This window comes from Stomoxys calcitrans, chromosome 4 (assembly GCF_963082655.1).
Source record: "Stomoxys calcitrans chromosome 4, idStoCalc2.1, whole genome shotgun sequence".
Taxonomy (NCBI): Eukaryota; Metazoa; Arthropoda; class Insecta; order Diptera; family Muscidae; genus Stomoxys; species Stomoxys calcitrans.
Genome location: NC_081555.1, coordinates 100,204,286 through 100,341,126, shown reverse-complemented (window position 1 = coordinate 100,341,126; position 136,841 = coordinate 100,204,286). Strand labels below are relative to the sequence as shown.

Here is a 136,841-nt window from a genome sequence, read left to right as displayed (position 1 = left end):
ATAAAAACCTAAACAAAATATAAAAACAATTTTAAAAGTCATGATCAGATTTACAAAAAAATCTTAAAAATATATTTTTTTTAAATCTATTTTTATGCAAAATTGTTTTTGTATTTTTTTTTTTAATTCGAAATTTTTTATAACATTTTATTAAAAATTTTAATATTTTTTCTGAATTAATTTTATTATTTTTAATATTTATAAATATTTTTTTTTTATGAAAAATAAATATTGCATACAAAATGATATGAATAAAGTTTTATACAAACTTTGTACAAAAATAATTTTGGTTACAAAAAGATATCAATTTTTGAAAATATTTTAAAAATTTTCTATTAAAAATTAAAAAATAAATTTTCTAAAAAAACACATACAAAAATAAGTTAATAAACATAAAAATAATTTTTTATGGAAAATAAATGTATAAAAAATTATATAATTCTTAAAATTTATAAAAATTACTTTTTTCTATATAAAAAAATATCAAAAATATTTTTATTAAATTTGTTATATAAAAAAATTTTAAAATAACTTACAATTTCTTTACTTCAATTATACTAATAAACATATAATTTTTTTTTTAATATATTTTTATATATTAAAACAAATTTCTATATTTAAGTTCAAAAAAAAAATTAAAAAAAAAATAGAGTTTTTGAATGATTTTTTTTTGTATAAGAATGATTTTTTAATAACTTTTTGATATGTTCCATTTTGTTTTGGAAATGACTTTTGACACAATATATATATATTACTAATTTGTTTTGTTTTATATAAAAAACAAAAACTTTCAGCTTCTTCAGTATTGGGCTGTTGATGTATCTTTGTCTCTGTCATGCTCTCATTTCGAAGACTCGGCAAATAGGTATGCCAATTTATTATAGCTCCCTCTAGCTCTCTGGACAAAACACTTTTTTTAATATGAGAAAATAGAGTAAACAAATGGGTTCATATCGGCATGCCGCTCATTTGGCTGAGATACTTTTTTTAAGAACTGTTTTAATTCAACATATGGTGTATATTCCTGCTGGAGAAAATCCAATAAAAACTTGCAGCTTCTTCAATATCGAATTACGGAATTTGGTCTCTCTCTGTCTCTCTCGCCCTCTTGTGCTTGTAAATTAAATGACCACATATGTTTCTGTCAATAGTTATAAAAATTTATGAGAGAGTGCTTAAGTTAGGTAAGGTTAGAGGGCACGCTACTAGCCCACCTCGGTTACTAGCCGCTTCACTCGGAGATCTTATGTCCAATGTGTTCGCTGTAGAAGAAGGTAGAATAAAAAAAGAAGATCTAGAAAAATAGATAAACATAAACCACGGAAAGGTACAAAACAGCAAAGTGACAGAAAAAAGAAACTAGCCCACAAGACAGGAAGAAGAAACTCTTACCGGCTAGAGTATGATGTAGTCAGCCAATATAGGCCTCTACAGAAGGGTGCCTCTCCTTGCGCCCAGCGCGACGTCAAGAACCTGATACAGGGCTTTTGTCACCCTATAGCCTACAGTACCAGGCCACGCTTTATTCGCGCGATCATCGGAAATGGCGTCCACCCAACCAAGAAGCTCGCACAGTGAAAGGCTCAGTGATTCTGTAGCATGATCTGTGACAATCATCGATCCATTCCTGTCCTGCCGTTCGGTTCTCCGTCACACCTTGGTGGCTTGGGAACCAAAAGACCCTGCAAGACTTCCCATGATTCGGAAAAGCTCTTTGCATTTTCTAACCAGTTTCGACCTCTCATGGTCAAATAATAGAGTCAGCCAATACAGGCCTCTACAGAATTCTGCCTTTCCTTGCGCCCTGCGCGACGTCAAAAACCTGACGTTGCAATGACAGTCAAGACTCCTGTCACCAGTCCAAAATCTTGCATTCTCAGCCACAGAATAAGCGATGTCCTGTTTCGTGAAAAGTTCGGCCACAGGGCTTTTTTCACCCTACAGCCTATAGTACCAGGCCACGCTTTATTCGCGCGATCATCGTAAATGGCATCCTCCCAACCAAGAAGCTCGTACACTGAAAGGCTCAGTGATTCTGCAGCTCCAGTGCACCCATCCAATTTAGAGCCATTGGTAAATACAGAGGTCCCCGGGAATACAGTTAGAGGTTCAACCTTTCAACGAGGAAGGACTCCCCTGGTATATAATTAGTCACGTCTCGTGTAGTATGCCGCCAAGCCGTATCACCATGCCCCAAAGTTTGAGGAGCGCCATACAGGTGCAATGGCATAAGATTGACAACAGTATTCAGCGTCTCTCAAGGGGCACTTCTCCTTGCCCCAGAGGTCAGCACTGCCGCGGACCCTGTCCTCTCTTGATCTTGATCTTAAAAAGGCCAGAGTTGTCCAGAACCTTATGTTACATTCGACATCTATGGGTGAGAATTGGCGGAACCATCGTCGTAAACATTGTGTTCCCCGTTCCCGGCCTGTTTCTTCCACAAATTTGTTTCTGGTCGAGAATCACGCTCCGAAGAGAACGGCAGATCCCTGAAAACACCCAACTTTCTTCTCCTGGCGAAAAGTACCTGCTTAGTTTTTCTGGGCTTTATTCCATGCTCGTTGGCCCTCGCCCTGCATCGGCTTCCTCAATAGTAGGGAGAAAACAGCCATCCACCATAATGAGGACCTCAGAATCCCATTGATAACTAGAAGCCACAAAAGAGAAGTTCCTCTGGTCACAGTCTTCATTATCGAGCCCTTTGCCAGCGAGAGAGCGATATATTGGCTCATATTGGCATGCCGCCTTCATTTGAGATAAAGTCCCGTTTATTTATTAGAAAATAAACTTATCAGAGAGCGAGAGAGACAGAGAGAGAGAGAGAGAGAGCCCATTAGCTGCGAGAGAAAACCAGGCTTTGTTTTTTTTATACCCTCCACCATAGGATGGGGGTATACTAATTTCATCATTCTGTTTGTAATACCTCGTAATATGCTTCTAAGACCCCTTAAAGTATATATATTCTTGATCGTCATGTCATTTAAGTCGATCTAGCTCCGTCGGTCTGTCCGTTCGTCTGTCTGTCGAACGCACGCTCACTTTCGAAGGAGTAAAGCTAGGCACTTGAAATTTTGCACAAATACTTTTTAGTAGTGTAGGTAGGTTGGGATAGTAAATGGGCCAAATCAGTCCATTTTTTGATATGGCTGATTTCTTGAACCTCTAGAGGGCGCAATTCTAGTCCTATTTCACTGAAATTTTGCACGTTGTGTTTTGGTATCACTTCCAAAACTGTGTTAAGTATTGTCAAAATCGGTTTATAGCCCGATAAAGCTGTCATATAAACCGATCTGGGGCCTTGACTCCTTGAGCCAGTGGAGGGTGCAATTATTATCCGATGTGGCTGTAATTTTGTACGTGGCATCACTTCCAACTGTTAAGTATGATTCAAATCGGTTCATGGCCTGGTATAGCTGCCTTATAAACCGATCTTGGATATTGACTTCTTGAGCCGCTTAAATTTGGCATTAGGTGTTTTGTTATGACTTCCAATAACTGTGCTTAGTATGGCCCAAATCTGTATTAACCTGATATAGCCGCTATATAAACCGATCTGGGATCTTGACTTCTTTAACCTCTAGAGGGCGCAATTTTCATCTGATTTTGGCAGAAATTTTGTACAACGGCTTCTCCCGTGACCTTCAACATACGTGTCCAATATGGTCTGAATCGATCTATAGCTTGATACAGCTCCTTTATAAACCGATTTTGCTTCTCGAGCCCCTACAAGTCGCAATTCTTATCCGAATGAACTGAAATATTACTCAATGACTTCTACAATGTTCAGCATTCAATTCATTTATGGTCCGAATCGGACTATAACTTGTTGTTTCTTTGTTTGTCATAAAATATTTGTTGCCAGTTTCTGCTGTAGAAAATTTAATATACAACTAAAAAATTTTGCTAGCTTCCTGCATTGGGCTAGCCTAACAACTTTCAGCATATTTATACATTAAGTGCAATTTTTTGAGTATGCAACAAAGAGAGGGAGAGAGAGAGAGAGAAAGAGGTAGAAAACAATGAGTTCATGCTAACACATCGTGTTCATCGTAACAAATATGAGCATGCCGCCTTCATTTGAGATAAAGGTGTAGTTGTTGTATGAGATTAACGCCCAGGCAGGTTTACTAACTTATTTTAATCTTTGAGTTCATTTCTATTCAGTTTAATGTTTAATTATTTTGTGAGCCAACAATGCTTTGCCTTACAATGCTACCCTTAAATTTGTTGCAAATATCTTTATAAATATATTCAGGTTTGAGGATTAAAATTCCCATCTGCAACTATGTAGTTGTATTTGATTGGAAAACGACTATTGAGTATGTGGAGAATTCTACCCATGATTCATCGCCTAATTCTTTTTATCGATAAATCGTTAATAATATCATTAACATCTCGTAATTGATATCGAAGTTGTATTTTGATAATTCTCTCTTCGCTTTGGAGTACATACAAATTAAAACATAGAGAGCATATCCAGCTTCAACCGTCAAATAAAGGCAATCAACAAAGTGGTGAAATTCCTGTTCTTTCTCTTAAACTTTTCCACCATGAATGCAACCCGTTAGGATTTTATACCGCATATGAGTTTTGCATTTTAATCGTTGAGGTGAATTCATGAGGGTACTTCTCTTGCACAATTTCATTGTTGTTGCTTAACATCTTTTTTGGTGGTGAAATATGAAGAGCAAATATATAACGGTTTCTCTTACAAAAAAAGAGATTTCTTATTATTGTGAATGAATATGAATTGGGGAACCAACGCTAATTAGTTTTCAAATGTTTCTTAATGGTATGCAAGAGTAATTGCAACAACAACAACAATGTTTTGATATGCAATCAATCGGATATGTCATAATGTAATAACCCAAAGCATTGCAAATAAAGGGTGGGAGAGCGACCCTCCGATGACAGATGATTGTGAATGAATATGACTGGGCGAATTGACGGAAATTAGTTTTCAAATGTTTCTTAATGGTATGCAAGAGACCCTCTGATGGCAGATGAAGAATAATTAATTTTAAACATTCGCCGGTGAATTGAATTCAATTTTGCTATATTTCCGCTTATAAGGTTGTGATTCATATTTCATAAAGGTCTTGAGCATGGTTTTTAGTTTGTTTTTATTTTTTTAGAAAACTAATTTTAAATATATGCTATATACGTAAAAAATGGTTTTAAATTTTATTTAGTTTTTTTTTTACAAAAACAGTTCAAATTAAATTATCTAATATATAGAGTCTATTAAAAGCGAAAATAAATAATTATGAAATTGTTTTATGATGGAAAAACACATGCCTAAAACGAATAACACTACCCCTCTCGAAAAAACAAATTAATTAGATATATATATACATATTATGTGAAATGGAATCAAATCAAATGAATGATATTAAAATATATTACATACCTACCTAAAGATACATAAATATGTACATACATAGTGAAATATTTATGTATGTTGTATACTTTATATTATTAAAAACACAAAAACAGTCCAAGAAATAGTCAGCCAATAATAGCAAATATCTGGAATGAAAAAAAATGAAGTGTTTTTATATATGTACACATTTACACACACACACATACAAACTTTCATACCTGCAACTACTAATTATTCATAAGCAAAGTCGTCCCCACACCTAGTTAAATAATATGTGAGGATCTATAACAGTTTGGGTAATTCTTAATTTTATTTTCAATGAATTACCTTATCCTGTGTCCTCATTCTCCTTCATATTCACCTTTTTCCTCCTTTCCCTTATTTTTTCTTATTTAACAAGTTGCAAGTTGCTTCACCCCAAAATCCAGAGATTAAGTAATGTAAAATCAATTTTAAAAAATAATAGTCTTGTTTTAGTTTTATTTGAATATAAAATAGGTTTTTTTTTACTAAGTAAAACTTAATAGAATTGTTTTTAAATAATATATTTTTTATTTAAAAAAAAAATAATTAAGTGTTATCAGAATTATGCTAATTATAGAAAAAGCTTAAAAGCAAACCGGAACATCTTCATCTATCAGTGTGCACAACCACAACTTTACATTAGTGTGTGGAGAACAATTTCCCCACGTTCTTAGTTCTCATTTATAAACTAGACAATTTTAATTAAGGTATTTGCCAGTGTGTAGGAGAGTGAGAGAGAGAGAGCGAGAGAGCGAGAGAGATCTCTTTACTAATATGAAACGGTACTTGGTTCCCTTTTACCTTAGGCAATTATATTTGTTTGGCTCTCTCTTGCTCTCTTTCGCTCTCTCTTGCTGCCAAACAAACTGAGAATAGCCTAGTATGACCTTTGGACTCATACTAATTGTTGTTGAATCCGCAACGAATGAACATGTGTGGGTGTCTGTATTTGATCTTTGCAATATCCTTGGCATGCAAAAACAAAATTTCTTCATGCATATTTTTGTTTACTCACACACTTACATTCACTTCACATTGAGCACCACGTCTCATACATAATATCCTAAACCTAGGCCAACCAAAATTTGAAATGTTTTTTAAACTTCATGGTTGACACAAAGATGTTTTATTTAGCATTAAGATTTTTTTTTTTGATTTAATTTAAAAAAAGATGAATTAGAGAAAAAAGTCCAAAAACAAACAAATGCTAGCTGCTCTATATTAAATTTATTATGAACTCATTTGTTTTTTAAGCCGATTTATATAAAATGTATAGCAAGTAAGGTCAAAAAAGAAAAAAACAAACAAACGAAAAAGAAAACTTTAATGAAAAAGACTTGTGTAAAAAAAAAGTAAAACTTTTATGCTTTTAAGTCAACTTCCTTATAACCAAACCGCTCCCTCCCCCCCCCCCCATCCCCAAACACACACACACACATTTTGTTGTATTTTTAAGTAAAACTTATGTTGTTTCTAATATTTAAAATTAATTTTATTATTATAATTTTTATATACACACGTAAGAGTTTTTAAGTTTTAAGCTTGATTATCTTGAATCTTAAGTCAACAATTTTAAGCAAATCAAAAAAAAAACAAAAAATCTTAATAATTCCGTCATGTGTTAGGCACACATCTAAATTCAAACTACTTATGATTTATGTAGTATATATAAATGAAAAGCTTTGTTTTTCTACAAAAGACGTTTTTTCTATTATAAGATTTTTTTTCATAGATTTCTTCATGGAAACGTAGTTTGGTTTTCTTCCAAAAACTATTTCTCCTATTTTTGAAGAAAAAAACTGCCATATATAAATTATTTTTCTGTTACTTTATATAAAGCAAAAAAACAATGTAAAGTTTAAGCTTAAAAAGCGTCATAGATTTTACAAAAAAAAATATTTTCTTAAAGACAGCCTCTTTAACTTCAGATAACAAACAATGTATTTGTGCTATTATAAAATTTAACTTGGGTTAATGATTTAAAGGCCTGCAGAAAGAGATTTCAGAATGCTAGAAAGAAAAGAAACAAAGATCGAGGACTCAAGAAATAAAATCTAAATAAAAATTAATTAAAAATATGGTAAAAACATAAATATTTAATAAAAATTTATAAAAAATTCTAAAATAAAAAAAAAACTACTTTAGAAACATTAATAAAACAAAAAGTTGAATAAAATATGAAAAAAATCCAAAAATATATAAAAAAATTAAAAAATAAAAAAATTAAAACAAAATTAAAAAATAAAAAAAATTAAAACAAAATTTAACTAAAATTAAAAAAAAGCATGTCCGCCTATGACGCTGAACGCCTGGGTTCGAATCCTGGCGAGACCATCAGAGAAAATATTCAGCGGTGGTTTTCCCTCCTAATGCTGGCAACATTTGTGAGGTACTATGCCATGTAAAACCTCTCTCCAAAAAGGTGTCGCACTGCGGCACGCCGTTCAGACTTGGCTATAAAAAAGGCGGCCCCTTATCATTGAGGTTAAAAACTTGATATGTGAGAAGTTTTCCCCTGTTCCTTAGTGAAATTTTCATGGAAAAAATCTGTATTTGCATAAACAATACACAATTATTAAAAAAATCATAATCTTGTGGATAGATATACACCGCCCAGAAGCCTTGAGATTGATCTACATGATCTAGAGCGTGAGGTTCAGCGCTAAAAGAGAGAACCTCTAGATAAAGCGGCATATCAAGCAGGTCTAGTCTAGTTCTTGTATCTTATTGGATATAATATGCACTAATTATAACTAATGGCAGATATAAATGAATCTGACCATGTACACCTTATTTACTGGGCACTTAAAAAATTAAAGTAGAAAAATTAAGAATAAAACAAACATAAAAATAAAATAAACTTAATATCACATTAAAAACATTTTCCTGATAAATAATCTCGATGGCCATTTATAGAAATGGCCTCTCAATTTTTAAGAAAATTAAATATTTCTAGAAAGAAGCAAAGTCGCTGGATTCGACAATTAAAAATTATGTATGTATTAGAATTTGCCCAAAACTTCTCAAAATTTAAAAATTTTAGGGAATTTATGCTTTCTTGAGACACTCTTTTTCTCAAACATAGAAAATTACTGTGCTCATAATAATTTTTTCAACAGAATAATGTTGGTGATTTTCTGCGTTTTCATTTATTCAGATTTTTGATATTTAGAAAAATTTCTGTGAATTTTTTTTTGTTGACACTTTAAAATTGTCCATGATTATCACAAAATGATTTTCTTTAAAATAATTGAAAAAAAAGCGGGGATTTTCGTATTATTTTTTATTTAGAAAAATTTCTGTTATTATCACTGAATTTTTATTAGAGAAAAGAACTTTTATTTCACAGAATTTTTTCAGTCGACACTTTTTAACCCTTTAAAATTGTCCACGATTATCACAAAATGGTTTTCTTTAAAATATTCTAAAAAAACGGAGATTTTCGCATTATTTTTTGTTTAGAAAAATTTCTGTGATTATCACTGTTTTTCTCAAACATTTTCTATGTTTGTATACTGTTTTCAACAGAATAATGTTGGTGATTTTCTGCATTTTCGTTCAAAATATTCAAAAAAAAAACAGATTTTTGATATTTAGAAAAATTTCTGTGATTATCACTGAATTTTTACTATAGAAACGTACTTTTATTTCACAGAATTTTTTCAGTCGACACTTTTTAACTCTTTAAAATTGTCCATGATTATCACAAAATGATTTTCTTTAAAATATTCTAAAAAAACGGAGATTTTCGCATTATTTCAGTGATTATCAATGAATTTTTACTATAGAAAAGTTCTTTTTTTTCGCAGAATTTTTTCAGTCGACACTTGTCAATACTTTAAAATCGTCCATAATTATCACAAAATGATTTTCTTTAAAGGCATTTTTATAAAATAGCAATGATATTTATCTTGGGAGAAATTCTTTCTATGATTATCACAGAATTCTTTTGAAGCAACAACTTTACTACTTAATATTTACTTTAATTGGCCATTAGAGAACATTTTTTCTTGAGCGAAGAAGTTATTTAAGTGATTTTTAATCAATTTTTCTATAAAAGTACTTTTATGATTTAAAAATATTTTTTTGGAACATTTTTGTAATTATCACTGTAACTGAATATTTTTCTTTGGAGAGCTTATGTGATTATCACTGATTTTTTACGGTAAAAAATGTCTGCTATTAATTTTTTTCTATAAAAGTACTTTTATGATTAATTTTTTTTTTTTGGAACATTTTTGTAATTATCACTGTTACTGAATATTTTTCTTTGGAGAACTTATGTGATTATCACTGATTTTGTTGTACTTTATTAAAATGTCTGTAATTGTTCTTCGGAAAAAATGTCTTAGGTTATCACAATTTTTTTTGGTAGAAACTTTATGTGATAATCACAGGATCTTTTCTAAAGACATATTTCTGTGATTATCAATATTTTTTTAACTATCACTGCATTAATTTTAGAAAAATTCAATGATTATCACAACATTTTTCCAATATGATATTTTTATAAAAAATGTGATTATAATCGAATTTTGCCGATTTTTTTGATTATTTTCTATAGGAACATTAAAGAACAAAAAAAGAAATTTTTTTCTGTGTTTATCAATTAATATATTTTCAGAAAAAAATAACAAGTTGTTACAAAAATTTTAGTAAATTTTAACATATTTTTCCCCCTGTGGACCTTGTACTTCGGCAACGGATGACTCAACCGTTAAAGGGTTAACACTTAATTGCTTTAAATAAAAATTGCCGTAACTATCACTGATTGTTTTTCTGAGAGAAATTTCTGCTATTATTTTTTTGTCTTAAACAATTCATGATCTTCACTTGCCTTTTTCTGTGATAGTCACTGAGAAGAGTTTTTCTTTAAATAATATTGTAATTGAATAATTTTCTGTAGACAATTTTTGCGATTATCACAGATTTGTAGAAAAAAAATATCAGTGATTATCACTGATATTTTTTTCAAATATTGCACAGGTCGATTTGATATCATCCCAAGAGTTAAGTTTTTTGTTTAGCACATCCTTTTTCATAAAGATAAAAAACCACAACTTAAAGTACACTATTCCCTACTCCTTTCCACCAAACATTGCCAGAAGATCCGCCTTCCTAAACATTCAATAAATATACATATTAAAGTTAAAAAAAAAATAATAATGACATTAGGGGAAGGAAAATAACAGAAATCATTAGCTTGTAAAAAACTGTCAAAACGATTTTCTAAGAAAGAAAAAATCATAAAAACTTTGGATTTATTTTTTAAAAAGTAACAGATAAAACCACAAAAATTAGGAGAAAATTAAGAAAAAAAAAAATTTTAACAGCATAAGGAAAAAACCGAATGGAAAAATTTCAAACCAAACATATACACCTACACAAAACAAAAAAAAAATGAAAGAAACGTCAGTCATATGTTGTAGAAATGCAAAAAGTGTGAAAGCAAAAAACAACAATCTTTGTAATTATTATATTATATATTAATTATTATTAATTAGTTGTAAAACTAAACAAAAGAGGAAAGAATGAAAGAAACAAAAACAAGAGAAGAATATTTAAAACAAAAACAAAACAATTAAAACCCAGAAAAACAACCAATCGCGTAATGTAACAAATTTATCACAATTTTATTACTATTATTATTAAATTATGATTAAAACAACAACAAATAATTTTTTGTCATTTTAAAGAAAACGAAAAACTCAAATTTAAGAAAAAAACCAAAAACAAAGCGTTATATTTTCAGTTTTTAAAATCCAAAATCAGTTTTCTTAAAAACCAAAATCTTTCATCCTCACCTCTTTTTCTTTTGAATAAAAACCTGTAAATTTTGTGAATTTTTTAATTTAATTATGCAATTATTTCATTATAAAAATAATGTAATATTTTTTTCTCTGAAGAATATATGGAAATGAAAATAATATATACAAATATATATAGACATATATTTAATGAAAAGAAAGAAATCGCAACTATAAAAAACAAAGAAAGAAAAAAAAAATGATATTTAAAATATATAAAATATGTTAAAAAAAGATAAACAACAAAAACAACAAGAGAAAACAAAAACCATACAAAAAAATCAATAAAATCTTCAAAAAATTACCTATATTAATTTCAAAAAACGATATAGGTTATTTAAAAAAATTTAAAAACCTAAATAAAACAAAAAACAAACGGTGTTTCATTCGTCGTTAGAAAAGGGGAGCAATAAAGAAGAAACAGAAAGAAAAAATCAGTGATAATTACTGAAATGTTTCCATAAAAAAAATCAGTGATAATCATTGAAATTTTTCTATAAGAAAAAATTCAGTGATAATCACTGAGTTTTTTCTTATAGAAAAATTTGAGTGATTATCACTGAATTTTTTCTTATAGAAAAATTTCAGTGATTATCACCGAATTTTTTCTTATAGAAAAATTTCAGTGATTATCACTGAATTTTTTCTTATAGAAAAATTTCAGTGATTATCACTGAATTTTTTCTTATAGAAAAATTTCAGTGATTATCACTGAATTTTTTCTTATAGAAAAATTTCAGTGATTATCACTGAATTTTTTCTTATAGAAAAATTTCAGTGATTATCACTGAATTTTTCTTATAGAAAATATTCAGTGATTATCACTGAATTTTTTCTTACAGAAAAATTTCAGTGATTATCACTGAATTTTTTCTTATAGAAAAATTTTAGTGATTATCACTGAATTTTTTCTTATAGAAAAATTTCAGTGATCATCACTGAATTTTTTCTTATAGAAAAATTTCAGTGATTATCACTGAATTTTTTCTTATAGAAAAATTTCAGTGATTATCACTGAATTTTTTCTTATAGAAAAATTTCACTGAATTTTTTCTTATAGAAAAATTTTTCTTATAGAAAAATTTCAGTGATTATCACTGAATTTTTTCTTATAGAAAAATTTCAGTGATTATCACTGAATTTTTTCTTATAGTGATTATCACTGAATTTTTTCTTATAGAAAAATTTCAGTGATTATCACTGAATTTTTTCTTATAGAAAAATTTCAGTGATTATCACTGAATTTTTTCTTATAGAAAAATTTCAGTGATTATCACTGAATTTTTTCTTATAGAAAAATTTCAGTGATTATCACTGAATTTTTTCTTATAGAAAAATTTCAGTGATTATCACTGAATTTTTTCTTATAGAAAATTTCAGTGATTATCACTGAATTTTTTCTTATAGAAAAATTTCAGTGATTATCACTGAATTTTTTCTTGTAGAAAAATTTCAGTGATTATCACTGAATTTTTTCTTATAGAAAAATTTCAGTGATTATCGCTGAATTTTTTCTTATAGAAAAATTTCAGTGATTATCACTGAATTTTTTCTTATAGAAAAATTTCAGTGATTTCAGTGATCACTGTATTTATAAAAAATTTTCATTTTTTTTCTTATGGAAAAATATTTCTATAAGAAAAATATCAGTGATCATCATTAAAATATTTCTTTAAGAAAAAAATTTGCTAATAATCACAAAATTTTTTTCTATAAGAAAAAATTCTGTGATAATCACTGCTGGTTTTCTATAAGAAAAAATTCATTGATAATCACTGATCAGCGATAATCACTGAAATTTAAGAAAAAAATTCAGTTTCCATGGGTGCATGTCGTACCGTTCAAGCCATTTGTTTTTTGGCAAACTCGGGGTGTCGGATTTTACGTGCTTGATTTAAAGGGGGCTTTTTGATCAATATCGACAACTTCAAATGCCCAGCATTCAAATTACTCGCCGCACAGTGGATTTGCTAGCTCGAATGCAGATCTCGTGTTTATGTTTTGTAACTAAAAGCACATCGGATAATATGCCTATTTTCTGCTGCTGATACCTTCCTCTATATAATTATACCCACCACCATTGGATGGGGTATACTAATCTAGACATTCTGTTTGTAACACTTCGAAATATTCGTCTAAGTTCCCATAAAATATATATATTCTTGATCGGTCTATAACCTGATATAGTTCCCATATAAGTTTGATCTCTCGATTTAACTTCTTCAGCCTCTGAAAGCCGTAATTTTTGTCCGATTTGGCAGAAATTTTGCATGTGGTGTTCTGTTATGACTTCCAACTGTACCACTTACAGTCTGAATCGGTCTATAACCTGATATATAAATCGATCTCCCGATTTGACTTCTTGAGTCCTTACAAGCAGCAATTTTTGTCCGATTTGGGTGGAATTGAGCGCGTAGTGTTTTGTTATGACTTTCAACAACTATGCCAAGTACGGTCCAAATCTGGGAGCTATATCAGGTTATAGACCAATCCAATGCCCGATTTTCACATTGTGTTCTGTTATGACTTCCAACAACTGTGACAAGCACGGTCCAAATCGATCTATTACCTGGTACAGCTCCCATATAAACCGATCTCCCGATTTGGCTTCTTGAACCTATACAAACCTCAATTTTTGTCCGATTTGGCTGAAATTTTGTATGCGGTGTTTTGTTATGACTTCCAACAACTGTACCAAGTACGGTTCCAAACGGTCTATAACCTGATATAAGTCCCATAAAAACCGATCTCCCGAATTGACTTCTTGATCCATTACAAGCCGCAATTTTTCTCCGATTTGGCTGAAATTTTGCATGTGGTGTTCCACTATGATTTCCAACAACTGTGCCAAGTACGGTCCAAATCGGTCTATAATCGGATATTTGGAAATAGCAAATTTAGCCCATGAACCTTCCACTAAGGAACAGGGGCAAACTTCTCACATATAAATGAGTGCAGTTCGATTCAAGTTTAAGCTCAATGATAAGGGGCCTCCTTTTTATAGCCGAGTCCGAACGGCGTGCTGCAATGCGACACCTCTTTGGAAAGAAGTTTTACATGGCATAGTACCTCACAAATGTTGCCAGCATTAGGAGGGGAAAACCACATCTGAAAATTGTTTTCTGATGGTCTCAGGATTCGAACTCAGGCGTTCAGAGTCATAAGCGGACAAGCGCTACGGTGGTCTCCCTGTAACCCGATTTGACTTCTTGAGCCCTTACAAGCCGCAATTGTTGTCCGATTTGGCTGAAACTGAGCGCATAGTGTTTTGTTTTGACTTTCAACAACTATGCCAAGTACGATCCAAATCGGTCTACAACTTGATATGGGAGCTATATCAGGTTATAGACCAATCCAATAAACCAATCCCACGATGCGACTTCTTGAGCTTCTGGAAGCCTCAATTTTTGTCCGATTCGGCTGAAGTTTGTTGTTATTACTTCCAACAACTGTGTCAAATACGACAAAAATCGGTCTATAATCTGATATAGCTCCCTTGTAAACCGGTGTCTCGTTCATCCTGGTTCGGTTCCTAGAAGCTCTAATTTTTTGTTGGTTTGACAGAAGTTTGGTATGTAGAATAAAATTATGCCTTTCAACTAAATTTATTTGTACGAATTTTTATCAGAATCCATGGTGGTGGGTTCTCAAGATTCGGCCCGGCCGAACTTAGCACGCTTTTACATGTTTTTTCCATAGTCTCTCGGATTTTTTAAGTAATTGTCAAAGCAAGATTGACTGCGACCAATTCCTTTGGCTTTCTTCACCGCTGTCAGCGATTTTCCTTTGTCTATTTTTTACGAAGACTTTTATACTGTCCTCTTTAACTTTTAAAACAGTTTAACTTTTAAAACAGTTAAACTTTTTCATAGAACCAAGTTCATTATGAACTTATTCACAGAAGAAAAAGAAAATTATAAAATTTTTGCATTTGAAAAAGTTTATTATGAACTTTTTCACAGAAAAAATTTAGTACTTTTAGTCAGTTAGAGTTCGTTCATTATAAACTTTTTCATAGAAACAAGTTCATTAGGAACTTATTCATAGAAAAAAGGTAATTATGAAATTGTTCAATACAAAAAAGTTCATTATGAACTTTTTCACAGAAAAAAGTTAGTTGTGAGCTTTTAGTCGGTAAGAGTTCGTTCATTATAAACTTTTTCATAGAAACAAGTTCATTATGAACTTATTCATCGAAAAAAGGTAATAATGACATTTTTCTTTACGAAATTTTGCATAAGAAAAACAAACTGAAAAAAAACTTTAAATTAGCTGAATTCACCACCGCCTTTATCCAACTGAATCGTTCATTTAGCTTTGGGCTTTGACATTTTCTCTTTTTGTCTATCTAAGTACCGTTATATTAAAGGAGAATCGTTGATGGTTGCCATATCGTTTGAGTTTACAAAAGCTTTAAATTTAGCTGAATTCCCCACTGCCTTTATTCAACTAAACCGTTTATTTAGCTTTGCCTTTTGGCAATTTCTCTTTTTGTCTCTCAATGTACCGCTATATTAAAAGAGAACAGTTGATGGTTGCCATATCGTTTGAGTTGGCAAAAATATATGTGGAAATTTTTAGTGAAATAACAGATATGTACAAAAAAAAAAAAATACCCCGCCTGAGCTCATATGAACCACACTGTATTTACTATAGGCTTAATATTATTTTATTTTTTCTTACTTTTAAGGTTTTTAGTATAACTAACTCTCTAACCTAGTTTCGCTTTTCACAAACATAAGCCAACTTGGCCAAACAGTTGCCATCATTCCAACGATAATTGTGATTTTCCCAAAGCATAACACAATGCTCGACTCCATGCTTGTTATCCGGTTGGCCAGGGGCCCAATTGGTATAACCGAATGCCTTGTTTGCAGTCATCCAAATAAATTCGCGATTTTTCTTATTGTCATTGCCACCAATCCAGATATTGGGATGGTCATTGCCTGTTGGGTGAGAAAAATTTGTAAATATTTTTTAAACCAATTGGCAGCAAGGGAAGGTCGTGGGTGCTCATTTACCAAATACTTTTTTCAATTCTGTTGTCAGGGCCTCAGTCTTCTCTTTGGTATCCAATGAGACTAGATTCATACGTTTGGCGGTACACCCATTGAAGGCTTTAAACCAATTTCCCTGGAAATGGGGGGAAAAATAGGAAAATGGGTTAGAGTAGTTTCTAAGGTGCTAAATTATTGTTCAACAAAATATTTTCCAAAGCATTTGATGAGGGACAGGGGCTACTTTTCTGTCATTATTGTGAGCCCCATTTATGAGAGTGAAGAAACCCAAGAGCGATATGGTTTTTGCTTTATAGGTCACTCCCCTTGTGATGCTAAGGGGTATAGGATATCTGGTAAAGGCTCAAAAAGTGGAGAAGGTTTGTTAAAATTTTGCGACAATAGGTCACTGACATCAAAGTGGCACCAATTTTTTTGGAATAAATTTTGAAGACATATCAACAAAATCTAACAAATTTTACGAGAGTTTTAACATTCTCCTTCGTTATCTTTTAAACAAATATGAACATTTTCACATTCACTTTCTCATTCCTTGTTTTTTTTTTCACTTTTCCTAGTTATTTTCTTATCTCTACAGTTTTGTGTAGATCTTCGATTATTTTTTTTCCGCAGCTGTAGTACCTTACTCTCAGTTTCTATATGGTAGTCCGCGGAAATATTTGTTGCCTGTCCATTGGCATTGACACCATGCCCTAGGCACAATAGAACAATTAATTCAATTATCAAAATAATTTGTAAATTTAATTTTAATTTGGTCATTTTAACTCAAAATACTGAAATGTACTGAAATCGATATCTGCTTTCTCAAACGAGAAGTAGGTTTTACAAAGCAAAAAAAAAAAATGCTTAAGCCGAGCTTAAGCGATAAGGAAAACATTTTTGCACAACTTATTGTGTTGATAAGAATGTTTATTTTTTTTTTATTTATTTATAAACAATATGTACATAAACATACATAAAGGGGAAATAATATGTTAAAAAAATACACTAATTGTTTATTAAATGCATTAAAACACTGAGAAAAATATTTTATAGAACTAGCTGAACCCGACCCGCTCCGATGTTGCCTTTTTTCACAGGAAATATGATTTTCTTATCATTATTGTAATCACGGTTCTCTGCATGCACTAAGGTACCATTGAGTTTGCGGATATCGAATTCGTGCCACTGTAGCCCATGTCCACCTATGACGCTGAACGCCTGTGTTCGAATCCTGGTGAGAACATGGAGAAAATTTAGAGCGGTAGTTATCTTCTCTCCCCAACGAAGTGTCACACTGCGGCACGACGTTCGGACTTGGCTATAAAAAAGGTCCCTTATCATTAAGTTTAAACTTGAATTGGAAAGCACTCATTGATGCGTAAGAAGTTTGCCCCTGCTCGGTTCATGGGCAAAACTTCACTCTACTCCCAAATGCCATTCTTTTGAGTCCTATATTACCACTTTTGCAATATTTCTTGTTTACGGATTATTTCAGGGATGGGGTGGCCACCCAGTTACTTGGCCCTTAAAGTAAATAAAAGCTTCGTATTACACTCTCAAATACATTTTATATGATCGCTAAATAAGTACTGTTTGAGGGTGGAGGGGACCCAGGGTCTTTGTCCCTAAAAATGAGTATCAGTTTCGTACTCTACTCCCGAATAGCTTTTATAGAAGTCCACATATTGCAATGGTCGGTAAATACGTCCGATTAGGAAGGTATTTTTTTCACGTAACCAATACGCAGGGGATGTCCCCTATATATGCAGTTAAGGGTTGGAGGTGGGAAAAAGGGGGTAGTAGTTAATTGATAGTCGTCTTAAATTTCTGAACGTCCATGTCGGTGGGAAAGACATTAGCCGGAAGTCGATTCCACATACGAATGGTTCGGGCGAAAAATAAAATTTCTCCGTAATGCATGGTGTGAGTTCCTGGCAACGGGTGTGAGTTCCTGGCAAGTCTTAAATTTCTGGTGAACATCCAAATGTCAGGGATAAGAAGACGAATATCCCTGGAACATACGCCATGAAAATAACGATAGAGCAATACAAAGCTACCCACATTCCGACGATGTTCAAGAGAAGCAATAGAGTTGAATACTCTACTGTCCCCAATCAACACCATCGCTCTCCGTTGAACACGGTCAAGTAGCTCCCAGGATGATTTTGGAGCTGCTGCCCATATATGAGAGTTATACTCCATCCTCGGCTTGATGTAGGTATTTAGCATAGATATTGAGAAGATCAGAAGAGGAGAAATATTTTTTGCACCGCTTGAGAAAGCCCAAATACTTGAATGCTTCTTTCGACACTTCGAATGCGTATTTTAACCAACGGACATCACATGGTATCTTCATGCCCAGAACATCAAGAGCATCTGATTGTTCAATATCTATACCGTCGATAGATATCGACGATTGAAGTGGGTCAGTGAATCGCTTGTGAGACAAGAAACAGTACTGCGTCTTCTAAAGTCTACTCTGTTCATTCTAACCCACTCGGAAATGGCCAACAAATCTTGGGAAAGCGTCTCCTCTGCTCCACAATTTCCGAAGACTGGGCCTATGGTCGAATGAATATGAATGACACAGACACAGTCTGGCCCTATAGATCGTCAATGAAAATAATAAAAAGGGAAGGAGAAAGGACAGAGCCTTGTGGCACACCTGCGGTCAATGTATACTCATCGGACGAGAACCCATCTACAACAACTCCTATAGTGCGATCTCTGAGAAAGCTCGATATAAATCGAACAAAGTTATTAACGACTCCAAAAGCGACAAGCTTTGATAAAAGTGCACCGTGCCAGACCCTATCAAATGCCTTGGAGATATCCAGAGCCACGATCTTACTCTCACCAAACTGGTGGATTGAGCGACTCCATCGTTCCGACAAAAATGCCATTAGGTCTCCACTAGAGCGATTTCTGCGGAACTCTAAGAAGGCCATTGGATTCTAAGTATCTGACAAGATAATGGTTAACCATACTCTCCATAACCTTGGAGAGCGCAGAGCATATTGCAATTGGCCGGTAATTCGCAGGGTTGTTGAAGCAAATTCAGGAGATCGGTTTATATGGAAGCTGTATCAAGCTATTGATCGATTCAGACCATATTGGACACGTATGCTAACGGTCATGGTAGAAGCCATTGTACAAAATTTCAGCCAAGTCGAATGAGAATTGCGCCCTCTAGCGGCTCAAGAAGTAATGATTCAAGGTTTATATCGCAGCTATATCAGGTTATGATCCGATTTGAACCATACTTAGCACAGTTGTTGGAAGTGATACCAAAACACAACGTTCATAATTACAGCCAAATCGGATAAGAGTTGTGCCCTGTAAAAGCTGACGAAGTTAAGACCCAAGATCGGTTTATATCGCTGCTATATCAGGTTATGAACCGATTTGGACTATATTTAGCACCGTTGTTTGGAAGTGATACCAAAACAGCAAGTGCAAAATTTCATTCAAATCGGATAAGAATTGTGCCCTCTAGAGGCTCAAGAAGTCAAGACCCAAAATTTATATGGCAGCTTTATCAAAACATGAACCGATTTGACCCATTTACAATCCCGACCGATCTACGCTAACAAAAAGGAATTGTGCAAAATTTCAAGCGCCTAGTTTTACTCCTTCAGATGGCTAGATCGACTTAAAATGACATGACGATCAAGATTATATGTACTTTGTGGGGTCTTAGACGCATATGTCGAGGTGTTACAAACAGAATGACGAAATTAGTATACCCCTATCCTATGGTGGAGGGTATAAAAATTATGTCCAAGTAATTGGGGGGTCGGTATGGCCCCAAAACCCCTCAAAATAGGTTTATTGGACGATAATGACAATATGGGGCTCGAATGAAAGGTATTCGGGAGTAAATTACGAATATGGTCAGGAAGGAGGTAGAGGCTATATTACTGAATATATTACCAAAATCAAAAGCGGACCGATAGGGACAATATGGGTATCAAATGAAAGATATTGGAGAGTAGAATACGACTATGGAATAAAAACTTGGGAAAAAGTCCAAGGGGTCGCTCAACCCTAAAAATTGCTCCAAACTGACATATTGAAAGAACATATCAATATAGGACTCAAATGAAAGGTATTCGGGAGTAAACTACGAAAATGACATACAAAGTGAGGTCCAAGTAATTGATGGTCGCCTTATCCCCGATAAGCTCCCAAATGGGGATATTACTCGATGTGTAGGCCACCATACTGCCAAAATGGCGACGTTCAGCGTAATAGCAGGAGTTGCAAACCTTAACGTTAAGGTTGCAACCATTTTTAGCTCATCGATAGACAAGACCAAACGACGTGCTGCTGGGCAAAACTTTTTTGTTCAAAAGTTTTACATGGATTATTGGTAAGAACTATCGCCACCGCACCAAATATATAGACTGGCAAATAAGGTTTTTTCCTCGTTTAATATGGCAATTTAATATGATTAAAAAAAGACTAAATTGACTATTTAATAGGTAGTCATATAGTCATTTATAGTCAACAACCACCACATGATAATCCACTCCAAGCGAGTAGCACTAAAATTTAAATTAGCGCCATCTACTGGTGGTTTTCAGTTGGATGTAGTTTATCCAATTGAAAACAACCAGTAGATGGCGCTAATTTGAAGAAGCCAACATGAACAGAGAGAGGGCAGAGTGGTCAAAATTAATCATACAGCATTTATCTTTGTTATGATAACCTATCGGTCTTCGAATAAAGAAAAATACCCTAATTTTCAAAAACGTCCGATCTCTTTGATGGGCATGGCGATTTAAGCGAAATTTTGTTTTCACACTTACAATTTCCCCAAAAACAAAAATTTCATATCAAAAGCTGGGATGGGGTGCCTAGGAGGGCCGCCCACCCTCCAAAACCCCTCAAATGGATTTATAGACCAATCACTACAATATGGGAATCAAATTAAAGGTATTTGTATAGTCTATTGTTCCTTCCAGACCACTTCACACGATCTGTGAAAATTGGTCAACAAATTTACATACCCACATATAGATTAAGATATTTGGGGTAGAATACAAATGTAACACCCGGCTTATTTTTATTCAAGTAATAAATACTTTATTATATATATTTTTTTTTTAATTTCTACTCTAAGAAGACCTCGTATCCAATTTTGGCCATACGATGGGTTCAATCCAATCCAAATACGATGAAACTCTGGTATATATTCCAGGTGCTCCACCAGCACAGCCCAGACCAAATGATGTTATGCCCACAACATAGCCACGCTTGCTGATACCCCTTTGCAATATCAAGGGTCCCCCCGAATCACCTTGGCATGTGTCACGCAATTTTTCAGGATCATGGGCACATAATTGTGTGCTGGTTATACCATTGGGAGCTCCATCGTTTCCGGCGGGATAAAATTCCGAGCAAGCTTTGTTTGTCACCGCCTTCAGGTCGACTTTTAACAGTTGATTGGAGCCCAAACCACCAAAGGTGGTATGACCATAACCAGTGGCTATGAAATTTTCAGAATCCAAATTATCCTCAAGCCATAGACAGGCAGCATAGACACTGTAAGTGAAGAGAAATTAAATTTGAATTTCAAATATTTTTTTTTGAATTTTTTAAATATATTATACTAGCTGACCCGGGCCCGCTCCGCTGCGCCTTCTTTTACTTTATGTGGAACAAAATTTTCCTTGGAATATTTATTTTCGACAATTAAAGAGCTTTAAGTGAAAAACCATGTTACGAAAATAGTATATCGCTTGACTAACAGTTTAACAATATAAGTGCCTTTGTCCGAATCCCACATGATCTTTATTGGTCTACGAATTTAAGTTTGGATGTAAAGTGTACTCCATTTTAAAATACTTTATTTCCGCCCGCTACTCTCATGATATCTAATTTAGGGATGTTTTCGGGGGTGAGGTGGTCCCCCAGGCACTTGGCCCTGAAAAAATATCAGCATCGTGCTCTTCTCTTAAATACCATTTATTTAAACCCCATATTGCCATTAGCTTAAGAGGAGTTTACAGGATGAGACATCGCCCGAAACACATGGCCCAAAATAGGTTATCAAATTCGTTTTCTAATCTTAAATACCACATATTGGCATGGTCGAAAAATTTTTACCCTTTGCGTCCTACATTTGGATATCAAATTCGTATTCTACTCCCAAATATCTTTATTTGAGCCCCATTTTGCGATCACTAAAAAATTGCTGTTCGTGGGGTATTTTGGGAAAGGGGTTGACCCCAAGAAAATAGGTCCCGAAAGTGGTTATCAATTCTTGCTATACCCCCCAATACCTTTCATTTAATCTCCCAATTGACATGGTCGGTAAATATGGGCGATTTAGGGGTGTTTTGGGGATTGGGGTGGTCCCCCAAACCCTAAGCCCGGAAAATATATCAGCAACGTGCTCTATTCTCATATATCTATATATTATTTATTTGAACCCCTTATTGCCGTTGGTCTCAAAATTGGATATCAAATTAGTTTTCTAATCTCATTTAAACTCAATATTGCAAATGTCAGCAAATATGTCCGGTTTGGGGAAATGGCCCTAACAACTATAAATATTTAGTTCCACTCTCTTTACGACCCAAATTGTCTTGGTGAGCCAATATGTCCTATTTGGGGTTGTTGTGGTGGTGGGACGTCCCCTAGACAGTTGGTCCCAAAAGTAGATATCAGATATGTGGTCTACTCCCAAATACCTTTAATTTGAGCCCCATGTTTCCACAGTCGGTAAACATGACCGGCTTGGGGGGTGTTTTGGGGGATGGGCGGCCACTCAGTGAGTTGGCCTTGAAATATATATCGGATTCGTGTTCCACTCTAAATACCCTCTTATTTGAGCCTCATATTGCAAAAGTTAGCAAATACTTACTGTTGTTGTTGTTGTAGCAGTGTGTTGTACACTGAGGCGGCAGCCCTTGCCGATGAAGGACTTCATCGGGTCAATCCGGTACGTACAACCGTCTGCCATGGGATTGAAATAAAAATACTTACTATTTGGGTGGTGTTGTGGGTGTGGGGTGGCCCCATAGACACTTTTCCCAAAGATTGATATCAGATTCGTGCTTTACTCCCAAAGACCATTCATTTGAGCCCCATATGGCTATGGTTGAAAATTTGTCCCCTTTGGGGGATGTTTTTGGGGAGAGACCCAAGCACTTGGTCCCATAATTGGATATCAGATTCTAATTCTACACTGAAATACCTTTTATTAAAGCCCCATATTCCCATGGTCAGTAAATAAGTCCTGTTTGGGGGGTGTTTTGGGGAAGGGGTGGGCCCCCTCAGAAACGTGGCCCCACATTTGGATATCAGATTCGTATTCTACTCGCAAATACCTTTCATTTGAGTCCCATATTGCCATGATCGGTAAATATGTCCGATTTAGGGGTGTTTTGGGGGTTGGGTGGTGTTGTGGGGGTGGGGTGGCTCCATACACACTTTTCCCGAATATTGATATTAGATTTGTGCTTTACTCACAAAGACCTTTCATTTGAGCTCCATGTGGCTATGGTCGTAAATGTGCCCCCTTTGGGGGAGGTTTTTAGGGAGAGGCGGCCCCCCAAACACTTGGTGTCATATTTGGTTATCAGATTCGAATTCTATACTAAAATACTAAAATACTAAAATTTGGATATCAGATTCGTATTCTACTCGCAAATACCTTTCATTTGAGTCCCATATTGCCATGGTCGGTAAATATGTCCGTTTTAGGGGTGTTTTGGGGGTTGGGGTGGTCCCCCAAGCACTAGGTTCGACAAATGCATATCAGATACGTTTTCTTATCCTAAATACCTTTCATTTGAGTCCCATATTGTCGTGATTGGTCTAAATATATGTTTGGTAGGTTTTAGGGTGGGGCGGCCCCCCTAGGTACCCCATTCGAAATTTGGATACCAAATTTTTATTTTTAGGGTACTATATGAGAGCACACAAAATTTCGCTTACCACCCATCTCCGAGATCTGGGGTTTCTGAAAATTAGGGTAAGGGGGAGGGTCCGCCCCTCCTTCAGATATCAAAAAATGTAGTAACCTATTTTCACCACGGGATCATTGTGCACCATCTGTGAGAATTTCAAGAAAAAATTGGTTCAGCCGTTTCTGAGTCTATAAGGAACACACAAACAAACAAACCTACAAACAAACACAAATTGATTTTTTTATATAAGATTCTTTGTTTGCCCAAAAGAGATACCGCGCAAAGAAATCGACAAATCCGATCCATGGTGGAGGGTATATAAAAATCGGCCCCGCCGAACTTGGCACGCTCTTACTTGTTTCAAATTTTTTTTATAAATTTTTTATCACTTACTCTTTCACTTCCTCATCCAATTCCACCAGTGCTATATCATTGTACACCTCTGATGCTTTGTATCCAGGGTGTTGAATAAATCGCTTTATTTTAACATCTCTCACAGAGACATCTGTCAAATTTGAGCCACCTATACGTACAACACTGGCCTTATCACTGAAAAAGCCAATAGGGATGGTTGTGAGAGTGAAAATTGCATGTCAAAGAGAGGGTTTTATAACCTACCCTCCTATGTCGGCACAATGAGCTGCTGTTAGGACAAATCTGGGAGAAATTACCACACCACCACAACGATACCATATACCAGCATCAAAACTGGAGTTCCAGCCAAGGGCAGCCTAGAATGAAAAAAATATTTTTTAATTTTAATATAAATAAAAATATAGACTAACAAACAAAAATTAAGAAAAAAATACTTTTAGGTGAATATTTTTTTTGTTAATTTTTAAGGACTTGCCCTTGATTATAAATTTTCAGGCAAAATACTACCAATTTTTTGTTTAATATAGTTCACGAGAATTCTTTTTAAAAAATCTTTAGGAAAGTTTTGGCATATTCTTACTAATGATTTTAGTAGCAGATTAGGTTAGGTAATAGAGACAGTCTCAAATAAGACTCATTCAGACAATCTTTGTCCATTGTGATACCACAGCAGCGCAAACCAATGCCTCAAGGAGGAATTGAAATCCGACTTCCGCACTGGTAATCCGATCGTACTACCAACTCAGCTAACGGGGCGTTCTATGTTAGTAGTAACTAGCCAAACCCGCTCCGCTGCGCCTTTTTTAACTCTCGAATATTTATTTAGGGTGGGGACACTTTGCACTTAATGTGTATATCGAATTCGTGCCATTGTAGCCTATGACGCTGAACGCGTTCGAATCCTGGCGAGAACATCGGACAAAGCAGTGTTTATTCCCTCTTAATGTTGGTGACATTTGCGAGGTACAATGCCATCGATGGTCATTTAAAATATTTTCCCCAAAAAGCTGTCGCACTGAGGGACACCGTTCGGACTCGGCTATAAAAAAGGTCCCTTATTATTGGGTTTAACCTAAAATTGGAAGACACTCATTGATGTGTAAGAATTTGCCCCTTTTCGGTTCCTGGTGGTAATGTTTCCATTAGGGGAGGGATGGCACCTCATACATTTCGACTCAAATGTGGATATCAAATTCGTGCTGCACTTCTAAATCCCTTTAATTTGCACCCCATATTGCCATGGCCGGTAAATATGAACCGTTTGGAGGGTGTTTTGAGGCTGGGGCGGCCTCCGGCACTTGGCACTGAAAATAGATATCAAATTCGTACTTTATTCCCAACGGAAATGAAGTTCAGTTTAGGGGGTGCTTAAGGGCGTACCCCAAAACACTTGCCTCCAAAATTGTATATCAAATTCGTTTTCTACTCTCAAATACTACTCTCATTTGAATCCCATATTGTCATAATGGGTCAAATAATCCATTTGACGTATCTTTAGAAGGAAAAGCGACACCTAGAGTTGAATGCAAATTTTAATGTTATATTGGTAATCTACTCCCTAATACCTTTCATTTGAGTCCCATATAGCCATGGTCGGCTAATATGCTCATTTGGGGGTATTTGGGGGTGGGCGACCTCCCATTACTTGGACCTAATGTTTTATGCCATTCTCGTAATCTACTGCCTAATACTTTACATTTGAGTCCCATATTGACTCGAACATCTAATATATCTGTTTAGAGGAGTTTTGGGGTTGGGGAGGGGGGGGGGGGGGGTGGCGCTGTGTATTTGGACCCACCATACCATATTCGTTTTCTGGTCTCCAATACCTTTCATTTGATATTGTGTCCATCGGGCCACTTTCGGATATGGGTGGCGTTTCTGGGATAAGGGGGAGGGTCTGCCTCCACCCGATATCTAAGAAATATATAGCCTATGTTTCCTTCCAGACAAACGTACACAATCTATGAAAATTTTAAGAAAATCGGTTCAGCCAAGTATCATATAGTCATAATCCGTCTAATGGCGTTTTTAATTGGTGGTGTGACCCCCTATACTTCGATCTGATTTTGTATGCCAGATTCGAAATCTACTCCCGAATACCTTTCATTTGAGCCCCATATTGAAATGAACGTCCAATATGCCGGTTTGGGGAAGTTTTGGGGTTGTGACGGCCCGATGGGTACTTACACTCAAATTTCAATACCATATTCGTATTCAACGCGTATGGCGTTTTTAATGGGTGGTGTGACCCCCTATACTTCGATCTGATTTTGTATGCCAGATTCGAAATCTACTCCCGAATACCTATCATTTGAGCCCCATATTGAAATGAGCGTCCAATATGCCGGTTTGGGGAAGTTTTGGGGTTGTGGCGGCCCGATGGGTACTTACACTCAAATTTTAATACCTTATTCGTATTCTACTCTTCAACACCTTTCATTTGATACCTCTATTATCCCGATTGGTTCACTTTTGATTTCGGTTTGTGTTTTTGGCATAAGGGGGAGGGTCCGTTCTCCTTTCGACACCGAAAACTTATATAGCCCATGTTTCCTTCCAGACCAACCTACACAATATGCGAAAATTTCGAGAAAATCGGTTCCGCCGTTTTTCAGTCTATACGGAACAAACAAACCGAGTCCCATATATCCGTGATTGGCTAATGTGTCCATTTTGGGCGTTTCTGTGGGGTGACCACCTATACTTCGACACGAATTTGTATGGCAGATTCGTTATCTACTCCCGCATACTTTTCATTTGATACCCATATTGTCCTCATCGGTCCTCTTTTGATTTTGGGTGGTGTTTTTGTGGTAACGGTGGAAGGCCCGCCACCTTCCGATATCAATAAATTATAAAGCCTATTCCTACTTCCTGACCATATTCGTAATCTACTCGCGAATACCTTTTATTTGAGTCCCATATTGTCATGATCGTCAAATATACCTATTTTAGGGGGTCTTGGGGCTGGGGCGGCCCCCCAAGTACTTGGACCCAACTTTTATGATGAAATTCGTACTCTACTCTTGAATACCTTTCATTTAAATCCCATATTGTGTTGATCGGTTCACTTTTATTTTCCTCTGTACTTTTAGGGTAAGGGGGAGGGTCCGCCCCCCTCTCGATATCAAAAAATTATGTAGCCTATGTTTCCTTCCAGGTCAACCTACACAGTCTGTAATTAATTTCAAGGTAATCGGTTCAGCCGTTTTTGAGTCTATGCAGAACAAACAAACATACCGACAAACAAACAAACACACAAAATGAAATTTTCATGAAAATTTTCCAAAATATCGAATTCTTGGTAGACTTTGTCAAAATTGTCTAATTTTCTTTTTTTCTTACCATAAATGGGAATTCATCTTTTTTGGCCGGGGTTCCGTGCACAATGGTCGAGTGTACTCTTGTATTAAGTTCACATTCTATAAAAATTATAAAAATTTTCAGCTCATTCACTTTTAGCTTCGTTATGAAGACTACCAACCCAATTCACTTTTACGTTGCTCCAATTGCAATAACTCCAAAAAACTAAGTTCAGATGAGGTGGCTACCATAGAACTTTCTGTTGTCTTAACGGTTACAGTTTCAACACTAGTTAATGCCGCCGATTTGGGGCAACAAACAAACTGCTCTTGTTTGAGGAAATAACAAGTTTTGGGATAAATATTTTGTTTTTGCCATTTATTGAGAACTTCGAGGCAATTATCCACATTGACACACTGGCCTTGCTGTTGCGAGCCATTATGGTCAAGTACACAATCATCCCAATTATCCTCGGGATAGACTATGCCATGATGTGTTTTGGGCCTTAGAGAGGGTATGCCAACTGTTATTTTTTTTAAGAAAATAGAAAAATTCCTAGGATAAGACTTTTTCTACCAAAAGGTGTCAAAAAACTTACAATTTTCCTTAGGCAATAGTAACAACAAGTAAACCATTAAATGCCCATATCCATACTTCATGTTGAAGCACTTAAATCTCTCTACAAGTGGTACGAGCGTCAAACTTGTAGTTTTCGTTGTTGCTCTGAAGATGTCTTGAAGAGTACTGACCAGGCTGAGCAAAATTACAACTTTGGCTGGCTAAAAACAAACTTTTTTCTGCTTAACTTGCCTTTAAAAACTGGATTTTTAATATACAAAAATAAATACTCAATTATAGGTTAAGATGAGTAGTGTTTTCGAGGGCCGGAGATGAGCACCAGGGTCTGTAAATGTATTAAGGAAACATTTTTATAATGAGTACATCTTATGTGACTCACCGAAGGGGGAGTGAGAGTGGGAGAAAGATCAACAACATGTCAAATTTTTTAACATCCAATCAAGTCTATAGAAGAATTAGTCATATTAGCTTAAAAACCCCCTATAAGCTGTGGCACATGTAGTGAAATTAGGCATATAATTGCTTTAAATCAAATCATTTTTAATATTTAATTTCGAAATCTTCGAAAAAAAAAACAACCCAGGCTGAATTAAAGACTTACTAAAGAAAATCTCTTTTCTGAATAAGGTTTTCTATAGAAAATCTTTAATTCAGCCTGGCTGAATAAGGTTTTCTATAGAAAATCTTTAATTCAGCCTGGCTGAATAAGGTTTTCTATAGAAAATCTTTAATTCAGCCTGGCTGAATAAGGTTTTCTATAGAAAATCTTTAATTCAGCCTGGCTGAATAAGGTTTTCTATAGACAAATCTTTAATTCAGCCTGGCTGAATAAGGTTTTCTATAGACAAATCTTTAATTCAGCCTGGCTGAATAAGGTTTTCTATAGACAAATCTTTAATTCAGCCTGGCTGAATAAGGTTTTCTATAGACAAATCTTTAATTCAGCCTGGCTGAATAAGGTTTTCTATAGAAAATCTTTAATTCAGCCTGGCTGAATAAGGTTTTCTATAGAAAATCTTTAATTCAGCCTGGCTGAATAAGGTTTTCTATAGAAAATCTTTAATTCAGCCTGACTGAATAAGGTTTTCTATAGAAAATCTTTAATTCAGCATGGCTGAATAAGGTTTTCTATAGAAAATCTTTAATTCAGCCTGGCTGAATAAGGTTTTCTATAGAAAATCTTTAATTCAGCCTGGCTGAATAAGGTTTTCTATAGAAAATCTTTAATTCAGCCTGGCTGAATAAGGTTTTCTATAGAAAATCTTTAATTCAGCCTGGCTGAATAAGGTTTTCTATAGACAAATCTTTAATTCAGCCTGGCTGAATAAGGTTTTCTATAGACAAATCTTTAATTCAGCCTGGCTGAATAAGGTTTTCTATAGACAAATCTTTAATTCAGCCTGGCTGAATAAGGTTTTCTATAGAAAATCTTTAATTCAGCCTGGCTGAATAAGGTTTTCTATAGAAAATCTTTAATTCAGCCTGGCTGAATAAGGTTTTCTATAGAAAATCTTTAATTCAGCCTGGCTGAATAAGATTTTCTTTGAAAAATCTTTAATTCAGCCTGGCTAAATAAGATTTTCTTTAGAAAATCTTTAATTCAGCCTGGCTGAATAAGATTTTCTTTAGAAAATCTTTAATTCAGCCTTTCTATAGAAAATCTTTAATTCAGCCTGGCTGAATAAGGTTTTCTATAGAAAATCTTTAATTCAGCCTGGCTGAATAAGGTTTTCTATAGAAAATCTTTAATTCAGCCTGGCTGAATAAGGTTTTCTATAGAAAATCTTTAATTCAGCCTGGCTGAATAAGGTTTTCTATAGAAAATCTTTAATTCAGCCTGGCTGAATAAGGTTTTCTATAGACAAATCTTTAATTCAGCCTGGCTGAATAAGGTTTTCTATAGAAAATCTTTAATTCTGCCTGGCTGAATAAGGTTTTCTATAGAAAATCTTTAATTCAGCCTGGCTGAATAAGGTTTTCTATAGACAAATCTTTAATTCAGCCTGGCTGAATAAGGTTTTCTATAAACAAATCTTTAATTCAGCCTGGCTGAATAAGGTTTTCTATAGACAAATCTTTAATTCAGCCTGGCTGAATAAGGTTTTCTATAGACAAATCTTTAATTCAGCCTGGTTGAATAAGGTTTTCTATAGAAAATCTTTAATTCAGCCTGGCTGAATAAGGTTTTCTATAGACAAATCTTTAATTCAGCCTGGCTGAATAAGGTTTTCTATAGAAAATCTTTAATTCAGCCAGGCTGAATAAGGTTTTCTATAGAACATCCGACCCTCACACTGGTTATCCGAACTCACTTTCAGATAACGAGGACTTCTATTTTAGTAGTAAATAGTTACAAAATAAAATTTTCAAGAAAATTTTTCAAAATATCGAATACTTGGTAGACTTTGTCAAAATTGTGTAATATTTTTTTTTTTGCTTACCATAAATGGGAATTCATCTGTTTTGGTCGCGGTCCCATGCACAACAAACAGTTTTGCTCTTGTGTTGAGGTCACACTCTATAAAAATGCAAAATTATAAAAGTTTTTAGCTCATTCACTTTGCTTCGTAATGAAGACTACCAACCCAATTCGCTTTTACGATGCTTCATTTTCAGTAGCTCCAAAAAACTAAGTTTAGTTGAGTTGGCCACCATGGTATTCTCTGTTGTCTTTACGGTTACAGTTTCAGCTCCACTTAGTGGCGTCGATTTGGGGCAACAAACAAACAGTTCTTGTTTAAGGAAATAACACGTTTTTGGATAAATATTTTGTTTTTGCCATATAATGAGAACTTCGAGACAATTATCCACATTGACACATTGGCCTTGCTGTTGTGAGCCATTATGGTCAAGTACACAATGATCCCAATTATCTTCAGGATAGACTATGCCATGATCTGCTTTGGGCATTAGAGGGGGTATGCCAACTGTTTTTTGAAAAAGAAGAAAACAGAAAAAATTCCTTAGATTTGACTTTTTTTTCAAAATGGTATTAAAAACTTACAATTTCCATTAGGCAAAATTAAGAACAAGAAAACAATCAAATTTCCATATCCATACTCCATGTTGAAGCACTTAAATCTCTCTACAAGTGGTTCGTCAAACTTTTAGTCTTCGTTGCTGCTCTGAAGATGCCTTGAAGAGTACTGGCCATGCTGAGCAAAATTTCAACTTTGGCTGCCTAAAAACAAACTTTTTTACCATCAATCATAGGAAGGGGGAGGGGGGAGGTATACAAATTTCGTCATTCCGTTTGTAATACCTCGAAATATTGGTCGATCTAGCCATGTTCGTCTGTCCGTCCGTCTGCCTATCGAAGGCACGCTAACTTTCGAAGGAGTAAAGTTAGGCACTTAAAATAATGCACAAATGCTTCTTATTAGTGTAGGTTGGTTGGGATTTTAAATGGGCCATATTGGTCCATGTTTAGATATAGCTGCCATATTAAACCGATCTCCCGATTAGACTTCTTGAGCTTCTAGAGAGCGCAGTTCTTAGCCGATTTGGCTGAAATATTGCATATGTCGTTTTTGTATGACTTCCAACAACTGTTTGTTAATGTATGTTTTAAATCGGTTGATAACCAGATGGTAGGTGTCATATAAACCAATTTCCTAATTCGACAATCTGAGCCTTCAGAGGGCGCAATAATTAATCGATTTGCCTGAAATTTTGGAGGTAGTGTTTTTCTATTACTTCTAACAGCCATGACAAGTCAATAGCTCATACATATTTGCAAAATTCATTAAAAAACTTGACAAATGTGATCCATGATGGAGGGTATTTAAGATTCGGCTCGGCCCAACTTAGGACGATTTATTGTTTTGCTTAACTTCCCAGTAAAAACTAGATTTTTAATATACAAAAATCAATACTCAATTACGGGTTCAGGTGAGTAGTGTATTCGAGGCCGGAGTTGTGCAGGAGGGTCTGTAAATTTAGTAAGGAACCCATTTTATATGATTCACCAAAGGGGGAGTGAGTGAAAACCAAGAATATGTCAAATTTTTGATCATCTAATCAATTCCAATGAAGAATTAGTCATAATAGCTAAAAACCCCCTATAAGCCGTGGCAATTGTAGTGAAATTGGGCATATAGATGCTTTAAATTAAGTCAGTTTAAATATTTAATTTCGATTTTAAATGCTTGAGAGCACAACTCGAAGAGTTCAAAAAAGGCTGAATTAAAGATTTTCTATAGAAAACCTTATTCAGCCAGGCAGAATTAATTTTCTATAGAAAACCTTATTCAGCCAGGCAGAATTAAAGATTTTCTATAGAAAACCTTATTCAGCCAGGCAGAATTAAAGATTTTCTATAGAAAACCTTATTCAGCCAGGCAGAATTAAAGATTTTCTATAGAAAACCTTATTCAGCCAGGCAGAATTAAAGATTTTCTATAGAAAACCTTATTCAGCCAGGCAGAATTAAAGATTTTCTATAGAAAACCTTATTCAGCCAGGCAGAATTAAAGATTTTCTATAGAAAACCTTATTCAGCCAGGCTGAATTAAAGATTTTCTATAGAAAACCTTATTCAGCCAGGCTGAATTAAAGATTTTCTATAGAAAACCTTATTCAGCCAGGCTGAATTAAAGATTTTCTAAAGAAAACCTTATTCAGCCAGGCTGAATTAAAGATTTTCTATAGAAAACCTTATTCAGCCAGGCAGAATTAAAGATTTTCTATAGAAAACCTTATTCAGCCAGGCTGAATTAAAGATTTGTCTATAGAAAACCTTATTCAGCCAGGCTGAATTAAAGATTTGTCTATAGAAAACCTTATTCAGCCAGGCTGAATTAAAGATTTTCTATAGAAAACCTTATTCAGCCAGGCTGAATTAAAGATTTTCTATAGAAAACCTTATTCAGCCAGGCTGAATTAAAGATTTTCTATAGAAAACCTTATTCAGCCAGGCTGAATTAAAGATTTTCTATAGAAAACCTTATTCAGCCAGGCTGAATTAAAGATTTTCTATAGAAAACCTTATTCAGCCAGGCTGAATTAAAGATTTTCTATAGAAAACCTTATTCAGCCAGGCTGAATTAAAGATTTTCTATAGAAAACCTTATTCAGCCAGGCTGAATTAAAGATTTTCTATAGAAAACCTTATTCAGCCAGGCTGAATTAAAGATTTTCTATAGAAAACCTTATTCAGCCAGGCTGAATTAAAGATTTTCTATAGAAAACCTTATTCAGCCAGGCTGAATTAAAGATTTTCTATAGAAAACCTTATTCAGCCAGGCTGAATTAAAGATTTTCTATAGAAAACCTTATTCAGCCAGGCTGAATTAAAGATTTTCTATAGAAAACCTTATTCAGCCAGGCTGAATTAAAGATTTTCTATAGAAAACCTTATTCAGCCAGGCTGAATTAAAGATTTTCTATAGAAAACCTTATTCAGCCAGGCTGAATTAAAGATTTTCTATAGAAAACCTTATTCAGCCAGGCTGAATTAAAGATTTGTCTATAGAAAACCTTATTCAGCCAGGCTGAATTAAAGATTTGTCTATAGAAAACCTTATTCAGCCAGGCTGAATTAAAGATTTTCTATAGAAAACCTTATTCAGCCAGGCTGAATTAAAGATTTTCTATAGAAAACCTTATTCAGCCAGGCTGAATTAAAGATTTTCTATAAAAAACCTTATTCAGCCAGGCTGAATTAAAGATTTTCTATAGAAAACCTTATTCAGCCAGGCTGAATTAAAGATTTTCTATAGAAAACCTTATTCAGCCAGGCTGAATTAAAGATTTTCTATAGAAAACCTTATTCAGCCAGGCTGAATTAAAGATTTTCTATAGAAAACCTTATTCAGCCAGGCTGAATTAAAGATTTTCTATAGAAAACCTTATTCAGCCAGGCTGAATTAAAGATTTTCTATAGAAAACCTTATTCAGCCAGGCTGAATTAAAGATTTTCTATAGAAAACCTTATTCAGCCAGGCTGAATCAAAGATTTTCTATAGAAAACCTTATTCAGCCAGGCTGAATTAAAGATTTTCTATAGAAAACCTTATTCAGCCAGGCTGAATTAAAGATTTTCTATAGAAAACCTTATTCAGCCAGGCTGAATTAAAGATTTGTCTATAGAAAACCTTATTCAGCCAGGCTGAATTAAAGATTTGTCTATAGAAAACCTTATTCAGCCAGGCTGAATTAAAGATTTGTCTATAGAAAACCTTATTCAGCCAGGCTGAATTAAAGATTTTCTATAGAAAACCTTATTCAGCCAGGCTGAATTAAAGATTTTCTATAGAAAACCTTATTCAGCCAGGCTGAATTAAAGATTTTCTATAGAAAACCTTATTCAGCCAGGCTGAATTAAAGATTTTCTATAGAAAACCTTATTCAGCCAGGCTGAATTAAAGATTTTCTATAGAAAACCTTATTCAGCCAGGCTGAATTAAAGATTTTCTATAGAAAACCTTATTCAGCCAGGCTGAATTAAAGATTTTCTATAGAAAACCTTATTCAGCCAGGCTGAATTAAAGATTTTCTATAGAAAACCTTATTCAGCCAGGCTGAATTAAAGATTTTCTATAGAAAACCTTATTCAGCCAGGCTGAATTAAAGATTTTCTATAGAAAACCTTATTCAGCCAGGCTGAATTAAAGACTTTCTTTAGAAAACCTTATTCAGCCAGGCTGAATTAAAGATTTTCTATAGAAAACCTTATTCAGCCAGGCTGAATTAAAGATTTTCTATAGAAAACCTTATTCAGCCAGGCTGAATTAAAGATTTTCTATAGAAAACCTTATTCAGCCAGGCTGAATTAAAGATTTTCTATAGAAAACCTTATTCAGCCAGGCTGAATTAAAGATTTTCTATAGAAAACCTTATTCAGCCAGGCTGAATTAAAGATTTTCTATAGAAAACCTTATTCAGCCAGGCTGAATTAAAGATTTTCTATAGAAAACCTTATTCAGCCAGGCTGAATTAAAGATTTTCTATAGAAAACCTTATTCAGCCAGGCTGAATTAAAGATTTTCTATAGAAAACCTTATTCAGCCAGGCTGAATTAAAGATTTTCTATAGAAAACCTTATTCAGCCAGGCTGAATTAAAGATTTTCTATAGAAAACCTTATTCAGCCAGGCTGAATTAAAGATTTTCTATAGAAAACCTTATTCAGCCAGGCTGAATTAAAGATTTTCTATAGAAAACCTTATTCAGCCAGGCTGAATTAAAGATTTTCTATAGAAAACCTTATTCAGCCAGGCTGAATTAAAGATTTTCTATAGAAAACCTTATTCAGCCAGGCTGAATTAAAGATTTTTAATAGAAAACCTTATTCAGCCAGGCTGAATTAAAGATTTTCTATAGAAAACCTTATTCAGCCAGGCTGAATTAAAGATTTTCTATAGAAAACCTTATTCAGCCAGGCTGAATTAAAGATTTTCTATAGAAAACCTTATTCAGCCAGGCTGAATTAAAGATTTTCTATAGAAAACCTTATTCAGCCAGGCTGAATTAAAGATTTTCTATAGAAAACCTTATTCAGCCAGGCTGAATTAAAGATTTTCTATAGAAAACCTTATTCAGCCAGGCTGAATTAAAGATTTTCTATAGAAAACCTTATTCAGCCAGGCTGAATTAAAGATTTTCTATAGAAAACCTTATTCAGCCAGGCTGAATTAAAGATTTTCTATAGAAAACCTTATTCAGCCAGGCTGAATTAAAGATTTTCTATAGAAAACCTTATTCAGCCAGGCTGAATTAAAGATTTTCTATAGAAAACCTTATTCAGCCAGGCTGAATTAAAGATTTTCTATAGAAAACCTTATTCAGCCAGGCTGAATTAAAGATTTTCTATAGAAAACCTTATTCAGCCAGGCTGAATTAAAGATTTTCTATAGAAAACCTTATTCAGCCAGGCTGAATTAAAGATTTTCTATAGAAAACCTTATTCAGCCAGGCTGAATTAAAGATTTTCTATAGAAAACCTTATTCAGCCAGGCTGAATTAAAGATTTTCTATAGAAAACCTTATTCAGCCAGGCTGAATTAAAGATTTTCTATAGAAAACCTTATTCAGCCAGGCTGAATTAAAGATTTTCTATAGAAAACCTTATTCAGCCAGGCTGAATTAAAGATTTTCTATAGAAAACCTTATTCAGCCAGGCTGAATTAAAGATTTTCTATAGAAAACCTTATTCAGCCAGGCTGAATTAAAGATTTTCTATAGAAAACCTTATTCAGCCAGGCTGAATTAAAGATTTTCTATAGAAAACCTTATTCAGCCAGGCTGAATTAAAGATTTTCTATAGAAAACCTTATTCAGCCAGGCTGAATTAAAGATTTTCTATAGAAAACCTTATTCAGCCAGGCTGAATTAAAGATTTTCTATAGAAAACCTTATTCAGCCAGGCTGAATTAAAGATTTTCTATAGAAAACCTTATTCAGCCAGGCTGAATTAAAGATTTTCTATAGAAAACCTTATTCAGCCAGGCTGAATTAAAGATTTTCTATAGAAAACCTTATTCAGCCAGGCTGAATTAAAGATTTTCTATAGAAAACCTTATTCAGCCAGGCTGAATTAAAGATTTTCTATAGAAAACCTTATTCAGCCAGGCTGAATTAAAGATTTTCTATAGAAAACCTTATTCAGCCAGGCTGAATTAAAGATTTTCTATAGAAAACCTTATTCAGCCAGGCTGAATTAAAGCTTTTCTATAGAAAACCTTATTCAGCCAGGCTGAATTAAAGATTTTCTATAGAAAACCTTATTCAGCCAGGCTGAATTAAAGATTTTCTATAGAAAACCTTATTCAGCCAGGCTGAATTAAAGATTTTTTATAGAAAACCTTATTCAGCCAGGCTGAATTAAAGATTTTCTATAGAAAACCTTATTCAGCCATGCTGAATTAAAGATTTTCTATAGAAAACCTTATTCAGCCAGGCTGAATTAAAGATTTTCTATAGAAAACCTTATTCAGCCAGGCTGAATTAAAGTTTTTCTATAGAAAACCTTATTCAGCCAGGCTGAATTAAAGATTTTCTATAGAAAACCTTATTCAGCCAGGCTGAATTAAAGATTTTCTATAGAAAACCTTATTCAGCCAGGCTGAATTAAAGATTTTCTATAGAAAACCTTATTCAGCCAGGCTGAATTAAAGCTTTTCTATAGAAAACCTTATTCAGCCAGGCTGAATTAAAGATTTTCTATAGAAAACCTTATTCAGCCAGGCTGAATTAAAGATTTTCTATAGAAAACCTTATTCAGCCAGGCTGAATTAAAGATTTTCTATAGAAAACCTTATTCAGCCAGGCTGAATTAAAGATTTTCTATAGAAAACCTTATTCAGCCAGGCTGAATTAAAGATTTTCTATAGAAAACCTTATTCAGCCAGGCTGAATTAAAGATTTTCTATAGAAAACCTTATTCAGCCAGGCTGAATTAAAGATTTTCTATAGAAAACCTTATTCAGCCAGGCTGAATTAAAGATTTTCTATAGAAAACCTTATTCAGCCAGGCTGAATTAAAGATTTTCTATAGAAAACCTTATTCAGCCAGGCTGAATTAAAGATTTTCTATAGAAAACCTTATTCAGCCAGGCTGAATTAAAGATTTTCTATAGAAAACCTTATTCAGCCAGGCTGAATTAAAGATTTTCTATAGAAAACCTTATTCAGCCAGGCTGAATTAAAGATTTTCTATAGAAAACCTTATTCAGCCAGGCTGAATTAAAGATTTTCTATAGAAAACCTAATTCAGGCAGTGATTCTCAGTGAGAAAAATATAATGGGGAAAATTTTACTTATGCCTAGTTTGTTAAAAACATAGTTTATTTCCTTTGCCTCCTATTCCTTTTAATTCTGACCATGTCTCTGAATGTTGTGACGCTCACAAAGCCATTAATAATTAAAACACAAAAAAAAAAATAAAAATACAAAAATTCATAATAAACCATTTTGTCTTGCTACTCCTATTAAGACGCTTTTTTCCGCTGCGTAGGTTCTCCATTAAAGCACGATGTTTGTCACTCGCTTCATCATGCAACCGGTTATGGGATTCACATGTGTTTGACGAGTTATCATACATTTGTATAAGACAAATTAATCACATGCCTTAGGGTGGACCGATCTTTCGATTTATGGTTTTGGAACCATAAACGGCGTATTTATTGTGTAATTTCGCCGAAACTTGGGACAGTTAGTTGTGTTAGGCCCTTCGACATCCTTCTTCAGTTTACCTCAGACTGATCCACCGATTTTAAGTCTTAGGATCATAAAAGCTACATTTATTAACCGATTTTGCTGAAATTTGGGACAGTTAGTTGTGTTAGGCCCTTAGACATCCTTCTTCAATTTGGCCCAGATCGGTCCAGATTTACATACATATAGCTGCCATATAGACCGATCTCTCGATTAAAGGTCTTGGGCCCATAAAAGGCGCATTTATTGTCCAATGTCGCCGAAATTTGGGACAGTGAGTTGTGTTAGAACCTTCGACATATTTCTGCAATTTGGCTTAAATCGGTCCAGATTTTTATATAGCTGCCATATAGACCGATCTCTCGATTTAAGGTTTTGGAACCATAAAAGGCCTTTTTATTGTCCGATGTCGCCAAAATTTGGGACAGTGAGTTGCGTTGGACCCTTCGACATCCTTCTTCAATTTGACCCAGATAGGTCTAGATTTGTATATAGCTGCCATATAGACCGATCTCTCGATTAAAGGTCTTGGACCCATAAAAGGCGCATTTATTGTGCGATTTCGCCGAAATTTGGGGGAGTGAGTTGTGTTAGGCCCTTTGACATCCCTCTTCAATTTGGCCTAGATCGGTCCAGATTTGAATATAGCTGCCATATAGACCGATCTCTCGATTGAAAGCCTTGGCCCCCTAAAAGGCGTATTTATAATTCGATTTCGCTGAAATTTGACACAGTGACTTATGCTAGGCTTGTGAACATCCGTGTCGTATATGGTTCAGATCGGTCTATATTTGAATATAGCTACCAAAAAAACCAATATTTTGTTCTACAAAATTGAACAATGACTTGTACTTATTAGACCGCTCAATGTCCGTGCCGAATCTGGTCCAAATCGGACCATATTTCGATATAGCTGCAACGGGGGCATCAATTTTGCATTTTTCACCGGATTATGATGAAAGGTGGTTTACATATATACCCGAGGTTGTGGGCATCCAAAGTTCGGTCCGTCCGAACTTAACGCTTTTTTACTTGCTTATCTTCGCATGCCTATAATTTGCCTAGGCCATCGGTCTCCTCTGGCAAACCAATACGCTCTTTAAGAGGTTAGAATAATAAAAGGTCCATCACTCTCAGGTTTATTGAGATGCTAAGCGGGAATGATCCTAAAACACTAACCGATAAGGAGAGAGGCTTCATTAATTGAACTCGGAGATTCGCTGAACGGGGTACGACAAAGGCTACACGCCTAGACTTTTGAGTCCAAAGACCTTTGCTAATGTCGCTAAGGACAGTTTGATAATGGTAGTTGTCGACAAGGGAGAAGAATAGGGCTGCATATGGACTGTCATCTGTATACTCCGATGTCCTTGCAGAATTGCCGGGGCCTCCTCCAGTCTGCGACGATGGAGGATCAATTGAGATGTATCGTTTCGCCTTAAAGAAGATTGGCGAGGTTTGGCCAGGCACGGCACTGGTTTAGTCAAGAAGGAAGATATTCCTTATCGACCAATGGCATACGCTTGGATACCAAGGATTCCCTCAGAGCCTGAATCCATACTTGGAAGACTAAGGGAATGTAATCCCAATCTTTCAACCACCGACTGGAAGATTAATAGCTAGGATGTGGCTGATGTCGACCGGAGACGTGGAGTATTTGTACTAAACTCCGGCTGCCTCACAGACCTCTACAAGTCTGAAGGAGTTGTATCATACGGATTCAGTTAAAGTTGAAACTGAAGGTCTATATAAGCGTTGGGGTCGGGGAATCAGGAGACGACTCAGCAGTAGTTGCTGAACACTTGTCTGAGGGTCTATTCACCACATGGGTACAGTCAGGCGGATTGCAGGAGACTGGAAATCCTTCTTACACGATCGAAACAGAAGGGGAAGACGTTGAGATGCGACCCGACAAGTGCTGTGTGGGTGGGTCATTCGATGGGATTGGGCTTAAGGTGTGCACCAGCGGGAAAGCCGAAACTCAAAAAGTACTTCCACAGCAGCAGCTAGTGAAGTATCTTTGGAAGAAACGTCCACACCTCAAGTGTCCATTGTCCTGAGGAAGAGTGTTTCCAAATCTTTCTCAACTGCCCTTGGATGCATAAGGAAACTCATCATGACAAGGTCGAATGAATCTTGTGAGGCTCAACTCCTGGCAGACTCAGAAGGAAATACTGAAGGCTGACTATGGTCCGGCAGATAAATCTCCACCGTTGTAAGGCCGATTTGGCACTGAAGCTCCTTCTGATGGCAGTAAGATTTGAGGTGATTCTTGTCCAGGAGCCATGGGTAGGGGGAGGATTGGTGTGTGAACTAAGAATTCCTGATTTTAAACAACTCAAAGGTACGGGGAATGGGAGAGAGCCTGTATTCTTGCAAAGAGTAGCCTTTATGTTTTTCTTCTTTCGTCGCTAAGCACTGAATATTCAGTTGTAGCCACCCTTGAAATAAATTAGTCTCATTACTGGCTGGCTTACCTATATATGGCACATGATTCAAAAATGCCGCCTTCAAACCTTAAGTCGCTGGTTGAAGCAGCTTCTGTAGGGAAAAAGGACACTGTGTTATCCTTGATACAATGTCGGATATCCTAAGCAGTGTGGATTACACACTGCCTGTGCTGCTTTTTGATAAAAAAGTACTGTACCACTATTCATGATGGAACCGATTGGAAGTACGATATCTCTGGTAATAGAAGTTACATGGACTTTTATACGGATAGTTCCAAACTAGGCGACTAGGTGGGCTTTGGGGTGTACTCTAAAGATCCAAAACAGGTCATATCGAAAAGGTTACCCGACCACTGCAGTGTGTATCAAGCGGAGATCCTTGCAATTAAGGAAGTGGTGGAATGGCTAAGACATAATGTCATTGAGACGATTGGCATAAAGATCTTCTCAGACAGCCATAAAATCCCTGAAGAATGTATTTCTGAATTCAAAAACCGCCCTCGACTGTCGCAGATCTCTCAACGAGATGGTTGAACAGTTCAAAGTTCACCTGTTCTGGGTGTCGGGCTACAGAGATATCCCAGGGAATTGGGGGGTGGACGAGCTAGCGAGACTAGAAACTACCTTACACATTCCAAGGGATCTGAAATCTGTGGGTATACCTCTAGCGGCATGTAAGCTAAGTCTTCAGGATCAGGCCCGAAGGACAACAAATGATAGATGATCACAAAGGGGAGTTATGGGCATTCCAAAATAATGTGACCTGCTCTAGACTTGAAGAGGTCTACCGATTTGCTGTTGCTGGCTAGAACGGAGTTCTCAGTCATTGTGTCCGTCAAGACAGGTCACTGTGTGACGGACTGAAGTTTGCCAATAACGACTTTTGCCGAATCTGTGAGGATGGCGAGGAAGCAGAACCTATATAACATCTGATGTGTGTGTCCCGCACTGGCAGTCAGACGGAGTTTCACTTTAGGTTCTCATTTCTGTGAGACCTTGTCCGATTTAGCGGATGTTAACGTTCGCGAGTTGTTGGGCTTTTTAAAGAGATCTGGATGTTTCAACGGTATGAACTAGAAGGTATCTTCCTTCTTATGTTCCTGTGGTATCACAATGGACGAAAACGTCTAAGTGAGTGTGATGGCAGACTGCCACTTAAACCTTACCTAATCTTCATCAAGAAAGCATTTCAAAAAAGTTGGAACTTTAAAAAAATTAAATAATAAATCACACCATTAAGGTTCCAAAATAAAGTATGTATCATGACCAAGCACCCAGTGACTTTCCCACTTTACGTCTAATTTCCGTACCTGATTTTCATACCCACCACCATAGGATGGGGGTGTACTAATCTAGTCACTCCGTTTGTAACACCTCGAAATATTCGTCTAAGACCCCATAAAGTATATATATTCTTCATCGTCTCGACGTTCTGAGTAGATCTAGCTATGTCCGTCCGTCCGTCTGTCGAAATCACGATAGCGGTCGGACGCGCTAGCCGCTTGAAATTTTGCACAGGTACCTTATATCGATGTCGGTTATTGGAGGTTGCAAATGGGCTATATCGGTTCAGATTGGAATATAGCCTCCATTTAAACCGTTCGCCCTATTTGACTTTTTGAGCGCTTGGAAGCCGCAACTTTTATCCAATTTGGCTGAAATTTTGCATGCGGTGTTCCGCTATGATTTTCAAAAAGTGTTTTTTGTACAGTCCAAATCTGCCTATAACCTGATATAGCTTTCATATAAACCGATCTCCCGATTTGATTTCTTGAGTCCTTGGAAGCCGAATTGGCTGAAATTTTGCACTTGGTGTTCTGTTATGACTTCCCACAAGTGCGTCTAGTAGGGTCTCTCGATTTGAATTCTTGAGCCCCTGGAAGCCGCAATTGTTGTCCAATTTGGCTGATATTTGGGAAAGCATGCAATTTCCCATATAAACCGATCTCCCTATTTGACTTCTTGAGTCCTTACAAGCCGCAGTTTCTGTTCGATTTGGCTGAAATTTTGCATGCGGTGTTCTGTTGTACAGCTTCCAACAATTATGATAAGTACGGTTCAAATCGGTCAATAACCTGATGTAGCTCTCATATAAACCGATCTCCCAAATTGACTTCTTGAGCCCTTACAAGCCTCAATTTTCATCAGATTTAGCTGAAATTGGAAGAGAGACTTGTGTTATGATATCCAATATCTATGGCAAGTACGGTCCTAGTCTGATATAACCCCCATACAAACTGATCCCCGTTTTTGACTTCTTGATCTCCTAGAAGGCTACATTTTCACCTGATTTGGTTGAAAGTTGACCCTAAAACCTATCTTCTAGCATCCATGCCAAGCTTTATGCGAATCGGTCAATATGGTGATATTCCGATATGACTACTTGAGACCATTAAAGCCTCAATCAATTCTCGATTTGATTGCTACAATATAATTCAAATACAAACTCAGTTAATAAGGGTACATTTTTATCCGAATCCATGTTGGTGTGTGCCCAAGATTCGGCCCGGCTGAACTTACCACGTTTTTACTTGTTATTATATTTTCATTTACTTATTGTAAATTCATATATGGAAGCACATGAACCCTTTGTAATGCGCAGCCATGAGTTACTATGTACAATCACATAAACTCCCAGAAATAAGTATCTCAAGACATTTTTCAAAAGAAACTGGCCATATATAATACGGGCCTGTGGTTTGGTGTGCAATGATTTTGATTTAATAAAAAAAAATAATCGTAATAATTAAACAATTGTAAAGTTAATTGACAGTTGTAAAGTTCCTTTACAGTTGTAGAGTTCCTTTACAATTGTAAAGTTACTTTACAGCTGTAAAGTTATTCTACAGATGTACATTTACTTTACAATTGAAAAGTTAAAGGGACAAATGTCCCGTCAAAGCCGATTAAGGAATACAAAATATCATTTTCAGTTGTAAAGTTACTTAACAGTTTTAGAGTGACTTTACAAATGTAAAGTAACTTTACAACGACTTTATAGTTGTAAAGTTACTTTGCAGTTGTAAAGTTACTTAACAGTTGTAAAGTTACTTTACAGTTGTAAAGTTATTTTACAGTTGAAAAGTTACTTTACAATTGTAAAGTTACTTTACAGTTGTAAAGTTACTTTACAGTTGTAAAGTTATTTTACAGTTTTAAAGTTATTTTACAGTTATAAAGTTACTTTACAGTTGTAAAGTTACTTTACAGTTATAAAGTTACTTTACAGTTGTAAAGTTACTTTACAGTTGTAAAGTTACTTTACAGTTGCAAAGTTACTTTACAGTTGTAAAGTTAGCTTACAGTTGTAAAATTACCTTTCAGTAGTAAAGTTACCTTTTAGTTGTAAAGATACTTTACATTTGTAAAGTTACTTTACAGTTGTAAATTTACTTTACAGTTGTAAATTTACTTTACAGTTGTAAAGTTACATTACAGTTGTAAAGTTACCTTGGAGTTGTAAAGTTACCTTTCAGTAGTAAAATTACCTTGGAGTTGTAAAGTTAAGTTACAGTTATAAAGTTACCTTACAGTTGTAAAGTTACCTTACAGTTGTAAAATTACATAACAGTGGTAAAGTAACTTAACAGTTGTAAAGCAACTTAACAGTTGTAAAATTACTTTACAGTTGCAAAGTTACTTTACAGTTGTAGAGTTGTAAAAATTTAACAATGGTAATTTAGTATTAAGGGTAGAACCTTTATTACATTTTAAATAGAAAAGGCCCTTTGAAATAACTTTATCTTCATATTATTACCTCCATACCAATATTTTCATTAAATTAAGTATTTCGTTTGGCTTTAAATGATTTTAGAAGCGAGTAACAAGCTTTACGTAGTACATTCCTTTTCGTCTGCGAAAGTTTTCACTTTAAGGATATGCTAAAAATCAGTGGCCTCTCAATCATATCACTTTTTGCCCATGTGGGTGCTTTTTATTATGATGAGAAAAAAATCAATTGTTATTTTGGCTCTTGGGCTGTAGTGCGAACGGAACAACCATTGGAACTTGAATTGATTGATCCCCAATTGTGTACTCATTTGAGTTGTGTTCACTTTGATGTGGCCAGCGATGGCACATTGGAAGCCTATAAAAATCCAAATGATGACAATCTAGGTAAGATATTGTTAACATAAATATGCCTAATGATAATAATATGAACTCAGATTTATGTCTTACTATCCACCTATAGTGGCTAGTAAACGAGCCATGACTTTAAAATCGAAAAATCCACAGTTAAAAGTTATTGCTGTTGTTGGTGGCCCAAATACAAATTTCATTGCAATAGCAACCAATCGAACAAAGCAGGCAATTTTCAAATATACAACTTTGAGGGTGCTCACAAAATATGGCTTTGATGGGCTTGATTTGTTTTGGCCGAGTTTAGGAGTTGCTACCGGAAAGGAGATGAAATCAATTGCAAAGTTTCTGATTAGTATGAAATATGGGTAAGTAGTATTGGAATTTACCTCTGTACTTTTAAGGAATGATTGTGAGCAAATTTTATTTTAATGTTTTGTTATTATTATACCCTCCACCAAGGACGGGGGTATACTATTTTCGTCATTCTGTTTGTAACTCCTCGAAATATTCGGCAAAGATCCCATAAAGTATATATATTCTTGATCGTCATGACATTTTAAGTCAATCTACACAATTTTTCCTACACAATTTTATTTTTTAGTATGAAGGCCTTTAATCTTACTTTGGGCGCCTCGCTAAACGGTGAGGTCAACGACATTCAATCATGGTCTAAAATACCCAACATTTATCTTAACTACGAGCTTGATTACATCAATGTCATGGCCTACAACTTTAGCACTACCATCTATCATGCACCCTTGTATGGCAACACTAATAATACTGTGGAAAATTCCATGCAAGTTCTGTCTCAGAATCTAGGTATGTATGTGTGTTTTAAAAAAGGACCTCTTGAAAATAGTTTTTTTGTTTGAAATTTTCCAGTATCCGCCTCTGCCAGATTGCTCTTGGGCGTGGCTTTTATTGGTCAAGCCTACCAGGTGAGTAAAGGAGGCTATGGGCGTTCCAATGTTGTTACTTTGAATGCACGCTCTTTTAAACGTTACGTCCGTTATTTGGATATGTGTACAGAGGAGCAGACAAACGATATTTACTATGCCGATGAATTCGGAGCAACTTTCATTAAATCTCGTCTTTCTTGGACCAGCTATGAGAGTGTCAAGACCGTTGTAATGAAGGCGGAATATGCACAGGAATTAGGTCTTGGTGGCATAGCCATTTGGTTACTAGATGACGATGACTTTCTTGGCAGGTGCGGCAAGAGATATCCACTATTGCGAGCGATTCATAAAACAATGAATGGCCCTAAGGACTACGATAAGCTTTGAGAGGAGGCAATCATTATTATAGGCCCCCTTATAAAACAAAGGAGAAAAAATAACACAAAAAAACATGGAACTTTTAAAAACCAATTTTTGATATCATATACAATTTTTGTGATTTTAATAAAAAAAAAATTCACATTTATTTAATTTTCTTCAAATCGGAAAATATGTCTAAAAATGTGAAATTTTTTTACATACAAAAAAATCAGTTTGGCATCGTCTTTACTTTAAATTCTAGAAAGAGTGGTAAACCTGAAGTTGAGTGAGGGACTGACATCAGAGAACAGCAGCAAGCCACCTTAAAAATAAGTGCACATGGTAGCCATGCAGCGAATGGCAAGCTAACACCTTATACCAGCAATCGGTGTTGATGCTTACGACTCTCAACGACCAAAACATAAAATACTCATTAAATTGTAAGTGTTTTTGCTGAAGAGCATAAAATGATTGCTGGCCGTATTTTACATTTTCAGCAATACTCTGAGCCCTCGTGAGTTGACAGTAACTGAATAGAAGACACTCACACACACAGTTATCGTTCAAAGTTATGAGAGCGGAAATTTATTTGCGTGCTTTGTAATGGCTTGGGTAAGTCTGTCACTTTTGCACAGACGGAGACTGACAGCACGTACCTCACTGGCAAAAACAATTCTCACCCACAAATAAAAAAGCAAGTGCAAAAAAACAACAGAGTATATTTATGCCTCTCAACAACACTTGATGTTTCATTGCTCTGCTTGCTTTGGCTTCATATGACACTCATTTCATTAGCAAACAACACACGATGTCCGACGACCAAGTTGAAAAACACATTCCCATGCACACTTTCGGCCTTATTTCACTCTGTTGTATATGTGCGTGTGTTTCTAGCTTACTTTATTTTAAGGTGGCATGCGTAACAGGCAATTGCTTTGACCAAAGTGGCTATTGACTGCCAAATTTTGGGCGCATGCAGTTCTCTGACTGACACCGGATAATTACAGTGGCGCACAACATGCATACCTCAAGGGGAAGTCGGTGGAGACGGTCCTACATGAAGTTGTACGAGAGGTCGAGATGTTTTTCCAACAGAAGGAGTACACGATGAAGGCCTTCCTTGATATTGAATGGGCATTTAACAACGTGGAGAAAGGGTCGATCGTTGCCGCCGCAAGGCGGGGTGCTCTCGCCGATTGGTATCCAGGGATAAACGAAGTCCTATTGGACCTCAACGGAGATGGCGTGAGACTGATTGCATATGCGTACCACGTCGCACAGTGGGCCAAACGCCAAGATAATGGAAATAAATTCACAAATTTTTACTCGTTTTTATATGAGAGGTAAACAATTTTCTAGATATTTATAATGGAGGACATAGGCTTTCAGCATGGCAGCTATACCAATCTACGAATTAAAAAACTTATGCTTATAAAATACATATTTTCATCCGATTTTGGCTAACATTTGGAACGGGGAGTTTTATTATAACTATCTATAACTGTGCCAAACATGTTCCAGATGGGTCCATTAGGTGCAGGTCCCATACGAACGTACCCCCGATTTTTTGGTATTTTGGATCTGGAACCCATATTTTTACTCCAATTTTTCTCAAATTCGGAGTAAACTGCCAGCCCAATCCATGGACGAATCGATCCATATTTTAATGATGCTTCCTTTCGGCGATGTGCCGCATAGAAAGCGCTTAGGGTAAAGGCACTTAGCGGTCTGAGAGAAGGCGTAAAAGGCCACTGCTCCATTCAGGATGCAAAGGTAGGCTGATAAGGGTTTCAGACTACCTGTTGCCGAGACCAAAGGGAGGTCTGAGAGAAGGCGTAAAAAGCCACTCCTCCATTCAGGATACAAGGGTAGTCTGAGGAGGGTTTCAGACTACCTGATGCTGAGGCCGAAGGGAGGTCTCGGCAACAGGGACTCATGGCGTTGCGTTGGCCTGGGTTCCCCGACACATCGGTATTCTGGTGAATGAAAGAACATACGAGTATACCAGAGGATCCTCCACGGCAGGTAGGCCTGTGAAAGCGAAGCCGTGCGTTCAGCATCGTAGAAGGAAATGCCAATCTATGCCCCACCGATTTATTTATCTTTAATTGGAACTCAATATGGAACAAAACGTTACAAAAAACCCAAATATTATTCATAGACACTTATTTCTCGACCGAAAAATTTTATAAAATATTCCATGTCACACCTTCAGACACATTCGAGACGGTTATTTGGGAGGGGGGCCTTTAATTTGCATAGAGTCATTTTCTTTTATTAAATTTCTAAAATTTAAAATTACAAAATTTATCCTTAACGTAGTGTTTAGTTGTCTCATTAGCATCGTTGCATAGTGTTTTCGTTCGTTTCGGCTATGCAAAACTTCAACTATCTGCTAACACTGGCTATCTTTGCCTTTGTGGGAGCTGCAGATGAGGCCAACAAAATAATTAATTGCTATTTTGGCTCTTGGGCTGTAGTGCAAGAAAGCTCACAATTTAAACTCGAATCGTTGAATGCCAATTTTTGTACTCACTTGAGTTGTGTCTACTTTGATGTGGCCAGCAATGGGTCATTGGATGCCTTAAATAACCCAAATGATGCCAATATCGGTAAGATATGGTGAAATATTCCATTGTACTATTGTTGCCTTACACATGCCCTCACTCATTGTCCTGCAGTTGCAAGTAAACGAGCCATGACTTTGAAACGGAAAAGTTCCTACTTGAAGTCAATCATTGCTGTTGTTGGTGGGCCAAAAACAAATTTTATTAACATAGCAGTAGATGAAATCAAACGGGAAATTTTTATATTTTCTGTTTTGACATTGCTTATCGAATATGGCTTTGATGGAGTTGATCTATTTTGGCCCAATGTAGGTCGATATGATGGTGAAGCCTATTTATTGAATACACTTCTTTCTAATTTGGGAAATGCGTAAGTAAGAGGCTATAGTTTAAGTTAAGCAAAATGAGATTACAGAAATAGATGATGTTCCACAATTTTGAGAAAAAAATCTCCAAAAATTCCCTCAAATGGAGAAATATCTTTGAAAAGTTGAGATTTTTTAAAATACAAAAACTCGAATTGGCAAAAATTTGACAAAAAGTCCTTTAAATTCCCTTATATGGGAGAAGTTAGCGATGGTTGAACTCCCAAAAATTTGACAAAAGTTTCCTCAAGTGGGGAAAGACGGGATTTCTTTGGCATAAAAAAATGCAGAAAATGCCGAATTCCAGAAAATCCAAAATACGAGATTCTTGACCGATTTAAACAATACTTGGCACAGTAGTTGGAAGTCATAACAGAACACTATGTGCAAAATTTCAGTCAAATCGGACGAAAAGTGCGGCTTACAGGGGCTCAGGAAGTCAAATCGGGAGATCGGTTTTTATGGCAGCTATATCCAAATCTGAACCGATATGACCCGTTTTTTATCCTGACCTTCCTCATTATAAAGTACCTGTGCAAAATTTCAAGAGGCTAGCTTTACACGTTCGACCACTATCGTGATTTCGACAGACGGACGGACCTGGCTAGTTCGACTCAGAATGGCGAGACGATCCAGAATGTATATATTGGGTTGCCCAAAAAGTAATTGCGGATTTTTTAAAAAAAAAGTAAATGCATTTTTAATAAAACTTAGAATGAACTTTAATCAAATATACCTTTTTTTATACTTTTTTTCTAAATCAAGCCAAAAGTAACAGCTAATAACTGACAGAAGAAAGAATGGAATTACAGAGTCACAAGCTGTGAAAAAATTTGTCAACGCCGACTATATGAGAAATTCGTAATTACTTTTTGGGCAACCCAATACTTTATGGGGTCTCAGACGAATATTTCGAGGTGTTACAAACGTAATGACTAGATTAGTATGTTCCATCCTATGGAGGTGGGTTGTGTGATACTATGGAGGGGGTGTGTGATACTATGGAGGTGGTATCGAGTTGTGTGAAATTTTACAAAAAAATCACTTAAATGGAGAAATACGTCTGAAAAGGCAGGAATGGAAAAGGCAGGGATGGAAAAGGCCTCTGGTTAGAATCGAACCCACGACCCCCGCACTGGTATTCCGAGGACGCTACCAACTCGGCTACTGAGGTTACCTATATGACTAAAATGATCAGATATTTTGGAATATATCCCCGCAAAATCGTATTCCCAAAAATGTAAAAATATCCCTAATAAATTCGGTACAGGTAAAACATACCAACGTATGGCCCCCTGAAGCCTTCACACCTAATATGGCTGATGAGTAATTCAAAACCAAACGCGTCCCACAGTTTTTGGTATGTGTAGCGATCACTGGCTTTCCTTTACCAATTGCAAAGAAAAATCTCCGATCATTGAGCTCGTCTCGAAAGAGTATCAAACAAGGAATGTAAAACTTAAAGATCTTCGCCCAAATAGGCAAAAAAAATTGAAAAATTAAAAAAAATCGGCAGAGCTCGGTGGGGATTTGAACCTGGGCACACGGAGCAACAGCAAGAGCCGTTACCGTTATTCCTAGCATTCGAAGCCATCGATACAACTTCCAACAGATGCACAGAATCATGTGTATACCTTGGGAGTAGTGAAATTCTGTAGCCAAAAAATCTGCCGTTACACAAAAACACATGCATTGGGAAAAAGTACAGCTAATAGACAGGGTTGTCGAGCGTGGTTAATGTGGTATTTATATGATAGAGGCGTTTTACCAATAAATTCGGTAAAAGTATAACATACCCATGGAAGCCCTTTGAAACATTCACACCCAATATGACTGACGAGTTATTCTAAACCAAATTACGCAACGCGTCCCATAGGGGTTGGTGTGTATAGCGATCTATGGCTTCCCTTTTCCATTTGCAAAGAAAACTCTCCGATCATTGAGCTAGTCTCCAAAGAGATACAAAAAAATCCTGAAATTAGTTAAAATGGGGAAATATAACTGCAACATTTCCTCAAATGGGAAATATGTCTGAAATGGTGAAATTATTTTAGGAGAAACAAGTAAAAGCGTGCTATGTTCGGCCGAACCGAATCTTATATACCCTCCACCATGGATCGCATTTGTCAAGTTCTTTGCCCGGTATCTCTTAATAGGCAAACAAAAGATAATCGATAAGAATTGCTACTGGAGCTACGTCAGGTAATAAACCTATTCGGGCCATACTTGGCTTGGATGTTAAAGACAAAAGTAGATCCCATTGAGCAACTTTTCAACCAAATCGGATAAGAATTTCGTTCTAGAGGGACTTTATAAGTCAAATGGGGAGATTGCTTTATATGGAAGCTAGACCAGGTTATAGACCGATTCAGGCTGTTTTTGACTGTGCCAAATTTCAGCAAAATCGGTTAAGAATTACGTCCTCCAGAGGCTCAAGACGTAAAATCGGGATATCGGTTTATATGGGAACTATATCAGGTTTAAGACCGATTCAAACCATATTTGGTACATACATTAAATCTCTTAGAAGAAGTCGTAGTACCAAATTTCAGCCAAGTCCGATCTAGAAATAGGTTTATATGGGAGCTATATCAGGCTTTTGGGCCTTTTTGAACCATACGTAGCACATAAGTTGGACGTCGATGGAGAAGTCATTGTGCAAAATTTCAGCGAAATTGAGGAAGAATTGGGCCCTCTAGAGGCTCAAGAACAAAAATCTGGAGATCGGCTTATATGGGAGCTATATCGAAATAAAGACCGATACGGCCCATTTACAAACCCAACCAAGCTACAGTAATCGGAGGTATTTGTGCAATATTTTAAGCGCCTAGCTCTATTCCTTCGAAAGGTAGTGTGCTTTCCACAGACAAACAGACGGACGGGCATGGCTAGATCGACATAGAATGTCAAGACGATCAAGGATATATATACCTTCTGGGGTCTAAGATCGATAAATCTAGGTGTTACAAACGGAATAGGGAAGGCAGTATACCCCCATCCTATGCTGGAGAATATAACTAAACTAAATTTAGTTGAAGGGCATAATTTGATGCTACATACCAAAATTCTGTCAAACCAGTAAAAATTCAAGATTCTAGGAACCAAACAAGGATGATGGAGAGACCGGTTTACATGGGAGCAATATCAGGTTATATACTGATTTGGCACAATTGTTGGAAGTCTTAACAGAACACCACAAGCAAAATTTAAGCCAAGTCGGACAAGTCAAATCAATAAGTTAAATCGGGAAATCGGTTTGTAACACCTCGAAATATTCGTCTAAGACCCCATAAAGTATATACATCAGAGGCGATATCTCCATGTCGGTCCGTCAGTCTGTCGAAATCACGATATCGGTCAAACGTGTAAAGCTAGCTGCTTGAAATTTTGCACAGATACTTAATATTCATGTAGGTCGTTGGGTATTGCAAATGGGACATATCGGTTCAGATTTGAATATAGCTCTCATATAAACCGATCTCCCGATTTGACTTCTCAAGCCCTTACAAGCCGCAATTTTCATCCGATTTGGCTTTGTATTTAGTGTTCTGTTGTGACTTCCAACCACTGTGTTAATTACGGTCTAAATCGGTCAAGAACCTGATATAGCTCCCATATAAACCGATCTCCCCACCTGTCCTCTTGAGCCCCTGGAAGCTTTAATTTTTGGTTTGATTTGGCTGAAATTTTGCACATTGTGCTCTGTTATGACTCTCAACAACTGTGCCAAGTACGGTCCAAATCGGTAAATAACCAGATATATCTCCCCTATTTTAGCAGAAACCATGGTGGTGGGTTCCCAAGATTCGGCCCGGCCGAATTTCGCACGCTTTGACTTGTTATACCCTCCACCATGGGATGGGGGGTATACTAATTTCGTCATTCTGTTTGTAACTACTCGAAATATTCGTCTGAGACCCCATAAAGTATATATATTCTTGATCGTCGTGACATTTTATGTCGATCCGTCTGTCTGACCGTCCGACAGTCCGTCCGTCCGTCTGTCTGTCGAAAGCACGCTAACTTCCGAAGGAGTAAAGCTAGCCGCTTGAAATTTTGCACAAATACTTCTTATAAGTGTAAGTCGGTTGGTATTGTAAATGAGCCATATCGGTCCATGTTTTGATATAGCTGCCATATAAACCGATCTTGGGTCTTGACTTCTTGAGCCTCTAGAGGGCGCAATTCTTATCCGATTGGAATGAAATTACGCACGACGTGTTTTCTTATGATATCCAACAACTGTGTCAAGTATGGTTCAAATCGGTCAATGTTTTGATATAGCTGTCATATAAACCGATCTTGGGTCTTGACTTCATGAGCCTCTAGAGGGCGCAATTCTTATCCGATTGGAATAAAATTTCGCACGACGTGTTTTGTTATGATATCCAACAATTGCGCCAAGTATGGTTTAAATCGGTCCATAACCTGATATAGCTGCCGTATAAACCGATCTTGGGTCTTGACTTCTTGATCCTCTAGAGGGCGCAATTCTTATCCGATTGGAATGAAATTTTACACGACGTGTTTTTTGTTATGATATCCAACAACTGTGCCAAGTATGGTTCAAATCGGTCAATGTTTTGATATAGCTGCCATATAAACCGATCTTGGGTCTTGACTTCTTGAGCCTCTAGAGGGCGCAATTCTTATCCGATTGGAATGAAATTTCGCACGACGTGTTTTGTTATGATATCCAACAATTGCGCCAAGTATGGTTTAAATCGGTCCATAACCTTATATAGCTGTCGTATAAACCGATCTGGAATCTTGACTTCTTGAGCCTCTAGAGGGCGCAATTATTATCCGATTTGCCTGAAATTTTGTACGACGGATTCTCTCAGGACCATAAACATAGGTGTTTATTATGGTCTGAATCGGTCTATAGCCCGATACAGCTCCCATATAAATCGATCTCTCTATTTTACTTCTTGAGCCCCCAAAGGGCGCAATTCTTATTCGAATTGGCTGACATTTTACACAGGTCTCTAACATATAATTTAATTGTGGTCCAAACCGGACCATATCTTGATATCGCTCTAATAGCAGAGCAAATCTTTTCTTATATCCTGTTTTGCCTAAGAAGAGATGCCGGGAAAAGAACTCGACAAATGCGATCCATGGTGGAGGGTATATGAGATTCGGCCCGGCCGAACTTAGCACGCTTTTGCTTGTTTTAAGATACAATTTTTATTATTTTTTACTCTTTTATAAAAATTTTTGTAAGTTTTATCTTTTGTTTCATATTCCTCTTAGAGTGAAGGCCTTTAACTTTTCCTTGAGCATCTCGCTGAAGGGTGAACTCAAGGACATGCAGCAATGGTCCAAAATTACAGACCTGTGGAAAGAGGTGGATTACGTGAATGTTATGGCCTTTAACTATACCGATACCTTTTATCATGCTCCCTTCCACAAGGACAAAGAGAACAGTGTACAAGAAACTATGAAATATTTGCTTCAAAATAAGAGTATGTTTGTTGAGTTCAATTAGAGTTAAGGTCCTCTCTAAAGACAAAATTATATACGCAAATTTTTTCCCTAGGTGCCCCCGCCTCAAAATTACTCTTGGGAGTGGCTTTTTTTAGCAACGGCTATATTGTAAAGAAAAAGGAACGCTCTTCGGGTAAAAACGTTGTTAAACTTTACCAAAGCGCCCCATATCGGCAGATAAGTTATAACGGTCTATGCTCGTTGCTGGAGGAAACGGAGTTTTGGTATCAGAAGCATTTGGAAGCAACTTATATCAAATATGGTGGTATTTTTGAGAGCTTTGAAAGTCCCATGACACTTGCAGTCAAGACAGATTACGTATACGAATTGGGTCTTGGAGGTATAGCCGTTTGGCTATTGGAACACGATGACTTTGTGGGTGGGTGCGGTCAGAGTTATCCCCTTATGCGTTTGATTCATGAGAGAATGAGTTGCGAGCTGGATTATGATGGTTGAGAGAAACATTGAAATGTAAGCAGGGCCTGATAACAAGCTGTGAGCCATAAAGGAATTGTGATCTATGGAGAGAATTCAAAAATATTAAAAATAAATAAAAAATAGCTTTAAATTGGGGAAGGGATGACTTATTAGTTGTGTGTGTTTCAGTATGAGAAACTTGTTCATTGTTACTCACTTGGGAATGTCACTATGAGCTAACAAACCCGACAAGAGTTCCCCTCAAACCTCTTGGTTTGAGAGGAAACAATGGCAAGACTGGCAACAAAAAATTTGGATTCACGAAAAAATAACGATACACCAAAAAATCCAAAAAAAGAAGAACAAGTAAAAGCGTGCTAAGTTCGGCCGGGCCGAATCTAGGGTACCCACCACCATGGATTCGGCTAAAATATGGGAGCTATATCTGGTTAAAGACCGATTTGAACCGTACTTGACACAGTTGTTGGAAGTCATAACAGAACACTACATGCAAATCGGACAAAAATGACGGCTTCCAGGGGCTCAAGAGGTCAAATCGGGAGGTCGGTTTATATGGGACCTATATCAGGTTATAGACCGATTTGGACGGTGCTTGGCACAGTTGTTGGAAGTCATAACAGAACACCACATGCAATATTTTAGGCAAATCGGACGAAAGATGCGGCTTCCAGGGGCTCAAGAAGTAACATCGGGAGATCGGTTTGTATGGGAGCTATATCAGGTTATAGACTCATTTAGACCGTATTTGGTACAGTTGTTGGAAGTCATGAAAAAACACCACATTCTCAATTTCAACCAAATCGGTTACAAATTGCAGCTTCCAGGGGCTCAAGAAGTCAAATCGGGAGATCGGTTTATATGGGAGCTATATCGGGTTAAAGACTGATTTGAACCGTACTTGGCACAGTTGTTGGAAGTCATAACAGGACACCACGTGCAAAATTTCAGCCAAATCCGACAAAAATTGCTGCTTGTAAGGGCTTAAGAAGTCAAATTGGGAGATCGGTTTATATGGGAGCTATATCAGGTTATTGCCCGATTTGGACCGTACTTGGCACAAATATTGAAAATCATAGAATTACAGTATGTGCAAAATTTCAGCCAAATCGGATGAAAATTGAGGCTTCCAGGAGCTCAAGAAGTCAAATCGGGAGATCGGTTTATATGGGAGCTATATCAGGTTCTATACCGATTTGGACGGTGCTTGGCACAGTTGTTGGAAGTCATAACAGAACACCACATGCAATATTTTAGGCAAATCGGACGAAAGATGCGGCTTCCAGGGGCTCAAGAAGTAACATCGGGAGATCGGTTTGTATGGGAGCTATATCAGGTTATAGACTCATTTAGACCGTATTTGGTACAGTTGTTGGAAGTCATGAAAAAACACCACATTCTCAATTTCAACCAAATCGGTTACAAATTGCAGCTTCCAGGGGCTCAAGAAGTCAAATCGGGAGTCATATGGGAGCTATATCGGGTTAAAGACTGATTTGAACCGTACTTGGCACAGTTGTTGGAAGTCATAACAGGACACCACATGCAAAATTTCAGCCAAATCGGACAAAAATTGTGGCTTGTAAGGGCTTAAGAAGTAAAATCGGTAGATCGGTTTATATGGAAGCTATATCAGGTTATATACCGATTTGGACCGTACTTGGTACAAATATTGAAAGTCATAGAATTACAGTATGTGCAAAATTTCAGCCAAATCGGATGAAAATTGAGGCTTCCAGAAGCTCAAGAAGTCAAATCGGAAAATCGGCTTATATGGGAGCTTTATCAGGTTATAGACCGATTTGAATCGTACTGGGCACAATTGTTAAAAGTCATAACAAAACATTATGTGCAAAATTTCATTCCAAAATCAAACAAAAATTGCGACTTCGAGAGGCTCAAGAAGTCAAATCTGGAGATCGGTTTAAATGGGAGCTATATCAGGCTATAAGCTGATTTGGACCATTCCTAGCACATTTATTTGAAATCAACAGAACGCCACATGCAAAATTATAGCCAAATCGGACAAAAATTGCGGCTTCTAGGGGTTCAAGAAGTAAAATCGGATAATCGCTTTTAATGGAAGCTACATCCAAACCTGAACCGATATGTCCCATTTGCTATTCCCAACGACCTACATCAATATTAAGCATGTGAGCAAAATTTTAAGCGGCTAGCTTTACGGAGTGTGAACTGAGGAGGATCTAGTCGGAGATCCTCCTCAGTCCTGGCACTTCGCGATTCGATTTCCTGAGAGGGTCGAATGGAGGGCGAATGGTGTACTTGAGGAGGATGAGACCTCGATCTACACAGATGGCTCCAAGATGGAGTCAGGGACTGGATTGGGGGTCTACTCTGATGCACTCAATATCAGTATGTCTTTGAGACTGCCGGACGAGTGTACGCTCTTTCAGGCAGAGGTCTGTGCCATTGCAGTGGCCGCAAGAGAAATTCTGGTAAGGGGCTTACCGCCCTCGAAACTCAGCATTTATGTGGACAGAATGGCGGCGCTCAAGACCTTGGGGTCGAGGATGGTGAGTTCGAGATGCGTGGCGGACTGTTTGGAATCCCTGGATAGGCTCCGGACCCACGATGTGACGCTGACATGGGTTACTGGGCATGAGGGAATTCCAGGGAATTAGAGGGCGGACAAGTGCACCAGGAGGGGTTCGTCTGCGCTGGGCGGACCTGTCATCGGTCTGGCCTACGTGCCTTTCGTTGAGCTACTGAACACAGTAGAGGGGATGACCAGGACGGCGTCGGTAGCGAAGTGGGACTCGGTGGATGGTTGCTGGACTGCGAAGGCGCTATGGCCAGTCATCGACCAGGGGAGGACGAAGGAGTTGCTGGCGTTCGATAAGAGTTCGATGAGTACCTAGACAAGAGTCATAACCGGACACTGTGCCATAGGCCGCATGGCGGCGCGCATGGGGATACCGCACAATGACTTCTGTAGGAGTCGCCTCGATGAGGATGCGAAGGAGACTATTGAGCACTTTCTGTAGTTCTGTCCGGGTTTGCAGAGACGTAGGCTCTCCTTTCTGGGGAGTCGTGTCTTCTGTCATTATGGGTGAACTTGCCAACCGTATCTCTGGTATGTCTCCTGAGGTTGGTTGAGGAAAAGATGGTTCCGATGGGGGGTGCCACAAGCTCCGGCGTAGGTAGATCCATGTTTGCTTAGGGACTGGCGGTTCTTCACCCACCCGCTCGGGTTCTCCGCTCCTCCTGTCTTTTCTTTTATTCGTGTATAACCTCTAGTCCGTGGTCTCACACTTTCTTTGTCTTCCCTTTTTCTCTCTAGGGTAGCACAATGGGCCAAACCGGCCTCCGAGTGAACTCACCTTTGGTGGGCAACCCATTCAACATAACCTAACCTAAGCTTAACGCGTTCGACCGCTATCGCGATTTCAACAGACGGACGAATGGACGGACATGGCTAGATCGACTCAGAATTTCGAGACGATCCAGAAAATATATACTTTATGGGGTCCCACATCAATATTTCAAGGTATTACAATCGGAATGACTAGAATAGTGTACCCCCATCCTATGGTGGTGGGTATAAAAATGAGAGATCATTCACTACTCACAAAAAAAATTGTGAATCACTAGGAAAATCACAACTTAAAACACGTTAAAAGACATTAAGTTTGGTCGGCCCGAACTTTGGATACCCAACCACCTTTCGTCCGGAGAAAAATGCATCATTTATGAACCCATCGCAGCTATCTTTAAATATGGTCCGATTTGGATCAAACTCGGCACGTTCGTCGAGTGGTCTAATAAATACAATTCACTGTTCAAGTTGTTAAAACAGGCTATTGGTCAATATGGCAGCTATATCCAAATATGGGCCGATCTGAACCATATAAGGCACAGATGTCGAAAAGCCTAACATAGGTCACTATGCCAAATTACAGCGATATCGGATAATAAGTACGCCTTTTATGGATCCCAGACCTTAAAACGGGAGATCGTTCTATATGGCAGGTATATCTATATATAGACCGATGGGGCTATATTGAATGCGGATGTCGTAGGGCCTAACACAGCTCACTTGGTCACATTTGAGCGAAATCGGGTAATAAACAATGCTTTTATGGGTCCAAGGACTAAAATCGGAAGATCGGTATATTTGAAACCTATATCCAACTATAGACCGATCTGAACCATATAGATAACGGAAGTCAGAAAGCCCAACATAGATTCTTATGCCGAATTTCAGCGAAATCGGGTAAAAATGCGCCTTTTATGGGCTCAAGACCTTAAAACGGGAGATCGTTCCAAATGGCAGCTATATCCAAATATAGACCGATGGAGACTATATTGAACACAAATGTTGAAGGGTCTAACAGAGCCTACTGTGCAAAATTTCAGCGAATGCGGGTGATAAATGCTCCTTTTATGGGCCCAAGACCCTAAATCGGGAGACCAGTTTATATGGCAGCTATATCCAAATAAAGCCCGATCTCGACCATACTCAGTACGAACGTTGAGAAGCTGAACAAAGAAGCAAAACATTGTGGCAAATTTCGGAGAAATCGGATAATAAATGTAGCTTTAATGGGCCTTAAACCTTAAATCGACAAATCGGTCTATATGGGGGCTATATCAAGATATAGTCCGATATAACTCATCTTTGAACTGCCTATGGGCAAGAAAACAATTTGTGTGAGATGAATCAGGAGGCCACCGTAGCGCAAAGGTTAGCATGTCCTCCGGTCCTGACCCTGAACGCCTGGGTTCGAATCCTGGCAATACCATCAGCAAAAACTCCTTAAACCTCCTAATGTTGGCAATATTTATGAGGTACTATGCCATGTAAAAATGTCTCTCCAAAGAGGTATCGACTGCGGCACACCGTTCGGACTCAGCTATAAAAAGGAGGCACCTTATCATTGAGCTTAAACTCGAATCGGACTACACTCATTGACATGTGAGAAATTTATCGCTGTTCCCTAGTGGAATGTTCATGAGCAAAATTTGCAACTTATCCATTATACATTGTTTGGCTACAAAGAGATATCGGACAAAGAACTTCATAAATGCTATCCATGATGGAGAGTATATAAGATTCGGCCAGGCAGAACTTAGCGCGCTTTTACAGGTTTTCTAATTTTCAGAGATTAATTCCGAATGAAATATTCTGCGAATATTGAAATTTATTGTTCCAATGGTTTTTATATGCACCACCATAGGGTGGGTGGTGGGTCTCCCTATTCATTGTGTTTCTAACACCTCTCAGTAATGATCTGAGACCCTTTAAAGAATCTATATGCTGAGTTGATTAGGCCACGTCTGTCTATCTGTCTGTCGAAATCGCGATAGCGTTTGAACGAATAAAGATATCCGCCTGAAATTTTGCACAGATACTTCTTTTCGATGTAGGTGGTGGTGGTGGTGGAGATGGATTTCAAATGGGCCATATCGGTTCACATTTGGATATAGCCCCCATGTAAACCGATCCCCAGTTTAGACTTCTTAAGTCCCTAGAGGCTTACATTGTCTTCCGATTTGACTGAAATTTGACGCAAAGCCTTCGGTTCTGACTTTCAAAATCTAAGTCAAATATGTTCCTAATCGGTCTATTTTCGGATTTGACTTTTTGAGCCCCTAGAAGGCCCAATTTTTGGCACAAAGCCTTCTGTTTTGACTTTCGGCATGTGTGCCAAGTAGGATCCGAATTGCCCTCCCTTTAATACCAATGCCCCAATATGACTTCTTGAGAGTATAGAAGCTGCAATCAATTCCCAATATGATTGGTAATAACAAGGGGAAATTTTTAGCGAAATCCATGGTGGTGGGTACCCGAGATTTGGCTCGTCCTAATTTAGTAGGCTTTTACTTGTTTATTTACAGATTTCTTTTTATTAACCAGTCATTTGAGGGAACTCATATGGAATCACACGTAAGAAAAAAAAATAATGCAAAATATTATTCATAGGCACATCCATCTTATCATAACAAAAAATCTTAGCAAAGATTCCATTACACACAATCAAATTGGAAAAGTTAATATACGGGGCCTTTTATTTTAGGTGGATTGGGGTTTCTGTTAACCACCATCATAGTAAGGGAGTATGCCAATCTAGACATTCTGTTTGTAACACCTCAAAATGCCATTAGTTTAACGTGTCCATTTATGCCTCTGACAGAGTGGGTTAGAATCCTGGTGGGAACAGAGGAAAACAAAAATTTCGTTTTGATTAAAAGAGAACTACGCCAAAATTTGAATATTTTGCAAAATTATGGCGAAGCTAGCCGCCCCGGTAGCCTACTCGAATTGCCAGTGCGTGGGTAGTGGGTTCGATTTCCACCTGAGGCCTTGGTATGTCGCTACTGTGGTATCACAATGGACTTCAAATTGTCTAAGTGAGTCTACAAAAGGACTGCCATAAACATTTTTAGTGCAGTTCGATTTAAGTTTAATCTCAATTATAAGGGGCCTCTTTTTATACCCACCACCGAAGGATGGGGGTATATTCATTTTGTCATTCCGTTTGCAACACATCGAAATATCGATTTCCGACCCTATAAAGTATATATATTCTTGATCAGCGTAAAAATCTAAGACGATCTAGACATGTCCGTCCGTCTGTCCGTCTGTCTGTTGAAATCACGCTACAGTCTTCAAAAATAGAGATACTGAGCTGAAATTTTGCACAGAGTATTTTTTTGTCCATAGGCAGGTTAAGTTCGAAGATGAGCTATATCGGACTATATCTTGATATAGCCTCCATATAGACCGATTCGACGATTTAGGGTCTTTGGCCCATAAAAGCCTCATTTATTATCCGATTTTGCTGAAATTTGGGATAGAGAGTTGTGTTAAGCCCTTCAACATCTCTCTTCAATTTGGCTCAGACCGATCCAGATTTGGATATAGCTGCCATAGAGACCGATCCTCAGATTTAGGATCTTAGGCCCCTTAAAGCCACATTTATTATCCGATTTTGCTGAAATTTGGGACGGTGAGTTGTGTTAGGCCCTTCGACATCCTCCGTCAATTTCGCCAAGATCGGTCCAGATTTGGATATAGCTGCCATATAGACCGATCCTCCGATTTAGGGTCTTAGGCCCATAAAAGCCACATTTATCATCCGATTTTACTGAAATTTAAGACAGTGAGTTGTGTTAGGCCCCTCGACATCCTTCGTCAATTTGGTGCAGATCGGTCCAGATTTGGATATAGCTGTCATATAGACCGATCCTCCGATTTAGTGTCGTAGGCCCCTTAAAGCCACATTTATTATCCGATTTTGCTGAAATTTGGGACAGTGAGTTGTGTTAGGCCCTTCGACATCCTCCGTCAATTTCGCCAAGATCGGTCCAGATTTGGATATAGCTGCCATATAGACCGATCCTCCGATTTAGGGTCTTAGGCCCATAAAAGCCACATTTATCATCCGATTTTACTGAAATTTAAGACAGTGAGTTGTGTTAGGCCCCTCGACATCCTTCGTCAATTTGGTGCAGATCGGTCCAGATTTGGATATAGCTGTCATATAGACCGATCCTCTGATTTAGTGTCGTAGGCCCCTTAAAGCCACACTTATTATCTGATTTTGCTGAAATTTGGGACAGTGAGTTGTGTTAGGCCCTTCGACATCCTTTTTCAATTTCACTCAGATCGATCAATATTTGGATATAGCTGCCATATAGACCGATATCTCGATTTAAAGTCTTGGTCCCCAAAAAGACGCATTTATAATCCGATTTAACTGAAATTTGACTCATTAACTTATGTTAGGCTTTTCGACATCCATGTTGTATATGGTTCAGATCAGTTTATTTTTAGATATAGCTACTAAAAAGACCAATATTTTGTTATACATAATTGAGCATTGACTTGTACTTATTAGTATTTGGTCCAAATCGGATCATATTTCGATATAACTGCTATGGGACAAAAGGTATGCAAATTTCACTGGATTTTGATGAAAAGTGCTTTATATAGATACCCGAGGTGATGGGTATCCAAAGTTCGGCCCGGCCGAACTTAACGCCTTTTTACTTGTTTTATGGTGAGCTTGACCGGCGTGTTCACAAATTGGTAGAAAAATTTTAACTTCGAAGGATGCCACACAAATGTAGCCTGCATTAGTAAGGAAATAACCACCGCTAAAAATTTTAAAGAAGTTCACGCCAGGATTTAAATCCAGGCGTTCGGCATCATAGAGCGGACATGCCAATCACTGGGCACAATGTCCTCCATAGAAAGAACTTTCATTTGATCCTGTAGTGCAATAGTCTGTTTGATAGTTTCTTACGGATGAGGTGGATATTAATATCAAATTTGTACCACACTATTGAAAATCTTTCATTTGAGCCCCATATTGGCCTATTTGGTGATTTTTTTTATGTGAAGGCGGCGACAAAACTTTTAGTTCCAAATTTGTATATAAGATTCATATTCTACACCCAAATACTTTTGATTTGAGACCCATTGTGTCCGAATCGGTTTTTTTTCTCCGTTTTAGGACCTTTTTTTCTAGACTGGGTTGCCTTGCATATATGTACATTGTCTTCTTTCCATTTAAATTTCCAATTATACCCACCCCCATAGGAAGGGTGGTATACTAACTTCGATATTCTGTGGGCACAGTGGGAGAAATTTTCAATAAATACAAATTAAAACTCGTGTATCCCCGCAACCATTGGAGATATTGTATATCTCAAGCGGACTTTTTTTGAGCACTATTCAGCAAAAAACGAATTTTGAAAATCGAGCTATTGACAGCTCGAACAAATTGTCGAAATGCCGAGGTGATCAATATTAGGCGCCTGCCAAGAGGCGCCCGAACCACATAGCGCATTGAAACTTTGCACACGATTTCAATAACACATCAAATCTAACTTTCCAAGGAGAAAAGAAATTTTGCACAATTACATTTTATTAATGTTAGTCCTGGCAGGGGATAGCTATGAGCACCACATAGGTCGGAACATTGAGGTCCAATCTGTGTGGTGTTCATTGCTACCACAGAAGCTTAGCTGCGAGCTACCGGGTGCGCCCACAGGTTGCGAATGGTGGAATGCTCCATACGGAGTAGCTGCAACGGCAGTCGCGGACAATCAGCGGTATCGAGCGGAAAGTCTCAGTGAGAGGTCGAACGGTACCGGCTCTTGCAGAAATACTGAATGCCTATGATGCCTATGATGCACCATATGACAACGCGAGTTATTGGCGCTTGTAAAAAACCAATGGCTACCCTGTTTCCGCGACTATCGGTCCTTTGGACCGGTACGAGCTTGCTCACCTGCAGGAGCTTGACGAGGATCGCCACCTCCACATGAATATGTGGCTACAACAAGAACAACATTAATGTTGGTCGGTTGGGATTATATAAACGGGCCAAATCGGTCCACGCTTAGATAAAGCTCCCATATAAACGGCGCAATTCTTGTCCAATTTTATTGAACCATTGCACAATGACTTTTCCTATCGTCTTCAATAGATGAATCAAGCATGGTCCCAATCGGTCTAAAACCTGATATAGCTCCCATATAAACCGATCTTTCTATAATACTTCTTGAGCCCCTAGTACTAGTATGGCGCAATTCTTTTCCGATTTGGCTGAAATTGTGCACGATGATTTCTGCTATTGCCTCCAACTTCCAAGCCAAGTATGATTTGAATCGGTTCATAACCAAATATATTGGGTTGCCCAAAAATATAGTCGGCGTTGACAAATTTTTTCACAGCTTGTGACTTTGTAATTGCATTTTTTCTTCTGTCAGTTATCAGCTGTGACTTTTTGCTTGCTTTAGAAAAAAAGTATATTTGATTAAAGTTCATTCTAAGTTTTATTAAAAATGCATTTACTTTCTTTTAAAAAATACGCAATTACTTTTTGGGCAACCCAATAGCTTCCATATAAAACTATCTCTCGATTTGACTTCTTGGATATATCCAAATATGCTTCAATCTGCAGGATATACAACAAAAGGATGTAGACGGGTACCAAAGCTCACTGTTTCAAATTGTATCGAAATCGAATGAAAAATGCTCCTTTTATAGGCTCAACACTCTATCCAAACATGATATGTTCTGGGCGATATTCAACAAAAAGGTGTAGAAGGGTACTAAAGCTGACTATTTCAACAAAATGCGATGAAAAAGTGATCCTTTTTATGGGCCTAAAACTCTATATCGGGAGATCGGTCTACATAGAAGATATCTCGAAATGTGATCCGATCTGGACGATATTCAACGAGAAGGTGTAGAGGGGTAACAAAACGTGCTGTTTCAAATTTCATTAAAATCGGATGAAAAATAAAACTTTTATGGACCCAATACCCCATGATTGGAAATCGGTCTATATGGCAGCTATATCCAAATATGATCGGATTTGAACCACATTTCACAAGAATGGGTTGGGGTCTACCAAAACTCACTGTGGCAAATTTTATCGAAATCGGATGTGAAATGGTCCTCTTATGAGCTCAATACCCTGTATCAGAAGATCGGTCTATATGACAGCTATATCCAAATATGATCGGATTTGAACCACATTTCACAGGAATGGGTAGGGGTCTTCCAGAACTCACTGTGCCAATTTTCATCGAAATCAGGTAATAAATTGATCTTTTATGGGCTTCAAACCCTATAACTGGAAATCGGGCGGTCAGTCTAAATGGCTGTTATATACAAATATGGTCCGATCTGGACCACACTTCACAGAAATGCGTAGGCCCCCACCAGAACGCACAGAGCCAAATTGTATCGAAATCGAATGCAAACTGACCAAATTTTTTGTTTCATGACTTTAAGTCTGGTGATTGGTCTATATAGCGGCTATGCAAAGGGGGATTTTTTAAGAGCTATAGGAAAGTTTTGTATAAAAAATCGAAATCGAATCGAAAGTTCGGTCCATATAATTTAATGTTTGAAGATTATTTCATTCAAATATTGACCGCGACTGCGCCTCAAATGTTCCATCCGCTTAAACCAATTTTGGCATACTCTTTTCAATATTTCGGCCGGTATCTCAAGAATAAGTGCTGCAATGTTGTCTTCTCGTCAATTGAAGCGGGCTTGCCTGTATAGACATGAGCTTTAACATAGCCCCACCAAAAATAGTTTAAAGGCTTTAAATCGCACGATCTAGGCTGCCAATTGACCGGTCGCGAACGTGAAATAAAATGTTCACCAAACTCGTCTCTCACTAAGACCATTGTTGCGCGTGCTGTGTGGCATGTGGCACTGTCTTGTTGAAATCACATGTCATGCAAGTCACCCTCTTGCATTTTGAGCAAAATAAAGTTGGATATCATCTCACGATAGCGCTCACCATTTACAGTTATGTTACGATTCGCATTATCTTTGAAGAAGTACGGACCAATGATGCCACCAGCCCATAAACCGCACCACACTGTGACTTTTTCTGGATGCATTGGTTGCTCTTGCAATGCTTCTGGCTGATCTTCTCTCCAAAATCGACAATTCTGCTTATTTACGCACCCATTGAGCTTCGTCGCTGAACACAATTTTAACCAGGGGTGCAGAGTCTCAACTCCCACCCTGGGTCGGGGTCTAAGTCGGAATCGAAGTATTAAGCCGGAGTCGGAGAGCGGTTCGGAGTCGGTACTCCGAACCAAACTCCGACTAAGGCTCAATAGCCCGACTCCGACTTCGACTCCGACTTCGACTCCGACTCCGACTTCGACTCCGACTTCGACTCCGACTTCGACTCCGATTTCGACTCAGACTCCGACTTCGACTTCGACTCCGACTTCGACTCCGACTTCGACTTCGACTCCGACTTCGATTCCGACTTCGATTCCGACTTCGATTCCGACTTCGATTCCGACTTCGACTCCGACTTCGACTTCGACTCCGACCTCAAAAACTCGACTCTGGTCGACTCGGCTGCCCTGATTTGAATACGATGAACTTTCTTAACAGAACACGCATTTTGATAATAAAATTCAAAAATTTGCAAGCGTTGTTCGTTTGTAAGACGATTCATATCCGGGTATTTACCCAATTTACCGGGTAAATACTTTTTGAGTATTTACCTATCGCCCATCTCGCGACGATAAAAAATATAAAATCTTTATGGGGCCGCAGAGCAATATTTCGAGGTATTTCAAACGGTATGGCTAGATTAGTATACCCCCTATGGTATGGTGGTGTGTATAAAAAGTCTCGTAGGTGCCCTCCCAAATACAAGGCCTGCCAGGCAGGTATACAGCCAAAATTTGGTTTCTCGCTCACACTACCCCCCATTGCAGAGCTGTGTATGAAAATTACAACTGCATCGATGCGAACATTTCACCTCAATCGTTGGAGCAGGCATTATTAGTGGCTCCCCGAATGTCTAAGCATGGTGTATCTAAGCCTATTGATGTTATTCGCTTGCTCATGCGATGCATCCATCATTAAGTTATCGACAACGAGCTCTTATAAGCCAATCATAAATTGTTATCATGGCTTATGGCATTACAACTATAGATCAAGCAAAAGCTTCTTTAAGCATTTAAAGCTCGACACTTTTAATAACTCTTACTGTACACATTTAAGTTTTGCCTACATTGAGGTGGCAGAAATTAAATCGATCTTAAAGCGAAAGCCAAAAACAGGTAAGAAGCCTATCGCCAAGGATTTGTTTTTAATATGATTCCACTCTTTCCTCTTTATATTCCCTAGACAACATAGACCGATACAAATTGCAACATCCCCAACTGAAATTAATTGCTGTTATTGGTGGGCCTCGTGATAATTCAGCTCGTCTTTCTGAGATAGCAGCTAATCCGAAGGGCAGGGGAGTCTTTATAAAGCTTGTCATCCAACTTACCAAATATTTGGGCTTTCATGGTGTGGAGTTGCATTGGCGTCGTTTGGGTCCACTTCCCAGAGACAGAATGAACTTTGTCACATTGACCAGGGAAATGTATGAGAGGTAGGTAAAAGGACATCGCTTAACAGCTTCGGTTAGAGATTGCGCAAATTTTCAACAATTGTTGAATTTTGAAAAAAACAACAAGTTAAAGTGTGCTAAGTTCGGCCGGGCCGCATATTATATACCCGATTCAGAACATAATACACATATGTGGATGGTCATGAGAGAATTCGTCGTACAAAATTTCAGGCAAATCGGATAATAATTGTGACCTCTAGAGGCTTAAGAAGTCAAAATTCCAGATCGGTTTATATGCCAGCTATATCAGGTTATGGACCGATTTGAAACATACTTGGTAAAGTTGTTGGATATCATAACAAAACACGTCGTGCAAAATTTCATTCCAATCGGATAAGAATTGCGCCCTCTAGAGGCTCAAGAAGTCAAGACGCAAGATCGGTTTATATGGCAGCTATATCAGGTTATGGACGGATTTGAACCATACTTGGCAAAGTTGTTGGATATCATAACAAATCACGTCGTGCAAAATTTCATTCCAATCGGATAAGAATTGCGCCCTCTAGAGGCTCAAGAAGTCAAGACCCAAGATCGGTTTATATGGCAGCTATATCAGGTTATGGACCGATTTGAACCATACTTGGCACAATTGTTGGATATCATAACAAAACACGTCGTGCAAAATTTCATTCAAATCGGATAAGAATTGCGCACTCTAGAGGCTCAAGAAGTCAAGACCCAAGATCGGGTTATATGGCAGCTATATCAAAACATGAACCGATATGGCCCATTTACAATACCAACCGACCTACACTAATTAGAAGTATTTGTGCAAAATTTCAAGCGGCTAGCTATACTCCTTCGGAAGTTAGCGTGCTTTCGACCGACAGACGGACGGACGGGCAGACGGACGGACAGACGGACGGAGAGACGGACGGAGAGGCGGACGGACATGGCTAGATCGACATAAAATGTCGCGACGATCAATAATATATATGCTTTATGGGGTCTCAGACGAATATTTCGAGTAGTTACAAACAGAATGACGAAATTAGTATACCCCCCACCCTATGGTGGAGGGTATAAAAATTAGTAAATATGGCTGAAATTTCGTTTTGATTGAACGTTGACGGTGAACGCCTGGGTTCGAATCCTGGCGAGACCATGAGAAAAAAATTTTCGTCGGTGGTTTTCCCCTCCTAATGCTGGCAATATTTATGAGTTACTATGCCATGTAAAACTACTCTCCAAAGAGGTGTAGTACTGCAATACGCCGTTCGGAATCGGCTATAAAAAGGAGATCCCTTATGATTGATCTTAAAAAACTTAAATCGGACTGCACTCATTGATATGTGAGAAGTTTGCCCCTGTTCCTTAGTGGAATGTTCATTGGCAAAATTTGCATTGGCCTTACTTGCTTAGGTTTATGTCCATAGTGGCATGGGGCGGATTAATATCTGCACCCTCTTTTTGGTACGTAAAATACATTTGTGAAAGTTTTTTACAGGTACCATGGTGGTGGGTTCCCAAAATTCAGCCCGTCCGAGCTTAGCACATTTTTACTTGTTTTTAATCTTTGTTTCTTTTTCTATCCTTAGTATGATGGATTTCAATTTCACATTTGGCATATCGGTAAGAGGTGATGTCAAATATGCCCGCTTATGGTATGATGCACCCAATCTTAAGGCCAATGCCGATTACATCAATGTTTTGGCCTATAACTACTCCAATACCAATGTTGATTTGTATCATGCACCTCTCTATGAAAGTGGGGGACATAATATTGCTGCTTCCATGGCCTATTGGCTGGGAAATGGTAAGAGTAGAGTTCCTCTATACTAAATTTTAATCTATGGTTTTAATTTAGGCACCCCTCCTCAAACGTTACTCTTGGGCATAGCCTTCATTGGCCGCTCTTTGATAATGAAATCAGATGATAATGTTCCATATCGACGCGGCCATTGGTCCAAGCGAAGGGTTAAGGCATATCATGAGATATGTTTGGATGAAAAACTCATTGGCAGCCGTTATGCCGAAGAAGTGGGGGCCACATTTCTAATTAATAACAATACCTGGACCGGTTATGAGTCTCGTCAATCTATTGACATAAAAATGCAATTTGTTTACAAGGCTAGTCTGCGTGGTGTTGGCATATGGACCATAGAAAATGATGATGTATTTGGTATATGCGATGAGTCATATCCGTTATTGCGAATGGTCCATAAAAAGTTCAATGACGATGAAAGATGGATTGTGGAGGAGTGAAAGTGAAAAAAAAAACAAAATTGTATTTTTAAAATTTTAACAATAAATGCTACAAAATCTTTAAACTCCACCAACGCAAACTGGTCCAAATATTTTACGAAGTGTTTTTCCTTCAAACACTCCAAGTACTGTCTCATCTGCTTTCGTAAGTAGCCATGCTTCGGAGCCATACAACAGCAGGGGTAGTATCAGAGTCTTGTATGGTGCAATTTTCGTCTGTCGAAATGTGACTTTGCTCCTCAAAGTAGCATCTGTTAGCCAGTTTTAATTCAAATTTCAAAACTGGTGTCATTTGTTTCGGTTATGGCGGTGCCGGGGTAGATAAAGTTGCTGACTATCTTAAAATTGTGGTTACCAACTTCTCCAGTCTCTTTATCTGATGGGGTTTACAGGGCTTTGTGGGAGTTGATATCATTCACTTTATCTTATCTCCATTTACTGGCAAACCCATTCACACCTGCATCTCGTATAATCGTCTCCAGCAGGATATTAAAGAGATCACACGATAGGCTGTCTCTGTGTCTGAAACCTCCTGTGATATTGAACGGTTCGGATAGGTTCTTTCCTATTTTAACTGAGGAACGTGTATAAGCAAGCGTATCAGTTCTGCAGGAATGGTTAGGTTTGGTTGAAAAGAGGGTGCAGATATTTATCTGCCCGATGCCACTATGGACATACACCCAAGCCAGTAATCGGCTTGTTGTGCGCTATAAAAACTAGAAAGTAACGTCTAAAAAGAAAACTTTAAGTTAGGAATTCCGTGCTACTTACAAAATCCTTAATTGTTTTCAATACCACTCCCCAAGTTGGTTCATGTCTGGTATTATGTCCCCAACTAAGTGCGGGTATCTGTTAGACGCGAAAGCCGGGTAATGACAAAGCAAATGCTCCAATGTCTCATTATCTTCCCCGCATGCCCTAAACATGCTATCACTTGCCGCACCAAATTTACATAAGTGAGCTCGTAGTCCTTTGTGTCCCGTTATGATACCAATAGCTATACTGACCTCCTACTCACTTCCTTTCAGTCCTCGTCTCTTCTTCTCACGATGTGGACCCCCCCCCATAGGATTTTCGCCGTCCTACCGACCGTTTCGCAGTTCCACAGGGTTGCATGAGCATTTGTCAGCTACGCCCTTAACTCGGATTGCGTCGATCGGAAAGACTTTGGGTTAACCAAGTTTATTGACGGTAGTCCTCTGGCCTTCATCGCCAAATCGTCTGTCCTTTCATTTCCCAAACGATTCGGATTTTGCCATCCTCAGAGAAGGTGTTAATCTCCTTCTCACACTGTCTAAGACTGTTCGTGACCTTACCGTCCTGGTTGTTATTGCCCGTACTTTGATCAGGTAGTCTAAAACAGATCTTAGTCCCCGGGGATCTCAATGTAGACCCCCATGTCCACTCTGTCCTCTAGCTTTGATCCATTCGTGTGACATGATCGTCCAAATGGCAATACTAGGGTTCCGTCAATCCAAGATTGTGCCGATGGCAGCAGTGCCTCGCACTCGACTTCAAGGCTCATTTCAAGTATCCGATGGAAAACCTCTTCCCTTCCTTACAGATTTCCTATCGTCGCCTCGATTATACCGCGATGGTATGAGCTGCTCCCATCCTCAACTCATTCTCCCATCGCCTTAAGTCTCATAGCCGCAGTAGCTGCCTCACACTTAATCTGTATGTCAATGAGTCGGATATCTAGAATAGTCTCCAGTGCCCTAGTGGACGTGGTCCTCATCGCTCCGCCTTTGCCAAGACAAAATATTTTCTGAACCTGTTGGTCCTTATGTTGCACTTTTCTCCATAGCAGTCCACCAAACTATAGAGGCGTCAGTAAGTATTGGTCTAATCACGCTCCTGTAGAGCCAGTGGACTATCCTTAGATTCAGAACCCATTTCGAGCCTGCAGCCCGTCTACATAGTGCCTAACATCTGTGAGCCCTCTCAGTACGCTCCTGAATGCGACACTTCCAAATCAGCTTCCTGTCCAAGATCAGGCCAAAGTATTTGACCTTGTCAGATATCGAAATCGTCTTATTGAGTAAACGTGGTGCGTTAAATTGGCCCACCTTCGTCTTCCTCGTGAACAGGCATATTTCAGTTTTCTCTGGGTTAACATTGAGACCTCTGGGTCTAGCCCAGTCATATGCCATATGAAAGACTATTTCGGCCTTTTTGCACAGCTTGTTCGGATCCTTACCCCTTATCCAATGCAAATCCCCCCTCAGTCAGGTCATTTATGGTGGTCACCCATAAAAGTGGCGATAAAACGCCCCCGTTGGCGTGCCTTGTGCCACTTTCTCTCTTATATTTATGCCATGGAACACACAATTTATCCACCTGCATATGGTTTATCCAGTCTCTAAGGACCGGGTTCACCCGGTAGTGGTCTAAGGATTGGATCAGTGTGTCGGTCCGCACATTGTAAAAAGCCTTCTCAATGTCAATGCATACCGCCTGGGAGTACGTTTTGGCATCGAAGGATTCTTGAATTGTATGCACAACCTCGTGCAGGGCAATCTCCACCGATCTTCCCTTGACATAGACATGCTGTTTGTATTTAAGCAGTTCGTTGGATGTCCTACACTCTATCATGGTGTCCACAATACGTTCCATGGTTTTGAGTAGAAAGGGCGTAAGGCTTATGTTACTACCATATTCTATGCCGCGGCAAAGTCTGTTTACCTCAATCCTTTATCGGAGGTTTTCTTCGTATAGTCTAAATTTTCCGACTGTTGGGCCAAATATATTTTCCTTCCCTAATTTCGCATTTAATAGCATGAGCAGGACAGCGGATCTTTCTTAGCGATCGCAGAAAATATGTTGTCTTCCGTCAGGGCAAATAGGGCTGATGTTGAAGCATTTGGCTTTTATGCGGATTGTGGCTAGCCTTTCATCCACCGGAGTAAACCTGGAGACCAGGTGTTTCAGTCTCCGAATAACCACAAATCCGAAGCCAAATTCATGCCTTGTTTTATGGCAGCTATAAATAGGGCGTTACCTCTCGGTGTTGTTTTGAAACCTTTCCCGAGCCGTTGTACTTCATGTATGGTCCGCCAGAGCGTATACGGATCTCTCTCTATAAAGAGTGCGGACATTACAGGTGCACATACGCGAATCATGGTGCTTTAAATGTTAGAAGCGGTCGTCACCATAGGGGAATAAAGAACACTAGCGTTGAGCGTGATAGAATTACATGCTAGGTGCCAATCTGACCTCCGGAAAGCGGAAAAAAATAATTCATCTCCAAGGAGGGTTCCGTTTCAACCAAAATAAGATTCACCAATATCGCTATCGGCCGCGGCACAAAGCGGGGACTATGGCATTCAGGCATTCAATAGGGAAAAAAAGTGTGAGAGATATCATGTTGTGCCTTAAGCATATCGTATAGCCCTTAAATAGATTTTTCGCCAACCAAATTTTAATTTCAAACCTTTTAACGTAGAGCAATGAACGCACAACACACCACACCTGATGAATAAGATGAGTAGAATTATTGAAAAACATGTTCACTTTGGGCAAACATGTCCGGGTATAATTAGGTTTTTTGTGATACCAATTGCCATAACTATAATTTAGAAAATCATTGGACAAATGGCGGGGGGGCCTTTCATGCATGATTAAAAACAATACATAATTAATGTTGTTATTGATAGTTGTCACTGACAGTTATTGTTGACAGTTGTCATTGGCAGTTGTCGTTGACAGTTGTCGTTGACAGTTGCCATTGTCTTTGATAGGTGCCATTGACAGCTGTCACTGACATTGGTCATAGACGGTTGCCATTAGCAATTGTCATTGACAGTTGCTATTGAAAATTGTCATTGACAGTTGTCGTTGACAGTTGTCGTTGACAGTTGTCATTGACAGTTGTCATTGACAGTTGTCGTTGACAGTTGTCATTGGCAGTTCTCGTTGACAGATATCGTTGACAGTTGTCATTGACAGTTGTTGTGACAGTTGTCATTGACAGTTGTCGTTGATTGCTGTCGATGAAATTTGTCGTTGGCAGTTGTCGTTTTGACAATTGGCATTAACAGTTGCTATTGAAAATTGTCATTGACATTGGTCGTTGACAGTTGGCATTGACAGTTGCTATTGAAAATTGTCATTGACAGTTGTCGTTGACAGTTGTCGTTGACAGTTGTCATTGACAGTTGTCATTGAGAGTTGTCGTTGACAGTTGTCATTGACAGTTGTCGTTGACTGTTGTCATTGACAGTTGTCGTTGATAGTTGTCATTGACATTTGGCATTAACATTTGTCATTTACATTTCTCATTGACAGTTGCCATTAACAGATCCTATTTACAATTCCCATTGATATATGTCATTCACAGTTGTCATTGACATTTCTGAGGACACTTGTTACTTACAATTGCCATTGACTGATATTATTATATCTGTCATTAACAATTGTCGTTGACAGTGGTCACTGGCAGTTATTATGACAACCATTGACAGTTCTCACTGACAGTTGTCATTGACGTTTTCCATTGACATTTGTCATTCATATTTGTCATTGACAGCTGCCATTGGCAGTTCCAATTGAAAGTTCCTATTAACAGATGTTATTGACATTTCTCAGGACACTTGTTACTTACAATTGCCATTGACAGATATGATGATATCTGTCATTGACAATTGTTATTGACAGTGGTCACTGGCAGTTATTATGACAACTGTCATTGACAATAGTTATGGACTGATACTTGTTATTGACATCTTTCATAGGCATTGACAGCTTCATAGACATTGACATTGACAGCTGTCAACAAGAGTTGCCAATGAAAATTGCGAAAAATTGTTGTAGCAATTAGTTTTCAACTGTGATTGTCAACGATGGTTGACAACGATCGTTGAATTTCAATTAAAGTCTCCTTATAGGGCCCTTTTGACCAAATAATTACTTCCTTTAGTGTAGTCTGTGACTACTACTCCAAGTTGTCTATATATTATGCCTTGAAGACTATCTCTTCTCTTAGTCATAAAACTCCACAAAATCATTTGAAGTGGCATTTGTCGTTGTATAGAATGCAGAAAATAAAGGTTCTTCTTATATTCCCTCTATTTTTTGCATTTTTAAAGGCCAAAAATGCTTATAGAACCAATTGTTATTACGGCTCTTGGGCCGAGGAAGGCTTAGGACGAAAGCTGACACCCGAAAAATTTGATCCCAAGTTGTGCACTCATTTCAGTTATGCCTTCTTTGATGTGGACGATAAGGGAAAAGTAAAACATTACAAGAATGAGAAAGATCGGAGTATGAATTAAAGATTTAAGAAAAATTCGAAAATGTTTATGTATGTATAAATATTTTTATATTTTTCAGAATTGCTGTCAAGAGTTTTAAAATTGAGATCAAGAAATAAAAATTTAAAATTGATTGCCGTTATTGGAGGTCCCGATGTAGACTCATCCGTATTCTCGAACATAGCCGAAACGCCCAAATATCGCAAAAATTTTCGGGTCTCAGCTAAAACCGTTCTGAAGGATTTACGAATGCATGGCCTGGATTTGCATTGGCTGGAACCTGGCAGTGCGGATAATTTTAATGACAAGGCCAATCTGGTAACACTGTTGAGTGATTTAAGAGAAGAGTGAGTATGGATAACTGAAACAAACTTTCCCCACTAGAAAATTTTTACATAAATTTCTAAAAATACCAAATTATCACGCTTTCGGTCTTGAAATATGCAGAATGTAGGGTTCTCTGTTTCTGTTACAAATAAGAAAACAACAAGTGAGAGCGTGCTAAGTTCGGCCGGGCGGAATCTTATATACCCTCCACCATGGATCGCATTTGCCGAGTTCTTTGCGCGGTATCTCTTTTTAGGCAAACAAAGAGTAATGGATACGAATTGTTATGCTATTCGAGCTATATCAAGTTATAGCCCGATTCGGGCCATAAATGAATCGATTGTTGAAGACCATAGGAAGTCATTGGGTAATATTAAGTCCATTCGGATAAGTATTGAGCCTTGTAGGGGCTCAAAAAGCATAATCGGGAGATCGGTTTATGTTGGGTCTGTATCAGGCTATAGATCGATTCAGACCATATTGGACATGTAGTTTGAAGGCAATTGGAGAAGTCGTGGTACAAAATTTCAGCCAAATCGGTTAAGAATTGCGCCCTCTGGAGGCTAAAGAAGTCAAGATCCAATTTCGTATTATGGCATAAGCTGATTTGGACCATACACAGTTGTTGAAAGTCATATTAAAACACTTCATGCTAAATTTCAGCGAAATCGGATAAGAACTGCACCCTCCAGTGGCTCAAGAAGTCAAGATTCCAAGATCAGTTTATATGGCAGCTATATTTAAACAAAGACCCAATTGACCTACACTAATAAGAAGTATTTGTTAAAAATTTCAAGCACCTAGCTTTACTCCTTCGAAAGTTTTCCATCAAAACTTTAAAAATTTCCCATAAAGGACATAAGAGTATATTACACATAACGGGCGAAGTTAGACTAAATTTAACTATAAAAGCTAATTTTGAAACAATTTCACATTAAAACAAATTGAGGCAAAAATATCCTAAAAATATTAAATTTTGATATTTTTTTTTTAATATTTAATTTCTCTTAAATAGAATATTTTGATAAAAATAGAAAATTTACACAAAAATTGCCTAATAAATAAAATCGTTGCCAAAATGTCCCATAAAAGAAAATTTTGAAAAACGCCCATTAAAATAGTTAATTTTGACATAATTTCCCACTAAAAGCCTATTTTAAAAAAATCCCATAAGTAGGAATTTTAAACAATATTTCCCATGAATAGGAATTTTTATAAAATTTCCCATAGATAGTGAATTTGTCAAAATTTCCGATGAAAAGCCATACTAAATACTAAACTTCCCATGAACATTCCATTAAGGACCTTGGGATAGATCTCTCATATCAATGATTGCAGTCCCATTAAAGCTTAAGCTCAATAATAAGCGGCCTCCTTTTTTATGCCGAGTCCGAACGGCGTGTCGCATAGCGACACCACTTAGTAGAGAAGTTTTAACATGACAGGATACCTTACAAATGTAGCCAGCATTAGTAAGAGGATAACCGCGGCCGAAAATTTTGTTAATGTTCACGCCAGGATTTGAACCCAGACATTCGGCGTCTTAGGCGGACATACTAACCTCTGCGCCACAAGGCAATATTTGCCAAAATTTCCCATAAAAAAAGCAATTTTGACAAAATTTCCGATAAAGCAAATTTTGCCAAAAATTCCCTACAAAATTTTCCTAAAAGAGATTATTTGGACAAAATATCCCATATATAGCAATTGTTGCCAAAACGTCCCATAAATAGCAAATTTTGAAAAATGACCCATCAATTTGACAACTTTTCCCAAAAAAAGTACATTTTTCCCACATAAAGCCAATTTTGACAAAAATTTCCGTTAATAAGGAGTTTTGACAAAATTTCCCATGAATAGCAAATTTTGAGAAATTGTCCCATTAAAAGCAAAATTTTACACAAAAAATCTAATTAGACAAAATTTCCCTAAAACAGACAATTTTGATAAAATTTCCCACAAAAAGCGAATTTTGCCAAAAATTCCCATAAAATTATAAAATTTTCCTAAAAGAGATTATTTGGACAAAATATCCCATAAATAGCAATTGTTGCCAAAACGTCCCATAAATAGCTAATTTTGAAAAATGACCCATCAATTTGACAACTTTTCCCAAAAAAAGTTAATTTTTCCCACAAAATTTCCCACATAAAGCCAATTTTGACAAAATTTTCCGTTAATAAGGAGTTTTGACAAAATTTCCCACGAATAGCAAATTTTGAGAAATGTCCCATTAATTTTGACAAAATTTTCCATTAATAGCAAAATTTCGCACAAAAAGCGAATTTTAAAAAATTTCTCTTACATTTTGAAAAAAATTTAGGAAATAGGAAATTTTTACATAATTTCCCATAAAAAGCCAATTTTGCAAAAAATTTTCCATCAATAGGAAATTTGACAAAAATTTCCCACAAAAAGCCAATTTTGAAAAAATTTCGCTTTAATAGGAAATTTACAAACTTTCTATAAATTGCAAATTTTGAAAAATTTTCCATGAATAGTAAATTTTGAAAGATGTCCCAATAATTTTTACAAAATCTACCATTAATAGGAAATTTTGACAAAATTTCCACAAAAAGCTAATTTTAAAAAATTTCTCTTACATTTTGAAAAAAATTTAGGAAAAAGGAAATTTTTACATAATTTCCCATAAAAAGCCAATTTTGCAAAAATTTACCATCAATAGGAAATTTGACAAAAATTTCCCACAAAAAGCCAATTCTGAAAAAATTTCCCATTAATAGGAAATTTACAAACTTTCTATAAATTGCAAATTTTGAAAAATTTTCCATGAATAGTAAATTTTGAAAGTTGTCCCATTAATTTTCACAAAATCTACCATTAATAGTAAATTTTGACAAAATTTCCACAAAAAGCTAATTTTGAAAAAATTTCCCATTAAAAGCCAAATTTGAAAAAATTTCCCACAAAAATCCAATTTTAAAAAATTTCCCATTAATTGTATTTTTCGAAAAAAATTTCCATGAATAGTAAATTTTGACAAAATTTCCCATGAATTGGAAATTCTTTACAAAATTTCCCAAAAAGCTAATTTTGGCATAATTTCCCTAAAATAGAAAATTATACAAAATTTCCGACAAGTAGTAAATTTGTGAGCAAATTTTCCATTAAAAGCTATATTTGGAAAAATTTCCCATTGGAAATAAATTTAGAAAAATAGAAATGAATAGAAAATTTTGACAAAATTTCCCGATAGTTATTTTGACTAAATTTGTCTAAAATAAATGATTCCAAAAACAATTCCTATGAAATATAAATTTTGGCAAGATTTCCCATGAAATGTAAATGTTTACTAAAATTCCAATGAAAAGTAAATTTTGACAAAATTTCTTACAAAAAGCCAATTTTGAAAAAATTTCCCATTTATAGGAAATTTTGAAAAAATTTCCCATTTATAGGAAATTTTGAAAAATTCTTACAAAATTTCCCAAAAAAGCTAATTTTGGCAAAATTTTCTTTTTTAGGGAAATTTCCCAAAAAAAAAAAAATATTTAATGAGAAAATTTCCAAAATTTGAAAATTTTCCCATGAATAGCAAATTTTGACTAAACTCCCCATCGAAATTTCCATAAATACAAAATGTTAACTAAAATTGCCCTAAATAAAAAAATTTCAATAAAAAACAAACTTGAAAAATCTTTTTTAATATTTTTTTGTTTACTTAAACATTTTCCTTTAACTCACTTTTCCCAAAATTTTAGATTTAATCAAACACTCTCTCTGGGCGTAAGTGTGAGAGGTCAAGTTGATTACGCTCAGCGTTGGTATGATATTCCGAAAATTGCAAGTCTAGTTGATTATATCAATGTAATGGCCTATAATTACACCCATTCTGGTGTCCTGCATGCCCCTCTTTTCACAGCGGGTGAAGACAGTGTGGATGAATCCATACAATTTTGGCTATCCAGGGGTTGGTAGCAAACCGTAATTAAAAATTTTCTAGTTGAGAAAAGTATATTCCTATATTTTAGGTGCTCCCTCCGAAAAACTAAATTTGGGTGTAGCTTTAATTGGTCGCTCTTACAAAGTAAGGGTAATGCAATCGAATTCTATGACGACCGAAGGACCTTATGTGGCTGCAAATGGTATCCGGGAATTTACCAGAATCAAGAAATACCACGAAATGTGTACCACAATATACAACAACACAGCAGAGTATCATTATGATCCAGTCACAGTGGCTAGCTTCTCAATTGAAGATGGAACTGTGTTGACCGGTTTTGAGTCCGATCAGAGTTTTGCAGTCAAAATTGGATTTATGATAGAATACGATTTGGGAGGCTTAATGATTTGGACAATCGACAACGATGACTTTACAGGCAAATGTGGAGAAAAGTTTCGTCTATTGAAATTAATTAAATATTGTCTAGAGAGTAATTATGGTTATATAAAGTGTACCACATACCTTCCTGTTGATTAAAAAAGTTTGGAGAAAATCTCATCTGACCAAATATAGATTCATTTGATTTTCGACTATTAATCGTAGTAGTCGCAATGTCTTGCGTGTAATTTGTTTATTGAACAGATGGAGAGTCTTTAACCGTAAGTGTGTATAATTGAGGGATTTGGGTATTGATTTGCAAATTTAATGAAAACAGTTTGCAGGGCCGCCCACCGAATATGACAGGAAGCGCTTGTCCATGGTGCCGTTAATCGACCTACTAAACATATTTGAGGAGAAGCCAGAGCCGGTGTGTGAATCTGTATATGGATGCCAACGAAAAGCCAGAAGTGGCAGGTACGGTACCGTTGACCGAAGGCGATTGAAGGAGCTGCTGGCTTTTGATAATATATCACTGAGCGCTATGAAGGCAGTTTATTCGAACACTGTGTGAAACAGACGCGGTGATATCCTCCACACGAAGGACCACTTAGGGCTGCTTGACCGTGTCCAGAGGCGGGCGTTGATGTTGATTGGAAATGATAGGGTATCCAACTCTATTGTTTCCCTTGAGCATCGTCGAAATTTGGGTTGTGTGGCGCTGTCCTATCGATTCTTCCAAGGTGTGTGTCAGTCTTCTGATTCCTGACTTGAGGTTGTTTGTCAGAAATACAAGATTTTCTAGAAGCGCCCACCGGTTTATAATAGACTGGCCTGCTGGTCGGACCATGCACTACCGAGATAATTCTTTTATTGCAAGGACGGTTCGTATGTAGAATCGACTTCCGGTGGATGTTTTTCCCGCTACTTACGACATCCAGAAATTCAAAGCAAGTGTCAATAAACACTACTCCCTCTTTCCCCCTCCTATCCGCAACTATCCTCTTGAACGCAATGCATTGCATATATAGGGGACTTCCCCTGCATGTTGGTTGATTTAAAAAAAAAAAAAAAAAGTTTGTACAAATTTTCCATTTATAGGATGTTTGGTCAAGATTTCCAATTTTAGAAATGTTATATTTATGGAGAATTTTATTAACAATTTTCTTTTTTTTTTTGGAAAATTGTCAAAAATTTGATAATTATAAGTGACTAGCTGGCCCAGTGTGCTTCGCTATATCCTAAATGTTTGTGGCCCCATATTGACATGGTCCAAATCTCAAAGTAATTTCAATTCGTATCTTTACTATCAAATACCACTCATTAGAATCCCATATTGTCCCATTTGGCGTACATGCCAATTTGGGGCATAATTTTTGAGGTGGTGCGATCTCCCTGGGACTTGACCCCAAATTTTTCTATTAGCTTCGTATTCTACTCTCAAATATCTTTCGTTTGATTCTTATATTATCCCGATCGGCCTACATGCCCGTTTGGGGGTGGTTTTTGAGATGGGGCGCCCCCCCTGGGATTTGACCCACAATTTTTTTAAGTTTCGTATTTTACTCTCGAAAACCTTCGTTTGAGTTCCTTTCGGTTTACATATCAGATTGGGGGTGCTTTTCTTTGGGGTACCCTAAAAAAAAGTTTGTAACCTACTCTCAAATACCTTTTACTTGATACCCATATTGCGTCTATCGGTCCACTTTTGGTTTTGGATGGCATTGTTGAAGTATGGGGAGGGACCGCCCTATGTTTAGGGCTATGTTTTCTTTCAGACAAACTCACACAATCTGTGAAAATTTTAAGAAAATCGGTTCTGCCGTTTTTGATTCTACCAAACAAACAAAAAACCGAGTCCCATATAGTCATGATGGGTCATATGCCCATTTAAGGCGTTTTTGGGAGGAAGGGGGACCCCCTATACTTCGATCTGATTTTGTATGCCAGATTCGTAATTTACTCCGGAATACCTTTAATTTGAGGCCCATATTGACATGAACGTCCAATATGTTTGTTTGGGAGAATTTTTGGGGTTGGAACGGCCCGATGGTTTCTTAGATCCACATTTTAATACCATATTCGTATTCTATTTTCCAATACCTTTCATTTCATACCCATATTGTCCCGATCGGTCCACTTTTGATTTTGGGTTGGGTTTTTGGGTAACGGGGGAGGGTCCGCCCCCTTCCAAAATCAAGAAATTATAAAGCCTATTTCTTCTTCCTGACCATATTTCCAATCTACTCGCGATTACCTTTCATTTGAGTCAAGAGGCGCGAAAACAGACAAATTTATTTGGGGGAAATTTATTTTATCAAAATTTACTATGCATAGGAAATTTTATTAAAATTTTTATTTTTGGGAAATTTTATCATAATTTTTTTTTGGGAAATTTTGCCATAATTTGCTATGAATGGGAAATTTTGGCATTATTTACTAATAATGCCAAATTTGATTAAAATTTTCTGTTGGTGGGAAATTTCAAGGATAAGATTTGTCAATATTTATTATTTATGAAAAAATTTTGTTAAATTTTGAAAATTTTTGAGAATTATTTTATTTTTGGTGGGAAATTGTTTTTCAAAATTTTTTTATGTTTGGGGAATTTTGTCAATATGGCAAAAATGTTTGGCAAAATGTTATTCATGGGAAATTTTGCATAAATTTGCAATTCTTGGGAAGTACTTAAAATTTTTTTGTTTATGGACAATTTTTGTCAAAATTTGACTTTCAAAGGAAAGATTTGTCAATATTTGCAATTTATTAGAAAATATTGTTAAAATTAGTTTTTTTTTCATAGGAAATTTTGGAAGAAATTTGTTATACTTGGGATGTACCATTAAAATTTTTGGTTTATGGTAAAATTTGTTAAAAATTTCTAGTTATTGGAAATTTTGGCAAAATTCATTATTTATGGAAAATTTTGTGCAAAATTAATTTTTCTTTTTTTTATACCCTCCACCATAAGATGGGGACTAATTTTGTCTTTATGTTTGTAACACCTCAAAATATACGTCTGAGGCCCCATAAAGTATATATATTCTTGATCGCCATGGCATTTTAAGTCGATCTAGCCATGTCCGTCCGTCTGTCTGTCGAAAGCACGCTAACTTTCGGGAGAGTAAAGCTAGGAGCTTGAAATTTTGCAAATATACTTTTTATTAGTGTAGGTCGGTTGGTATTGTAAATGGGCCATATCGGTCCATGTTTTGATATAGCTGCCATATAAACCGATCTTGGGTCTTAACTTCTTGAGCCCCTAGAGGGCGCAATTCTGGTCCGATTTGAGTGAAATTTTGCACGTGATGGAGCCGCTAGAGGGAGCAATTCTCATCCGATTTGACTGAAATTTTGCACGTGGTGTTTTGATATCAATTCCATCAACTGCGTTAAGTATGGTTCAAATCGGTCCATTCTTTGATATAGCTGCCATATAAACCGATCTTGGGTCTTGACTTCTTAAGCCTCTAGAGGGCGCAATTCTCATCCGATTTGACTGAAATTTTGCACGTTGTGTTTTGGTATCACTTCCAACAACTGTGCTACGTATGGTTCAAATCGGTTCATAATCTGGTATAGCTGTCATATAAACCGATTTTGGGTCTTGGCTTCTTGAGCCCCTAGAGGGCGCAATTCTCATCCGATTTGACTGAAATTTTGCACGTGGTGTTTTGGTATCAATTCCAATAACTGTGCTACGTACGGTTCAAATCATAATCTAGTAGAACTGTCATATAAACCGATCTTGGGTCTTGACTTCTTGAACCTCTAGAGGGTGCAATTCTCATCCGATTTGACTGAAATTTTGCACGTTGTGTTTTGGTATCACTTCCAACAACTGTGCTACGTATGGTTCAAATCGGTTCATAATCTGGTATAGCTGTCATATAAACCGATTTTGGGTCTTGACTTCTTGAGCCCCTAGAGGGCGCAATTCTCATCCGATTTGATTGAAATTTTGCACGTGGTGTTTTGGTATCAATTCCAATAACTGTGCTACGTACGGTTCAAATCGATTCATAATCTAGTAGAACTGTCATATAAACCAATCTTGGGTCTTGACTTCTTGAGCCTCTAGAGGGCGCAATTGTCATCCGATTTGGCAGAAATTTTGCACGTGGTGTTTTGGTATCAATTCCAATAACTGTGCTTATTATGGTGCAAATCGGTACATAACCTGATATAGCTGCCATATAAACCGATCTGGTATCTTGACTTCTTGAGCCTCCAGAGGGCGCAATTGTTATCCGATTTGGCAGAAATTTTGTACAACGGCTTCTCTCATGACCTTCAACATACGTATCTAATATGGTCTGAATCGATCTATAGCTTGATACAGCTCCCATATAAACCCATCTCCCGATTTTGCTTCTTGAGCCTCTACAAAGCGCAATTCTTATCGGAATGAACTGAAATATTACACAATGACTTCTACAATGTTCAGCATGCATTTATTGTCCGAATCGGACTATAACTTGATATAGCTCCAATAGCACAACAGTTCTTATTCAGTATTCTTTGTTTGCCCAAAAAGAGATACTGCGCATAGAACTCGGGAATGCGATCCATGGTGGGGGGTATATAAAATTCGGCCCGGAATTTTGCTTAAATTTTATATTCATGGGAAATTTTGTCAAAATTTGCTATTTAAAGGAAGTTTTTAATAAATTAAAAATTATCATTTTGGATTTAAAACTTGAATATATTTTTATGTTTAAGTACTTGGAGTTCATGTATTTATTTGAAGGCACGTTTATTTTTTGTCATGAGCGTATTAGAGACGTAGTGCTAAAACAATCTCAAGTCAAATAAAAGGTAAAACCTAGTTCCAATATTGTCATGTAAACAATATTATCAATGAATAATAATAACAGCAATAATAAGCGAGGGGGAATGGGGTTACGATTTTGCTAATGTTGTTTGTAATTCCTAGAAAATATATCAGTTGCCAAAATCAAACTTTTAAGATCCGGCCCTGTCTTGTTCAAAAACTTTTCTGAATTTTAATATCCCAAGACCAAAGCCTTGCAAACCATTTCATTGCCAACGTTTAACCCGGCAACATTAACGAAAATGCAAATTTCGATCTCTATTCTTATATCGACTCTCATTGCATCTTTAGAGGCTCAAAAGTATATGATCAACTGTTTCTATGGTTCTTGGGCCTCGAAAACTTTGAAACCTCAACTACTGCCCCAAGGCATTAATCCCAATTTGTGCACCCACATCACCTATGCCTTTTTTGAACTAACCGGCAGTGGACGGGTAAATCGCCATGAACACGAGTATGGTAAGAATTTCAATACCTCCAACATTTTTCTATAACCCATTTTGTTATTTGTTGCCTCCCCACAGCTACCTTAGCGGCCTTCAGCAAATTGAAATCGAATAAAGGCAAACCAAAGTTAATAGCCGCAATTGGAGGTCCCAGTGTAAAGGCAGAACAGTTCACTGCCATAGCAGCAGATGAAGAAGCGCGCACCCAACTTGTGACATCTGTCGCAATGTTGCTCAGAGATTACAGCTTCGATGGAGCAGATCTGCATTGGTATTTTCCTGGTAGGCGTTTCCATAATGAGGACAAGGAAAATTTTGTAACTTTGCTGAGAGATTTGAAAGCTGAGTAAGTATAGAAGGGGGAAGGGAGATTAACTAGGTCCATTAATGGGCATTAATTACACCAGCCATGCCATTAATTCTAGTCACGTATTTCATTTTTAGTATGACACTTCGTTTGAAAATGAAGTATTTAGGTGTCTAATGAAGCAGTATCCAGATTTGAGTACTTTCAGCAACAATTTTGTTGGAAAAAATTTCATTTGCCTACTATTTCAGTCATATTTTGTTCAATTTTAGGGTATGTTGGGGATTTTTGGCAACATTTTTTGGAATGCATTTTTTTCAATATAATTGACTCCAAATATCCACAGAATGTAGGAGTCTAATGATAAAAAAGGTTAATTCCCAAAGTGGAGACAAAAATCTTCAAAATTCTCCATAATTCAAAATGTTGCTTAAATGTGAGAATTTTTTTTGCTATGGATATTTCTCCAAAGGTTTCTATATTCTAGTGGCTAGAGGAATATCGATCATACATAAAATTAGGCCTTTTCAAACAAATTTCCTAATTTAAGGTAAATTCCCCATTTAAGGTGAATTCCCAAAAATACCTCATTTAAGGTGAATTCCCAAAAATTCCTCATTTAAGTTGAATTCCCCAAAATTCCATATAGGTGAATTCCCAAAAATTCCTCATTTAAGGTGAATTCCCCAAAATACCTCATTTAAGGTGAATTCCCCAAAATTCCTCATTTCAGGTGAATTTCCCAAAATTCCTCATTTAAGGTGAATTTTCCAAAAATTCCATATAGGTGAATTCCCCAAAATTCCCCATTTAAGGTGAATTCCCCAAAATACCTCATTTAAGGTGAATTCCCCAAAATTCCTCATTAAAGGTGAATTCCCCAAAATTCCTCATTTAAGGTGCATTTTCCAAAATTCCATATAGGTGAATTCCCCAAAATTCCCCATTTAAGGTGAATTCCCCAAAATTCCCCATTTAAGGTGAATTCCCCAAAATTCCTCATTTAAGGTGAATTTTCCAAAATTCCATATAAATTAAAATGCAGCTTTAAGAGTGAGATTTTTTTTTCAACTTTCGATATTTCTCCAAAGACGTCTATATGCTTGTGGCAAACGCCAGATACAAAATTGAAATTCAATCCCATGGCAGTTGGTTATACGTACCGGATTGACCCGATGGAGTCCTTCATCGGTGAGGGCTGCCGTCTCAGTGTACAGTACACTGCTACAACAACAAATTGAAATTCGAAAAATTAAAAACCAATTTCCCTTTTGGTAATGTTTCTCAAAGCATGCTTCGAAAGGTCTGGGGTCTGGGAAATACAAAAGAATCCTTACTAGTTAAATAAAGGGTGATTTTTTAAGAGCTGTGGGAAAGTTTTCCAAAAAAAAAACACATAAAATTCAGAAAATGCACGAAATCTTTATTAAAATCGATAGTACGCTTCATTTAATTTAGTGTTTGAAGATTATTTCATGCAAATGTTGACCGCGACTGCGCCTCAAATGGTACATCCTCTTGGTCCAATTTTGGACCGCTAAGTTCCAATGCGTCAATTGAAGCGGGCTTTTCTGTAAAGACATGAGCTTTAATATAGCCCCACAAAAAATGGTCTAAAGGCGTTAAATCGCACGATCTAGGCGGCCAATTGACCGGTTCCGAACGTGAAACAAAATGTTCATCGAATTAGCCTCTAAATAAGACCATTGTTATACGTGTCGCATGGCATGTGACAACGTTTGGTTAAAACCATATGTCATGCAAGTCAGGTTCTTACATGTTGGTCAAAAAAAAGTTGAATATCATCTCACGGTAGCGCTCACCATTCTCAGTTACATTACGATTCGCATCATCTTTGAGGAAGTACGGTCCAATGATGCCACCAGACCATAAATCGTACCAAACTGTGACTTGTTCTGGATGCATTGGTAGCTTTTGCAATGCTTTTGGCTGATCTTAACTCCAAAATCGGAATTGTGCTTATTTACGTACCCATTGAGCAGAAAATGAACTTCGTTCATAAAATGGAAGAAGCGCGGGATGAAATTTTTTAACAGAGAACGTATTTTTATACCAACCACCATAAGATGAGGGTATACTAATCTAGCCGTACCGTTTGTCATACCTCGAAATATTCATCTAAGACCCCATACAGGGTATATATTCTTGATCGTCTTGATGTTCTGAGTCGACCTAGCCATGTCCATCCGTCTGTCGAAATCACAATAACGGTCGAACCCGTTAAGCTAGTCGTTTGAAATTTTGCCCAGATACTTAGTATTAATGTGCGTCGTTTGGGATTGCAAATGGGCCATATCGGTTCAGATTTAGATATAGCTCCTATATAAACCAATCTCCCAAATTGACTTCTTGAGACCCTGGAAGCCGCAATTTTCGTCTGATTTGGCTGAAATTTAGCACATGATATTCTGTCATGACTTCCAGTAACTGTGCCGAGTGCGGTTCAACACGGTTAATAACACTATATAGCTCCCATATAAACCGTTCTCACGATTTGAATTCTTTAACCCTCCGGAAGCCGCAATTTTTGTTCGATTTATCTTAAACTTTGCGTACGGTTTTCTGCTATGACTCCCAACAACCGTGCCTAGTGTGGCCCAAATCGGTCAATAGCATGATATAGATCCCATATAAACCGATCTCACGATTTTAATTCTTTAACCCTCTGGAAACCGCACTTTTTGTTCGATTTGGCTGAAATTTAGCATGTCCAAATCAGTCAATAATCTGATATAGCTCCCATATAAACCGATCTCCCGACTTGATTTCTTCAGCCCCTGGAAGCCTAAATTTTCATCCGATTTGGCTGAAATTTTGCACGCAGTGTTTTTTTATGACTTCTATAAACTTTGCAAAATATGGTTCAAATCGGTCCATAATCTGATATAGCTTCCATATAAACCTATCTCCCAATTTGACGTCTTGAGCCCCTGGAAGCCGCAATTTGAGTCTGACTTGGCTGAAATTTTGCAGGCAGTGTTTTTTCATGACTTCCATCAACTTTGCAAAATACGGTCCGGATCGGTCCATACTCTGATATAGCTCCCATATAAACCGATCCGCCGATTTGACTTCTTGAGCACCTGGAATCCAAAATTTTCATCCGATTTGGCTGAAATTTTGCGTGCAGTGTTTTGTTTTGAATTCCAATAACTGTGCCAAGTATAGTCCAAATCGGTATATAACCTGATATGGCTTCTATATCTCCCGTTTTGACTTGTTCAGTCTTTGCAAGCCCTAATTTTTATCCGATTTAACCTGATATGGCTTTTATATAAACCGATCTCCCGTTTTGACTTGTTCAGTCTTTGCAAGCCCCAATTTTTATCCGATTTGGCTGAAATTTTGCATGCGATGTTCTGTTACGATGTGCCAACTACGGTCAAAATCAGAAATATCGACAAGCTTAACTTTTTCCATATATTCAAACTTTTTTCCCCATTAGGGAAATTTTTGGGGATTTTTCACAAAGTTTGGGAATTCAAATTTTTTGATATTTTTTAAACCCTAACATCGCCATTTTGATGTTTCGATTCCGCGCTTTTTTCCTCACTTAAGGGATTTTTGGCAATTTTTAAGAAATTCGAAAAATTTACTTTTTGTCAGTTCAGTAGGCTCATATGTTAACGAAAAAAAAAAATCATAAAAAAATTCTTACCATGTTTCTACATCCTGCATCAAAATATCTGAGAAATATTGCAAATACTGAAAAGTGCCACTTTTTCAATATGGTGTTGTCCTCGTCAAGCTCCTGTAGGTGAGCAAGGTCATTCCGGTCCAACAGACCGATCTCTGCGGGAATAGGGTGGCCATTGGTTATTTAAAGGCGCCAATAACCCCCCTTGTCATATCGAGCATCATAGGCACTCAGTATTTGTGCTAGAGCCGGTGCCACCCGGCCTGAAACTCTCCGCTCGATACCGCTGATTGTCCGTGACTGCCGTTGCAGCTACTCCGTATGGAGCTTTCCACTATCCGCAACCTGTGGACACTGCCGGTAGCTCGCAGCTAAGCTTCTCTTGACAGCCATGTACACCACACAGATCGAACCTCAATTTTCCAGTCCGTGCGGTGCTCACAGCTATCCCCATTCAAGGGAAGTTTTGGGGATAGCTTCAAGGGAAGTTAACATTCCCAATTTCTCGCCAATGGGCATTTTTTGGGGATTTTTGTAAAAATTTTGGGAATTCAACTTTTTGTTTTATTTCACAAGCCGCCCTTATCCTTTAACTAAATGCAAAAATTTTTAACATCCTTCGCCAAAATGTCAATGGAAAGTCGAATATACTAAACAATCCCACTTGTTAAAACAAATTCCCTTAAAGGGGAATTGGGGGGAAAACTTGGAAATTTCACTTTTTATATTTCATAAGCTCCCTATTATTCACTGTTTAACTGCAAAAGATTTATTACATCCCAGCTGTAAATGTTTCCCCATTTTAGGGAATTTGGGGGATTTTTTGTTTATAATTTGGGAATTTCACATTTTTCATTTTGTTAGACTAATCACAAAACGGTAAAAGTTTGTATAACGTGGGAGCAAACGTAGGGCCACCTTAGCGCAAAGGTATGACGCTGAACAGCTGGATTCGAATCCTGGCAAAAACATCCTAAACTGGCAACATTTCTGAGGTACTATGCCATGTAAAACTTCTCTCCAAAAGAGGTGTCGAACTGCGGCACGCCGTTCGGACTGGGCTATAAAAAGTAGGCCGCTTTTCATTGAACTTAAACTTGAATCGGACTGCTCTCATTGATATGTGAGAAGTTTGTCCCTGTTCCTTAATGAATTGTTCATGGGCAAAATTTGCATTTGCAGGGGAAAACTTTTTCCCATATGGGAATTTTGGGGATTTTTCTATGCACTATAAGGGACATTTTTTTTTTTTTTTGGGAAATTCCAAAACTTTTAAAATTTTTTAAAATTTTCTTCTTTTATTTTATAGCCAACATTTTTTTTTAAATATTTTTCAGATTAAACGAAAATGGTTACATTTCCGGCGTTACAGTTAGTGGTGAGGTCGAGTATGCCGCACGCTGGTATAATGTATCCCAAATTTCTCCCAATGTAGATTTTATCAATGTCATGGCCTATAATTATACCAGCAGCATATTTCCCGTTTTTCTTGCGCCATTGTTTGGTGAAACTAGCCATGTTGAAGCCAGCATGAATTTTTGGATAGCACACGGTAAAGAAATAGAGAACACAAAATGATGGAAACCTTTTTTGAGTTTTCTTTTCAATTCTAGGTGCTCCCGCTGGGAAACTAAATTTGGGTGTAGCTTTAATAGGTCGCTCGTTCAAAATTAAGATTTTGAAGCCTGAACTGAGGACTACTACTAGCGGACCGCTGGAGAAGACCACAATGGCACCGGTTAAGGAGACCACAATGGCACCGGTTAAGAAGACCACATTGGCACCTAATGTTACGACCACACCATTTCCTCGTTTCAACACCTTTACTCAAATGTGTATACGGGGTAAAAACAAGTCGGCTCACTATCACTATATACCACGAGTGGAGACTGCCTTTATGATAGAAGGAAATGTGTTGACAGGCTTTGAAAATGATCAAAGTCTGGGCGCCAAAATGGGGTTTGTGAAAAAACACAGTCTGGGTGGAGTGATGATTTGGTCTCTGGAAAATGAAGATTTCCTAGGTAGATGTGGTCTGAAATTTCGTATATTGCGTTTGATTAACACCTTGTTGAAATAGTGGAAAACTTGTGGTGGCATTTATAATATAAAATTTTGAAAAAAAAATGGAAAACATTTAATAGACTATTCTTTTTGTATATCAAAAAAGTTCCAAAAAAGGCGGCGTTCTCATAAGAGCATAAAAAACACTGTTCAATACTCAAGTGTATTGAACCAACATTTTATCATTTAGACCTAATTAAAAAAGTCATTGAATGACCCATATGTATGCACAACAGGTGTACATACATAAGAACTGACCTATTTATCTTTGTTTGCTTTGATTGCACCATTATTGGCAATCTTCATTTCTCTGCTTTCGATCATGACGAGAGAGCATAACAACAAACATACACAAGCAAAGCACGACATTGTTGTTGTTCTGCCTTTGACTTCTCTAAGAACCTTCAAACCATCGAAGGGATTAGAAGAGTAGCCAGACAACTTTCAATTGTTCAGCCGTACGAAAGCTAGCAAAGACAGTGGTCGTAGTTTATTAAAAACAGAAAATCCTAGTTAAAACAAAGTCAAGAATAAAACCCATCCGCTATATCAGACAGGTTCTCAAAGAAATGGGAACCTAAAGTGGGACTCCTTCTGACTGCTAGTGAGGGACACACACCCAGAAAGTGTTCTATAGTCTCCTCTTCTTCGAAGTCCTCACAGCTTCTGCAAAAGTAGTTGCTGGCAACCTTTAGTCTGCCAGCATGTTTTCCGATTAGACAGTGGCCTGTCATGGCGGACACAATGACTGAGACGTCTGTTCTAGCCAAAGACAGCAAAGCAGTAGACCGCTTCAAGTCTAGATGAGGCCACATAGTTTTGGAAGGCTCACAGCCCCCTCTTTGTGACCACCTATCGTTCGTTATCCTTCGGGCCTGGTCCTGAAAACTTAGCTTACATGTCGCTAAAGGCATACTCACAAATTCCATTTTCCCTGGAACGTGTAGGATAGTTCCTAGTCTCCCAAGCTTATCCGCTTTACAATTCCCTGGGATATCTCTGTGGCCCGGCACCCAGAACAGGTGAATTTTTAACTGTTCAGCCATCTCGTTGTGACATCCACGACAGTCGAGGGCCGGTTTTTTTGTTCAGAAATACGTTCTCCAGGGATTTAATGGCTGCCTGGCTGTCTGAAGATATTTATGCCAATCGTCGTTATGTCCTCACAGCTTCTGCAACAGTCGTTGCTGAAAACCTTTAGTCTGTCAGCATGTTTTACGTTTAGATAGTGACCTGTCATGACGGACACAATGACTGAGACGTCTGTTCTAGCTAATGACAGCAAAGCAGTAGACCTCTTCTAGATTAGGCCACATAGTGTTGGAATGTTCACAGCCTCCTCTTTGTGACCATCTATCATTCGTTGTTCGTAGTTCCAATCGGTTCTATCAGGAAAAGTGGTACAGTACTTTTTATCAAAAAGTGGCTCAGGTAGGGTGTAATCCACCCTGCCTGCAACATTGGATATAGTATCAAGGATAACATAATGTCTGTAGCCGCCACATGACCAATGAGAAAGCCTCATTGGTCATGTGGCGTATAGTGGTCGCTGCAATTTGGGCAGCCACAATGTCCAGAGGCATAAGATGAAGCATTAAATTCAGTGCATCAGATGGTGTCGTCCTCAGTGCGGTTGTGATGCACAAACAAGCCATCCTTTGGATCCGGTTAAGTATTGGGCAATAGGTGGACTTCTGAAGCGCCGTCCACCAGAGCACAACACCATATAGCATTATAGGTCTGGCAACTGCAGTATATGCCCAATGCAAGACACGCTGTCTAGGTGTATAGGGCAAGAGTGGCCTTTCTTGTCCTTTTCAAAATGTTGGATTTGAAGTTCAATTTCATGTCCAGCAAAACACTCAGGTTTTTTGCGCTTTCTGTAAATGGAACATTCTCTCCACCCAAGGAGACAGTTGCCACTGTAGGCAACTTGTATCTCCTGCTGAAAAGAACTGCTTCTGTCTTGCACGGATTTATGTCCAGACCACTTTCAGTAGCCGACTTTGCTGTTGCACGTAGAGCTTTCTGAAGTATATCTCTTGGAGTGCTGGGAAACTTTCCCCTAACCGCAATTGACACGTCATCAGCATACGCGACCACTTTTACACCTTTTTCTTCCAGAGACAATATTATATTGTTAATGGCTATATTCCAAAGTAGAGGAGACAGTACACCTCCTTGAGGAGTTCCTCTACTGATCCATCTTTTTAGATCCACAGATCCCAAGCCTGCGATAATGCATCTTTTAGTAAGAAAGTTATAAATAAACTTTATTACGGTAGAGTTGATGCCTAGAAACTTCAACTCCTTCATGATTGACGTCGATTTTACATTATTGTAAGAACTTCTTCACATTGAAGAAAAGCTACCATTGTATATTCCTTGACAGCGAGAGAGCCCTCTATGTAGCCGACTAGGTCATGAAGGGCTGCTTCAGTGGATTTGGCGATCTACAGGGATGTTTTGACAATATGTCTTGTAAAAAAAATTTTTAAAATTTTTTTGTAAAAACTTAATTTTTTGCAAAAAAAAAATTATTTGACAAAATTTTGCATTTAAAAAAAGTGTTTTTCTATAGAAATTCATTTTTAAGAATTAATATTTAAAAAATTTTTCTCTAGATAAAAAATTCTAAAAAAAATTTTCTTAAGAACTAAAATTTTAGTATAATTGGTCTGATCTGTGTGGCGTTGTTCCTTGCTGTCAGGAGAAGCTTAGCTGCTAGCTACCGGGCACGTACTGAGGTTACAGATAGTGGAATGCCCCATACGGAGTAGCTGAAATGGCAGTCGCAAACAATCAGCGGTATCGAGCGAAGAGTCTCTGTGAGAGGCCTGGCGGCATCGGCTCTTGCTTATATACTGACTGCCTATAGATATTAATTACCAATGACCACCATGGTCCCGCAGCGATCGGTTCTTTCGACCAGAATGAACTTGCTCACCTACAGGAGCTTGACGACGATCGCCACCTCCACATGAAAATGTGGCTATAACAACAGCAATCTCAAACAAACTTTTTTCATTTTTATAACCGATATATAACCGATGTCCGAATTTGACTTCAGAAGCCCCTGGAAGCCGAAATTTTTATCCGATTTGACTGAAATTAAGCATGTGTTCTATTGTTACTTTCAACAACTGTGTCGAATACGGTCCAAATCGGTAAACCGATCTCCCGATTAGATTTCTTAAGCGCCTGGAAGCCTCAATTTCCATCCGATTTGCATGCGCTGTTCTGTTACGACTTCCAACAACTTTGTCAAGCTCGGTTCAAATCGGTCAAGAACATGATATGGCTCCCATATAAACCGATCACCCGATTCGATTTCTTGAGCCCATGGAAGTCGCATTTTTACCCGATTTGCCTGAAATTTTGCACCTAATGTTCTGTTGTGACTTTCAGCAACTGTGTCAAGTACGGTCCAAATGGGTCTATAACGCGATATAGCTCTTATATAAACCGATCTCCCGATTTGACTTCTGGAGCCCCTGGAAGCCGCAATTTTTGTTCGATTTGGCTGAAATTGAGCATGCGGTGTCGAGTACGGTTCAAATCGGTCTAAACCTGATATAGCTCCCATATAAACTGATTTCCCGATTTGACTTCTTAAGGCCCTGGAAGCCTCAATTTCCATCCTATTTGGCTCAAATTTTGCATCCTGTGCTTTGTTACGTATTCCAACAACTGTGTCAAGTATGTTTCAAATCGGTCCATAACCTTATATAGCTCCGATATAAATCGATCTGTCGATTTGACTTCTGAAGCCCCTGGAAGCTGCAATTTTTGCCTGATTTGGCTGAAATTGAGCATGCGTTGTTTTGTTATGACTTTAAAGAGCTGTGCCAAATACGGTCCGAATCGGTCTATAACCTCTTACAGCTCCCATATAAAGCGATCTCCCGATTTGACTTCTTGAACCCTTACAAGACATAATTTTTACCCGATTTGGCTGAAATTTTGCACGTAATGTTCTGTTATGACTTTCAACAACTGTGCCAAGTACGGTCTAAATCGGTACAAAGTTTATATATTCTCGATCGTCTTGTCGTTCCATGTCGATTTAGATATGTCCGTCCGTCCGTCTGTAAAAACCACGTTCACTTTCGAAGGAGTAATGTGAAATTTTGCACAAATGCTTCTTATTGGTGCAGATCGGTTGGAATTGTAAATGGGCCTAATCGGTCCATATTTTGGTATATCTGCCGATCTCGGATCTTGACTTCTTGAGCAACTATAGGGCGCAATACCTACTCGATTTGGCTGAAATTTCGCACGTAGCGTTTTGTTCGATTAACAACAAATGTGCTTTGCATGGTCCACATAGGTTCATAATCTGATAAAATCTCGGGTCTTGACTTCTTGAGCCTCTAGAGTTTTCAATTCTCATCCAATGTGGTTGAAATTTAACATGAAGCGTTTTGTTATGATTTCCAACAACTTTTCTCAGTATGATTCAAATCGATTTATAACCTGATATAGCTGCCATATAAACCGATCTTGGATCTTTACTCTGTGAACCTCCAGGGGGCGCAAGTCTAATCCGATTTGGCTGAAATTTGTACAATGTCTTGTCCTATGACCTACAAATCTGGTCTGAATCGATCCATAACCTGATATAGCACCCATATAAACCGGTCACCCGATTTTACTTCTAGAGCCCCTATAGGGCCCAATTGTTATCCGATTTAGCTGAAAATTTGCTCAATGGCTTTCACTATAGTATCCAACATCCAAACCGAGTATGGCCCGAATAGGTTCATAACCTGATATAGCTTTAATAGCATGGCAATTCTTATTCGTTATCCTTTGTTTGCCTATAAAGAGATAGCGGGCATAGAACTTGACAAATGCAAGCCATGGGGGAGCATACAGAATATTCGGCCCGGCCGAACTTGGCACGCTTTTACCTTTTTTCCCTAATTTCAGTCATTAGCAGCCCATTGCATTGAAAAGCAATGAGATTTACAAAAATTGTTTAGAAAACAATGAAGTTTTTAAAATTTTGGGGGGCTAAAACTATTCGGCGATATTTAGCCCCTAAAGGTCTTTCTACATTTATGTTTGCAATACAACCTAATATACATTCATTGCATAGAGTTCTTGTTAATCTGTTTATACAGCCTCCATTTGAGCATAGCTTATGTAAATTTAGTTTGTTTTATTTTGCGCAAATATTTAGTATAAGATTTAGGTTTCGGTGATTTTGTGTCCACAAAGAGAAATTTCTCGATTCCATTGACAACTTCGGATTTTTTGTCACTGCCTTAAGTCTCATTAAGTTACGAATATAAAAGGCCATGAGTATAGAGTTAGGGGCATCATTCATTTTTAAACACTCATAATGGTCTTGTTAAAATTGTCATTGTTAACTTTGGTGGCTTTGCAAGTGACTTCAGCTGTTCCCTATGATAAGTGCGATAAACCCGAGAAAGATGAATTGGAAGAGTATGGAAACGTTTTCATTGAACATGAGCAGAAGGTAGGCGGTGAAAATGGAAAAATTGGATAAAACAGAACAAAAGAAAGTGAACAAAAATTAAAAAAATAAAAACAAGTAAGAGTGTGCTGAGATCGGCCGCACCGAATCTTATATACCCTCCACCATGGATCGCATTTGTCGAGTCCTATGCGCGGTATCTCTTTATATCAAGTTATAGTTCGATTTGGACCATAAATGAATGCTCAACATTATAGAAGTTATTGTGTAATATTTCAGTTCAATCGGTTAAGAATTGCGCCCTGTAGGGGCTCAAGAAGAAAAATCGGGAGATCGGTTTATATGAGAGCTGTATCAAGCTATTGATCGATTCCGACCATATTAGACACGTATGGTGAAGGTCATGAGAGAAGACGTTGTGCAAAATTTCTTTCCAATCGGCAGAGAATTGCGCCCTCTAGAGGCTCAAGAAGTCAAGATCCCAGATCGGTTTATATGGCAGTTATATCAGGTTATGAACCGATTTGAACCATACTAAGCGCAGTTGTTGGTAGTATTATGTACCGATTTGCGCCATACTTAGCATAGTTATTGGAACTAAAAACAAAACCCTACGTTCAAAATTTCAGTCAAATCGGAAGAGAATTGCGCCCTCTAGAGGCTCAAGAAGTCAAGACCCAAGATCGGTTTATATGGCAGCTATATCAAAACATGGACCGATTTGAACCATAAGCAAGCGCAGTTGTTGGAAGTAATACCAAGACACCACGTGCAAAATTTCAGTCAAATCGGAAGAGAATTGCGCCCTCTAGAGGCTCAAGAAGTCAAGACCCAAGATCGGTTTATATGGCAGCTATATGAACCGATTTGAACCATACATTGCGCAGTTGTTGGAAGTAATACCAAGACACCACGTGCGAAATTTCAGTCAAATCGGATAATAATTGCGGCCTCTAGAGGCTCAAGAAGTCAAGACCTAAGATCGGTTTATGTGGCAGCTATATCAGGTTATGAACCGATTTGAACCATACTAAGCGCAGTTGTTGGAAGTAATACCAACACACCACGTGCGAAATTTCAGTCAAATCGGATAATAATTGCGCCCTCTAGTGGCTCAAGAAGTCAAGACCCAAGATCGGTTTATGTGGCAGCTATATCAGGTTATGAACCGATTTGAACCATACTTAGAGCAGTTGTTGGAAGTAATACCAAAACACCACGTGCAAAATTTCAGTTAAATCGGACGAGAATTGCGCCCTCTAGAGGCTCAAGGAATCAAGATCGGTTTATATGGAAGCTATATCAAAACATGGACCGATTTGATCCATTTACAATCCCAGCAGACCTACACTAACATAAAATATTTGTGCAAAATTTCAAGCAGCTAGCTTTTCCCCCTCGAAAGTTAGCGTGCTTTCGACAGACAGTCGGACGGCTAGATCGACTTAAAATGACATGACGATCAAGAATATATAAACTTATGGGGTCTCAGACGCATATTTCGAGGTGTTGCAAACAGAATGACCAAATTAGTATACCCCCATCCTATGGTAAAGTGTTTAATAATTCCTACCGTTCAACCATTCAGATGACTTCAAAAAGCCCAACAGCTTGAGAACGTTCACAGCCGCTAAATCAAACAGGTTCTCAAAGAAATGAAAACCTAAAGTGGAACTCCTTCTGACTGTCAGTGCGGAACAAACACACAGAAGGTGTTCTTCTTCCTCGATGTCCTCACAGCTTCTACGAAAGTCGTTACTGGCAACCTTGAGTCTGTTATCATGTTTTCCGATTAGACGGTGACCTGTCATGACAGACACAATGATTGAGACGTCTTTGTGACCATCTATCATTCGTTATCCTTCGGGCCTTATCCTGAAAACTTAGCCTACATGTCACTGGAAGCATACCCACAGATTCCACTTCCCCTGGAGTATTCCTAGTCTCCCAAGCTCGTCCGCTTTACAATTCCCTGGGATATCTCTGTAGCCCGGCTCCCACAACTGGTGAATTTTGAACTGTTCAGCCATATCGTTAAAACATCTGCTACAGTCGAGGGCCGGTTTTTGTGTTCAGAAATACATTCTCCGGGGATTTAATGGCTGACTGAGGAGATATTCATGTCAATCGTCGTTATGACTTTATATCTAAGCCACTCCACCACTTCCTTTATTGCAAGGATCTCCGCTTGATACACACTGCAGTGGTCAGGTAGAATTTTCGATATGACCAGTTCTAGATCTTTAGAGTACACCCCAAAGCCGACCTGATCGTTTGATTGGAATCATTCGTATAGTAGTCTATGTAACTTCTGTTACCAGGGATATCGTAGTTCCAATCGGTTCTATAAGGAGTAGTGGTAAAGTAATTTTTATCAAAAAGCGGCTCAGGTAGAGAGTAATCCAGACTGTCTGGATCATCGAACATTGTATCAAGGATAACACAGTGCCCGTAGCTGCCACTTGACCAATGAGAAAGCTCCCTTAACCTCACGGCAGTGGTCGCTGCAATTTGTGTAGCCACAATGTCCAGAGGTATAAGATGTAGCATTAAATTCAGTGCATCAGATGGTGTCATCCTCAATGCGGCTGTGATGCACAAACAAGCCATCCTTTGGATCCGGTTGAGTATTGAACAGTAGGTGGATTTTTTAAGCGCCGTCCACCAGACCACAACATCATATAGCATTATAGACAACTGCAGTATATACCCAATGCAAGACACGCTGTCTAAACCGCCAACTTTTGCCAATGGCTCTCTTACAGGTGTATAGGGCAAGAGTGGCCTTTCTTGTCCTTTCCAAAATGTTGGATTTGAAGTTCAATTTCCTGTCCAGCAAAACACTCAGGTTTTTTGCGCTTTCTGTAAATTGAACATTCTCTCCACCCAAGGCGACAGGTTCCACTGTAGGCAACTTGTATCTCCTACGGAAAAGAACTTCTTCTGTCTTGCACGGATTTATACCCAGACCACTTTCGGTAGCCCTTTTTGCTTTTGCACATGGAGCTTCCTGAAGTATATCTCTTAGAGTGCTGGGAAACTTTCCCCTAACCGCAGTTGCCACGACATCAGCATACGCGACCACTTTTTCTCCTATGTACCCTTATCATGGAGGAGTGTAAAGACTATTTAAACCGAAGATCGGGATGCTACAATGGAATGCAGCCAAAGATTCAAGGCCTATTAGTCCCTCTTTTTTCTTCGTGAGACGTTGAAGATAATTTTGGACTTTCACATAAGGGGCAAACTAGGAAGAGATTACTTATCCAGGTGTCAGCGTTTCTAGATATTGAAGGGACTTATAATAATGCTCATCCATCTGCCATAGGGACGAATCTGAGGGCTGCGGGTGAGGACAATTGTATTAATTGTTCGATAAAGAGTGTGCATCATCAGAGGGAGATCACGGGCACCATTGGAGCCACTTCGGTGAAGGAGAATGCGATCAGAGGCACGCCACAGGGTGGGGTTATTTCTCCATTGAGATTTGAGACCCTAGGGGTCAAGGTATGTACTCATACTGACGACCTATGCCGGGATGGCAACGAGTTATGGATCTCCGAGCTCCGATTTGTGTGGTATTCAACGTTGTTGTTGTATTCACATTTGCAGGTGGAGGTGGCGCTCCTCGTCAAGCTCCTATTGGGTTGCCCAAAAAGTAATTGCGGATATTTCATATAGTCGGCGTTGACAAATTTTTTCACAGCTTGTGACTCTGTAATTGCATTCTTTCTTCTGTCAGTTATCAGCTGTTACTTTTAGCTTGCTTTAGAACAAAAGTGTAAAAAAAGTATATTTGATTAAAGTTCATTCTAAGTTTTATTAAAAATGCATTTACTTTCTTTTAAAAAATCCGCAATTACTTTTTGGGCAACCCAATATATGGTGGCTATTGGTTATTTAAAGGAGGCCGGACGGCGCCGGTGAGCAAGCTCTTTTCGGTCCAAAGGACCGATCGCCGCAGGAACAACGTGACCACTGTGGGCTTCCGGGCGCCCACAGGTTGCGAATAGTGTAATGCTCCATACGGAGTAGCTGCAACGGCAGTCGTGGACTACCAGCGGTAGTTCATCAACATGGAGCATCAACATGGACTACGAAGGCTGCATGGCCGCACACAATTGCCGTGGCTTCAATCAGCCCAGTCCATGTTATAGGACGGTCCTCGTGGGACTGGAGCTATCGAAGGCATTCGACACGGTCCGCCATGCCAAATTATTTGAGGACATCGCCAACACGTCCCTCCAGCCAGGCCTGAAACGCAGGGTCGCGAATTATCTATGTGGTCGCTAGCCATTTGTGGAATTTAGGGATAAGAAGTCGAAACACCATAGAAACAGGGAGTTCCCCAAGTGGGGTGACATCTACGGCACTGTTTAACCTCTACCTATCCTCCATTCCTCCCCCTCCAAACGGCATAGAGATCGTATCATATGCGGACGATTGTACGATCATGGCATCAGGCCCCCCACCCATTGTTGACATCTGCGATAGGTTGAACGTCTACCTCAACGAACTCGTCTCATATTTCGCTGAGAGAAATCTGAAGATATCTACCCCCAAATCTTCAGCCACATTGTTCACTACAAATACGCGTGAGGTGAATACTGAGCTGACTGTGATGATCGATGGAGAAATGATTCCGACCATCAAGTGGACTGAGTTCCTGAAGTATATCTCCTATAGTGCTGGGAAACTTTCCCTAACCGCAATTACCACGTCAACACTCTTTAGATCCACAGATCCCAAGTGAAGGGCTGTTTCAGTAGATTTGCCTTTACTATATGCAAGCTGCTACCACCATCGCCACAGGCGCCAGGTAGGGATCTTTGCCCTATGTTTTTATCAACCTCTCAAGAGTCTTCAGCATAAAGGATGACAGACTAATAGGACGAAAATTTTTGGCCTTCGTGTGGTAGGGTTTTCCTGCTTTTGGAATGAAAATGAAAAAATTTATCTTTTTATTTTCAGTACAATTGGTTTGAGGCCTGGAATGAATGTGCCATGCGAAATATGACCCTCATGGCCATAGATACAGCCGAAAGGCATGGAGTCATGAATTCAATGCTACGTAAACGATTCAGTGAGTATGGATTCTCTAGTTTAAGTTCTCTTTTTCGAAAACAAAAGAGCTTCTTTTAATCAATTTTTTATTCCTTTTACTATGGAATCACAAGTATTGGGTTGCCCAAAAAGTATTTGCGGATTTTTCATATAGTCGGCGTTGACAAATTTTTTCACAGCTTGTGACTCTGTGTAAAAAAGTATATTTGATTAAAATTCATTCTAAGTTTTATTAAAAATGCATTTACTTTCTTTTAAAAAATCCCCAATTACTTTTTGGGCAACCCAATAATATCAAGCCATAAAAGAAAAAGAATTAGAAAATATGGCCAAAACTTTGTTTTCGAGTTCGAAACCCGAAACCGGCCTATATGATTTTGTATACGCTTCTTATTTTCTCTTATAAATTTTCCAGCTAAATGTCCCAATTTATGGATTGGCGGCAATGATCTTGGTGAAGAAGGAAAATTCGTTTGGTCCCCGACTGGTAGACCTTTTGAATTTTCCAACTGGCAAAAGGGACAACCGGATAACTACAAGAGCAACGAGAATTGTGTGCATTACTATGACATAACGGATTTTGAATGGAACGATGCAGCGTGTTCACTTAAAATGGGTTTTATTTGTGAGGAAAATCGCTTCCAAGTGGCCGCACGTCGTGATTTAAAAATGAAAAAACAATTCATAGATCATTTGTTCGAAATGTAAATGAGTCTGAAAGTAATTTTTCCAAAAATTTTTGTAATAAATTGTTACAAGCCCCACTGTGGAATATTTATAATTATAACAAGTAAGAGCGTGCTAAGTTCGGCCGGGCCGAATCTTACATACCCTCCACCATGGATTGTATTTGTCGAGTTCTATGCGCGGTATCTCTTTTTAAGGAAAACACAGAATATTGAATAAGAACTGTTATGCTATTGGAGCTATATCAAGTTATAGTCCGATTCGGACTATAAATGAATGCTCAACATTATAGAAGTCATTGTGTAATATTTCAGTTCATTCGCATAAGAATTTCGCCTTGTAGGGGCTCAAGAAGCAAAATCAGGAGATAGGTTTATATGGGAGCTGTATCAAGCTATTGATCGATTCAGACCATATTAAACACGTATGTCGAAATCCATGAGAGAAGTCGTTGTGCAAAATTTCTTCCCAATCGGTAGAGAATTGCGCCCTCTAGAGGCTCAAGAAGTCAAGATCCAAGATCGGTTTATATGGCAGCTATATCAGGTTATGTACCGATTTGCACCATACTTAGCACAGTTATTGGAAGCCATAACAAACCGCATGCAAAATTTCAGCCAATTCGGAAGAGAATTTCTCGCTCTATTGGCTCAAGAAGTCAAGATCCAAGATCGGTATACATGGCAGCTATATCAGGTTATGGGTGGAGGCCACCGTAGCGCAGAGGTTAGCATGTCCGCCTATGACGCTGAACGCCTGGGTTCGAATCTTGGCGAGACCATCAGAAAAAATTTTCAACGGTAGTTTCCCCTCCTAATGCTGGCAACATTTGTGAGGTACTATGTCATGTAAATCTTCTCTCGAAAGAGGTGTTGCACTGCGGCATGCCGTTCGGACTCGGCTATAAAAAGGAGGCCCCTTATCATTGAGCTTAAAACTTGAATCGGACTGCACTCATTGATACGTGAGAAGTTTGCCCCTGTTCCTTAGTGGAATGTTCATGGGCAAAATTTGCAATTTGCATATCAGGTTATGCAGCCATTCTCAACACAGTTATTGTGTTGAGAATGGCTTACTTTAATTGGCTATGACAGAATATTTGTTTCACTAGCCAACGTAGAATAGCATTCCAAGCGCCTCGATCTTCTGCGCTCATTCTAAAATCTCTGATACCAAGTTTCGACGTGTCTCCCACAACTTGATCTTTCCATCGGGCTTTTGTGTCTTCCCGGTTTGCGTGAACCACCGTATTTGCCTTCAAAAGACTTCTTTCCTGGAGCTTCTTCAACCATTCTGACAACATGACCTAGCCAACGCAGCCGTTGTATTTTGATGCGTGTAACTATGCTATCGTCGTTATACAGCTCATACAGCTCGTGGTTCATAAGTCGCCTATATTCTCCGTTAACGCAAACTGGTCCATATATTTTACGCAGAATCTTTCTCTCAAATACTCCAAGCACTTCCTCATCTGCTTTCACAAGTACCCATGCTTCAGAACCATATAACAGTACGGGTAGTATCAGTGTCTGGAATAGTGTAGTCTTCGTCTGTCGTAGTATCAGTGTCTTGTAAAGTGTAGTCTTCGTCTGTCGAGAGGTGGTCTTGTTTCTAAACTGCTTACTTAGTCCAAAGTAGCATCTGTTTGCCAGTATTATTCTTCGCTTTATCTTAAAACTGGTGTCATTCGTTTCGGTTACGGCGGTGCCAAGGTAGATAAAGTTACTGACTACCTCAAAGTTGTGGTTCTCAACTTTCTCCATTTTCTTTATCTGCTCGGTTGTGCAAGGCTTTTTGGGAGTTGAAACCATCCATTTCGTGTTATCTCCAATTACTGCCAGACCCATTTTCACTGACTCTCTTTCGATTCTTTCAAAGGCAGCAGTTACTACTTCCGGTGACCAACCTATGATATCGATATCGTCGGCATAGGCGAGTAGCATATGTTCTCTTGTGATTAGTGTGCCATATCTATTCACATCTGCATCTCGTATAATCTTGTCCAGCAGGATATTAAAGAGATCACGCGATAGGCTGTCTCCTTGTCTGAAACCTCGTTTGGTATTAAATGGTTCGGAGAGATTATTTCCTATTCTTACTAAGGAACGCGTATCAGCAGGTGTCATCCTGCAGAGTCTTATTAATTTTGCAGGGATACCAAACTCAGACATGGCTTGAAATAAAGGGTGATTTTTTTGAGGTTAGGATTTTCATGCATTAGTATTTGACAGATCACGTGGGATTTCAGACATGGTGTCAAAGAGAAAGATGCTCAGTATGCTTTGACATTTCATCATGAATAGACTTACTAACGAGCAACGCTTGCAAATCATTGAATTTTATTACCAAAATCAGTGTTCGGTTCGAAATGTGTTCATTCACCGTAACGTTGCGTCCAACAGCATCTTTGAAAAAATACGGTCCAATGATTCCACCAGCGTACAAACCACACCAAACAGTGCATTTTTCGGGATGCATGGGCAGTTCTTGAACGGCTTCTGGTTGCTCTTCACTCCAAATGCGGCAATTTTGCTTATTTACGTAGCCATTCAACCAGAAATGAGCCTCATCGCTGAACAAAATTTGCCAAAATTTGAACACATTTCGAACCGAACACTGATTTTGGTAATAAAATTCAATGATTTGCAAGCGTTGCTCGTTAGTAAGTCTATTCATGATGAAATGTCAAAGCATACTGAGCATCTTTCTCTTTGACACCATGTCTGAAATCCCACGTGATCTGTCAAATACTAATGCATGAAAATCCTAACCTCAAAAAAATCACCCTTTACCTTTAAACGTAAAGGAGTATCGAAGGCGGCTTTGTAGTCAACAAAGAGATGGTAGGTGTTAATTTGTCCTTCTCGGGTCTTTTCCAGGATTTGGCGCAGTGTGAATATCTGGTCTAGAGTGGATTTACCTGGTCTAAAGCCGCATTGATAGGGCCCAATTATCTCATTGACTTTTGGTTTTAATCTTTCACACAGTACGCTCGAGAGTATCTTCTATGCGATGGGGAGGAGACTTATTCCTCTGTAGTTGGCACATTGCGTCTTGTCTCCTTTCTTGCGTACGGGACATAGTATGCTGAGGCTCCAATCATCGGGTATGCGTACTTCTAGCCAGATTGCGCAGATACGCTGATGCATACGTCTTATCAGCGTGTCGCCTCCGTTCCTAAAGAGTTCAGCGGGTAACCTGTCGGCTCCTGCTGCCTTGTTGTTCTTTAGTCGGGTTACTGCTACTTGGACCTCATTCTGACTAGGAGGTAAACATTCTATACCATCATCAGGGATTGGTTCTGCGGTATCCTCTTCGCCGCCAACATCATAACAAAACACCTCATGCAAAATTTCAGCCAAATCAAGCCAAGCCTCTAGAGGCTCAAGAAGTCAAGACCTCACTTAGGTTTATATGACAGCTATATCAAAACATGGACCGATTTGGCCCATTTACAATTTCAACCGACCTACACTAATAAAAAGTATTTGTGCAAAATTTCAAGTGGCTAGCTTTAATCCTTCGAAAGTTAGCGTGCTTTCGACAGACAGACGGACGGACATAGCTAGATCGACTTGAAATGACATGACGATCAAGAATATAAATCCTTTATTGCGTCTCAGACGAATATTTTGAGGATTTACAAACAGAATGACGAAATTAGTATACCACCATCCTATGGTGAAGGGTATAACAAGTAAAAGCGAGCTAAGTTCGGCTGGCCGAATCTAGGGAACCCACCGCCATGAATTCTGCTAAAATATGGGAGCTATATCAGGTTATAGACCGATTTTGACCATACTTAGCACAGCTGTTGAAAGTCATAACAGAACACTATGTGCAAATTTTCAGCCAAATCGGATAAAAATTGCGGCTTCCAGGGGAGCAATAAGTCAAATTGAAAGTCGGGTTTATATGAGTGCTATATCAGCTTATAGACCTATTTGGATCGTACTAGGCACAGTTATTGGAAGTCATAACAAAACACTATTCACAAAATTTCAGCCAAATTGCACAAAAATTGTGGCTCCCATGGACTCAAGAACTCAAATCGGGAGATCGATGTATATGAGAGCTATATCAGGTTCTTGACCGATGTGGACCTTACTTAACACTGTTGTTGGATGTCATAACAATACCCTATGTTCAAAATTTTAACCAAATCGAACAAAAATTGTGGCTTCCATGGACTCAAGAACACAAATTGGGAGATCGATGTATATGGGAGCTATACCAGGTTATAGACCGATTTGAATCGTACTTGGCACAGTTGTTGGAAGTCATTAAAAAAAATACGATTTGCAAAATTTCAGCCAAATCTGACAAAAATTGAGGCTTCCAGGGGTTTAAGAAGTCAAATCAGGAGATCGGTACATATGGGAGCTATATCAGATTATAGACCGATTTGGATCGTACTTAACACGTTTGTTGGAAATCATAACAGAACATTATTTGCAAAATTTCAGTCAAATCGGACTAAAATTGAGGCTTGTAAGGGCTCAAGAAGTCAAATCGGGAGATCGGTACATATGGCAGCTATATCAGATTCTTGACCGATGTGGACCTCACTTAACACAGTTATTGGATCTCATACCAAAATACTATGTGCAAAATTTCAGCCAAGTCGGACAAAAATTGCGGATTTGAGGGGCTCAAGAAGTCAAATCGGAAGATCGGTATATATGGGAGCTATATCAAGTTATTAACCGATTTGGACTATACTTAGCAAAATTGTTGGGAACCATAACAGAACACTATATGCAAAATTTCAGACAAATCTTACAAAAATTGCGGGTCCCAGTGGCTCAAGAAATCCAATCGGGAGATCGGTTTATATGGGAGCTATATCAGGTTCTTGACCGATGTGGACAATACTTAACAGAGTTGTTGGATGTCATAACAAAACACCATGTGCAAATTGTTAGGCAAATAGAACAAAAATTGCGGTTTCCAGGGGCTCAAGAAATCAAATCGGGAGATCGGTATATATGGGAGCTATATCAGATTATAGACCGAAAGGGAGATCGGTTTATTTGTGAGAGCTATATCGGATTATAACCCGATTTGAACCGTACTTAGCACAGTTGATGAAAGTCGTAACAGAATACTATGTACAAAATACCTGCCAAATCGGACAAATATTTCGGCTTCCAGGGGCTCAAGAAGTCAAATCGGGAGGTCGGTTTATATGGGAGCTTTATCCAAATCTGAACCGATATGGCCCATTTGCAATTCCCATCGACCTACATCGATATTAAGTGTCTGTGCAAAATGTTAAGCGGCTAGCTTTACGCGTTCGTCCGCTATCGTGATTTCGACAGACAGACGGACATGGCTAGGTCGAAATAGAATTTCGAGACGATCAGGAATATATATGCTTTATGAGGTCCTAGATCAATATTTCGAGGTGTTACAAACGGAATGACTAAATTAGTATCTAGTCATTCCCCTATGGTGGTGGGTATAAAAATATGAGGCACTTCGGTCTAAGTGAAGTTGTAGATGCCATGCTCCATGTTTACTCTTATCTACAATACAGCTGGGCAAAGAATAAAACAATAAATAAAGAAAAAAAAAATGATGCCGCATATTTATAAACCGCATACTTGGATGGCATTGACTTCATTCGTTTCCAATCAATCGTTTAAAAATGTTCTTTGCTTTATTTAAAACTACAATTTTAATTTTGGTGGCTGCGCAAGTTACTCATGCAGTGGTTTACGATAAATGGCATGGCATGGAGGAATTTGGTAAAATTTTTATAGAAGAAGAACAAAAGGTGCTGAAGGCCCTCTTAATCGTATGACAAACATTTAAATATTGACTTTTTCATTACAGTACAATTGGTTTGAGGCGTGGAACGAATGTGCCATAAGAAATATGACCTTAATTGCCGTGGACACAGTGGAGAAAAATGCCGCATTGGATGGCATACTACGAAAAAAATTTGGTAAGTCCGCAAGTGGGGAAATTTAACAGATGTGTAACCCAGTTTTGAGGAATGTACTTTCAACCTATTTGAAATCGCCATTTGTTTTATTACATTGGAATCTCATTTTCTCTAGTTTTTCTTTTGTTTTCAATTTTCAGCTAAATGTCCCAATTTATGGATTGGCGGCAATGATCTTGGCGAAGAGGGCAAATTCATTTGGACTCCAACAGGCAAACGTTTTGAATTCTCCAATTGGCAAAAGGGACAACCGGATAACTACAAAAGCAATAACCACTGTGTCCACTACTATAACATTGCAGATTTTGAGTGGAACGATGCCCCATGTTCTTCGAAAATTGGTTTCATCTGTGAAGAGAATCATTTCTTGAGGTTGGCTCGAAGAGATCTGGATATTAAGAAAAATTTTATAGATCAATTGTTTGCACTGTAAAATACTTATAAATATATAAAAAAAATTTAAACATGTAATTATGTGCAAAATTTCAGCCAAGTAGGACAAAAATTGCGGCTTACAGGTGCTCACGAAGTCAATCAGGAGATCGGTGTATATGGGAGCTATATCAGGGTAAAGGCTGATTTGCACCGCAATTGGTACAGATGCTGAAAGTCGTAACGGAACACCACCTGCAAAACTTCAGCCAAATCGGACAAAAATTGTGGCTTGCAAGGACTCAAGAAGTCAAATCGGAAGATCGGTTTATATGGGAGCTATGTCAGGTTATGCGATGTTATCTCGTGTAGGCTAGACCTAATGTATTTTCCTTCCCTATATTCGCATTAGAATCTCAGATTTTAGTATCAGGGGCGGGACAGCGGCCATATTTTCTTTATAGGCGCTCGTAGAAAATAACCTTGATCTGTTCGTCCTTTTCTTCCGTCGAGGTATGGCATTAATAAGGCTGATGTTAAAGAATTTGGCTTTTATGCGGAAAAAACCCTGGAGAAAAGGTGTTTCAGTCTCTGAATAATCACAAATCCACAACCAAATGCATTGCTCGTATCATGGCTGCCTTTCCCAAGCCATCCCACTGCCTTGTAATTTTTCAGCATATCTGCAAGTGCGTATACTGCACCTTTGAAAAACAACAACTTTTGATGAAAAATCAACTACAAAATTTCTACTTCGTTTTCTACTCTCAAATACCTTTCATTTGAGTCCCATATTGCCATAATGGGTCAATTTACCTAATCGACGTATTTTTGGGAGGAAAAGCTCCACCTAGACTTGAACCCAACTTTTAATGTCATATTTTTAATCTACTCCCAAATATCTTTTATTGGAATCCCATGCAGCCATAGTCGGCTTATATGCCCATTTGGGAGTATTTGGGGGTAGGGCGACCTCCCATTACTTGGACCCAATTCGAAATTTTGGTATGACTTCCAACAACTTTTCTAAGTGTGGTCTAAATCGATATATAACCTGATATAGCCGCCATATAAACCGATCTCCCAGTTTGACTTTTTGAGCCTCTGGAGGGCGCAATTATTACACGATTTGCCTGAAATTTTGGATGCGGTGTCCATTACCTGCCATGCAATTGGAGCCAATTTTTATTTATTTTCTTTTGTTTGCCTATAAAGTGGTCCTGGGCAAATAATTTGACAAATGCGATGCATGGTGGAGAGTATTTAAGATTCAACCTCGCCGAACTTAGCACGCTTTCACTTTTTAGTTTTATTATTTACTCTGTCATCTGTCTGTCTGTCCGTCTGGCCATGTTAATTTGTGTACAAACCACAGGTGGCAGATTTCATTCGATCAGCTTCAAATTTGGTACTGGCATGTTTTTCGATCTAGAGAAGAAGCCTATTGAAATTGGAAAAAATCGGTTCAGATTTAGATTTAGCTTCCATATATACGTTCATCCGATTTGCAGTAATAATTCAATAAAATGGTCATTTGTTAACCGATTCTCTTGAAATTTGGTAGTAAGGATTTTCTCAAAATCGGGAGGTCGGTTTATATGGGAGCCTCCTCGATTTGACTTCTTGAGCCCTTTCAAGCCGCGATTTTTATCCGATTTGACTGAAATTCTGCATCATCTTTTCGGAGAAATATCATAAAGAAGAAAAGCTTAAATTTTTTAAGCACATTTCCTCGTTTGAGGGAATTTTGGGATTTTTTTCTAATTTGGGAATTCCACAATAACGAAATTATTTCTAATCTTTTTCGCTGTTTGGGGGAATTTTTGTTAAAATTGTAAGAATTACACTTTTCTCCTTAACTTTATTATAAAATTTTTATGCAACTATTTTCAAACAGTCGATTTTATGCTCCTTCACATATATAGCCATATTTAAAACCACATTTAATATCATTCCAATCACGATCATGGGTGATATGAACACAATGCTCCTTGCCCAGGTAATTGTCTGGCATATTTGGCTTCCACTTCGAATAGGACATTGGCTGGCCGGTTTTTAGCCACTGAAAAGTTCCTTCAACAGCTAAATCACTAGCACCAATCCATAGATGAGGGCAAGAGGTATCTTCATAATGAAAATAAAAGTCATCAAATAAGAAAAAAAAAACAGTTTTGATATTCCAATAATTTCTTTAAAATCCCAGAACATTCTTCAAAATCATACCAAATTCCTTTGTCAATATCTCATCCAGTGCGGCAGCTTTTGCCGCTGTATCCACAGCAATGAGGGACATATTTTTACGGGTACATTCTATCTGGGCTTTAAACCAATTGCACTAAAAAAAAGTTCGAAGTAAACTTTTGATTGTTATTCCCTTGATTCATTTTCTTTAATCTCCCTACCTTATGGGCAGTTTCTATGTAGACCTTGCCTAGGCCATGTTTGTTCACATGGTGTATCTTTCCCAAAGGCTGTACTCCTTGTATGATAAGTTGCAAAACGAATAGAAATTTGAAAACGTTCTGATTTAGAACCGCCATCACAGAGACTTGGATAGTTAATGATGAGTTTAAGAGACAAAAACCCCTAATGAATTCTTAAAATGACTAAGAAGAGCAGATTATTCTATTATTATTAACGGAACAGACAAATATTTATAAATTATTTATTTATGATTCTAGTTTTTTTTTTTTTTGTTTTTATGATCTTGTAACCACTGTTTCTGAATCATAAAGTCTTCGCTTAAAATGAAAGCAAAGAAAAAGAAATCAAATTAAAAAAAAGGCATGGAGAACAAGTGAAAGCATGGCGGGCCGTATCTTAGATCGGATTTGTCAGGTTCTTTGCCCAGTATCTCCTTATAGGCAAACAAAGGATAATGGATAACAAGTAAAAGCATGCTAAGTTCGGCCGGGTCGAACATTGGCAATCCACCACCATGGATGCTACTAAAATATGGGACTGATTTGGACCGTACTTGACACAGTTGTTAAAAGTCATAACAGAACACTATCTGCAAAATTTCAGACAAATCGGACAAAAGTTGCGGCTTGTAAGAGTTCAAGAAGTCAAACCGAGAGATCGGTTTATATGGGTGCTATATCATGTTCTAGACCGATTTGAACCGTACTTGTTACAGTGGTTGGGAGTCATAACAGAACACTATGTGCAAGATTTTTGCCAAATCGAACAAAAAATGCGTCTTGTAAGGGCTCAAAAAGTCAAATCAGTAGATCGGTTTATATGAGAGCTACATCAGGTTATAGACCGATTCGTACCGTACTTGACACACTAGTTGAGGGTTAAAACAGAACACAATGTTCAAAATTTCAACCAAATCGGACAAAAATTGCGGCTTCCAGGGGCTCAAGACGTCAAATTGGGAGATCGGTTTATATGGGTACTATATCAGGTTATAGACCGATTTGGACCCTACTTGGTACAGTTGTTAGAATTTATAACTGAACAGTATGTGCAAAATTTCAGGGAAATCGGACAAAAATTGCGGCTTCTAGGAGCCGAAGAAGTCAAATCGGGAGATCGGTTTATATGGGAGCTATATCCAAATCTGAACCGATATGTCCCACTTGCAATCGCTAGTGACCTACATCAATATTAAGCATCTGTGCAAAATTTTAAGCTGGCAGCTTTACGCGTTCGACTGTTATCGTGATTTCAACAGACGGACGGACGGACATGGCTATATAACTCAGAATATCGAGACGATCAAGAACATGGGGTCCTAGATCAATATTAGGAGGTGTTACAAACGGAATGAGTGGATTATTATACCTCTATTCTATAAATTGCCATGCTATTGGAGACATATCAAGTTATGAACCGACTCGGACCACTCTTGGTTTGGTTATTTGAGGCCATAATGGAAGTCATTGTACGAAATTCAGTTAAATCGGATAATAATTGCGCTCTTTAGAGGCTCTACAAGTCAAGATCCGACATCGGTTTTTATGGGAGCTATATCAGGTTATAGACTGATATGGACCGTACTTGGCACAGTTGTTGAAAGTCGTTACAGAGCACTATCTGCAAAATTTTAGCCAAATCGGACCAAAAATGCGGCTTCCAGGGGCTTAAGAAGTCAAATCGGGAGATCAATTTATATGGGAGCTGTATTCAAATCTTAACCGATATGGCCCGTTTACAATTCCAACTGACCTACACTGATAGGAAGTATGTGTGCAAAAATTCAAGCCCCTAGCTTTAATCCATGGCGAAGTTAGTATACCCCCATCCTTTGGTAGAGGGTATACAAACACAAAAAATTACTGCAAAATTTAATGAGAAAAAAGGGGCTCGATTGTCTCCCAATGCTTCTCGTTACCATGGGCGCTTTAGAAGTCCGCTTTTCGCAGTGTCCACCGCAACGTCAAAAAACTGACGTTGCAGTGACCATTCGGGACACCTACTAGCAGTCCGAGGTCATGCCTCCTCAGACCCAAGAAAAACGATGTCCTGTATCGCTAAACAGTCTGCCTTATGGCCTTGGATATATTGCAACCCCGGCGTGGTTAGCGTGGTAACCGCGCCCATCCTAGTTTCACCTAAGGCCACAAATCGTAGGATCATTGATTCAGGTGAACGACTATTTCTAATCAGCGATTCATTCCTGACTGAAAAAGACAAAATCTTTAAACTGCCGACTAATGGTACACTTATCCTATATAGCTTCGAAAATGTATGTGAGAATCTAGCTTCAACATACTTTTTTGTATGAAAGTCATATTTTGATATTCATGAATATCAAATATAGACGAAATTTTGAATGAATTTCAAGGGAAAGCAAAATTAACAAAGTTATTGTAATAAATAAAATTTGACCAACATTTCTTTAGAAAAAATTTCCACGATATAGAATTTCATATGCTCCAAATCAGTTTCGTAGGAAGGCACATTTTTGATTATTTGATTTAATTGAAATTCTTAATAAAAAATATATTTTCATTCAAACTTTCTTTGAAAAAAATAATTTCCACAAAAATTGTATAAACATTATTTTTTTTTTTAAACAAAAAATCATAAAATCTTGCTCGACGAAATTTTACAACAAGTTCGTGGCCCAATTTCCAGGAAAACAACAGATTTTTAAAATACCTTAAAAAATTTTTTTCACGATAGGCAGGTATATGTATATACGAGTAATAATATTTACAGAAAATTCAAACATGTATGAAATAATTAAAAACAAAAAAAAAACCTTTAAATACCTTTCATAATGGTTACTTCTTCGTCCAAATCAACACATGAACCAATATCGCAATGAGGGTACAGTCACTCTAGCGAATAACTTTATATCGTTCTTTATGCATGTCCCAATCTAGGCAGGAACATAGCAATAACGATGCCAAACAAAAAAAAAAAAACATTTCTTTCAATCAATTTTGCACAAAAGTTTTTCAAATCATTCAACAGGTCTCACTTATGTACATGCATGTATAGCAAATAAAAGCTTCACTTCTTTGCTTTTTCCGTATCCTCATCAAACACTGGTTATTTGCAACATCTATCAAAAAAAAAAAACACAGAACACACTGCCCAACATGATCAATGGTCTATGGCAGTACAACACACACACACAACGAACGATCATTGTAGTCTACATTTAACGCGGCAGCTCTGCCGGCAGAGCAACGAAATTAAAGCGTACGATTATTTAACACTCATCGCCTTAGTACACATTGCTATACAGTTCCCTTCTCCTGTATGGCCAGAAATGTCATGTATAAACAAACAAAAGCTTCACATCTTTGCCTTTTCCGTATCCCCTTCAAAACACTGGTTGTTGGCACATTAATCAGGGGTGCCGATTTGCTGCTCAGACCATCTATCCAAAAAACAACAGAACACACTGCCCAACATGTCCAATGTTGTATGGCAGTAAAACACACACACACAACGAACGATCATTTTAGTCTACATGTAAACATTTAATGCGGCAGCTCTGCCGGCGGAGCAACGAACTCTCATTAACTTGGTGCGCATTGCTATACAACAGCTCATTTGTCATGTATGGAGAGAGGAATTTACTTAATTTTTTGGCGATGGGTATTAGAGATTCAGAGCACCAGCAGCAAAAATCGATGAGACCATACAACAATAAATCCCGTTATGTTCAAATGGCAATTTGAGATTTTTGCTTGCAACTGTGGTTTACACTCACATTTGCCTTAACACTGGCATATTAAAGAATTTTCAATTTGATGGTCGCTCCCAATAAATTGCTTGTCTGTTTTGTTTTGTTGTTGTCATTTAATTTCATTTTGGACAAACAACCACAAGTTTTGGTTATTATATTTTCATATTCATATTTCATATTAAAGAATTTTCAATTTGATGGTCGCTCCCAATAAATTGCTTGTCTGTTTTGTTTTGTTGTCACTTAATTTCATTTTGGACAAACAACCACAAGTTTTGGTTATTATATTTTCAAACACAGTTTGCCAATTTAGTTAATACTTGTATTGCATAATGAATAACGCCCGAATAGCAATAATTAGAAATTATGTAGTAGGTACAACGAATTTAGATGTTCACCCGCCGATCATTCAAGAAAAACTAATCGAAGTAAGCTGAAGCGATTCTGTTGGTACCATTTGACAAAGAAGTTAAAGTCTTTGAGCTGCAGCAGAGTCAACGCAATGAAAAGAGCATTGTAACGTAACAGTTGAGAGCTAACGTAAGTTTATACAAAGGTGTGCCAATGAATGTGTGACGTCATAAGAAGTCCAGAAAGAGCGAAATGAGAATAAGTCTATTAAAAAAATGAGGATAAGAGTAAAAGGCTCTCTATCGGGCCACACACACATTTAAGGTAGTTTTGGAAGTTTGTTTGAGATCATAAAAGCATAATTTGAAATTCCGTTATTCACATACGTATATACTGATAAATTCTTAGTTTGTGTGAAAGGTTGGATTGCGACTGCCAACCAAAGAGGGTGAGAATTTTTTTTTCTTTTCCACCCTCTTTGGTGCAAGCAACAAGTGTTTTGATGAGGATAGTATAAAGTAAACGGCATGGCAACAGAGAGTACTAAAATGAGTGTTAATGCATCGAACACACTCTTTCTTTTTGTTTTGCTGGCAAAGTCATTCGCATATTAATAGAGATCTATCGTTGTGTGGTCTGTGAAAGAATCTTGTGCAATACTCCCAGCAAAGAGATCCACCCTCTTTGACTCCCAGTGCCTTCGTGCTATTGTTATGTTTTGGAATTATTGAGTTTTGTGGCCTAAATGAGGGGGAAAAAAGTTTGGTGGAAAGAGAAAACGAAAAGACAAAAAAATGGAAATTCGTATGAGTTTATTGTTCATTTGTTTTTTTTTTTTTTTAACAAGAGAATGTAACGGAATCGAATGCTTCCATGAAAACTACTTGCTTAACGACAGCATTGGGCATATGTGAAAGATCTACACTTCGTTACGATTTGTTGCCTTGGCTTACAGTACCCTCATGTGATATGAGTGTTTATTGGCATACAAAAATGTCTTCTATTGGCAATCGATACCTCGGTAGCTCCCATATATACGAATCTGGCGATTATTCTTTTTGATCCTCTAGAGAGTAGAGCTGCCAAAATATCGATGGCAATATCGATATTAAATTTTTAGACTGAATATCGATTGATATTCTGGTGGATACTATCGCAAAAGTTAAATTTTTTGCAAAAATAAGCAATCCGACACTTAGTGTAATCCTTTAAAATATATTGCGCCTATAGAGGGCGCTATTTTCATCCGATCAGACTAACATTTTGTACAATGATTTCTCTCATGACTTTTCACTGATTTTATTAACATTGTTTATAAATGGGCTGTGCATTGATATTGCTTCTATGTAAATCGATTTCCCGATTTTTACTTCTCATTTTCGTTTGAAATATATGTGATGGGAAATTAACGATAGTATCGATACTATCGACATTAATTGGTAAAAATATCGAAAATATCGAATGTTGCGATTATCGATAGTTTGCCAGCTCTACTAGAGAGCGCAATTCTTATTCAATTTGTCTGATATTTTGTACTATGACGTTTTCTATGACATTTAACAGATGTGCCAAGTATGGGTTCGAAGCGCTCTAAAACCCCAATTATACTTCTGGAGCTGAAATTTTGCACAGTGACTTTTCTTTGATTTCTAACATACATGTCTAGAATGGCTTGAATCGGTGTAAAACCTGATCGAGCTCCCATATAAACCAATCTCCCGAATACGCTTTTTGAGCCCATAGAGAACTGCTATTTTCCTATTCTATAATTTCTCCATGAAATTTTTGGCAGTTTATTGTTAATAGTATTTTTAGGTTAAATGGGTAGCCCACCAAGTAATGGTGAGTTTACTCGGCAGCCGGCCTAAGAAATGAAAAAGTGAGCAATATGTGAAAATATGCATAAGAGATATTACAAGAGGAGAGTATGCGCTAATCCTTATTTAGCACTATGTCGTGATACCGCAGTATATTTAACGATTCCACACACTTCCACCTCACCGTCCTAGAACCCACGACCTTGAAGGCCACCATATATCCTGATTTCGAAGACTGTAAATCCCTTCCCAATTTTTTTTGCATGAAAAAATATGCACCCACCCGGCAGTATCACCGAAAAACCGACGTAGTGTGCCTCGGAGTAAACCCCCAATCAATTCCCTGACTCCATCTTATAGGCATCTGCGAAGATCGTCCAAAGCCAGGAGTCTAAACAACTGTAACTTAAATCCTCCCTCCCTCACACCCATGTCTTCATTGTTAATAATATTAATATTTTTTTTAAATGCCAATTGCTACGTTTTGTGATACGCATAACTGCCTCTTTACATTTACCATACATTTATTCTTCATTTACGAGAGAATAACCAGGCCTTTACCCCAGGCAACAAATTGTAACAAAGACTTTGTCGTTCATATTTCACATATGCCCAATACTGTCGTTAAGCTAGAAGTTATGATAAAAGCATTCGACTCATTATATTTTCTTGTAAGCTCATACGATTTTTCTTTTCTTTATGTTCTCTTTCCGTCGCAAAACTTAATCAGCCCTATACTGAATAGCAATTCCCTGGGAGTTCATTTCCTAAACAAACTTCGAAAAAGGGAAATATCTTCAGGGAAAAAAGTAGCTATTCTGAATCGATATAAAAGGGAGAATGAGACGGTAAAAATTGGGAAAAATTCCCCCAAACAAATAAAAAGGAGAATTTTAATGTTTTTTTTTTTTTGAAAAAATGGTACCACTTCTTATTATTTACGAATAATTTAAAATGTATGAAAATTATTTTTCAATTTTTCATCAAAATTAAGTACAAATTTGTTAGGTTCTCCCGGTTTAAATGTCATGTACCCAGTATAGAAAATTTGCTTAAGTTTTTCAATTTTATTGGCACTCCGTTTCGAGTCGGATCCTTAAAGGAGGTCCCTTATTAAAATATCGATAATGGAAATAATAAATATCGATAGTATCAATGAAAATGAGAAGTAGAAAGCAGGACACCGATAAATAAGGAGTAATATCAATGTACAGACCGAATAAAACCAAATTTAATGAAAAATCTTTGTATACAATTTTAGTCCAATCGGATGAAAATTGCGCCCCCTATAGGCACAATGTATCTTATAGTATACATTCAGTGTCGTATAGCGTATTTTTGATAGTCGATAGTCTCTAGAGCATATCACAATCAATCGTTTCTTGCTATAGCATGATAGATATCCTAAATATAACTTACCAGTACAACTTTCCACTGACATTCTTTCCAATACACTTAACTTGCACTAGATAGGACAAAAATGAAACACAGCAAATGAGCTTTGAGCGAACATTCTTTTGGTCGCCAACACTTGCTGTGTTTTATTTTAGTTCTATCCAGTGCAAGTCAGATGTTCTGGATGCAAAGTGCAAAGTTGTTCTGGATGCAAAGTGGAAAGTTGTAGTGATCGATAACATGCAACAACAGATACTAAGAAACGATTAATCGTGATTTGCACTATATAGTATTAATATAAAACACAGCTATTACCCATTCAAATACATTGACTTGCAACCATTAATTTATATTGTGTACACAATTTATTTTGTCCTACACAATATAAATTAATGGTTACACACTACACTGTAGGGAGTGTTGGCAGTCGCAATCCAACCTTTTACACAGACTGAGAGTTTATCAGTATATACGTATGCGAATAACAGAATTTCAAATTATGCTTTTATGATCTCAAACAAACTTGCAAAACTACCTTAAATGTGTGTGTGGCCGGCTCGATAGAGAGCCTTTTACTCTTATCCTCCTTTTTTTCCTAGACTTATTCTCATTTCGCTCTTTCTGGATTTCTTATGACGTCACACATTCATTGGCACACCTTTGTATAACCATAGGTTAGCTCTCAACTGTTGCGGTTCAATGCTCTTTTCATTACTTCGACTCTGCTGCAGCTCAAAGACTTTTACTTTTTTGTCAAATGGCACCAACAGAATCGCTTCAGCCTACTTCGATTAGTTTTTCTTGAATGATCGGCGGGTGAACATCTAAATTCGTTGTACCTATTACATAATTTCTAATTATTGCTATTCGGGCGTTATTCATTATGCAATACAAGTATTAACTAAATTGGCAAACTGTGTTTGAAAATATAATAACCAAACCCTGTGGTTGTTTGTCCAAAATGAAATCAAGTGACAACAACAAAACAAAACAGACAAGCAATTTATTGAGACCGACCATCAAATTGAAAATTCTTTAATATGCCAGTGTTAAGGCAAATGTGAGTGTAAACCACAGTTGCAAGCAAAAATCTCAAATTGCCATTTGAACATAACGGGATTTATTGTTGTATGCTCTCATCAATTTTTGTTGCTGGTGTTCTGATTCTCACAATACCCAACGTAAAAAAAAATTAAGTAAATCCTCTCTCTGACCATACATGGCAAATGAGCTGTTGTATAGCAATGCGCACCAAGTCAAGAAAGTTCGTTGCTCTGCCGGCAGAGCTGCCGCGTTAAATGTCTACATTATAGACTACAATGATCGTTCGTTGTGTGTGTGTGTTCTACTGCCAAAGTACATTGGACATGTTGGGCAGTGTGTTCTGTTGTTTTTTGGATATATGGTCTGAGCAGCAAATCGGCACCCCTGATTAATGTGCAAACAACCAGTGTTTTGAAGGGGATACGGAAATGGCAAAGATGTGAAGCTTTTTTTGTTTATACATCACATCTCTGGCCATACATGAGAAGCAATGAGTGTTAAATAATCGTACGCTTTAATTTCGTTGTTCTGCCGGCAGAGCTGCCGCGTTAAATGTAGACTTCAGTGATCGCTCGTTGTGTGTGTGTGTTTTACTGCCATGGAATATTGGACACAATGGGCGGTGTTTTCGGTTGTTTATTGGTTAGATGGCCTGAGCAGCAAATCATCACCCCTGATTGATGTGCAAACAGTAAAGTATTTCGGAGAGGATGCGGAAAGGGCAAAGATGTTAAGATTTTGTTTGTTTTATGTGTATGTATGAACATAAGTGAGACCTGTTCCTTACTAGATTGGGAGATGCATAAAGAACGATAAAAAGTAATTCTCTGAAATGACTGTATCCCCATTGCAATATTGGTTTATGTGTTGATTCGGGCGAAAATAACCATTAAGAACGGTAAGTAAATATGTTTTATGTTTTTAATAATGGTTGCCCAAAAAGTAATTGCGGATTTTTTAAAAGAAATTAAATGCATTTTTAATAAAACTTAGAATGAACTTTAATCAAATGTACTTGTTTTACACTTTTTTTCTAAAACAAGCTAAAAGTAACAGCTGATAACTGACAGAAGAAAGAATGCAACTACAGAGTCACAAGCTGTGAAAAAATTTGTCAACGCCGTCTATATGAAAAATCCGCAATTACTTTTTGGGCAACCCAATATTACATTATACATGTTTTAATTTCTCTGTAAATATTATTACTAGTATATGCGTTTATCTACCCATAGTGAAAAAAGAAAATAATTTTTTAGGTAAATTTGGGTGTTTAAAAAATCTGTTGTTTTCTTGTAAATTGTGCCACGAGCTTGTTGTAAAATTTCGTTGAGTAGGGTTCAATGATTTCTTAGTTACAAAAATAAACTTTATACAAATTTTGTAGAAATTATTTTTTTCAAAGAAAGTTTGGATGAAAATTAAGAATTTCAATGAAGTCAAATAATCAAAAATATGCTTTCCTAAGAAACTGGTTTGGGGCATAGAGTCTATGAAAATATTGTGGAAATTTTTTCTAAAGAAATGTTGGTCAAATGTGGATTATCACCGACAAATTTGCCGTTATTTATTTTTTACTATAAATGTCCATGAGCATTCCACTTAGGGATACGGGCAAACTTCTCACATATCAATGAGTGCTGGCCGCTTCAAGTTTTAAAGATCAATGATAAGGGAACTCTTTTTTTATAGCCTAGTCCGAACGGCGTGCCGCAGTGCGACACCTCTTTGGAGAGATGTTTCTACATGGCTGTCATACCAAATAGTACAGTACCTCATAAATGTCGCCAGGATTAGGAGGGGAAAACCACCGCTGATAATTTTTCTATAATGTTCTCTCCAGGATTCGAATCCAAGCTTTCAGCGTTATAGGCGGACATGCTAACGTCTGCGCTATGGTGGCCTCCGATATTTTTACAATAACTGGGTTTTTCTATTTTGATTCGGGCATTTGTTCGAACATTTTTTTCGTATTGTGCTTTGATTCTTTGCAGCCGAAGGTTGGAATAAAAGGAAAAATGAAATACCGTAAGCAATTCAAACATGTTGTGTCTTTAGCTTTTGTCACTGGTCATCTCGAATTTCGCTCTAATGCCAAATCTTCTCCTTTTCCACCCTCTTTGCTGCCAACACTCCATAAAGTGTAGTGTAACCATTAATTTATATCGTGTAGGACAAAATAAATTGTGTACACAATGTAAATTAATGGTTACAAGTCAGTGTATTAGAATGGGTAGTTGCTGTGTTATATATTAGTACTATATAGTGAAAATGACTATTAATCGTTTCTTAGCATCTGTTGTTGCATGTTATCGATTACTTACCAGTATAACTTTGAGAAGACTAAGCAGAAACCCTCTCTTCTAATTCTTACCCACTTTGGTGTCTTTAACCCGCGTTATTTTAGGGTATGGGGAAGATAAAGCAGAAACCCTATCTCCAAATTGACAATCACATCCACTGAACAATTACTAAAACGTTCGCCCATCTCGCACTCTATTTGTGTATTTGTGCGTGTGTTTCTAGCTAAGTTTGTTTTTATGTGGCATGCGATACAGACAATTGCTTTGGCCAAAGTGGCTATTGAGTGCCAAATTGTGGGTCTCATGCAGTTCTCTGGGATTTATCCCGTGAATTCCCAATAAATACCCAATGTGCGGAAATTTCTTTGATATAGCCGGTCCACCTGACACTTGGTCCGTATTGTACCGGTTGGTCTATGTGCTCGGTTGGAGGGGTTTTTATGGGGGGAGTACCCCTTAGGTATTTGACCACAAATTTAAATTATTTGGCTTCAAACGAAAATTCGCTTTACCCATCTCGGATATACCACAAAATATGGGGACCCTTCACCTCCTGTTCGGACCCAAAAATAGTTTGTTCTAAGTACTCTTAAGCTTTTTGGGATTTTGCTCAACTGACGTGATACCATCGCATACAACATCATAACACCAAAATTGTTTGACAGTTTTATTAGTCTATCATTGGTATTTACATTCAGGGATCCCCCTTAAGTCTATTTAAAATTATCAGCATACCATTTCAGACGCCGATAAGGTCTTTGATTAATATTTAAATATGAATAGAAGACGGCTTGCTCTTGTATTCGACATTTCAAGTGAAACCAGAGTAGAGTATGGAGAAGAATCTCGTTAATATTTCATTACTGATCATACAAATATTGATCATAGATATTGTTTATGGTATTCCGGTGAAAAAATGGTATGATTTGAAAAATGTTGGCAACATTTTCATAGAAAATGATCAAAAGGTTATTCAACGCTCTGATCTTGCTCTCCGGAAAGATTTAACTTTAACATTCTCTTAACTTTTCTAGTTCAATTGGTTTCAAGCTTGGAATGAATGTGTCTCCCAGAATATGGTATTAATAACTGTGGATACGTGGGAGAAAAATGAGGACCTAACCCAGCTTTTGAGAGAGAACTCATGTAGGTAGAATTATTATAAAAAAAAAGTTATGGTTTGTTTCCAGATTGTTTTCATTTTATTTTCCAAGTAAAATCCAATTTATGGATTGGTGGCCATGACTGGGGTGACAAAGGTCGTTTTGTATGGTCCTCCACCGGCAAACGTTTCACCTTTACCAACTGGAGCAAAGGCAATCCCGATAATGTCCGAGATGTGGGCAGCTGTGTCCATTATTGGAAATCAGCCGACTATGAGTGGAACGATGCCCAATTTAATAATACCTTTGGTTTTATATGCGAAGAGAATCCCCGACTTGTGACAGCTCGCAAAGATCTTGAGATGAAAAAGGAATTTATGGATCGTTTATTTGAGCTATAGGTTGACCTTAGTGTAAAAAAAGGTTTCGCTGCCGAATCTCCATGACTCCACTTACAAGAAATAAATAATATATAATTTTTCTTAAAGCGGAGTTTATTATTTTAATTGTTTCGCACTGAAAATGACAAATAACGCTTGAGCATGAGTATCTTGCTTAACTAGAACACGATAATAATGAAGTTGAACATTTCAAAGAATGAGCTTCGTTTTCTGTATTCTTCAGGTTCATAAAACAATGATTGAAACCTAGATTCCAGTTCGAAAATTGGTTATTGTAACTCGAATCACAGGCTTTCTTGGTGTACCGTTAGGTTCACTTCGGCGAGGTCTGGATGCAGACACATTCAAGATGATATGGATAATCACTAGATATGGGGTTCACCTCGAATGAAAAAATCGGTTTCTTGATGGAATTGATCCTTCGGGGTGTCACAGAGTGGGTTTTCAGCCAGTACCGTTGATAACAACGAAGTCCGGCACACGGCGAGAGAAGTTCTCGTCAGATGTGTAATACACTTCCCCATTTTTATCCTCTCCTCTTATCTTTTTATCCCTCTGAACAATATAGTCTGCAATCTCGCGCAGAGCTCTTTCACATAGTCCGACGACGAGGACTCAGAGGGCGACGACGACGACCCTTGTGACCCACTGCTGTCTATGTACCCACAGCACCTTGCAACATATTCAGTGTGATTATACTCCCGCAGTGATGTAAGGCCAGAGCAAGATCGGAAATGTACTCATTCCATGCACCGTTTACACCTCACTTACAGCGACCGATGATGGAGACGGTTCTGGCAAACCGAACAGAACCAGGTTGCTGGGTTCTTTTCCATCCCGGCACAGACAAGAACTCGTGCGGAGAAGGCACTCCGGGATGTGCCTCTCCCATGACGAAAAAGAGACAAACATATACACTGAGGTGGCAGCCCTTGCCAATGAAGGGTTTCATCGGGTCCATCCGGTGCGTACAACCGGTTGCCATGGGATTGAATTAGTATTGGCGTAAGTCGTTTGGGAATGCTAATGGGCCAAATCGGTCCATGTTTTGGTATAGCTGTCATATACACCGATATCGGATCTTGACATCTTGAGCCTCTGAAGACGCAATTTTTATCCTATTTGGCTGAAATTTTGCATTATGTGCCAGGTATGATCCATATCGACAAATTACCTGAATTAATTGCCATATAAACCGATCTCCCGGTTTGAATTCTTGAGCCTCTAGATCACTGTATAATTTGCTGAAATTTTTAACGAATCCGTCTATAACTTGATAAAGTAGCCCCTACTAGAAAATGTCATTCAATGACCCCCAAATCGAAGTCTTTGTTATTAGATTTTTATACCCTCCACCATATGATGGGGGTATACTAATTTCGTCATTCTGCTTGTAACACCTCGAAATATGCGTCTGAAACCCCATGAAGTATATATACTCTTGATCGTCTTGTCATTTTAAGTTGATTCAGGCATGTCCGTCCGTCTGTTCGTACGTCTGTCTGTCGAAAGCACGCAAACTTTCGAAGGAGTAAAGCTCGCCGCTTGAAATTTTGCACAAATACTTTTTATTAGTGTAGGTCGGTTGGGATTGTAAATGGGCCAAATCGGTCCATGTTTTGATATAGCTGCCATATAAACCGATCTTGGGTCTTGACTTCTTGAGCCTCTAGAGGTAAACCGATCTTGGATCTTGACTCCTTGAGACGCTAGAGGTTGTAATTCACATCCGATTTGGCTGAAATTTTGCATGAGGTGTTTTGTTATGACTTCCAATAACTGCGCTGATTACGCTTCAAATCAGTGCATAACCTAATACAGCTGCCATATAAACCGATCTGGGATCTTGACTTCTTGAGCCAATAGAGGTCGTAATTCTCATCCGATTTGGCTGAAATTTTGTATGAGGTGTTTTGTTATGACTTCCAATAACTGTGCTAAGTATGGTTCGAATCGGTTCATAACTTGATATAGCTGTCATATAAACCGATCTTGGATCTTGATTTCTGGAGCCACTAGAGGGCGCATTTCTTACCCGATTTGGCTGAAATTTTGCATGAGGTGTTTTGTTACGAGTTCCAACAACTGCGCTAAGTATGGTTCAAATCGGTTCATAACCTAATATAGCTGCCTTATAAACCGATCTTGGGTCTTTACTTTTTAAGCCTCTAGAGGGCGCAATTCTCATCCGATTTGGCTGAAATTTTGTACAACGGCTTCTCTCATGACTTTCAACATACGTGTCTAATATGGTCTGAATCGATCAATAGCTTGATACAGCTCCCATATAAACCTATCTCCCGATGTTGCTTCTTGAGCTCCTACGAGGCACAATTCTTATCCGAATGAACTGAAATATTACACAATGACTTCTGCAATGTTCAGCATTCATTTATGGTCCGAATCGGACTATAACTTGATATAGCTCCAATAGCATAACAGTTCTTATTCAATATTATTTGTTTGCTTAAAAAGAGATAACGTACATAGAACTCGACAAATGCGATCCATTGTGGAGGGTATATAAGATTCGGCCCGCTCTTACCTGTCAAGTTTTGAATTCATAATGTTTAAAAAATTCAGCAAAATTTTTACTCTTATCGGACATCTGGAATTGGAAATTCCCATCATTTGAATGCCTGCCCAAATAATATTTAAAAAAGCTTCTTATCAGCAAATTGAATTGAAAACATTTCTCAATCTAAAACCCAAGATTGCAAAAATTTGCCCCATTCAACATTTGACAATCAAACATGACAGTCTTTACGAACACCTTGGTAATACTATCAGTTCTACTAACAATTGGTCATTTGGTCCAGGCAGTGGCAAAGAATAAAGTTTATGAGCTAGAAGGGGTGGGAACCATCTATGTGGAAACCGATCAGAAGGTAAGTAAGTCATCTACTCCGGGCCATTCTGATTAATTATCCCTTCTCCTTTTCTTAACTTTAGTACAATTGGTTTGAGGCTTGGGATGAATGTGCCATTCAAAATATGTCTCTGATAGCCGTGTATTCGCCTGAGAAAAGTGCCGCATTGACACAAATTCTAAGAGACAACTCAGGTAGAGAAATCTCGAAATCTCTATGGATTTATGGTGATTTATTTCAATTTCAGTTAAGGTCAATTTATGGCTGGGTGGCAATGATTTAGGCGAAGAGGGTCGATTCGTTTGGGCTTCTAGTGGCAAAAAATTTGCCTTTAGCAATTGGAGCAAAGGCAATCCCGATAATCATAATAATGGCGATTGCATCAATATCTGGGATGTCACCGATTTCGAATGGAACGATGCTGCCTGCAACTATACCATCGGCTTTATATGCGAAGAGCATCCGTTATTGGTAGCAGCACGCAAGGATTTGGAGGTGAAGAAAAATTTCATCGAACAGGTGTTGGCAATGCATTGAGATGAAAGTAAAGGAAATGGACTCAAACTTTTTTATAAAAATTAAATTTTCGGGAAATGTTTCTCCCATACGTATATGTTGAACAAGTAAAAACATTATTATTTCGGTTGGAACGAATCTAGGGAAACCATCATCTCAGATTCTAATGAAAATTTACACAAATTACGGATACGCGAGATTTTTTCTCTGTCCTTGAACCTCTTTCTCTCTCTTGCTTACTCAGACATTGTGGTTGCTGGGGACTTCAACTCTAACGTTTTACAGGATACGAGCTTGACGTTTGAAATGTCTTCCTTGGGGCTTTTGCCTGCCAATTCAACAATTCCCTCGCATTTTTCCGCATCCTCCAGCACGCTTCTCGATCTGTTCTTTGCTAGTGACACTTCTAAAGTGCGCCTATACGACCAACTGTCAGCTTCATGTTTTTCGAACCATGACTTGAACTTTATGTTATGAATATGAGCTCTCCAAGTCTCGGGAAACTCATTCATATAGAGATTTTGCCAGTCTCGACCATGATTTTTGGTTTTCGAGTGGAATCTGATATTTCGTATGGAAACTATCGATGAACAAACTGACTTTCTACAGAGAGGAATATCCATGACCTACAGGAACTTACGGTCCCAAGACTCAAGACTAGAGAAGTGTCCTCCAGAACGAAACCGTGGTTCTCCCGGGATATTCATTCGGCTATTCACGAGAGGCATATGGCGCATTGCAGGTGGTGACGTTTCAGGACGCCTGAGTAACATGATGCCTTTCGCTCAGCAAGAGACCACGTCAATAAGTTGATTAAGATAGCCAAGAAAGACTACTATTACAGACGCTTTTCTTCTGCATTAGGCTCCCAGAAAACTTGGAAGGTTATTCGAGACATCGGAATTGGGAAAGAAAGACTAATAGATGTTCATCCAACTTGGACATCAATGGGTTTAAGGATACCTTTGTTAATGTCCCACAGATCCCAGTTGATCCCAGTTTCTATGGCTTCAATATCTCCCCCTCTCTCGATGACTACTCTGGTTTTGGCTTTAGCTGCGTTGGTCCCGCCGATGTCCCTGAGTGTGTAAAGAGATGCCGGGCAAATAACTTGGTCGAGACGTCTCTCCGACAGAAGGGGCACACTTTGGCGACCTTCTTGTATATAAAGGGGGCCTTTAATAATGTGGTGATAGGGGCGATAGTCGCCGCACTGGACCGCACGGGGATTCACCCCTTAATCTCCCAGTGGACCAATAATATACTTAATGGCAGGATTATTAATGCGAACCTGGGAGATAGTGTGGTCAGAAGGCGGGTGACCAGAGGAGCACCCCAAGGTGGGGTGTTCTCGCCGATTCTATGGAACCTCGTTATTAATGAAATCCTGATGGATCTCTGTGGGGACGGCACGAGGATTATCGCTTATGCGGACGAAGTCGTGCTATTGGTCTGAGGCAGGTTTCTGTCGACGATCAGCTAGATCATGGAAGGGTCAATGAGGAGGTTGTCGCGATAGGCTACCAGAAATAGGTTGAGCACCAACCCAGGGAAGACGGAGCTGCTGCTCTTTACGTGTAGATATAAGAAACCGGAGTTCAGACTCCCGTCCTTGGACGGTGTCAACCAGCGGTTGTCGAAGGAGGCAATTACCTACGCATAGACCTCGATTCGAAACTGTCCTGGAAGAGGAACTCCGAGGAAGAACGATCAGCAAGATCATGGAAGGGTCAATGAGGAGGTTGTCGCGATAGGCTACCAGAAATAGGTTGAGCACCAACCCAGGGAAGACGGAGCTGCTGCTCTTTACGTGTAGATATAAGAAACCGGAGTTCAGACTCCCGTCCTTGGACGGTGTCAACCAGCGGTTGTCGAAGGAGGCAATTACCTACGCATAGACCTCGATTCGAAACTGTCCTGGAAGAGGAACTCCGAGGAAAAACGCCGTAAGGCATTGTGCGCTTTTTACTCCTGCAGGAGGATGTGCGGTAGGAAGTGGGGGTAACTCCTAAGATGATTTATGGGATGTATACGACCATCGTGAGACCAGTGCTGGCCTATGGAGCTTGGGTATGGAGGAATGCCATAGGGAAGAGGACGCGTGCGAGGGAGTTCGAGAAGTTGTTGGTATCATGACGTCCAAGGACGGGGTCACCCTGCGGCTGTCGAATGAGTCGAAGTACCCAGGCATAGTCCTCAATTCGAAAATGTCCTGGAAGAGGAACACTGAGGAAAGAAGTCGTGAGGCATTGTGCGCTTTTTAATCCTGCAGGAGGATGTTCGATAGGAAATGGGAGGTAAATCCCAAAATAATTTAATGGATGTATAAGAGCATCGTGAGACCAGTGCTGGCCTATGGAGCACTGGTATGGTGGAATGTCATAGGGAAGAGGACGCTTGCGAGGGAGTTCGAGAAGGTCCAGAGACTGGCCTGCGTCGGGATGAGATCCACACCGCAGGCAGGCCTGGAGGCGATGCTGGATATACAGCCCATTGAGGCCTATATTTGGAACTGCGCGGCCAGGGTAGCACTTAGGCTGAGGAAGCTCCGGATGCTGGAGGAGGTAGGTTGCAGCCACAGTTCAATTCTGGGTGTTATGGATGCGGAGGGTAGACTGAGGAGGATCTCCGACTACCTGGCACCAGTCCCATCTAGAGTGAGGGTAATCGCAATTCGATTTCCTGAGAGGGACGAATAGAGGGCGAATAGTGTACTTGAGGAGGATGAGACCTCGATCTACAGAGATGGCTCCAAGATGGAGTAGGTTGACTGCATTGGGGGGTCTAATCTGATGCACTCAATATCCATATGTCTATGAGACTGCAAGAGAAATTCTGGTAAGGGATTTATCGCCCTCCAATCTCAGAATTTATGTGGATAGAATGGCGGCGCTCAAGGCCTATGGGTCGAGAATGAGTGAGGTCGAGATGCTAGGCGGATTATATGGAGTCCCTGGATAGGCTCCAGGCCTACGATGTGAGTAAGGGACTGGATTGGGGGTCTACTCTGATGCACTAAATATCAGTATGTCTCTGAGACCGTAAGAGAAATTCTGGTAAAGGACTTACCGCCCTCGAAACTCAGAATTTATGTGAACAGTATGACAGTGCTTAAGGCCTTAGGGTCGAGGATGGTGAGATCGAGATGCGTGGCTGATTGTTTGGAGTTCCTGGATAGGCTTCGGGCCCACGAAGTGACGCTGACATGGGTTCCTAGGCATTAGGGGATTCCAGGAAATGAGAGGGTGGACGAGTGCGCCAGGAGGGGTTCGTCTGCGCCGGGCGGACCAGTCATCGGTCTTGCCTACGTGCCATTTGTCGAGCTACTGAACACAGTAGAGGGGATGACCAGGGCGGCGTCGTTGTCAAGGTGGGACTCGGTGTATGGTTGCCGAACTGCAAAGGCCAGTCATCGACCACGGGAGGACGAGGGAGTTTCTGGCGTTCGATAAGAGCTCGATGAGTACCTTGACAGGAGTCATAACCGGACGCTGTGCCATAGGCCGCAATGGCGGCGCACATGGGGATACCGCACAATGACTTCTGTAGGAGTTGCCTCGTTCAGGATGAGGAGGAGACTATTGAGCACATGCTGTGTTCTTGTTCGGGTCTGCAGAGACGTAAGCTCTACTTTCTGGGGAGCCGTTTTTTCTGTGATCTGGGTGAACTTGCGGTATCCTCAGGTATCCTCTGGTAGGTACGAAGGAACAAGATGGTTCCGACGGGGGTGCCATAAGCTCCGGCCTAGGTACATCCGTGCTTGCGTGGGGACGGGTTCTCCATTGCTCCTGTCTTTCTTTTATTCGTGTATAACCTCTAGTCCGTGGTCTCACACCTTCTTTCTCTTCCCTTTCTCTCTCTAGGGTACCACAATGGGCCAAACTAGCCTCCGAGTGAACTCACCATTGGTGGGCAACCCATTCAACCTAACCTATTTTTTTCCCTTTGGTCCCAATAAGCAAAATATGGAATCTTATGCAAATGAAGATTTTCCCATGAACATTCCATTACTGAACAGAGGCAAACTTCTCACATACCAATGAGTGCAGTCCGATACAAGTTTAAACTCAATGATAAGGGGCCTTCTTTTTATAGCCGAGTCCAAACGACGTGCCGCAGTTCGGCACCTCTTTTGAGGAGAAGTTTTACATTGCAAAGAACCTCACAATTGTAGCCAGCATTAGGAGGGGATAATCACTGCTGAAAATTTTATCATGGTCTCGCCAGGATGGAGTCTTATAGCGTTCGATTAACGATAGCCTAACGGCACGGATTTTGACTTTATCATTGGCGCCGTAGTGAACGAATTTTATTTTAAGAGCTACAATCCTTAACTGAATCTCTTAGAAGGTGAAGTTAGGTTAGGTTGAAAAGAGGATGCAGATATTAATCCGCCCCATGCCACTATGGACATATACCTAGGCCATTAATCAGCTTGGTGTGCGCTCTAAATGCTAAAAAAGTTACCTCGAAAAAGAAAATCTAAGTTAGGAATTCCGTGATACTTAGAAAATCCTTAATTGTCCATACCACTCCCCTAAGTTGGTTCATATCTGGTATCGAGTCTCCCCCTAAGTGCAGCTGTCTGTTAGCCGCGAAAGCCGGGCAAAGACAAAGGAAATGCTTCAACGTCTCATCATCTTCCCCGCATGCCCTACACATGCTATCACTTGCCGCACCGATTTTGCATAAGTGAGCTCTTGGTCCTATGTGTCCCGTTATGACAGCAAAAGCTATATTGACCTCCTTCTTACTTTCTTTCAGTAAAAGCCTCGTCCTCTCAGGATCCGGATGACCCAATTGGATTATCGCAGTCCTGCGTTCGTCACCCACGCCCTTACCCAGAACTGCGTCGACCCCAAAGGCCTCGGCTTAACCAAGTTTATCAACGGCAGTTCTCTGGCCTTTACTGCCAAATAGTCTGCCTTTTCTCACGTCCGATCGGTTCATCTCAGGTATCCGATCCTATTTGCTGCTCCCATCCGGTCGGTAAAGATTATCACACTCGACGTCCTCGCGTTAACACCACACCTCTTCACGCATTCCGTGATCGCACGGATCTCCGCCTGCAGGACCTATTATGGTCAGACAGTCTGTAACAATTCTCAGTCCCTGGGTTCTCAATGTACACCCCCACGCCCACTCTATCCTCGAGCCCACTCTGTCCTCCGTGTAACATGATCTTCCAGATGGCAATATAAGGGTTGCATCAATCCATGACTGTGCCGCTGGCAGCAGTGCCTTACACACAACCTCAAGGTTCATCTCAGGTATCCGATCGGTTAATCTCAGGTATCCGATCCCTTCGTCACCTCGATTATACCGCGATGGTATAAGCTGCTCCCATCCTCAATCCATTCTCCCACTGCTTTAAGTCTCATAGCCGCAGTGGCTGCCTCACACTTAATCTGTATATCGGCGGGTTGGATATCTAGAATAGTCTTCAGTGCCCTAGAGGGCGTGGTCCTCATCGATCTGCCTATGCCAAGACAACAGGTTCAGAGAACATGTTGTCTTGGCACAGTCCCACTCTGTCCTCTAGCTTTGATCCAACCGCGTAACATAATCTTCCAGATAGCAATACTAGGGTCCCGTCAATCCAAGACTGTGCCGCTGGCAACAGTGGCTCACACACGACCTCAAGGTTCATCTCAGGTATCCGATCCTATCGTCGCCTCGATTATACCGCGATGGTATGAGCTGCTCCCATCCTCAATCCATTCTCCCACTGCCTTAAGTCTCATACCCGCAGTGGCTGCCTCACACTTAATCTGTTGGTCAGTGGGTCGGATATCTAGAATAGTCTTCAGTGCCTTATCGCTCGTGGTCCTTATCGCTCTGCTTATGCCAAGACAACAAGTTCTGAGAACATGTTGTCTTGGTCTTCAGTGCCCTAGATGGCGTGGTCCTCATCGCTCTGCCTGAACCTGTTGTCTTGGCACAGTCCAACTCTGTCCTCGAGCTATGATGCAACTGAGCAACATGATCTTCCAGATAGCAATACCTAGGGTCCCGTCAATCCAAGACTGTGCCGCTGGCAGCAATGCCTCACACTCGTCCCCAAGGTTCATCTCAGGTATCCGATCGGTTCGTCTCAGGTATCCCATCGTCGCCTCGATTATACCGCGATGGTATGAGCTGCTCCCATCCTCAATCCATTCTCCCATTGCCTTAAGTCTCATAGCCGCAGTGGCTGTCTCACACTTAATCTGCATATCAATGGGTCGGATATCTAGAATAGTCTTCAGTACCCTAGTGGGTGTGGTCCTCATCAATTACCGAGGGGGACAGTCTAATGCATATAATTTTCTCTTTATTCACTACATTCATCATGAATCTCCAATAAAACTTTCTTCATTCTCTCCACTTCTTTGCGAGCTGCCAACATAAAAACATTGTCTTCACAAATAAATCCCTTCAGTTCATTACAGGGTGCATCATTCCATTCAAAATCGGTGGCATCCCAAAGATTAACGCAATGCTCTTGACCACGATTATGGCTGGGATTTCCATGACTCCAATTGGTGAACTCAAAACGTTTACCAGACGAGGACCAAACAAAAACATTTTCTTGGCCCAAATCATCGCCACCCAGCCATAAATTATGGGGTTTATCTAAATTCAGAAAAAAAAATTAAATTAAATTTTTATTAAATAAAAATCAAACAAAAAATACCAAAAATCCTTTTCAGCAGAGAGGTTAAAGCAGCACTTTTCTCCGAGGTATCTACCGTTATAAGGGACATATTTTTCAGTAGACATTCATTGCGGGCTTGGAACCAATTGTACTGTAATGGAAGAAATGTAGCACAATGATACTAAGGAATGTCTAGTAATATTTAGGGGGGTGTAATAAAAATATATTTAACTAATGATTATTTTACCCTGTAATCTCTTTCTATAAAGACCCTATGATTGGGTTGGAGTTCAAACCATTTTTCCACTGGTACTCCATCAACAAGCTGCCACCATGTTATTTGATGTAGTATTAAAATTCGTATTATCAGCAATGTCTTACTCATTATCAAACTGTTGAGTTGTTTATTTCAAAATGATGCTAAACCCATCTTATAACAGCAGTTTTAATAGCAATTTAAAATAATCGCTACATTAGGGTGGGCCTAATACTAAGAATAACAAGTAAAAGCGTGCTAAGTTCGGCCGGACCGAATCTTGGCAACCCACCACCATGGATTCTGCTAAAAATTTATGCAAAATAAATTTAGTTGGAGGGCATAATTTAATCTACATACCAAACTTTTGTCGAACCCCTTCCAGGGGCTCAAGAAGGGTAATCGGGAGATCGGTTTATATGGGAGCTATATCAGGTTATAGACCGATTTGGACCGTACTTGCCACAATTGTTGGAAGTCGTACCAGAACTCTTTGTACAAAATTTCAGCCAAACCGGACAAAAAGTCCGGCTTCCAGTGGATCAAGAAGTCTAATCGGGAGATCGGTTTATATGGGAGCTGTATCAGGTTCTTGAACGATGTATACCGTACTTAGCGCAGTTATTGGAAGTCATAACAGAATAATAAAGGGTGATTTTTTTGAGGTTAGGATTTTCGTGCATTAGTATTTGACAGATCACGTGGGATTTCAGACATGGTGTCAAAGAGAAAGATGCTCAGTATGCTTTGACATTTCATCATGAATAGACTTACTAACGAGCAACGCTTGCAAATCATTGAATTTTATTACCAAAATCAGTGTTCGGTTCGAAATTTTGACAAATTTTGTTCAGCGATGAGGCTCATTTCTGGTTGAATGGCTACGTAAATAAGCAAAATTGCCGCATTTGGAGTGAAGAGCAACCAGAAGCCGTTCAAGAACTGCCCATGCATCCCGAAAAATGCACTGTTTGGTGTGGTTTGTACGCTGGTGGAATCATTGGACCGTATTTTTTCAAAGATGCTGTTGGACGCAACGTTACGGTGAATGAACACATTTCGAACCGAACACTGATTTTGGTAATAAAATTCAATGATTTGCAAGCGTTGCTCGTTAGTAAGTCTATTCATGATGAAATGTCAAAGCATACTGAGCATCTTTCTCTTTGACACCATGTCTGAAATCCCACGTGATCTGTCAAATACTAATGCATGAAAATCCTAACCTCAAAAAAATCACCCTTTACATGCAAAACTTCAGCTCAATCGGGTAAAAATTGTGGCTTCCAGGGGCTCAAGAATTCAAATCGGGAGATCGGTTTATATGGGAGTTATCTCTAAATCTGAACCGATATCACCCATTTGAAGTCCCAAACGACCTAAATCGATACTAAATATCTTTGCAAAATTTCAAGCGGCTAGCTTTACGCGTTCGACCGCTACCGTGATTTCGACAGACGGACGGTCATGGCTAGGCCGATTTGGAACGTCGAGATTATCAAGAATACATATACTTTATGGGATATTAGACGAATATTTCGACGTTTTACAAACTGAATGACTAGATTAGTATACCCCCTTCCTATGGTGGTGCTGAACCGTTTTTCTTTAAAAGCACAGATGGTGCATAATGATGTCATGGTGAAAATAGGGTACTACATTTTTCGATATCCGAGGGGGGGGTGTCCCCTCCCCTTGCCCTTTTTTTCAGAAACGCCAAATCTCGGAGATGGGTGGTGCGATTTAAGCGAAATTTTGTATGCTTTTAGTAAAAATTTGGTATCCAAATTTCAGATGGGGTACCTAGGCGGGCCGCCCCACCCCCAAAACCCACCATATATATATAGACCAATAACGATAATATGGGACTCAAATGAAAGGTATTTGCGAGTAGATTACGAATATGATATCCAATTGTCGGACCAAGTATTTGGGGGACCACTCCAACCCCCAAAACACCCCTAAATCGGACATATTTACCGACCATGGCAATATGGGATTCAAATGAAAGGTATTTGCAAGTAAAATACGAATCTGATATCAAAATTTGGGACCAAGTTTCTTCCCCAAAACACCCCCCAAACAGGACTTATTTACTGACCATATCAATATGGGGCTCAAAATAAAAGGCATTTGAGTGTAGAATACGAATCGGATATCCAGATGTGGTGCTGATGTTTGACGGCCGCCCATCCCCCAAACAGGACTTATTTACTGACCATGGCAATATGGGACTTAAATAAAAGGCATTTAAGTGTAGAATACGAATCTGATATCGAGATGTGGGACCGATGTTTGTTAAAGAGGACAAATTTACAACCATAGCAAAATGGGGCTCAAATGAAAGGAAAAGTGTCTATGGGGCCACCCCACCCCCTTAACACAACCCGAATAGGAAAAATTTACTGACCTTTGCAATATGGGGCCCAAATGAGAGGTATTTTAGAGTAGAACACGAAACTGATATTTATATATTTTCAAAGCCAAGTCACTGAGTGGTCGCCCCATCCCCCAAACCGGTCAAATTTGTCGACTATGCGAATGTGGGGCTCCAATGAAAGGTATTTGTGAAGTAGACCACGAATCTGATATTAACATACGGGACCAACTGTCTAGGGGACGTCCTACCATCATAACAACCCCTAAATAGGACGTATTTGCCTACCATGAAAATTTGGGTCTTAAAGAGAGTGGAGCTCGGTATTTATAGTTTTTAGGACCCATACCCCAAACCCGGCATATTTGCTGATTTTTGCAATAAGGTGCTCAAATGAAAGGTATATGAGATTAGAAAACGAATTTGATATGGAATTTTGAGGCCAATGGCAAAATGGGGTTCAAATAAATGATATTTGAGAGTAGAGCGTGATGCCGATATTTTTTCAGGGCTTAGTGTTTAAGGGACACCACTCCACTCACCAAAACACCGCGAAATCGGATATTTTTACCGATGTGAGGCTCAAATGTAGGTATTGGGTAGTAGGGCA

The 136,841-nt window shown here is 38.3% G+C and overlaps 12 protein-coding genes across 13 annotated transcripts; 8 read left to right on the top strand and 4 right to left on the bottom strand.

The window, feature by feature from the left end:
• Positions 1 to 15,742: 15,742 nt before the first annotated feature.
• Positions 15,743 to 17,025, bottom strand: LOC106083216 (lectin subunit alpha). Its single transcript, XM_013246105.2, has 3 exons — positions 16,854 to 17,025; positions 16,236 to 16,347; positions 15,743 to 16,160 (listed from the first exon to the last, which is right to left on the bottom strand). The coding sequence occupies exons 1-3, from the start codon at positions 16,989 to 16,991 to the stop codon at positions 15,931 to 15,933; spliced, it is 480 nt and encodes a 159-aa protein (XP_013101559.1). The 5' UTR covers positions 16,992 to 17,025; the 3' UTR covers positions 15,743 to 15,930.
• A 4,208-nt stretch (positions 17,026 to 21,233) lies between these two features.
• Positions 21,234 to 31,538, bottom strand: LOC106083208 (serine protease snake). 2 transcript variants are annotated; one of them, XM_013246097.2, is made up of 6 exons: positions 31,398 to 31,538; positions 30,979 to 31,320; positions 30,835 to 30,911; positions 24,752 to 24,864; positions 24,527 to 24,682; positions 21,234 to 21,761 (listed from the first exon to the last, which is right to left on the bottom strand). In XM_013246097.2, exons 1-6 carry the CDS (start codon positions 31,456 to 31,458, stop codon positions 21,335 to 21,337), a joined length of 1,176 nt encoding a protein of 391 aa, XP_013101551.1. In that variant the 5' UTR covers positions 31,459 to 31,538; the 3' UTR covers positions 21,234 to 21,334. The 2 variants fall into 2 exon arrangements, with proteins under 2 accessions (XP_013101551.1, XP_013101549.2); XM_013246095.2 differs by lacking the exons at positions 30,835 to 30,911; positions 30,979 to 31,320; positions 31,398 to 31,538 and adding exons at positions 27,857 to 27,933; positions 27,996 to 28,337; positions 28,413 to 28,676.
• A 13,256-nt stretch (positions 31,539 to 44,794) lies between these two features.
• Positions 44,795 to 46,505, top strand: LOC106083211 (chitinase-3-like protein 1). The gene is made up of 4 exons (XM_013246100.2): positions 44,795 to 45,113; positions 45,190 to 45,445; positions 45,682 to 45,899; positions 45,963 to 46,505. Exons 1-4 carry the CDS (start codon positions 44,876 to 44,878, stop codon positions 46,364 to 46,366), a joined length of 1,116 nt encoding a protein of 371 aa, XP_013101554.2. The 5' UTR covers positions 44,795 to 44,875; the 3' UTR covers positions 46,367 to 46,505.
• A 2,135-nt stretch (positions 46,506 to 48,640) lies between these two features.
• LOC106083217 (probable chitinase 10) lies at positions 48,641 to 70,398 on the top strand. The gene is made up of 9 exons (XM_013246106.2): positions 48,641 to 48,951; positions 49,021 to 49,276; positions 54,528 to 54,739; positions 54,814 to 55,212; positions 61,235 to 61,356; positions 67,505 to 67,781; positions 67,849 to 68,101; positions 69,658 to 69,875; positions 69,927 to 70,398. Exons 1-9 carry the CDS (start codon positions 48,714 to 48,716, stop codon positions 70,322 to 70,324), a joined length of 2,373 nt encoding a protein of 790 aa, XP_013101560.2. The 5' UTR covers positions 48,641 to 48,713; the 3' UTR covers positions 70,325 to 70,398.
• Positions 70,399 to 75,297: 4,899 nt separating this feature from the next.
• On the top strand, positions 75,298 to 80,404 carry LOC106083212 (acidic mammalian chitinase). Its single transcript, XM_013246101.2, has 4 exons — positions 75,298 to 75,586; positions 75,656 to 75,923; positions 79,626 to 79,834; positions 79,896 to 80,404. The coding sequence occupies exons 1-4, from the start codon at positions 75,358 to 75,360 to the stop codon at positions 80,342 to 80,344; spliced, it is 1,155 nt and encodes a 384-aa protein (XP_013101555.2). The 5' UTR covers positions 75,298 to 75,357; the 3' UTR covers positions 80,345 to 80,404.
• Positions 80,405 to 85,068: 4,664 nt separating this feature from the next.
• Positions 85,069 to 91,571, top strand: LOC106083218 (chitinase-3-like protein 1). Its single transcript, XM_013246107.2, has 4 exons — positions 85,069 to 85,478; positions 85,544 to 85,811; positions 90,768 to 90,982; positions 91,044 to 91,571. Exons 1-4 carry the CDS (start codon positions 85,262 to 85,264, stop codon positions 91,508 to 91,510), a joined length of 1,167 nt encoding a protein of 388 aa, XP_013101561.2. The 5' UTR covers positions 85,069 to 85,261; the 3' UTR covers positions 91,511 to 91,571.
• Positions 91,572 to 96,841: 5,270 nt separating this feature from the next.
• LOC106083202 (lectin subunit alpha-like) lies at positions 96,842 to 102,709 on the top strand. The gene is made up of 3 exons (XM_013246089.2): positions 96,842 to 96,979; positions 101,909 to 102,020; positions 102,417 to 102,709. Exons 1-3 carry the CDS (start codon positions 96,842 to 96,844, stop codon positions 102,707 to 102,709), a joined length of 543 nt encoding a protein of 180 aa, XP_013101543.2.
• Positions 102,710 to 108,302: 5,593 nt separating this feature from the next.
• LOC106083221 (lectin subunit alpha) lies at positions 108,303 to 109,098 on the top strand. Its single transcript, XM_013246111.2, has 3 exons — positions 108,303 to 108,467; positions 108,527 to 108,638; positions 108,779 to 109,098. The coding sequence occupies exons 1-3, from the start codon at positions 108,339 to 108,341 to the stop codon at positions 109,069 to 109,071; spliced, it is 534 nt and encodes a 177-aa protein (XP_013101565.2). The 5' UTR covers positions 108,303 to 108,338; the 3' UTR covers positions 109,072 to 109,098.
• Positions 109,099 to 110,913: 1,815 nt separating this feature from the next.
• Positions 110,914 to 111,550, bottom strand: LOC131996992 (lectin subunit alpha-like). Its single transcript, XM_059367215.1, has 3 exons — positions 111,413 to 111,550; positions 111,234 to 111,345; positions 110,914 to 111,134 (listed from the first exon to the last, which is right to left on the bottom strand). The coding sequence occupies exons 1-3, from the start codon at positions 111,548 to 111,550 to the stop codon at positions 110,914 to 110,916; spliced, it is 471 nt and encodes a 156-aa protein (XP_059223198.1).
• An 11,314-nt stretch (positions 111,551 to 122,864) lies between these two features.
• On the top strand, positions 122,865 to 123,661 carry LOC106083220 (lectin subunit alpha). The gene is made up of 3 exons (XM_013246110.2): positions 122,865 to 123,039; positions 123,106 to 123,217; positions 123,286 to 123,661. Exons 1-3 carry the CDS (start codon positions 122,905 to 122,907, stop codon positions 123,573 to 123,575), a joined length of 537 nt encoding a protein of 178 aa, XP_013101564.2. The 5' UTR covers positions 122,865 to 122,904; the 3' UTR covers positions 123,576 to 123,661.
• A 2,635-nt stretch (positions 123,662 to 126,296) lies between these two features.
• LOC106083222 (lectin subunit alpha-like) lies at positions 126,297 to 127,056 on the top strand. Its single transcript, XM_013246112.2, has 3 exons — positions 126,297 to 126,463; positions 126,528 to 126,639; positions 126,693 to 127,056. Exons 1-3 carry the CDS (start codon positions 126,329 to 126,331, stop codon positions 126,980 to 126,982), a joined length of 537 nt encoding a protein of 178 aa, XP_013101566.2. The 5' UTR covers positions 126,297 to 126,328; the 3' UTR covers positions 126,983 to 127,056.
• A 6,196-nt stretch (positions 127,057 to 133,252) lies between these two features.
• Positions 133,253 to 134,023, bottom strand: LOC106083223 (lectin subunit alpha-like). Its single transcript, XM_013246113.2, has 3 exons — positions 133,846 to 134,023; positions 133,638 to 133,749; positions 133,253 to 133,576 (listed from the first exon to the last, which is right to left on the bottom strand). Exons 1-3 carry the CDS (start codon positions 133,981 to 133,983, stop codon positions 133,275 to 133,277), a joined length of 552 nt encoding a protein of 183 aa, XP_013101567.1. The 5' UTR covers positions 133,984 to 134,023; the 3' UTR covers positions 133,253 to 133,274.
• Positions 134,024 to 136,841: the final 2,818 nt, after the last annotated feature.

Coding starts and splice junctions, on each gene's coding strand:
- LOC106083216 (XM_013246105.2), bottom strand. CDS start 16,991: ATGACCAAATTAAAATTAAATTTACAAATTATTTTGATAATTGAATTA. Junction 16,348..16,853: donor ATATAGAAACTGAGAGTAAG/GTACTACAGCTG, acceptor CCCCATTTCCAG/GGAAATTGGTTTAAAGCCTT. Junction 16,161..16,235: donor AGAATTGAAAAAAGTATTTG/GTAAATGAGCAC, acceptor CTCACCCAACAG/GCAATGACCATCCCAATATC.
- LOC106083208 (XM_013246097.2), bottom strand. CDS start 31,458: ATGGAGTATGGATATGGAAATTTGATTGTTTTCTTGTTCTTAATTTTG. Junction 30,912..30,978: donor GCATCGTAAAAGCGAATTGG/GTTGGTAGTCTT, acceptor GCATTTTTATAG/AGTGTGACCTCAACACAAGA. Junction 24,865..30,834: donor CAGATGAATTCCCATTTATG/GTAAGCAAAAAA, acceptor TTTTCATTCTAG/GCTGCCCTTGGCTGGAACTC.
- LOC106083211 (XM_013246100.2), top strand. CDS start 44,876: ATGCTAAAAATCAGTGGCCTCTCAATCATATCACTTTTTGCCCATGTG. Junction 45,114..45,189: donor TCCAAATGATGACAATCTAG/GTAAGATATTGT, acceptor ATCCACCTATAG/TGGCTAGTAAACGAGCCATG. Junction 45,446..45,681: donor CTGATTAGTATGAAATATGG/GTAAGTAGTATT, acceptor TTTATTTTTTAG/TATGAAGGCCTTTAATCTTA.
- LOC106083217 (XM_013246106.2), top strand. CDS start 48,714: ATGCAAAACTTCAACTATCTGCTAACACTGGCTATCTTTGCCTTTGTG. Junction 61,357..67,504: donor TTATGCCTCTGACAGAGTGG/GTTAGAATCCTG, acceptor AGGCATTATTAG/TGGCTCCCCGAATGTCTAAG. Junction 68,102..69,657: donor ACCAGGGAAATGTATGAGAG/GTAGGTAAAAGG, acceptor TTCTATCCTTAG/TATGATGGATTTCAATTTCA.
- LOC106083212 (XM_013246101.2), top strand. CDS start 75,358: ATGCAGAAAATAAAGGTTCTTCTTATATTCCCTCTATTTTTTGCATTT. Junction 75,587..75,655: donor CAAGAATGAGAAAGATCGGA/GTATGAATTAAA, acceptor TATATTTTTCAG/AATTGCTGTCAAGAGTTTTA. Junction 75,924..79,625: donor TTGAGTGATTTAAGAGAAGA/GTGAGTATGGAT, acceptor CCAAAATTTTAG/ATTTAATCAAACACTCTCTC.
- LOC106083218 (XM_013246107.2), top strand. CDS start 85,262: ATGCAAATTTCGATCTCTATTCTTATATCGACTCTCATTGCATCTTTA. Junction 85,479..85,543: donor TCGCCATGAACACGAGTATG/GTAAGAATTTCA, acceptor GCCTCCCCACAG/CTACCTTAGCGGCCTTCAGC. Junction 90,983..91,043: donor GAATTTTTGGATAGCACACG/GTAAAGAAATAG, acceptor TTTCAATTCTAG/GTGCTCCCGCTGGGAAACTA.
- LOC106083202 (XM_013246089.2), top strand. CDS start 96,842: ATGGTCTTGTTAAAATTGTCATTGTTAACTTTGGTGGCTTTGCAAGTG. Junction 96,980..101,908: donor TCATTGAACATGAGCAGAAG/GTAGGCGGTGAA, acceptor TTTTATTTTCAG/TACAATTGGTTTGAGGCCTG. Junction 102,021..102,416: donor AATGCTACGTAAACGATTCA/GTGAGTATGGAT, acceptor TAAATTTTCCAG/CTAAATGTCCCAATTTATGG.
- LOC106083221 (XM_013246111.2), top strand. CDS start 108,339: ATGTTCTTTGCTTTATTTAAAACTACAATTTTAATTTTGGTGGCTGCG. Junction 108,468..108,526: donor TTATAGAAGAAGAACAAAAG/GTGCTGAAGGCC, acceptor TTTTCATTACAG/TACAATTGGTTTGAGGCGTG. Junction 108,639..108,778: donor CATACTACGAAAAAAATTTG/GTAAGTCCGCAA, acceptor TTCAATTTTCAG/CTAAATGTCCCAATTTATGG.
- LOC131996992 (XM_059367215.1), bottom strand. CDS start 111,550: ATGGCGGTTCTAAATCAGAACGTTTTCAAATTTCTATTCGTTTTGCAA. Junction 111,346..111,412: donor ACATAGAAACTGCCCATAAG/GTAGGGAGATTA, acceptor ACTTTTTTTTAG/TGCAATTGGTTTAAAGCCCA. Junction 111,135..111,233: donor GATATTGACAAAGGAATTTG/GTATGATTTTGA, acceptor TTCATTATGAAG/ATACCTCTTGCCCTCATCTA.
- LOC106083220 (XM_013246110.2), top strand. CDS start 122,905: ATGGAGAAGAATCTCGTTAATATTTCATTACTGATCATACAAATATTG. Junction 123,040..123,105: donor TCATAGAAAATGATCAAAAG/GTTATTCAACGC, acceptor TAACTTTTCTAG/TTCAATTGGTTTCAAGCTTG. Junction 123,218..123,285: donor GCTTTTGAGAGAGAACTCAT/GTAGGTAGAATT, acceptor TTATTTTCCAAG/TAAAATCCAATTTATGGATT.
- LOC106083222 (XM_013246112.2), top strand. CDS start 126,329: ATGACAGTCTTTACGAACACCTTGGTAATACTATCAGTTCTACTAACA. Junction 126,464..126,527: donor ATGTGGAAACCGATCAGAAG/GTAAGTAAGTCA, acceptor TCTTAACTTTAG/TACAATTGGTTTGAGGCTTG. Junction 126,640..126,692: donor AATTCTAAGAGACAACTCAG/GTAGAGAAATCT, acceptor TTTCAATTTCAG/TTAAGGTCAATTTATGGCTG.
- LOC106083223 (XM_013246113.2), bottom strand. CDS start 133,983: ATGAGTAAGACATTGCTGATAATACGAATTTTAATACTACATCAAATA. Junction 133,750..133,845: donor TTATAGAAAGAGATTACAGG/GTAAAATAATCA, acceptor CTTCCATTACAG/TACAATTGGTTCCAAGCCCG. Junction 133,577..133,637: donor TCTGCTGAAAAGGATTTTTG/GTATTTTTTGTT, acceptor TTCTGAATTTAG/ATAAACCCCATAATTTATGG.